Source organism: Platalea leucorodia (genome assembly GCF_965183815.1).
Source record: "Platalea leucorodia genome assembly, chromosome: 8".
Lineage (NCBI taxonomy): Eukaryota > Metazoa > Chordata > Aves > Pelecaniformes > Threskiornithidae > Platalea > Platalea leucorodia.
This window is the reverse complement of record NC_138830.1, coordinates 35,316,530-35,439,067: the sequence shown is the minus strand read 5'-3', so window position 1 is coordinate 35,439,067 and position 122,538 is coordinate 35,316,530. Positions and strand designations below refer to the sequence as shown.

General features: G+C 56.1%; 7 protein-coding genes and 1 long non-coding RNA gene across 18 annotated transcripts; 4 read left to right on the top strand and 4 right to left on the bottom strand.

The window, feature by feature from the left end:
- Window positions 1-1,715: 1,715 nt before the first annotated feature.
- Window positions 1,716-5,447, bottom strand: SETD6 (SET domain containing 6, protein lysine methyltransferase). Its single transcript, XM_082319957.1, has 7 exons — window positions 5,269-5,447; window positions 4,524-4,665; window positions 4,030-4,224; window positions 3,747-3,870; window positions 3,282-3,462; window positions 2,909-3,051; window positions 1,716-2,373 (listed from the first exon to the last, which is right to left on the bottom strand). Exons 1-7 carry the CDS (start codon window positions 5,372-5,374, stop codon window positions 2,062-2,064), a joined length of 1,203 nt encoding a protein of 400 aa, XP_082176083.1. The 5' UTR covers window positions 5,375-5,447; the 3' UTR covers window positions 1,716-2,061.
- Window positions 5,448-8,339: 2,892 nt separating this feature from the next.
- Window positions 8,340-13,558, bottom strand: LOC309594634 (SNF-related serine/threonine-protein kinase-like). Its single transcript, XM_082320836.1, has 6 exons — window positions 13,516-13,558; window positions 12,301-12,923; window positions 10,656-10,797; window positions 10,268-10,480; window positions 10,020-10,157; window positions 8,340-9,874 (listed from the first exon to the last, which is right to left on the bottom strand). The coding sequence occupies exons 2-6, from the start codon at window positions 12,887-12,889 to the stop codon at window positions 9,034-9,036; spliced, it is 1,923 nt and encodes a 640-aa protein (XP_082176962.1). The 5' UTR covers window positions 12,890-12,923; window positions 13,516-13,558; the 3' UTR covers window positions 8,340-9,033.
- Window positions 13,559-18,979: 5,421 nt separating this feature from the next.
- Window positions 18,980-20,350, top strand: AGRP (agouti related neuropeptide; the record flags this gene model as incomplete). Its single annotated transcript, XM_082320515.1, has 3 exons — window positions 18,980-19,154; window positions 19,429-19,523; window positions 20,159-20,350. 3 exons carry the CDS (start codon window positions 18,980-18,982, stop codon window positions 20,348-20,350), a joined length of 462 nt encoding a protein of 153 aa, XP_082176641.1.
- Window positions 20,351-21,250: 900 nt separating this feature from the next.
- Window positions 21,251-60,709, top strand: ATP6V0D1 (ATPase H+ transporting V0 subunit d1). 3 transcript variants are annotated; one of them, XM_082320544.1, is made up of 8 exons: window positions 21,251-21,422; window positions 31,925-32,096; window positions 46,742-46,920; window positions 50,017-50,096; window positions 53,963-54,040; window positions 54,671-54,847; window positions 55,772-55,849; window positions 60,635-60,709. In XM_082320544.1, the coding sequence occupies exons 1-8, from the start codon at window positions 21,293-21,295 to the stop codon at window positions 60,647-60,649; spliced, it is 909 nt and encodes a 302-aa protein (XP_082176670.1). In that variant the 5' UTR covers window positions 21,251-21,292; the 3' UTR covers window positions 60,650-60,709. The 3 variants fall into 3 exon arrangements, with proteins under 3 accessions (XP_082176670.1, XP_082176669.1, XP_082176671.1); XM_082320543.1 differs by lacking the exon at window positions 60,635-60,709 and adding an exon at window positions 56,707-58,158; XM_082320545.1 differs by lacking the exon at window positions 60,635-60,709 and adding an exon at window positions 56,669-56,695.
- LOC309594547 lies at window positions 26,387-28,567 on the top strand. The gene is made up of 3 exons (XR_014229077.1): window positions 26,387-26,407; window positions 28,111-28,168; window positions 28,544-28,567. It is a non-coding gene; the product is annotated as an uncharacterized lncRNA (long non-coding RNA).
- On the bottom strand, window positions 59,306-76,189 carry HSD11B2 (hydroxysteroid 11-beta dehydrogenase 2; the record flags this gene model as incomplete). The annotated part of the gene is made up of 5 exons (XM_082320542.1): window positions 59,306-59,739; window positions 60,226-60,363; window positions 60,629-60,814; window positions 61,081-61,293; window positions 75,919-76,189. The coding sequence occupies 5 exons, from the start codon at window positions 76,187-76,189 to the stop codon at window positions 59,378-59,380; spliced, it is 1,170 nt and encodes a 389-aa protein (XP_082176668.1). The 3' UTR covers window positions 59,306-59,377.
- Window positions 76,190-84,012: 7,823 nt separating this feature from the next.
- FHOD1 (formin homology 2 domain containing 1) lies at window positions 84,013-100,278 on the bottom strand. 6 transcript variants are annotated; one of them, XM_082319260.1, is made up of 22 exons: window positions 100,083-100,278; window positions 93,911-94,017; window positions 93,702-93,766; window positions 92,277-92,344; window positions 92,064-92,169; window positions 91,757-91,851; window positions 91,231-91,342; window positions 91,043-91,137; window positions 90,803-90,946; window positions 90,469-90,683; window positions 90,210-90,320; window positions 88,722-88,888; window positions 87,534-88,462; window positions 87,112-87,264; window positions 86,787-86,969; window positions 86,419-86,538; window positions 86,047-86,208; window positions 85,763-85,953; window positions 85,490-85,682; window positions 85,257-85,410; window positions 84,995-85,171; window positions 84,013-84,419 (listed from the first exon to the last, which is right to left on the bottom strand). In XM_082319260.1, exons 1-22 carry the CDS (start codon window positions 100,251-100,253, stop codon window positions 84,337-84,339), a joined length of 3,801 nt encoding a protein of 1,266 aa, XP_082175386.1. In that variant the 5' UTR covers window positions 100,254-100,278; the 3' UTR covers window positions 84,013-84,336. The 6 variants fall into 6 exon arrangements, with proteins under 6 accessions (XP_082175386.1, XP_082175387.1, XP_082175388.1 ...); XM_082319261.1 differs by having other exon boundaries at window positions 87,112-87,261; XM_082319262.1 differs by having other exon boundaries at window positions 93,911-93,996.
- On the top strand, window positions 100,151-117,677 carry SLC9A5 (solute carrier family 9 member A5). 4 transcript variants are annotated; one of them, XM_082319269.1, is made up of 16 exons: window positions 100,151-100,217; window positions 109,037-109,339; window positions 109,989-110,152; window positions 110,443-110,521; window positions 110,796-110,973; window positions 111,106-111,326; window positions 111,502-111,704; window positions 112,291-112,380; window positions 112,511-112,581; window positions 113,308-113,437; window positions 113,617-113,705; window positions 113,858-113,984; window positions 114,114-114,284; window positions 114,879-114,948; window positions 115,119-115,292; window positions 115,585-117,677. In XM_082319269.1, exons 2-16 carry the CDS (start codon window positions 109,165-109,167, stop codon window positions 116,049-116,051), a joined length of 2,409 nt encoding a protein of 802 aa, XP_082175395.1. In that variant the 5' UTR covers window positions 100,151-100,217; window positions 109,037-109,164; the 3' UTR covers window positions 116,052-117,677. The 4 variants fall into 4 exon arrangements, 3 of the variants coding, with proteins under 3 accessions (XP_082175395.1, XP_082175394.1, XP_082175393.1); XR_014228944.1 differs by lacking the exon at window positions 100,151-100,217 and adding an exon at window positions 102,853-103,019 and having other exon boundaries at window positions 115,106-115,292; window positions 115,585-115,722; XM_082319268.1 differs by lacking the exon at window positions 100,151-100,217 and adding an exon at window positions 102,853-103,019 and having other exon boundaries at window positions 115,161-115,292.
- The last annotated feature ends 4,861 nt before the right edge of the window (window positions 117,678-122,538 follow it).

The following is a 122,538-nucleotide window of genomic DNA, read 5'->3' as shown; positions in this document are numbered from 1 at the left end:
GTTGGCTGCAGCTCAAGGGGAAATATCTGTGACCTGCTTCTAGGCAGTGTTTTTTCCAGTTACCTGTGTGTAAAGGAGTAGTTTCTTGCCAGATCCTACAATTCCCTGGCATTTGTTTCGCAGGTTAGCAGTTGTGCTGAAATTGATCCTTTAGAAGTTGGAATTTTTTTTGGTTCTGGTGTTGCAACTCCAGTTTACTCTTCCTCCTGTATTGGGTTAGGATATGGAGAATTACCAGCAACCAGTTTTTCTTCATCTACTCCAGATGCCATGGGTTTTTTCTGCCTTTTAACTCTAGCAAACCATATGCAGAGCTTATTGATTCATCCTAATGACTGAAAGCTCAAAGGTCTCTCTGGTTCTGTACTAATGCTGCTGTACATGGCTGGTTCCCTTTAGGCTTTTAAGAACTGTTAGGCTGGTATAAAGGGGCGGGGGGAGGTGGACAGGACTGAGCCAAGATCCCAGTAACACAAGCTGGGCTGGTAGGATGGAGGCCACTGCACTTCATATCCTCTCTTTGCAGGCAAGGAACCTGCAGCTGGTACTGTCAAAGTAAATAGTGCTGGTGTCAGCTCCCCAAGGATTACCAGTGTCCTTGCCAGCAGAGGGCCTGGGTAGAATCATAGAATTGTTAAGGTTGGAAAAGACCCTTAAGATCATAAAGTCCAACCGTTAACCTAACACTGCCAAGTCCACCACTAAACCATGGTCCCTAAGCACCACGTCTACCCGTCTTCTAAATACCTCCAGGGATGGGGACTCAACCACTTCCCTTGGCAGCCTGTTCCAATGCTTGACAACCCTTTCGGTGAAGAAGTTTTTCCTAATATCCAACCTAAATCTGCCCTGGTGCAACTTGAGGCTGTTTCCCCTTGTCCTGTCACTTGTTACCTGGGAGAAGAGACCAACCCCTGCCTCACTACAACCTCCTTCATTTAAGAAATGAAGACTAACCTTTCGATCCAGTGTGTCCCTAGTTTGAAATCTAGTCTGCTGCAGGAAGAGAAGAGCCAAGATGGCAGATTGGACTCTATTATGGCATTACACTGGTGTGAAAGGGGAGAAAAGTATCCTAGATAATGTTAAACCACTCTAGCCCCCAGCAGTGCAGCTAGGGCTGTAGCTGACCTTTATCTACATGAGTACGTGGGGTTTGCTTGTTTGCAAGACTTCTAACTGCAGCAGCAGCAAAGATCCCCCCCTTTTAGATGGGGCTTTGCACCCTGTTGAAGTAGACAGCAGTGGCTGGATAAGAAGTGTCATCTTTATTAAATATAGCTTGGCCTGCAAACCTCCAGTGTTTTGTCATGCAAAAACTGCTGAGGGAAAATATTAATATAGCTAAACGTGATGCAGAGCAATGCCTGAGTTCAGGGAAGAAGTGTATCAACTGGAGGGTGTATACCAAATGCTTAGCCTACAGCAGCTGCAGAACTGTGACAGTGCTCTTTTATAGAGTAGTCTCAAGCCCATACAGAAATGCCTTTTATAGAGGTAAAAGGAAATATCTTGCTATACTGAGCCAACATGAAAAACAGACAGATGGGCTTGTACTCTTTAAAATGCTCAATATTAATAAAATGTAGGTGAAGAGTTTAGTTCATCAGCATCTCCACCTGCCAGATATTTACTCTGAACCTCTGTAAGGTAAGAGCTACCAGCTGGATTTTGGCCCTCTTCATCTGGAGAAGGAGCAGTTCTTGCCTTAAATTTCTGATGGTAAATGAGGGAACCCCCTTGTTATTCTGACAGAGTATGTCTGTTTTCCTAAAGCAGCCATTAGGAGATCTGGGTGTTCTTAAGTCCTCTAGAAGGAGGTGGTAGCTGTGCTTCCAGAGCTCTCGTAAGATAAGGCTACCCAAAACCACTTCTGTGCTGTGGAAGATTTTTTTTTGTTTATGTAGAGGTAGCTAAAAAGCCACATGCCACTTGAGGGACTAGTGGACCCATATTTAATCTTGCCATCTGTTCTTGCTGCTGTAGAAGAGACGGCCAAAGGCTGACCTTCCCTTCCTGAGCACAGTTCCAGGCAGGTCATTTCCAGAGGCAGTGAGGTTTCTAGCGTACAAGCTCTAGCAGCTGATGCAAGATCCTTTTCTGTCCATAGCGCACATGCAAAGCTTGCTGCTCCCTTCGACTCAGTTTCTCATAAGCCTCTTTGTTATTTAGCAGGTCCTGCTCTGCTTTCAAGTCTGACCCATAGGACTCCAGGGTCAGCAGCACACTGTCATAAAGGAGCTGCTTGCATGGGGTTTTAAGTCTGGAGAGAGCCTCGTTAGAAAGGGTAGAGTTTTCCTCTTCCTCACTGTCGTCTTCCCAGCCATCTTGTTCTTTATACTCCTTGAATTCTTCTTCTGACATGCACAGCACCTATAATGACCCAGGCAAAGAGACAAGTCACTGGCAATGTGAGTACATCAGGCTTTCTTCTCTACAGAAGTGTGGTCTTAAAGCCACATGGAGCAGGTGAATTATTCCTCAGCTGCACAAAAGGTGAGAGAGTAAAACTGGCTTAGATACCTAATCACAAGTAAATCGTGGGTTAGAAGAACATTCAAACAGCAAACCTGGGTGCTGGGAACAGTCTTAAAAGACATCCCGGCTGCTACCTACAAAGGTGCAAAGCTCTCTGGAGCAGCAGTAGCCCAGACCTGTTCAAGACCAGTTCCTAAGTACACATGGGTGGTTAATTCAGGAGAGGAAGAAGACAGTAACAGTACCTGAAGCCTGGGGAAATGGGGAACTACATCCCCTACCACTTCTCACATGGGAGTGTTAGTACCAAAATGCCTTTACAAGCTTGCCCCGCTTCAGTGAACCATTTTGCATGCTGGTTTGCACAGCTGCAGTATGCTTAGTCTGTGCTCTTCCTCGTGTAGCTCTTCTACCACTCGGCAGTGCTTACCTTCAGGGTTGTGGACAGCTCTTCCTCTGTCAGCACCTCATCCCAGCCGAGCACAAAGGCACCTTCCTCCCCCACCATCTCCAGCTGGCACAAGAAGTCCCACTGCTCTGAGACCAGCTGCTGCTGTGCTTCGCTTTTGGCACCTGTTTTGAAGACAGCAAGAGCTGCAAACCCAACTTGGGTTGCAGTGGAGGGGGTGGTGGTGAACAGAGAAGGGGAAACAGGAGGCAGAAAACCAAGGTGTAGCCCCAGCACCTGAAATGCTGTGAAACAGGCTTATTTTTCACATCACCCTTGATCCCTGTTTCATTACATCACCATTTAAGAGATCCCTGCCCCATCCTTTCCCAAAGTGGCTATGGGTGCCACTCACGTTGCAGTGCTGCCTTGCGTACTGTCACCATCTGGATGTCAGCTGTGTCGTTTGTGTTGCCAGGGTACGGCTCTGCGAAGCCATACATGTGTAGGAGCTGCCAGTTGGCCATCTGCCCATACGTGTTGAAGATCTCTTGTCCTTTGCTGATAGGCTGTGTTGTAACCATTCGTAAACATTGCTGCAAGCAGGGAGAGAAGAGGCTCTTAGAGCTGTGGTGATCCTGCTGCTCAGAAACAAGGTGTTTTGGAGAGGCTCAGATGATACTAAGCTCTTCCTAGCTAAAGCCAGGCATGCAGCAGGAGAGTATGTTGAGCAAAACAGCTTCATATTAATGAGATCCAGGCCAGACTTGCTTGCTGCCCTGGGTTCAGAGAGCCAGCCTTGCTGTGCAGCCAGCCCCAAAGGCCTTGCAGTAATAAGGAACCAGACTGATGATGCCTGGCAGAGCGGCTTTGCACTCACAGGAGAGTATTCCAGGTTGGCATTGTGGTTGGCCACGTGATTCAAAATATCTGCTACAGGCACCATCATCGGAGGATTGGGCCCCTTCTCATCTTCATCTTCCTCCTCCAAAGGCTCCTGAAAGCTAAGACAAGGGAGATGACAAGCCAGGTTTACACCTTGCTTCATCTTATACTTACATTCTTGTGCAACTGCAACCTTTTAAGTAACACAGCCTATAATCTCTCCTGTGATCCTATTCTTTGCCCTTGCTCCTTGTCGGAGCAAAGCTCTCACTTCTCACCTATAAGCCATGACAAACGCCACCAGCTGCTTGTACAGCTCCAGTGTGTGCAGCTTGGGGTCAAAGATGTTGGGGTGGGACTCCATGAAAGGCAGGACGATGGAGCTGTACTCCAGGTGGATGTTAGCCAGGTCCTTTTCCACTGCGTCTGGAATGCCTGTGCCCTGCAGGAGCCTTGTTCGCTCTTCTTCAGGCCTGTTGCAAGATAAACAGCAGGTTTATCTCCATCTTCCCCAGGGAGAAGGGTCTGTAAACTCCTTTCTCCTTCAAAATCTCAGCTTCCTGGTGCTCTCCAGATTCCTCTTTTCTCGTTATGCCTGTCACTAGCTCCAGCCCCAGGTAGGGGGGTCTGTCAGGCTATGGCCATTGAGAGCACAGGGCTAGAACAGAGGGATGAAGTCATGCAGTAGGACCACATCCAACCCCAATAGGCCTGGTCAGCAGTTGCTGCATCCAGCCATCAACTAGGGCTGCCCCACTTGGTTTCACCTTACCAGAACATGGGGTGATCGAGGCTCTTGAAGTCCTGCCAGAGGGAGAAATAAGGCTTCCAGTGGGAATTGCTCGCTGTGTATTCGTGTAGCAGGGCCAGCAGGAGAGGCACCCAGCCAGACTGGCTCTGCAGGGACTCCTGGGCTAAGGACCCAGAGACGATAGAGAAAATATAAGTTGATTTGAGGTTTTGGCCCTTTCCTCTGAGAACAAGTCTTCCAAGAAACAAAGCTTTATCCTAATAAGCCTCCTCGCCTGTCTTCAGCCTGGGGTGGGGCTTACTCTGTAAGATCTCTCCAGGCTTGGGTTTCTCCTGAGCTGAAGCAGAACCAGAAGCTGCTGCTCTGGATGAGCCAGAACCCCCCACACCGCTTCGCTATCCTCACCCTGAGGCTCTGGGTGCCTTCAGCAAGAAAGGAACCCTTCTTTTTCTTAGCAGCGTCTGGCCTGGGCCTCAAGGAAAGCACCATCATATGGGTGGTTGCCACTTAAAGATCAGAGATTGTGCCATAATAGGCTTTTCTCAGTGCCAGGCAATGCCGGCTCCCTTAGGAAGGCGATGGGTTTCCTACCGGATGGCTAACAGTCCTACAGCCCCCTGCTCTGGCATCCTGCGTGAAGCAGGAATGCTCCCTAGGCTTTATCCCTGACCCTTTTTTAAAAGGAAAAGGGGGAAAAGCCAGGTGCAGGCCCGGCAGCCCTCCCGCCTGACCCGAGGAGGACGAAGCAGCCTCTCCTCGCGCTCACCTTCCTGCAAGAGGGCCTGGATGGAGCTGGTGTGCTGGGACAGCAGCGCCCTGCGAGGGACGGTGACCAGGACCTCTCCCGCCTCCAGCTCCTGGGCCGCCAGCATCCCGTACCCCGCCACCGCCCCCGCCCTGCTCAGCCGGACCTTGGGCGAGAGGGGCAAGGGACCGGTCAGGGGAGCGCGGGGTAGCCACGGGGAGGCCCGGCCCGGCCCGCGCCGCCTCACCTTGGGGCTGAGCTCCACCCCGGCCCGCCCGCACCAGGCCAGGAAGCCGGGGAGGGGATCGGCGCTGCCGGCGGCCGCCTGCGGATGAAAACACGGGGAGGGGAGCGGAGGCGGGGGGGAGCCGTGGGGCCTCTCCCGGAGCCCCCCGAGCGGCGGGGAGCCCCCGGGGCCGGCCCGTGTCCTCTCCCCGCCCCCGGTACCTTCGGCCTCTTGGGCGCCGACGCCATGGCGCTGCGAACGCGTGGTCCCCGGGCCTACGGCGGCCGCGGAGGGCCAGAAAGGGCGGGGGGGAGGGGGGAGCGGCGGCGGAAACGCGCCGGGCGGCCCCGCCCTGCAGCCGCCTCTCTGAGGGGACCGGGGGTCTCTGAGGGGGCTGCGGGACTCGGGGCCTTCTCTGAGGGGACTGGCGGTCTCACAGGGCCTTTCTGAGGGATTGGGGGGCCTGCGGGACCCGTAGGGCCCCTCTGAGGGAACAGGGAGCACCTCAGGGATCTCCAGTGCTGCCACGGGGCCGTGTCTCAGTGCTGTGCTCCATGAGCGGGCACCAGCGGGCTCATGCCACCGGATGTGGGCTAAAAGCAGCGGGCTCTAATTAATCAGGGTAATTAGGCTCATGGACTTATTCAATCAACACCCCCCAGCCATAGGTGCCAAGCTCTGAGCTCCCTGCTAAGGCTTTCCCGAGGTGCACAGTTGCTCCTCCGTTCCCCTGGATAATTAATCCTGTCCCCAGTCCCATCAGAAGGGAGGGCAGATGCCCTCACTGGTTGCTCTTAATGAAGCTAATTAGTGCACACGAAGTGTTTGAAGAGGCCCCACGAGGCTCTCTGTGGGACCAGGCTCTCCCCCAACTCCATGAGTGTTTGGGGTTGGCTTTAATCTTCTGCAGCCCCATCTGAGCCGGGCTGGGCTGGGCTGGCAGGGTGGGTTCCCTGCGGAGCAGAACCAGGAGGAAGGGCAGGAGCAAAGGAAGGGCAGCCTTTGGGAGCCCCTCAGAGCTTGTGGCCCCCTCCTTGGGCACAGCGTCTCTGCAAACCAACCTCCTTGCAGCCGCCTCCCTCGCATCTGCAGCCCGGCCTTCCCAAGCACCAGGCTGTTGGCAAAACTATTGCTGTGACTCGGATTCGAACCGAGGTTGCTGCGGCCACAACGCAGAGTACTGACCACTATACGATCACAGCCGTCGAGCAGGGGGCCCCACGCTGCCGCTCCTCTCCTCCGGCTGGATCCCCCCTGCCTCCCTCGGGGAGCGGTGCGGGGGCAGCGGGGGTTTTACAGCCGCCCCTACGGCACCCTGCTCGCCCTCCCGCGGGCGCATCCCTACGGCACTGGCACTTTCCCAGGGCACATCCCTGTGTCAGGATCAGTCCCCCCGTGGGATGCCGGTCCAGCCCATGCCCAGAAGCTGGGTGCAGAGCCCAGTGTGTGCAGGCAGCATGGCTGAGTGGGCTGAGGAGCTGGTGCTGGGCGCTGGTCTCTGGAAAAGCAAGTTCAAAGCCCGCTGCTGCTGGGTTATTATTTTCCCAGGCTGCTGGGATTGTCACCCACAGCCCTGGCCGGGCTCTCCTTCTCCTCTGCCTCCACTCTGGCTTTTGCCTGCCCCGAGAGGATAAACCTGATGTTTATGCCTGCCAGGGCAGGGCAGAGGTCCTGGTGGTGCTCTTCCTCACGGGAGGACGCCCTCCACTGTGGTGGCCTTGTTGGGGCACTACGGGGCTGGAAGAGGTCAAAGCAAGTCCCCATGTTGTCCCTTCAGTGATGCAGTGAAGTGGGGTCCTCACTGCCTGTCTTGAACATCCCCCAAAACCCCAAATATGAGCCTGGATAGCTCAGTTGGGAGAGCATCAGACTTTTAATCTGAGGGTCCAGGGTTCAAGCCCCTGTTCAGGCGAAGGCTTTATCCTTTAGGAGCCCATGGGCAGCGGCAGTAGCAGCAGCACTTGTTCCTGCTGCCAGGGCCTGCAGGCTCCTGAGAGCCCTTTCAGCTTCTTTTCCTGCCATCGCCTCCCCAAGGATCTTTCCAGGGCCAGCTCCATCCCATCTGACACCCGCATGGCACCACTTGCTTTTTCCAGCCACCCAGTACCCCAGAGAGAAGGATCCCATGTTGGACAACAGGGAGAGGTAAGGGTGTTATCTGAGGGGGTATGCATGCAGGGAGATATGGAAGGAGGGAGAAATAGGATGGAGGGAAGAGGGAGAGACACAGCAGAGCTGGAGGGAAGGAAGCCAGGCCTAGAGACAAAAACTGGGTGGGAACTTGGGGCACCTTGCCAGAGGCATGCGGTACCATCCGCCTGCCCTTTGGCATGCCTCAGGCTCTCCTTGCACCTTTGGGCGTTCCCCATCCCTGTCCTTATTCCTGTCTGCGCCCCCTTTCAGGCCCCATCCAGGCACAGGCTGAAGCCCTACTTTGCCTTGAGGGCCAGCTGCAGACACACCACACTCCCCCAAACCTTGCTCCCCCAGAAGGGGCTGCGGCGGTGGCTGCTTCCCTCCCTCTGTGGGGACCGGGACGCGGTGGTGGCTGGGCATGCCAGCTAGGCAGTGCCAAAACAGCGCTGGGCAGGGAAAGCCAGCACCCACTGCACCCATTGCGCAGCCCCCAAACCAGCCCACCTTGGCACAGAGGGACCCAGCTGGGTCAGACGCTCCTGAGCAGCCATCCCTGGTGCCCCAGCCTTTGCAGGGCTGGAGGACAGCGGGTTTTGTTGTTTTTTTTTTTTTTTTTGCAACAAGACATGGCAACTGCATTGACCCAGGAGCTTATTTTATTGGCCCGATCAACTTTGCTTCCCAGCGGCTCCGATCCCTTCTGCGTGCATGCTGCACAGCTCGGGGCACAGCTCAGGCTGAGCTCCGGCCCACGCCTCAGTCATCATTCATTTCTTGCCAGCAAGAAAACAAAGAGATAATAAATAGGAAGCTTATTTGCGGGGGGAGGCCCAGGGGAGGGCCTTGGGTCACGCGCAGCTGCGGGCAGGGCTGCGCCTGGCCCTGGCCAGGGGGGATGGATGCCGGGGGGGCTGCAGGCAGAGAAGCGATTGCCCCACGGCCACCGTGGGCAGGACAGCCTGACGCACACTGCGGGCCTGGGGGCGAGCTGCCGTCCCGGGGGGGGTTGGAGGGGATATAGCAATCTCTATTTAATTACATTAAAATAGACTATTTAAAAAAATTATTTCTAGTAGTTAAAAAAAATGTGTCATGGTCCGTCCAACCCCAGCGGGGCCATGGAGCTGCCCCAGCAGCCCCAGGGGCTTGGGGACACGCCAGTCCGTCCGGGGACAGACCCCAGCCCGCCTCACCCCCCTGGTCAGTCCCATCCTGGGGGTCTGTCCCAGCCCAGCCCCCAGGTACCGCAGCAGGTGCCTGGGGTGGGTGCTAGCAGGGTGGCCACCACGGGTGACCAAAGCAGGGGCACCATGGCCCCTGCCAGCCCCACTGCCACTGCTCCGTGGGGCACAGGGGGGACCAAGGGCAGGGGAACCGGCACCCTCCCAGACCCCGTGGAGGGGCCGGACCCTCACCCCGGGGGCTTAAATGACATGGCAGCAGTTAAACTGCCCCAGCGAGAGGAGGCTCTCCTTGGAGCCTGGCCGGATTTTGAAGGCCAGGGCTTTCTCGCAGAGCGGGAACTGCAGGAGCCTGTCCCGCAGGCTGCCCCTCTTGCTCTTGCCTGGGTCCAGCTTGATCACGCTCTCCGCGCCCCCCTCGGTGCCCCCTGGGGCCGGGCTGGCAGGTGACCGGGGCCCTGGGGACTTGTCCATGGGGCCCAGGAGGGTAGTGGGGGCCATCCCTGCCCCCAGCACCTGGGGGACCCCAGCAGAGCTGCTCTGGGGTGATGGGGTGGCTCCCCTTTCCCCAGGGGGCTTTTCCAAGGAGGCCCCGAGCTCCACGTCCTCCTCCCTCCTGGGGGACTCAGCTCTGTCCCCCTGCATTGCCAGGGGACCCCTGCCCTCGCTCACTCCCTTCCCAGCCCAGGCTGCCCCTGGGCGCCCTCCCCGGCCCCCCAGCTCGGCCCCCAGCCCCCACACTTCTCCACGGCCGGGCGGGCGGCGGGTGCGCAGGAAGGCTCGCATCTGCTCCTGGTTCAGTGAGCTGCTCTTCCTCTCCATGGCACTGGGCCTCCCCTCCTCTTCCTCCTCCTCCTCCTCTTCCTCCTCACAGATCTGTTGCAGGGCTGGGGTGCTCTTAGTGATGGTGGTGTCAACGGCGGGGACCTTCAGCAGAGTCCCGGGAGGCTGCCGGCCACCGATGTCCCCTCCAGTGGTCAGGGGGGGCAGCCGGGAGCCCACAGTGAGGCCGCCTGGCACCTCTGTGAAGGGCAAGAGGCCACTGGGGCTGCCCACAGGACCGAATGTGTCTGATAAGTTGGTCCTGACAAAGGGGAGAGATGGAGGTGTCAGTACCCAGCTGGGCATCGCAAGAGCTGTGGCGAAGAAGGGGATGGGGTGCCAGCCAGGAACCTGTGCTGGGGACCCGGGGTGGCATGGGGGGGACATGGGACAGCAGAGGGGCTCACCTGCTCTGCACCTCCTTGGCCAGGTTGTAGACGAGGCTGAGGCGATGGCCCTGCTTCTCCTGCTTCTCCCGCAGCATCCTCTCCGCCAGCAGGAAATACGTGGCCGTGATGTGGTTGTAGCGGTCGGCCTCCAGCGCCCTGTGCGGGACCAAGGGACCCACGTCAGCGTGCGAGGGATGCGCTCGGAGGGACCCTCCCCAGAGCCCTTCGCAGGGGCTCCCACCTCGGCATCCCGCCCCGTCACTCACTCCTGGATGGTGTCCCGATCGGCGATGTTCCCACACGTCATGGCCTGGAGGATGATTTCGTGCTCCTCCTCGGACACGCGCTTGTGGGAGGTGAGGGGCAGCAGGCAGCGGCTGGCGGGGGATGGGTCCACCCCCTGCAGCCACGCGTGGCCCTCGATCTGCTCCAGGGAGGCGCGCTGCTTTGGGTCCCGCTGCAGCATCCTGGAGATGAGACTGTGGGGGCATGGGGTGATGCTGCAATCCCACAGCAGCATGCAAGCCCCAGACATGGCAGCTTTCCCCCTGCTTTCCCACCCCCGTTCCCAGGCATCCCCCAGGGACAGGGCACCCACCCCCACAGGCAGCAGGTTGGGGTCCAGGGGGATCTGGGTCGGGGAGAGGTGCTTACTCAGCGCACTGTGCTGAGACATGCGGGGGGACGGTGTAGCGGCAGTCCATGATCATGGTGAGAGTCTCGCTGTCGTTGGCCTCCTGGAAGGGGGGGTGGCCGCACACCAGCATGTAGAGGATGACCCCCAGGCTCCAGATATCTGCAAGAAGCAGCAGCAGTTCAGGTTGCACCCACCATGGCCCAGGAGAGCATCCAGACCCGAAGGACCCCAGGGGGCACCACCCCGCCAGCCCCCAGTGCTGATCCAGCAGAGAACAGTGCTCACTGGGATGCTCCTTGGGGGTAATGGCTCCCAGGTCCTGCCCCACGGACAGGGGGACCACAGTCCCACCAACACAGGGAAGGACCTTCCCCATCCCCACATCCAAGCAGGTCTCAAGGGGCTTCACCAAAGCAGTTGAAGTCTTATCCCCTTTCCCAGGTGGGGACAGGGAAGCCAGCCCTGTGCTCTGTCCCTGCCGGTCACACACCCGCAGCACCACTTCATGTCATTACTCAGTTTCCCAGTTCCCAAACAGACCCCACCACGACCATCCTGGCACTGGGCTGTGCCAGAGGGGACACCACGGTGATGGGACAGGGATACAGCACCCATCAGGGCTCTCCAGCTGCCTCCAGCCACGTGGGCACCACCTGGAGCGGGATCGCTGCCCTGCCCTGGGGACAGGGACGGAGCCAGCGGCATCTTCACCTGCTCCTCCTGATGAGTACGTAAACTCTCCAAAAAAGTGCTTTTTTAGGATGCTGAGCATGCCCCAGGGCTCTCCATTAACACCTTCGGCTTTTTAAGTCAAGTGCCTGCATTTGAAAATTTGTCATCCTTGCCACTTTTCTCCCTTCAGTTCCCTTTGCAGAGCCACCGGCTTATTTTTCTCCCATCTCCACAAGCCATCCCTGTTTTCAACTCCAGAGTCGCCTTTTCCCCGAGCCGACGCTGGGCTTTTTCCTTTAAGGGCTCTTGTTTTGTTTTGCTAAATCTTCCTGCCCCAAATTCCAGTGGAGCTGGCTCAGGTCCCACTTCCCTCCCACATCCCCTCTGCCCCAGCAGAGCCTCTCAGTGCCCCCAGCCCGGCTCCCTGCACCCCGGGACGGTCTCCCCGGCCGCCCTGCACCCTGGCCAGGGGAGGAAGGGTGCTGGCAGCCATGGAGAGGAAGCGGTTTTCAGGGTGGGGATGGAGCAAAGGAAACTTTCAGAGCTCCTCCACCCAAACACCAGCATCCCAAGCAGGTTTCCTTCCAGCATCATCCCCCCCCAAGTAACCACTAGTGCCGGCTTGCCGGCGGCTGCACCCTCACACTGCTCCTCCTGAGCCCCGGCAGATGCCACGCCAGGCTCGCAGCGTGCTTGGGCTTTTTCCCCTCCCTGGCACGAACTGTCACTCTGCAGGATCTCAGCGAGTGTGGGGATGGTCTCCGCGGGGAAGACCGCCCTGTGCCGCAGCAGGGCTGAGCAGCCAAGCACCCAAGGGACGGGATTGCTGCCTGCAGGGACGGCAGTGCCACCGGGGCACGGGTGCTCCCAGCGTAAGGGGCCAAAAGCAAGGTGGTACCCAGCCGGCAGGACCACGCTCCGGGCAAGGGACAGGCGGGAGGCACGTCCCCAGGGCGAGCGCCAGCCACGGCTGCGCCCCACCGCCCTTACCGACAGCCGGGGCATCGTACTCATCCCCGAGCAGGATCTCGGGTGCCGAGTAGGCCAGCGAGCCGCAGCTGGTGGTGAGCATCTTGCCGGGTTGGAAGCGGTTGCTGAAGCCAAAGTCAGTGAGCTTGACCACCCCCTGCTCCTGGAAGAAGACCACGTTCTCGGGCTTGAGGTCGCGGTGCACCACGTGCAGCTTGTGGCAGTAGGAGATGGCATGGACGATCTGGGCAAAGTAGTGCTTGGCCCGCGCCTCAGTCAGCCCGCCCTCGTGCCGCATGATGTGGTCGAACATGTCCCCGCCGTCACCCAGCTCCAGGATGAGGTAGAGCTTGGCGTGGGTGTCGATGACCTCGTAGAGGCGCACCACGTTGGGGTGCTGGACCAGCTTCATGCAGCGCACCTCTTGCAGGAGCTGCCCCGCCGCCTCCCCCGCCAGCTTGCTCTTGTCGATCACCTTGACGGCCACCCGCTGCCCGGTGAAGACGTGCCGCGCCAGTTTCACCACTGCAAAGTGGCCCTTGCCCAGCGTGCGCTCCAGGTCGTACAGCCCCGCGATCTTCCCCTCGCCGCAGCCCTGCGCCCCGGCCATGGTGGTGGCGTCAGGCGCAGACGGGCATCGGGCACTGTTGGAGGGGGAGCTGCTGAGCAATGGGGGACAGGGCACCCCCAAATACCAGGGCCCCCAGCACCCTGGGCACCAGGATCCCCAGGACATCAGAGTCCCCAGCACCCTGGGCACCCCCAACACCCCACCTCCAGGTCCCCAGCACCCTGAGAACCCCAATACTCTCACCTTCAGTCCCCAGCACCCTGGACACCCCATACCTCCACTCCCCAGCATCCCAAGGCATCCTGATACCCCTACCTCCAAGTGTCCAGCACCACAGCACCCTGGGCACCCCAGTACCCCTACCTCCAGGTCTCCAGCACCCTGGGTACCCCAATACCCTCACCTCCACTCCCCAGCATCTTGGGCACCCCAATACCCCACCTCCAGGTCCCCAGCACCTTGCGCACCTCAATACCCCACCTCCAACCCCCATCACGCTGGGCTCCCCCATACCCCACCTCCAGATCCCCATGACCCCAGCACCCTGGTCACCCCCATATTGCCAACCTCCACTCCCCAGCATCCTGGGCACCCCAATACCCACCCCCAGACACCCCTCCCCGGGACACCCCAGGCCCCGGGACACCCCCGGCCCCCTCACTCACCGGGCGGCGGAGCTGGGGCCGCCGGGGCTGCGGCTGCCCGGGAGCGCCCGCCCCGCTGACGTCAGGGCGGCTCCCGGGCTCGCGCCTTAAAGGGCCCCGTCTGCCACCCGCCGGGGCTGAGGCCGGGGCGATGCTCATCGCACCTCCCCAAGCAGAGGCCCAGGACAGCACTGCCCCTGGCTGACGGCAGCCCCCGAGCGGGGCTCTCAGCCCGGCTCATTAGTGCCCGTTTGGGGCGGTGGGGACTGGGTTGGCATTAGTGGTAAACGAGGGCCGGTAACGAGCTAAATGAGCCACCCACCAGGCCGCTTCCAGGAAGACAGGAAGAGCCCTCAGCCCGGGCTTGTCTCCCGAGGGTCCCGCTGTGGGGTGGGCTGCCCTCCTGCCCGGGCACCCGCTCACGCACATCGCTGCTGTGCTGCCGACTCGCTCCATCGTCCGCTCCCACCCTCGCTCAGGGCCAGGAGCACCAAGCCAGGCGTGGAGGCACAGCCCCGGCTCCCCGTTCCCTCCTGCCATCAGCCCTCTTTTCCTGGAAGCGACCCGGCGAGCGGCCGGCTGCCTCATTTAGCTCGTTACTGGCCGTGGGGACATACACAAAGCAGATGTTGCTCCTGCAGATTAAAAAGCTCTCAGCGCGGCTGCCCTCGTTACCGCTAATGCCTTCCCAGAAGTCCTCCGCCTGCGGCTTCGCAGGCTGCAAACAGGACCTAATGAGCTGGGCTGAGGGCCCTGCTCGGGGGCTGCCGTCAGCCGGGGGCCGGGGGCAGCGCAGATTGGGGTCCCAATCCTCCTGGGGATGGGGCTGGGGATGGAGGACCCAGGAGGACCAAGCTGCCCAGCAGCTCCTGCCACAGGAATGGGGCTGGATGGGGCACTCGGCACCCGACCAGGCTTTGGGAATGGGAATGGGACTGGAATGGGAAGAAGCTGCCTCTAACCCAGGATGAGCCTTCATCCACGCATGCGGGGTGCAGGAGGCAGCTGGGTGCTGTGCAGGGGGGTCCTGGCTGGGTGCTGTGCACTGGGGGACCCAGCCAGGTGCTGAGTGTTTCCAGCAGCCGCCTGCAGCTGGAAACTGAACCCTTCTCACGTCGTATCCCCCCATTTCCTTGCTTCAGGCAGCCACCCAAGGACACGGGTGTTTCCAAAAGGAGCCTGGCCGAGGCGCTACCCTGGGAGCGGGCAGTCTGGAGGGTGGTGGTGGGTGATCCTGGCGGGGAAGCAGAGGAGGTGGCAGGCCCTGGGACGCTGGGAGCCTGGGCAATGAGCCACCCTGTGTGTGCATCTGAGGATTTGAATGGAAAGGTGATTCCTTTCTGGCTTCTGGCACTGGGGTTTCTAGCAAACAGCTCTTAGATCTGCTGCTGTCAGTACAGGAGGGGACTGTGGAGGGTCTGTGAGCAGCATCTCCCACCACCTCTTTTGGCTGACCCTCCGTCCCTGGTTCCTCTCCACTAGTGAAAGGCCTGTGCGTGTCGGGGTTGGGTCCTTCTCCTGATGGGGTGCCGGGCGCTGCGCCCGAGCTGCAGGTCCGTATCCTTTTGCACAATTGCCTGTTGTACACCACGCCAATGCTGCTTTGAAGCCCTCAGTTGAAAAAAGCAAGAACAAGCATGTGGTGCACTGGGATGCTGAATCCATAACGCACGTCCCCTGCAGCCCTGGCCGGCGAGAGGCTGCAGAGATGCCACCTCTGTCGGGATCTGGCCTCGTGACTGAGGCTGCATCAGGCTGGCTGCAGCTCCCTTTGGGTTTTGGAGCGGCCCTCGAAGGTCTCTGCACTGAGAAGCTCAAGGAGCCATGTATGATGGCTGTGAAAGGCAGCATCGGGGCCGGGGGGAACCGAGCAGCCAGTTCCCTCCTTCCCATGGTGGAGTCAAGCCCAGGATGTGCAAGGGAGCTCCTTTGAGAGTGCCTGGCTCTGGGGAGCTGCGGGTTTTCCAAAGGATGTGTGAACGAGAGATGAAGTTAGCACAGCCGGGAGCCTGAAGAATCTGCACATGGGAAGTGGTCAGGAGCTGGAGGACTTTTGGAGGCTCTGGACTATGGCTGAGTGCCTGCCAGCAGCTATGGGTGGGCAATATTCCTTTTGCAAACCGGTAGAGAGCATGGAGTGTCTTTGGCGAGGAGCCTGTAGCCCTGGTATGAGGAACCTGTAGCCCTGGTATTTTTCTAGCCGGGAACTAGGAATGCCCTCAGGCTGCAGCCTCGGCGCTGCTCAGGCACGGCTGGAAAGGGAAGCGGCCTGGAAGGGCAGTGGGGATCACTCCCATGAAACTTGGGACTTTGGGGCCAGTGGGGATCTGTTCCTCCCCGCAGCTGTGCGGGGCGCAAAGAAGGAGTCCTCCATCCCACGCATTGCCCTGCCGGCTGCCTCTCCGTCCAGACAAAGCCCAGTTTCCAGAGAAGCCCACCTACCTGGTAGTTAGCAGAGTCATGTGGCTGCAGCACTTAATTAATAAAAAGCCAATATAAATTCCAGTAAGCATGTGGGGACGAGGACATCAAGGCAGAGAGCGGTAGCGGCGCTCCCAGCGAGCTCGGTGGAGCAGCGAGTGGCAAGCCCCCTCTCCGCTCAGGAGGTCAGTGCTTACAACGGGAAGGGTCTGGGGGCATGTGGGGCACGATACCCACGGGCATGGGCTCCCCACGGCATGGAGGGGTCTCTCCCGGCAAAGAGCTGTGCGGTTTTGCGGGGATGGGGAGGTGAGGAGCGGCCAGCGCAGCTCTGGGCTGCACAGAAGCTGTGCAGCCGTGTCAGCAGGTTTTTCAGGTAACTGGGTGGCACGGAGGGGCTGGAGCCCCCTGCGAGGGTCTTGGCCGCGACATCCAGCCCATCGCTGCAGTCCTTAAGCAAAACCGCATCCGTGCCTGCTCTCTCTGCCAGCCTCCACATTACGTTGTATCTTCTCAAAGCCCCGCGTTTGTTTATTATGCCCGAACTGTGTGGTTCGGTTGCAAAAAGGAGCAGTAGCAAAGCAGTTTGTCGTTTCCCAGGGACTTTTGGGGAAGATTTCTGTTGCAGCTGCTCCAGCTGCAATGTGCAGGAGATCTCTCGTGTTTCAACCACGCAATGTGGCTCCTGCCCGTTCCCTGGGCTCCTGCCTGCTGCGTTGCAAACCTGCCCATAAGGCTGGATGCGGAAACATGGCTCAAGGGCTGGCGGCTGGAGAGCGGGGGGAAAAAGTGGGACTGGGAGAGGGAGGCGTTAGAGAGGAGCTGGGCAAGAAGCGGGGAGGTGCTGGGCCCCGAGTCCACACTGCCGTGGAAAAGGGCACAAGATGGAGCTGCTGGTGGGTGCATGGCTGCCTCCGTGGTGGTGCTTGGGGACCTCGTGAGATCCCAGTGCTGGCTGTTGTCTGCAAGGTCCTGGCCGCACGCCCAAGCCCCGATGCAGACCAGGCTGTAAATATTAGCTTCTGGTCTTTAAAACTAGAGGCATTTCCACACTCTGTGAGCGCAAGTGCCTGGCAGGAGCGGTGTCGGATGTTTCGGCCACATCCCGTTGTGGTGATACATTCCCCCTCCTCCTCTGGACCGCTTTACGATCACGGCGTCTCCTGTCAAGGCTTGGCCTTTGAGCAATGAGTCCAGCGGCCGAGCGCCCCTTGACTGCAGCAGGCACTCTTGCGTGGCCGAGGTGGGGAACAAGGGTGCCTTGACTGCACCTGGCGTCATCAGTCACCCCCTGACAGCCTGGAACACATCATTGTGGATCGTAACTCGGGCGGATCGGTACAGAAGGGTCGTGCCCGTCTGGCTGGAATTTATGAGCACTCCAGCAATCGCTGACCTGAATTGTGGCCAGAATGGAAATTCACTGATGCCTAAAGTCAATCACCTCACAACCCTATAAACAGCGGTACCAAGGGAGACCCTCCGAGCTTTCCTGGACTGCGGCGGGCAGCGCCGTTGCCTCCCTCCGAGCGGGACGCCTCTCAGAGCTGCAAACTCTTAAGTTTGCACACAGAGGCCTGGCGACGGGACCCGGGCTGATCTCCGGCGCCTTTCACTCCGTCAGCTCGACCTTCGCCCGTTGAGACGCTCATCTGAAGTGAGTATTTCACTGAACTCGAGGGGAATCGTTACCAGGTACCTTTATATATGCATATTGTGTGTATTCCACTGAACTCGAGGGGAATCTTCACTAGGCGTATTGTGTGTGTGTGTGTGTGTGAATCGATTCAAATATTGTATTAAACCCTATTTAATCAATTTGTAAATGCTAAATTAACCAATGATTAAATTAAATTCCGGTGATTCTCTCTTAACTGTGAACAAACCCTAAACTGCTGTGAGACAGATGTAATCCTTAGACATAAACCGTTGACCAAGTCTGAGACGAGGGCTGGATCCAGCTGCACCTAGGCTCCTCTCCGAGGAGTCCCGGACGCAAGGGGGTCCTTTCTGAACCTCGTGACTCAACGGGAGGGCCCCCTCTTCCCCCTTGTATTTTCTTCTACCTCAATTTTCTCTCTCTTTATGTGTATATTCCATTCATTTTATAAGTAATAGAGTGAACCTTGCCATCGAACTTCGTTAAATCACACTTTCATAAATTTCTGTTAAAATCACTTTTGCAAATGTCTTTGATGGTGATTCTTTAAGTGACCTAACCACTCATTAACGACAAATTGGCGTAGTCGGCAGGATGGCAAGTAGTATCACTGATTACTTACAAAAAAATGGAATAAGTCCACTTCCCAAATTCTCGGACGAATGGGCTCGTGGTAACTGGCATGACTGGGAGGCTGTGGAAAAACAATGACAGGTGGCCAGGGCTCATGTAAAAGAGGGTAAAGGAAAAGGAATTATTTGCAAAATGCAAATACCTGCTTAGAAGCTACCTGTCAGGATAGGAAAAAATTTTATAAAGAGAAACACGATCTGAGAGAAGAAGTAGAAGGCAGAAAGAAAGCTGAGTTATTACCATCCCTGCAAATTGAACAGCTATGAAAACAGGTACAGCAAAGGGAAGAAAAGCAAAGGATGGCACAGGGTTGAAATGATGCTAATGCGGGCTCCTGTCATGGGAGTGATTGGCTCCCATCATGGGAGTGAGTGCACGGCACCGCGGTGGTCTGGCGGCTGCTGAAGGCCGCGCGTGGGGCAGGGAGACGCCGAACCGCTGCAAAAAAGATCAAGTCTCAGTCCATCCTCTGCTGCTCCCCCCTCTCCGCGGTGAGATCATGAACGTGCCCGTGTGTGGGGTGCCCCACGGCACCATGGCACGTGCATTAGCCTGGAGGGTCCACATGAAGCTCCCAGGCGTGTGGTGGCCCAAGAAAGGCTCTCAAGTCCAAGAGAGCAAACAGCCCGGTGCGGTGGCTGTGCTGGCAGAGGCTGCCCCTCGCCGATGCGGTGCTGCGCGGGGGGTGATGGCGGTGGGGGCCAGGCCAGGCTGCCAGCGGGTGGGCTGACGCTGGCCGGGACCCCTCTGCGCAGGTTGTCCCCCAGGACCATGCTGAACGTGGTGCTGCTGTGCTGTGGGCTGCTGCAGGGGATCCAGGCCGTCCTCGCTGCCGACCTCAGCCATGGCCACCTGCAGAAGGTGAGTGGCGGGCTGGAGGGGGCGGACAGAGACCACTACTCCGGCCTGCTGCAGAAAGTCAAGGAGGTGTCTGCGGAGCCAGCGGGTGAGTCCTCCCACTGTCCCCCACCAGGCACACGCTGGCATGCCCGGGGCCCCCAAAATAGAAGTGGGGACCCCATGCCCAGGGTCAGATGCAGGGGATCCCCTTAAAGCAGCGCAGCTTCTCCTGTCGCTGTGAGAGCAGCCTCCTCCCTCCTGCTCCCTTGGCGGCCCCCGGGGACTGGGGGGGCTTTTTTGGGGGCGGCACACAACCACAGGGAGCAGAATCAGAGCAGACCCCCAGCAGCCTCCTTGTCCAGCCTCTCTGTATCTCGCAGGAGCTCTCCCCAGGCTGGGGTCTGAGCACACGACCCTGGGGGTCCAAGAAGCTGATGGCGACCTCGTGCAGAGAGGCAGCATGCTGGAACCGCAGGTAACGCTCCCTGAGCTTTCTCACAGAAGCCTCAAAGAGTGGGGCAGCCTTGGGCCACACCAGCCTTCTCTGTGCCCCTGGGGCCAGGGGTGGTTTGGAACCCAACACAGTGCTGCAAGGGAAGGGAGTATTTGTTTGCCGCCTGCTGGGGAGCAGCCAGGGCTGGGACGAGCTGAGGCTGCCCAGAGCTGCAAGAGGCTCCAGCACTCGAAGGAGGGTGGTCCAAGCCTGCACTCCTGCAATCCATTTAATTAAGCTCAAGCACAGCCCAGGAAGCCTCTGCAGAATGGGAGCTCACTGGGCAGTGCTGTGTCGTGCCGGGTTCAGACCCTGGTGCCTCTGTTCGGGCAGAAGGCATGGCGCCCTTCACTAAAGTCAAGGCTGCACTTCAAAATAAATGTGTCCATAAAGGCCTTGAGACATGGTGGACGAGGCAGTGATGCCTGCAGGGAGCCCATGAGGCTCAGCAGTGATTTCCAACAGCCTGAGCCCAGGGTTGAGCGTGACAGAGCTCTGCTGGTGGCAGAGGCAGGTTTCAACAGCCACTCTTGGCTCTCTCCCACGCAGTTCTTTATTGCTGGAACAGTGGTTCAGCACCAACTCTTTCCCTCCTCTTCCTCCTCTCTCTCCGGCAGGCATCATCCACAGAACTGCAAGCTGCGGACCGAGAAGAACGCTCCCCCCGCCGCTGCGTCCGCCTCCTGGAGTCCTGCCTTGGGCATCAGATCCCCTGCTGTGACCCCTGTGCCACCTGCTACTGCCGCTTCTTCAACGCTGTTTGCTACTGCAGGAAAATCAGCAGCAGTTCCCCCTGCGGCAAGAACTAGTGCCCGTGCTGCGGGGCTTACTGCTCCTTGCCCACGCGTGCCACCTCCTCCGCTGCAGCTCTAATAAACCAGCCGTTAGCAAAAGCCATTGCTGAGTGGGAATGGTTCAATGCGTCTGTTTGTGATCTCAGGGGAGAGGGGTAGCAGCAAGGTGCTGGTACCTGCACCCAGCTGGGCATCGTGTCCACACAGCCAAGAGTCGAGGGCACCTCCATGTAAAACAAATGAGATTTTTTGTTCCAGAACAGCTCCTGCAGGGCCCTTCCTGGTTAGATGAGTGGTCTCTCAGCAGGAGGCGCCTCCCAGGAGGTGACATTTTGGCTGCGCTGGGAGCTTTACTTGTGTTCTTCTCCTGCCAGTATCGCTCATAGCAGCCCAGGGTGCTTTACACCCAGGGACCCTGCAAGCTGTCAGCCCCAAGGAATCACTGACCTGCAGTACAGACACAGCCAGCACAGAGCATCACCTCCTCCACCACTAACCCATAAGCCGCAAGGCACACTCAAGGGGTAAAAAGCATCCGTGGAGGCAGTGCAAAGCCCTAAAAACCCACGGCCGGGCTTTCAGGGCTGCCGGAGGTGAACCTAGCACCGAGTTGAGGGAGGTTTCAACCTGTTCCCTGCGGATGGAGGAGGCCTCACGGGGGACGGCGGCGCTGGGAGGGACGGCAGCCGCGGGGACGGCGGTCCCGGGGCCACGCAGGGGGAGTAGCGGCCGCGATCGCGGCCGCTACTCCCCCTGCGTGGCCCCGGGACCGCCGTCCCCGCGAATGCTGAGCCGCCGCCACCCCGCTCCCAACCGCCATCCCCTCAGGCGCTTCCCGCCCTCGCACTGCCCGCCGGGAAAAAGGCGGGGGCAGGCGCGCGCGCAGCCGCGTCACGTGAGCGCCGGGCGGGTCACGTGAGGCGCCGGGAGAGTTCAGCCGTCTTGTCGTTCGCCGCCATGTCGTGTTTTCCCGAGCTGTATTTTAACGTGGACAACGGTTATCTGGAAGGGTTGGTACGCGGTTTTAAGGCGGGGGTGCTCCGGCAAGGTGACTACGTGAACCTGGTGCAGTGTGAGAGCCTGGAGGGTGAGTGGCGGCGGGGCTCCGAGGCGGGCGGGGATCCCCCCCCTCTCGCCACACAGACACATACTGAGGGGAGAGGCCCGGCCGGCGGGCTGAGAGGGAAGCTCGGTTAGTGTGAGGGTGGGGAGTCGGTGGGGAGGCGAGGGGCTGCGTGGCAGTGGGGAAAAGAGCCGTCAGCGGCGCTTTTGAGGCGCTGTCCTCTCTTCACACCCCTTGGCTGAGCAGGCGCTTGGTCCTCCCCGCCCCCGGCTGCTCTCTCCGAGCTCAGATGACTCAGTTTCCCGGTCAGCCCGGCCGTGTGATTGCAACAGCTGATACGGCGGTTTAGGGAAGCGTATGAGCTCCCAATGCTTTCTTGAGGTGGCCGTATAACTGTGGTGCGTGTCCTGTGGTTGTTGGGAGCCTGGCAGGTTTGTCAGGCTTTGCTGATGAGCCTTGCTTTCTGCTTTCGCTTCCTAAATGGCAGGTAGCGCAGGAAACCTTTTTAAGGCCAGAGGTAAGATTATTGGGGTAATTTAACTTAATCCCTGATACCCATGATCAGTTTTTGAGGAGATGGGGTTGTCTAGGAAAGTACCTGCTGTTATTGAAGGATTGCTAGTGGAAAAAATCCAGTGCAGATCTTAGTAAATTCACCGGTGAATTACCCTTCGTCTATAATCTTGAGTCCTCTTCCGAGGCTAATTCCAATTTCTAGCCATTGTCTCTTTTCTAGATCAGTGTGTACAAACCTGGAGAGCTGTGAAGGTTTTGCTCCATGATACGCATTACCCGTGGTCAGCTCATCATCTTATATTAGTCAGTACTAAACTGTTCCTGTGTATCAGTGACCTGCTTAACAGTTTTCACTCATTGGTGTCCAGAACCTGGATCGCAAATCACGAAGATCAAAACCAGATCTCTATTGAAATAGGCTAAAAACATACATATCCAGAGATGTTGCTTGTTTTGGTCAATGGGACTATAATTATCAAATTGCTCTTTCTTCTAAAAATACTAGTTAAGCATCAGCTTTATCTTGATGATCATTACTGAGTGATTGAAATTAATATTGACTATCTAGAGGGATCCTTGGCCAGCTGAACTCTGGATGCAGGTTACCTGGAGTTGCTCAGGCAAACATTAAACAACAGAATGGGAACAGAGTGCTGTGATGTGCCTCAGTCTCTACCTTAAAAATACCCAGGATATTTTTACTTAGGATGGAAGCCTCTTTTCAGCCAGACTTTTTTGCAGCTCTTTGCTTGCAGCAGTCTCTATTGTTCTTGCTGTGGAGCCCAGGGCCTGAAAGAGGGTGGTGGCAAGTATTCCTGCTCTTGCTCATCAGAAGTCTCAGCATGCCCTAAACTGTCACTTTATGACCTTCCCTGCAGATAACTTCCTCTTTGGAATCTTTCTGTTTTTATAGCTTCTCTTTTTTTCTCCCCTCCTTGCCTTCTGAACCAAGTTGCATAAACTTCGCTCTCCCTTTGAGCAGTGTTTTCTGCATTTGGAATGAGTCAGTCTGGAGTTCCCGTATGTTTGTCTTGGTATTGTCCCTGTCCCGTTCCTGACAGCTCTCTGGTGGCGGCTGCTGCTGCTGCTGTGCTCCTTGGCAAGCTTCATTCAGAGCTTGAAGGCTGTTCCAAGTTCACTGCCAGTCTCATTCCTTCTCCACTTGGCTTTCTGTGCCCCTGTCTAGTGTCCTCTTGTAGGAGGATTTTCCTTCAAAGGAACGTTGCTCTTGGTCACTTATATAGGTTTGTGGTCAGACAGTTTCTTTCCTCTGTCCCTTTAGTTCTGATTTTCCTATTTGAATACCTGTTTTCTGTGTTCCACAGACTTTTATCGTGTTCTTTCTCTCTCAGGTGCTTGTCTGCACTAAATTCAGGCAGTGGCTGGCTTATTAGCAGCCAAAGTTAAGTACTTACGCATAAAATAATCATACATTCTTCTCTACCGTTCCTGTTTTGTCTTCACTGTTGCCACTTGCGTGTGAGTCTGGCTTTGCAGTTAGTCCTAGTCCTGGAGCAAATGATCACCTTGGCCGTGGAGAAATCCTGAAGGATCAAGGCTGTTCTGGGGCTGGCCCTGGGAATTGGGTATCTGGCTGGTCACTGGTATTGACATTGCTTGGAGGATGTTGTGCTTCCATGTCTGAAATGCTGCTCCCTCCTGTGTGCTTGGATCAGTCTGGAAGCACAAAGGAATTGAATTCTCTGCTTCAGGACTTGAGCTGACAGCTTAGTGCTGCCAGAAGGAGGAGATCATGCTGTTCTGTGTGATCCTCTGTCGTCTCTGCTTGTCTGATCACAAAGTAAGCCAGTTTGAGCTCTTGCTTCTTGATGAGTCAGAAATAGAGAGCCAAATAGGCTCTCTGTGATCAAGCAGTCTCCTGAGCTGGCTTTAAGAAGGGGCAGGAAAACATAACCAGGATTGAGGGGTGGGCATGAGAGCTGTCTTGGCTTAGGCTTTCTCTTGAAACCCTCGGCAATAATATGTTTAATCCCTTCTTTCAGCTCCAAAAGTCCTGGTGCTTTAGTTGTTTCTCAGCCAGAGGTCCTTGTGTGCTGTTCACCTGTGCTGGATATCGCTTGGAACCTCTCTGTTGTAGCCAATTCCTGCTTCTGACACAAGGTGTCAGTGAAGGACTTGGAGCTGCTTTCTTCTGCTTTGGTGGTGTGAGCATGGATCTGTTCTTGAGTGGAATCTGTCTTGGAGAACCAAACTTATGAGTCACCCAGATTTCTACTGTCAAAAGGATGGTGAGCCATCTCCAGTTCCTAAAAGCCGTGGTAGCCTGTTGGAGGTCTGGTATCAGCTCTGGAGAATAAAAAGCTGTTGATGCAGTTGGACAGCAGTGCTGCTTTTAAGAAGCAGTGTTCAGTCTGGGACTGGAATGTAGGTTATCGGCTGGCTTTATTGTTGGTCTGCAATACTCCGTACTGCAAAAAGTATGTGGAGCCTGGGAAGTGTACAAAAGCATCTTCTTTAGAAACAGGAGTTTCTTTACCTTCAAGTCAGTGTTCACGAGCCTCCTACTGCTAATATTCCTCTTGCTTCCACAGGAATAGTGAAGGAAACCGATTTCTTTCTCACCTGCCAATGTGATAAAGGTGATTGGTAGGGTGAAATCCTGCAGCAGGGCATGTCGCCTTCTAGCTGGGTAATGAGGCTGTGAAATAGCCAGCTGAGAAGCAGCAGGTAGTTGGCTCAAGCTTGTTAACCTGGGCCTCTGTTGGGGGAGGCTTTGCAGAGGCTGTGTGCCACCTCTCTATGGGTGCTAGTGCTTCTGTCTGTGCAATCAGCTCAGCTGGGGACTTGCACGCCTTATGGAAACAGTGGTGTGCACGTGGAGGGATGAGATCTGTCCTGTCTTCGGCTTAAGCTGTGTGTGGAACTAGTCTCATGCCCCCGCAGCGGTCTGTCATGTTTTATTTGTGCATCTCAACCTGCACTTTTCAGCCCGCTATGGACTTTTCCCATGAAAACTCTTGGTTTTTCAGTCCTCGTAACCCCAAGGTTGGTGGTGTTGTGTCACATCAGCTTGGGGAAGAGCAGAGTAGCCATCTGAGCCCCAACGATGTATTTGGGAGGTGAAGGATGGCTAGGAGAAGCAAGTACCTGTGATTCTTTTAGAAAGAAAGGATTTCCAAGACTGTGGTTCTCTCTCTTCTCAGTTTGATCCACAGGCCTCCATTTCTAGGATGCATGCGAATCAACAGTGAAATCAGAGAGCTTGAAGCAAGTAGGTCACACTTGTGCTAGACTCTGGCTCTGCGCCAGCTGGAGGGCACAGTAGTCTGCCTGAATGGTACCCTCACACATGCCAGAGCCTTGTTTTCTGTGAAATTAATCTGTAGCAATACATAGTGAGCACTAAAGTCTTGATACAGGGCTGGATGGTGTCCAACAACTGGACAGGTTGGTTGGTTGTTCTTGAGTCTTGAAGAGTATTCCCAGGGTTGCTCTGTGTAGCCCTTGCTGTCCAGAAGGCCAGTGCTGCTTTCGGTCAGCTCAGGAGTGGATTGCTAAAGCCTTGCTATCCTAAATGCCTCTTCAGTGTAAAGACATCCACTTATCTCCCGCTCTTTCCTCTTCCCTCTTTCTCCATGCAGAGGAGAGATGATAAAATACTGAAGTGCACTGAGCACGCAGTTGAGCCACTGTGGGGTGAAGTATGTCTGCCTTCCCGTTGCGTAACGGGACGTTGTGTGCAGGATGGCTAAACGCACTGAAGCAAAGGCCTCCCTGAGCAGAGCGTGGGCTCTTGCCTCCAACAAATGGATGTTGGGGAACGTGTCCTCTGTGCACCAGGCTTGTGCCAAGTGCAGTGTGTGCTTTTGTTTTCATAGTCTCAAGGATCTTTTTTTTTATTTCCCCCCGCCCGGAGGCTGCCTTTGCTTTATGGTGTTACATGCTGAGTGTTTGCCATATCTCCTTTTGCTGAGGGAAGAGCAGGAGAGGTGTGCTACCCTTCTCCCTTCCACTTTATCACTGTGGTCCTGGAATTTGAGCCCCAAAAGGCTGGAGCTGGGCTTCTCTTTCAGCTTAACCACGTGGGCAGCGTGTCCTTTCTTGCATAGAGAAGTTGCATTGCTACCGGAGCTGCAGACTACCTTCAAGAGTGCTTTTGGCACCTCAGTCCGTGGTGGAGCTTATGGTGTTCTCCTGGGTGTGGGGGGAATGGGGTAGATCATTTCATATGCAGCTCCTTTGCTGTACAACCAAGCAAGGAGAGGCCACTTGATGGTCCTGAAGTGTGGCTGTGCTTAGATCCATCTTGAACTCTGAGAGTGGCTCAGTCCGAACCCCAAACCTGGTGGGTGTAAAAGCCAAGCCATAATGTGGTAGGGACCTTTTGAAAGCATGGTGACGATGCTCTCTGTCTCCTGACATCTAGGAGCCCTTTGTGAAAAGCTGACCCTTGCTTGCTGGGACTGTGCAGGAGGACCGGCCCTGTCCCCAAGAGCTTTCATCTGCCAGATGAGGTAGAGCATATGGCAACGGTGAGACCTGAGTATAGACTGTTCCTGTCCTGTGAATGCTGGCTGCTCAAGAGCAGTAGCCAAAAGGCTGTCCTGCTAATCTCAGTGCTTTGTCCTGCATCCTCCAGTGTAACCACTCACTGTGGCTGGTTAATCAGCTGTTCTGTTAAAATAAGCTCAAGGAAAACATTTATTGGAAGAAAGATGGCACTTCCATGGCCTGCTAAATCATGGTGGCAAACAAACACTGTGGTCTCTGGCTTCCTGCAGGGTTCAGCAGAGGCTCTTTGCTGTTTGTTCTGGCCTCCTTTACTGGGCAGAGACCTGCTTCACAGCTTCTCCTAGCTAAACTTCAAGCAGCAGCTGAGGTCAGCTTCTCAGCACTGGTGTAGCTTCAGCCCTTGTTTGGTCCTGCCCCTCATTAGAAGATGATGGTGTCTGGGTTTCCTGGCAAGTATTACCACTCGGCAGCCTGTTGGTGCTTTTGTCTTGTTGTTTTTCCTCTGCTGTTGGCTCCTGCAGTGTGAGACTTTCTGCCCTCTTTCTCTTAGCTTCTGAATGATGCCAGGCTGATGCCCTGTTAGTGTACTGGACCTTCGAGGTTACAGCCACGTCTGCTTTTAGAGAGGGGGGGAAAAAAGGGTACGTAGGGGTGAAGCTTACTGGGGATGCAGGCAGATTGGGAGGTGTTACCTCGCCTTTTGGAAGGATGAGGAGAGGGCTACCTGGTTGAGGGGCTCCCAAGGAAACAAGACCTGGCCATGCTGGGTTTGAAGCTCTGAGGGGGGTGAGTTCAACCCCAGGAAGAGCTGGGTCAGAAACACAGGCTGCTGTTTGGTGCTGAGGACATCTCAGACAGAGAAGTGAAGAGCTACAACTGAGACACTGATGAGGAAAAGGGCCAAAGAAGACACTTCTCTGTGTCCAGCTGTGGCCCAGAGGAATTTGCTGCCTGACAGCAGAGGAGAGGTGGCATGTCACTGCTGGTGGTGTGCAACCACAGAAAAGGTCTTAAATTTTGTGGAGAATGAAGGGTCTCTGGGTGCTTCTCAGGTGAGATTTCAGAGAAGCAGCTTCAGGAGTGTCTGAGGCAGCCATAAATAGACCAAAAGGACAGCAACAAGCCAAATGGTAATGACTGGAGTCTTCTGATGCGAGTTGTGGGTGATGTAGCTGATCTGCAGACTGCTGTGTAATCCCTCAGCTACTTCACTGCCTCAGGCCTGGGAGATGCCAAATGATATTTTAATTTTTATATATGCAGTGATGTCCCCGGGTCCTTTGGAGTGAGATGTCGGGGTTACAGTAGATAATTGTGTGAAAACATCAGTTCAGCTCGGAAGTTGCAAAAGCTAATTCCATGCCTGTGCGTGAGAAGATAAATCAGCCCTTGCCTGGAAGTGCTTGAGCCCTTAACTTGATTCAGAGCTCTGCAATGCAGTTATGGGGGAATGCTGAAGAAGGAAGGGGGGGAAGTATGAGCTGGTGGGGCCGTGGGTCACTCTGTCTGAGTAGGGCTTACAGGACAGGCTTTGATGACTGACAGATGTCTGAAAGACTGAGTAGTGGCTTGATTCCTTGTTATTGCAAAGCAAACTTGCAGGAGAGGATGGTAGTATTACTGTGGATCTGAAGTCTCTCAAGAAAATGTCATCTGAAATGTCGAGGCGAGGTGTTGGCACAGCAGTGTGTTGAATTAAGCTTCAGTTGTGTTTATGCCTCAGGTACAGCCAGCTGCATCGAAACCAGAGGGCCTGATCTGAGAGCTGAAAGGAGGTTGCTGTAAGTACATGTCATGGTAATCTTGAGCACTACCCTACTTGAATACTCAGCAGAAAAAGGCTGTCATTCTGACAAGCTGTTGTGTTCTTGCACGAGGCAGCTTTCTGGGAACTGTGACCTGGCCATAATTTACCAGCTTTTGCGGGGGAGGAGAGAGAACAAAAGCATTGTGGTAATTCAAGCACTCCCTTGCCAAATGCTGGCTCAGTCTGTTTCTTAAAGTGCGTGAACCGCTTGGAAAAATGCCGAAACAGGCAAACGTACCTCTCAAAAGCAATGGCTGGGTTGAGGCCGTGTGCTGCTGTTAGTCAGCATCTGGAGGAGCTCAGCAGGAGCAGCTGGGCTCTAGGTGCAGGTCTCTCTCCCTTTCGGCAGGCAGCTGGGGAAGAGGCACGGCGGAAGACTTGCAGCCGACGTCTCGTCGACATGCAGCGTGTGGGATCTCTGGCAGCCGCCCCTGCCGAGGTGCTGCAGTTGCTGCCAGAGACCGACTCCAACTCGGTTTGAACTTGTGTTAGGAAATAGGCGCTTGAACTTTTGGGGAGTGTGGGGCTTGCTCAGCGGTGGGTCCACTTATTACTCACCATGCTATGGGGACAGCTCTTCTGGCAGGGGATTTGTGAAACCACAGGATTAGTTCATTCTTAACTGAGAAGCCTGACGTGTGAATAGTCTTATTAAAAACTCTCAGCCCCCCCAGGCTGAGGCTCGGTGACCAGCCCAGTGGCTGGAGGAGGACAGGCTCGTGTAAGGCGCTAGTACGCCATGGGACACATTGAGTCAGGGTTTATAAATCCAGTCCAATTTTTGGAAAATATGTTCTGTTCTGTCTGCTTGGATGCTAAGAGATTCAGAAGAGTTTAGTTCCTGCAGTTTGTGGCTGGCCTTCCCTGTAAAAATTAATTCCAAGTGTTATATAAACATGGCCCTTATTCCAGTTGCAACATAATGTTGTGCTGGCTCTTGTGCTGTGGAGTTGGGGGGGGCAACCCCCTCGTTGAGCAGGACAAAATGCTCAGGCCAAGCGGCTCATGGGAGCTTCCTCAGAGCTGTTGAGGGAGAGGCTGCAAGGCACAGCATGCAGCTTGTGTGGCTCTGGTCTAAATGTGATGCAGCTCCGACCTCCTGGAAGTGGATGGTACAGCAGACTCTACTTTTTGTGTCACTGGGTCTCTAGCATCAAAAGACTTAATAGGAAGGTGGCTTCTTGCAGCCTCAAAAGTAAGAGCAGAATTGCAGGTCATGGTGATACCAAAAGAAACCGATGGTTTTGCTGTGGCAGAGTTGGAGTTGAGGAAACAAGCTGAAAGCTTTGGAAGCTTCCCTACTGAAGTAAGATATGGTAGGATATGCAATAGCTGCTTCCTCTCCAAGGTCCTGTATAGCTGCAATACAACATCACATGCCTTTTTGGGCAGGCTTAGTTTTCATTAGAGCTCTGCACAATTACAGAGAACTGAAAGTAGGAGGTACATGAATGTAGCTACCGCAGTCCCCTCTGCCTTCCCTTGCAGTCTGATTTTTATGGGTGCAATACTCTTACCAGGACCCTTTCTCTGATATTCTTCAAGCAACTGCTGAATTTTGCTCCATGCTTTCTCCAGCCTCCGCTAAAAGCAAACTAGTAAAGACCTGATCTGACAGTGGTACTTAATTTTCACTTGGATTCCAAAGCTCATCATCCAAGAGCTTTCAGAAGAGGGACTGAAACTCATTAAGATGTAATTCTGGTAGATTTCCCCTCTGTAACTATATCTTAGCTTTTAAAAATCAAGCAATTGTGAAACGGATGGATGAGAATTCTTTGCATGCAGGGTGCTGCCTGTGAGCTGGGCTTTTTGCAGGGTTTAGGAAGTGATTATCATCAATAACAATCCTATGCAGGCTGCGTGGAGGCGAGGGGCGTTCTGAGTTTTGGCATGATCCGATGTTTGACTTTGACAAGGGTCATGTTGAAACTCAAGACAGTGGAGTTTATCTGGACTGTGTTTTCCCACCTCAAAAGTGTGAGCGTAAGTTAATGTTTTGTTAGAATAAAACACAGCTGTTTAGCTGCAGCATAGTCTGAGGAGCAGAGATCTACATTAAGTTTCTGCTTTGCGTCAGCCATGATGTATGTTGTTGGGCAAGTAGCTCTCTTTGCTGCATCCAGGACTCCTTACTAAAAGTAAGAGTACCACCAAATTCTTGTGTAAACTGCTGAGGAACTTGACAGCAGCTGAGTGCTATTTAAGTCTCTAGCCTTTTTTTTCCTCCCTCTATAATCACCATCTGTTTCCTGTGAGACTTAGTAGTGGTAATGTCTAAGAAGTGCTGGGTGAAAAACATCTTTGCTAGACCCCCTTGGAAATACCCGGAAGAGTTAAAGTCAGCTTGAAAGCCGTTTGACCCTTCCACCCCTCGGGCTGAGGACAGTATCGCACTGTACAGTACAAGCGTAGTCTGGAGCCCAGTGTGGAGGATGCTCTCCAGCTCATGCCTGGAGCTGGGTGTAATGTCAAAAGATCAAACTCCTCAAGCTAGGCTGAGTCCTTGCTCTGACCTCGGTGCTGTGGGTGCTCGTGCCATAATGCTGAGGACTCGTATGGTTCAGTGGAAGGGAAAGGCAGCCTCAGTGCTCCTGCTTCAAAGAATCCAGGGAGAAATGTCTGTCTTTTTTTTTGTTGTTTTCTCTGGATGGTGTGTTCACATCTGTTTTGACTACACTCTTCCAGCTACTTTCCTTTCCCCATAAAGGTCTTGAATCCCTAGGAGGGTGCTTGCCTAACTGGCCCTCTGAGGTGAAGCTGAAGGGAGATGAACATTATGTACTAGTGCAACTAGTAGAGCTTTGAGGACTAGAATTATATGACGTTCCTCAGTTCTGGATTCAGTTTTTCCATAGAGACACTTAAATGCTTTTGGCTCAAATAGGGCTTTTATCTTGACAGAGCTCAGCATGTTGTGGTTGCTTCTTGGCCAGGACCGCAGCTTGGTTGGGCACCTGACCTGCAGCGAGGGTAAGAGAGGAAACAAAGGTTTCCTCTACTTGAAACTGGAGGAGGGGAAGGCTTCTGAGCATGTTCCTCCATCCTGGGCAGGGGTTGCCTACCATACGAGATGGATTTAAATGGCCTTCCTCTTCACCAGCCCTTCTCTACCTCTTAATGCCTGACTTTTCTTTACCAGTGCACTTAGTTCAACTGACTTGATGATGTAATACCTAGCTGCTTTATAATTTCAAGGTTGCTGTTTGTGTCTTTTCGGCTTTGAAAGCTTTTCAGATGCTTCCACATCACTAGTATCTGAGGAGGCTTGCTTGTGGGTGCAGTAGGTTCTTGGTCATGATTGCTTCAGAGAAGCCTGCAACCAGAGCCCTTTAGGCTAGAGAAAGTGCTTAAGTTGTTTCTTTTTTTTATTTTTCTAGATTTCTAGCAAATACTTCCTAGAAAATCAGTAGCCTTCCACCTTGATCAAGCACAGTGGACAGCTGGAACAGGTGTGCGCTCAGTTACGCAGATAGTGTCACAGTTTCCTCTTTAAGATGGGGCAAGGCTGGTATGGTGAAACACTGATCTTTTCCTGCATTTGGGTTGTCCATAATAAAACTGAGCACAAATATAAGTGTATGACTTAACACATGGGTTTTGTCTAAGTGGTCTTTCTGGGAAGAGAATGCCTAGAGAAGTGCTGAGCAACAGCTGTCTTAGGTATGCTCAAAAAAACCCCCAAACCCAACACAAACCCTGTAGAGTGGAATTATTCTTTCTTTTTCAGACTTGAAACTGCACCTCCAGAGCACAGACTATGGGAACTTCCTGGCCAACGAAGCCTCCCCGCTCACCGTCTCCGTCATAGACGACAAGCTGAAGGAAAAGATGGTGATGGAGTTTCGTCACATGAGGAACCATGCATATGAGCCCCTAGCGAGTTTTCTGGACTTCATCACGTGAGTACCAGCTGTTCATGAACAGCATTTGAAATGTTGGTGGTGTTCTTGAGGGCTTTCAGACCAGCTTTGCACACTCAGCCCTCCCTGCAGCTGCTGTGTCTTCTGCAGCTTCTTGAATGAAACTGATTTGGTTGTATCTGGAGGTCTCAAACCAGCAGCATGGTATCACTATGTTGTTAAGGGGTTCTGCTCCCAGGGTGCGTGTGCTTCATTGGCACAGCTCCTTAGCTGCCTTCCGTTGCAGAACTGGTTCAGTCTCTATTAGAGCTGCTATTTACCCTTGTGTTAAATGTTCCTGGGATTTTTAAAATGTGATCCTGCTGCAAAACATATGCATGCCATGCATGTGCATGACAGCAATTGCTTGCTAGTTCTGACCCACCAAGGTCGATCAGCCTTTGTCAGGGCTGCTGTGATCCTGCCATCCCACCCCAGGGGCCGTAGGCCTTCCTCTGACCCTGTCACACACTGGTTCAGGGAGTTGAGCTGGCCAAAAATCGAACAACTTTTCCTTTTTGGGGTTAATCTTTGACTGATCTGTTTTTCTCAGCCAGCTCAGTGGGATCCAGCAAACGGCAGCACTAGGGGAAGGGAGGGCGTAGAATAGGCAGCAGGGAAAGATGGAGCTGCAGCAGCCTCATTATGTCTCTGTCAGTGCATGAAAAGACATGGGGCATGTGCACTTCCACAGCAGGTTCAGCTGATGTGAAAAGCTTGAAATAGCACAGCGTTCATGCAAGTGTCTTTTCCTAGCGGTTTTGCACACTGCTGTGCTTCCCTGCATGCTGCTCTTGTTTTAATCGGTAATAAAGTGAAATTGCTAGCCTTGGTGAGATACCAGTTGTGCTAGTTTGCATCTGAAACACAGAAGTAAAGTTGCCTTTTTTCCTTTCATTAGTCTATGTTCCTGTAAGCTCTAGTTTGACTTGAAAACTGCATAGCCAGTGGATTTCTTTAACCAGTAAGGAGATACGTCATGGACAAAAGTGAATTTCTGGTTCAGGAGAACATGACTTTAACTTGCATCTCTGAGAAGAAGATTGTACTCTGTTCTCAAGTGAGATAGCTGATACATCAGCATTCATTTATTTAATAATGAGCTTTGGGCTCCTCACAGGCACTCTGGCAATTGGTGTTTAATCTTGCATTTTTGGCAGTTGTGTGTGCGTTATCTTGCTTGTCACCTAGAGGTTTTTGAATGGTGCAGGCTGATGTGGAAAGGCCTTTGTGGTCTATTGAAAGATTTTAAATTTTGGCCTGTCTGTGGCATCTCCTGCATGTGCAAATATTGATTAAAGACCTGTCTCTCTGCTGTATTTCTTCCTGTTCTGTCCTTTCTATATCTGGACAGTAACACTATCTCATTTTTCTAACCCAGTGGTTAATTTCTGTTATTTTCTGGGTCACTGTGCTAAAGCTGCCTGTCTTTTAAGCCTTTCCTGTTTTCTAAGAAATAGCTTTTTCTTATATGCCTGTCACTAAAAATCATTGAGTTTGGTATCTCGCTACAGATGTGGAGCAAGACATCAGCAGGACATTACCAAGCCCTCGTTTTGCAGCAGTGTTTGCAATGGATGAAGCGGTTTCTAGTTCATTGTCTTAGTTGTATGGAACAATCTCTTCTATTCTCTCAAACTTAAAATAATTAAGTTAACTTTCAAAATACCTTTTTTCCCCATCTATAATTTGCTGTAAAGACATCGGTACTGTTTGAGCCTGACAATATTAGGTAGTTTGTCCTCCACTGATGCTTTCCCTTTGCTTCCCTACAGGTTTATGGAAATGTCTAGTCCCTATGGATAGTAATCACTAATGGTCTCTTCTTTTAGCTTCTGTCATTTTTTTTTAAAGGCAATAGTCTGGGCAGGACACACGAGTATCTTGCAGACTTTAAAACTTTGCTGTTCCCTAACAGTCTCACTTTGAAATCCGGTGTGTGGAAAAGATGAACTAAAAGGTCTCAGACCATGCCTGCCTTGATTACACACTGCATGACTTGGTAGGAAGGCCGTGAATGGCTGTGGAAATACGGTTTCCTGTTACACCAGTCCTGCTGACCTTTATCCAGTGTCTACATCCAGCTCAAGTTGTGCGGGAGACCTTAAACATCTCATGTAATCTGATAAGCCGGTTCTCACAGCTGTTTGAATGACTTAACTTTAAAACTGGTGTTTTGCCCTCAACTGGATTTAACTTTGATCTTGTTCTGCTTCTGTCTCTCTGATTTTGATGAGTTCTCTATAACAAAACACAGTTCTGTGCAGATATCTGTATCTCTCGTCTACTGTGTAATCTCTTCTTGAATGTATTGGTCTCATTCCGCACAGGATGTTTTTCCCCTGAGTTGTCTTCACTCTCATCTCTTCTTTTCCTTTTTACCCACAAGATTTGCTTTAATGCCACTGTCTGCAGTGCTGCCTAGAGGGAGGAAGGCAAAAGGTGAAGCAGGAGAAAAGCTGGTTTTGTACATGAAGTTTCTCCGCTCTCTTGCAGAGCCTTTTCCGCAAGGAGTCTAAGTGTTCAGTTGTGTTTTAGCGTGGTCCTGCTGCACCACTGATGGAGGGGTCTCCTCTGGGTCTGCACTTATCACACCAATGGAGTATTGATGAAAGAGAGAAGGTGTCATCAGCTTCAACTGGTCCAAGGTGGTAGTCAGTATTAGTGTATTAGAAGCTCTAATAACTTCTAATGACACTACAGACAAGTTAAAACAGAAGAATGAGGACAGTGAAACACAAGGAGTTTGGAGAGGGTGCTGTTTTTGCCCGGTAGGTCTTAATATCTTCTGTTGATAATCCTAATATGTTTAGTGACAGGGCTAGTAGAAAAGAGGGTAGACTAGATATGACTTCTCAGGCTGCCTTTTAGGCTGTGTTTTGTTCCCTGAAACTGTCCCGTGGATTGTAGTTGGTCTTGGTTTGGGGCAGGGGGCAAAAGTTTCAGGGATTATTGTCCTGCTGACAGTGTGAAGTTTCCCATGAACGTCCCAAATAGCTGGAGTGGAGAACAGCTCTGTTTGGAGGCTGGCAGCGTGTACTTGTGCCAGTAGCCTTCATCTAACCCAGGCTTGTGTGTGGGCAGCGTCACAGAGATGTTTGGCCAAGGGATGTGGGCAGTGCTGGGGACGTTGTGCCTGTGCAAGCGGCAGAGGTACTGTGTCATCCCGCCTTCCCTGGGTGACACTGGGACAAGCCGGTGCCACTTGATCTTCCACTCTGGCTGGGCACACAGATAGGTGTGATGGGGTGATTTGTCTTTGCCTTTTAAACATGACTATTTCCCACTCCTTTCTTTTAGGGTAGTTAATGAAACTTGAGCAGGAAACAGTAAAGACTGCTCCTGGTAGACAGCTCAGGGCCAGCGAGGCACCAGGTGGTCAGAAGAAGAAATTGTACTCAACTGAATGTGTCCATGTGCTAAAACTGTACAGGCTGCATTGAAATAGAAAATGGTAGAAAGATATGGAAAGTTTTGAGCAGGGCTGGCTTCTGCAGGAGGAAAACTTGAGTTCACTCAGACTCTCTTGAGAGAGAGGCATTGGGTTGTAAACAGAGACTTTGAAAACAGAGTGGGATTGTAGGAGGTGTGTCTGGCTTAAAATGGAAGGAAATGTTTTGTAGCATGTCCAGTTCAGCTCTGAAACTCACTGCTGCTGGATGCCTTTATATGTACTTACATTTTTTGCCTTCTTAGAGATGTTGGATAACCTCGCACAAGACAGGCCCGTCGAGGCCTGTTAAACACTTGGGTACCATCTCGCTGAGAGTGGCCAGGGTGTAGATGGCTGGTGCCAGGAGGTGGATCAAGCATTTAAAAAACAGTCCAGCTTTCTCCTTCATGAATGTCCTGCTGGACCTCTGGGGTGGTTTTGAGTTGATCAACAGGTGACTGTTGTGCTTGTTTTTTTTATAAAGTGCTCAGATCTTGACCCAGGGCACATTGCTGAGAAGATCTGGCGAGCTGTCTGACCGTAGGAGCAACTGTAGTCCTTGTCCCCTCCAATTGCTCCAGAGCCGACCTGCCAAAAGCCACGTTGTTCATCCCTGCATGGGATTATGCCATGTCATTTCTCTTGCCTCTTCTGGTCCATGAACTAGGTGAGGACATGAGAAGGAGAAGCAGCAAGAGGGATGGCGTGGGGGCTCTGGAGCAGCAGGAGGCTGCGTGCTCCTGGTGTGCTCGCCTTGCCCAGCTCCAAGGAGATGAGGCGGCGCTGCCTGCTGCTTGCCGGAAGGTGGCACTCCAGCCCCACGGCTGCCTGTCCCCAGGTGCGCGCCCTGCCGTAGGTAACGATGGGCACCTACGGAGGCGGGCAGGAGCTAACTTGTCTCCTGAGCTTAGGGGTAAGGACTGTGTTTAAAAGCACAGGAACAAAACTGACCCAAGAACTCAGTGAGGCGGCAACGCAAACCAAGGTCTTCATTCCCCAAGTGAATTTCTGCCACTGATTTTTGTCCTGTTGTGCTCCTCTCCTGGAACCATACTGACTCTTTCCTGGCTCCGATCCTCTCCAGGAACTCTTCTGTGGCAAGTGTTGCGTTGTTAGTACCAAAATATTGAGGAAGTTGGCTGGTTTCCCTTTTGTTTTTTCAAGTGGTGGCTGTAGCTGGCCTCCTCTGCCACTGCATATCATGGCAAGGGAAAGCTCAACTTGTTGAGCCTGCCATGGTCTCTATAAAACACCTGCTAGCTCTGCGTCTTGCCATGCAGCTCCTCGCTGGAAGACTGCTGATGCTTCCCTGTGTTTTTTCAGTAGGTTCTGACTGATAGGCACAAGTTGGCTGTTAACATCTCTGCTCCAACACAAACAATTGACTGTTTGGCTGTGGGAATGCAGTGATGTTCTGTAGGGCAGCAGCAAACAGGTATTAAGTGTACTTGAAACAGCAAAACCCACTTCCTGAATTCGACAAGCACATATTGACTTGTGGGATGGAAGTGGGTTTTAGGTTCTTCTTGGTGTTGTGCTGCCCTGCCTTTCTGTAAAGTCTTTGTTCTTTGTGTTAGCCTGACACGGTGCCATGTCCTGTCTCTCCTTCCTTCCAGTGTTCCTCTATACGGTTTAGATAGAATTCTTTATCTGTGGTTCACGGTGTCACTCCTGACTCTAGCCTGCTGTAGCCTGATTGGATTGTCAGCTTTAGTATTTTTCCAAGGGGGGAAAAAAGGAGGGGGTGTTTTTGCCCTTCCTTCAGCACAGTCTCTTCCCTGCTCTGGAAAGTCTGGTTTCACAGCAGCCTGATGTGAGGGCTCTGGCAGCCATTGGGCCCCTTGAGCCCTTGCAGCAAGCTGATGGGCAGAGAAGGGTTCGATCGCGTGTTCAGGTTGGGGAGCTGCTGGTAACTGCGGAAACTGAGTCCGCTGTAGGAGTGAGGTCTGGGGAGGGAGCTGGGTCTAAACACATTTTCCAAATCCGTGATCGAGCCTGTTGTCAGAGGACAAACTAGGTCATCTTTTGTCTTTACCTTACCAGTCTGCTAGCGCTGGGAACCGGGTTCTTTGTTGCCCTGAGGATGCAGCTGGGAACTTGGCTTTCAGTATGTTTTTGTGGTCACAAGACGTGTTTTTGATGAGGCTGCATGTACCTTTTCCCCTTGCGCATGCCTTTTCTTAGCTGACACTTCCCTCTATTACCTTCTCCCTGACCCAGTCCTGCTCTGCCTCTCCCCTGCACTGGAAAGATCTAGTTTCTGCTGCATGACTTTGAGTTCAAACTTAATCTTGCAGCAGTGGTTTTTCTGGAGCCAAATTGTTTCAATTGCTACTTGAGCTGAAAAGCAATAATCCTCTTCTCTGGAGTAGGAAGTTGCCTGTCTCTATTCTAAATATACTGGAGTGTGCATCCTGGCATAACTGTGGAGGTTACAAAATATGACTACATGATTTTGAAGTCTTTTCTTGCAGAAGAAAAAAACTTCAAATGCTTTATGTTACAGATGTTTGCAGTTTATTTAGGCAAATGCAACACTCTGAAGGATCTTTCCTAATGCTGCCGTGGTTAAAACTGCACTATACTATTTTCAATTAGTTGTTGACTCCTTGGTGGCAGTGGGATCGGGAAGCAAAAATTACCATAGTGGCTGGGGATCCTGCAATAAAAGGTTTATGAGCCTTTTTTGGCAGAGAAGCACAGGTTTCTGACAAACAGCTTCCCTGTTTGCAGGGAGTGCAAAGTTGAACTGATAAGCCAAGTTCTTGGAGGGATTATGCAATATTCAAAATAAGAGGGCATGTAACTAATGGTCTGGAAATGATCACAGACTTGGCATCCTCTGGATGGTAGCATCGGAACCGCATCTGTTCTCCTGCACACCCAAAGGATACAGATGTCGTACCAGTTTCCCAGAACCAATGTCTGAAAATGAACTGGGTTGCATGGCTGAGTGGTGGCTGTGGAAGTAATCTTTCAAAATGGCGTGACTGTGGATGTCCTCATTGGAAAAGAACTCTTTGAAAGGTGGATTTCACTGTGTACTATGTTGAGGGGATGATTTTTTTCCCCAAACCTCTAGTGCCTGGAGAACACTTCATTTGGGAAGTGGGTTTGAACTGGAACAGCATGACCCTCCTCCTACTGACCAGTGCTGTTCTTTGCTTGGAAGGTGTTAGCATGGTGCCTAGCAAACATGGTGAGCCATAGTAACGATTGGAAGAGCTAGCAAAATGTTATCGGTGGCAGTAAAGATACAGCAAAATGCTACTGATGAGCTCCAGATGTAGGCCTGTGTTTCACTAAGAGAAATCTTTAATGAAACTCTGCAGCCCTGAGGAGGGGCTCTAACATGCAAGCTGTGGGTGATTAGGTGAGAACACATCATCCCTGAATAACATCCCCGTCCAAGCTGATGCTATTTCATCCAGAGGCAGTGTGTGGGCTTAACTATCTTCTTGGGCTTTGTTTAAAGCTGAATCCCTCTGGTGATTTTGCAGCTCGCAGGAACAGTCCTTCCATTTCCCTCGTGTTCCTTCATGCAATCTTTCACTCTACAGGCTGAACAGCATGTCTGTTAGTCATAAAACAGGGAGGGAGGGAGGGAGCATGTTAGGAGGTTATCAATGCTTCTCTGATCAGTTTATGTGTGGTTGCAACTTTTCCAGAGGACAACCTGCGTACAGTGCCTTCAGTTGGATGAATGTTCGCTGAGCGTTTCTGTCCCCAGGTAACTTGCTTGACTCCTTGATTGAAACTGTTCTCAAGGTCTTTTGGTGCTGGACCTTAGCAGCCTTCATTTTCCTTTTACCTTTCCATCGATTCGCCTCGCCCGGTGCTCTAGGCTGGCAAGTTCAGCCCAGAGAAGGCCTGGAGGCCAAGGGCACTGCTTCTGAAGACTTCTTGAGGGCATCTTGGGTCCTAGTCCACTTTTCCAGATTCATTCTGTATGCTAGTTCGAAGTCTAGCAAATACTTCCATAGAGCTTTATGTAAATACTGCAAAGTACTGCAATATTTAGAGGCCGGGCAAAATCTTATGTCTACCACACATGGTTTACTGCATGTCAAGTGGGATGATGATTTTTCTTGTCTTCTGCTGGCAGCAGGTCTGTATGCACAGTAACGTTCTGCATGTTATCTAAGCCCAGACCACACATTCACTGAGAATTGGGTGAGGGTGTTTAGGCCATTAAGCTCACTCAGCTTTCTTAGCTACTTCAGGCAGTTTTGAGGGCAATGTGAGTTTGCACAGTGCAGCCTTTAATCTTCTTTTATATCCTCGGAATGTTTGGTTTTTTGGGGTTTTTTTGTTTGTTTGTTTGTTCTGGTTTTTTAGTGCTTTACATGGAAGGAAGGTAAGAAAACAGTATATGTAAGTTTTGGTCTATGTGAAACCAGCATGATTAGATGTTTCTGGTCAATATTTAAAATGTAATTAGTGCTGAAGTCTGTTCAGCATAGCGCAGAGTGCCAGAACTCAACCTTGCATACCAGCCTAGTGTTTCTCACGTTCTGAGGTCAATCTTTGAGGCATCAGGTTTAAGCAACCAGAGACTCTTGCACGAGCCTGCAAGGTGTTCAAAACGTTCCCTGGTGTTTCAAGGGGTTTGTATGCATCTAGAACACAACACCATATTCATAAAGCCTCAAAATTAAAAGTACTTCATCTAGCTTTTTTTTCTCGTTAGCCTTTAACACAGCTGACACTGTATGACTGCTTATAAGTTACCAGATGATACCACTGGAAAACTGAGGTCAGTATCCCAAGAGACCTAGACTCACTAGAAGATGGTAAAAATCATGTGGAGATGCAGCTAAATATAGATTAATGCTGAGAACATTCCTGGATACTTGGATTTGAAAGGCTGCCACAGCCTCTGTAGTACTGTGAAGTTATAACTCTTTGCTGTGAAATGGTCTCGTTGATCTAAGTTTAGCAGGGCACCCGCTTATTGGCTGAGTGCCCTTGGTTTGTGGTGGCAACCATGAAATTCTCAGCTTTCTCTTTGGCAGGTTCATGAACCTACCACTTAGGTGTGGTTTTTATTGGTGTGACTTTAGGAAAGACAGTGTGCGAAGACAGGAAGAGATCGTCTCACTTTGAGGGGAGACCATCACGTGCTGCCATCTACCCTTGCTGTTCCCTGGACTGCCTGAGCTTTGGCTGCAGATGAGGGGTAAAACTGCTCCTGGCCAGAAGCTGCTGGTGTGACTTGTTCTAGTCTGAGCTGAAAAACTGATTTAAGGATTTGACTCGGTTCATCTACTGTCTGTTACTCAAATAAGCCTCAGTGGGGCACTGAGGTCTTCCTGATGTGCAACATCCCTCTCCGTTCCAGTTCAGGACAGCTGTACAGTTATCTACTAATGATCTTAAAACGACACTCCAGATACAAGCATCTCAGCTGCTGGCACTATTCTTAGTGTCAGCTACTGTTCTTCTGTGCTTTGAAGTCTGTGCATTACTTTCCCCCATGACTGCTTACATTTGGAGCCTGAGAGAGGTGTGACGCGTGGCTCTGCATACCAGCACCTTTGCTCAGGTCTCGAACCCAGTGGGTCTGAATGCTTGTGCGCAAACCCAAGGAAGCAGTGGTACAACCAACCTGAAACTTTTTCATTAGGTTACTTCCCCCCCCAGCCCCTGAGTACATGAACTGGATGAGCTGCAAGAAGGATGCTAGAGTGACTATAGTCAAAACAACTTCATCATCATTTAAAGCTGTCTCTAGAATTCATGCTGAGTTCAGAGCACTGCTCTGATCCCACTGGAGATTTCCCTTTTTCATCCCAAAATAAACACATGCTTCTACAGTAATCTGAGTAACTGCCCAACACAATCCCATAGTGACTTTTGCCTTGCTAGCACTAGTCTGCATTAAAGTCTAACGCTGGTTTTGGAAAGCATTAAAGTTGCCTGAGCAATGCAATACCTTAACCCATCCTGGCAAAACCTCCGAGCCGCAGCCCGGTTCTTCTGTGCTATGCACTTCTGCATCAGCCCGCTGCTCTCTGCATTTGCTGTTGACACTGAGGGCTGTCCTCATGACCCCTTGCAGAGCAGCTGTTAAGCTACAGTTTGGCAAGGCTTTCAGAGGATCCCTGAGAAACGCAGGTCATGCAATGTTCCGTCATTAGTCATGCTTTGTGACCACTTGCAGTATTGTTTATGGTTTCTTTAGTATCCTGGAGCAGAAAGCAATAAAAAACCAACCTATCTGCTGTAGGACAATGACTCTTTATGATTAGATTAGATTAGTAAGTGGGGGAGGGAGAAGCCCTAACTGTCTTGGGGTCACTGCCTTGCAGGGCTATGCCTGAGTGCCTTCAGGCCAAGTTGTAAATGCCCCATGTGATGAGCTTTCATGAATTTTATGTGGTCTCCTGCTAAAAAGCCTTTCCCAATATTCAGCAGGCCATTGCAACCTTTCTTGCATGTCTCGTTTATCTGTGGCTGTACTTACGTAACTCCAAAATGAAGAAGACATACATTGTCAAAGTGCCTGTACATGGCTTTTGCATGTGTGCTGTCCTCCCTGATTCTGCTTGATAGCTATCCATGGATGACTCTCCCAGAAATTAGCTTCTGGGGCCTGGCTCTCCCCTGTTTCCTCAGAGGGGTTTCTACTGTGCCTGTCTGAGACCATGCCTCCCAAAACCAGCAGTGAGAATGATCTTTCTGACCTGGTGCTGCTGGAAGGAACATTTCCCGCCCCCCTTTTGGCTTTTTTAGGCTTATCCTAATAGCCTGGCTTTGTTCTCTTTATGTGAGTGTTGCCCAGCGCATATTGTGCTGAACTGGGTGTTGCTGGAGGAGCAAAGATACTGGTCCTGGTTGTCTAGGACTTCAGAAAGCCGTAAGCCAACATCTCTCTCCTGCTGTGGATGATATTTCTATGCTTGCTGACACCTTCCTGTCCTTTAATAAGAAATTCTGCTCTTCTGTGAGACATTACTGATGCTTCTCAGTATCAACTAAAATTGTATTTCTGTGAATGTGAATTTCTGGAATATACCACACCTCAATTCAATGGGTGACAGGAAGAGCGAGGCAGGGCGTAACTGTGCATGTGAGACTCTGACTGAACATCCACTCTTCTTGTGTCCATCTCCCTGTGTGGGCAGATAGCAGCTCAAAGCAGGAGCGTAAAACGCGTTCTTGCCCAAGAGCGTTTTGCTACGGTCTTTGTGGAGGCAAGGTTGGGGGCTTGAGGTAAGGTGCCATTTTACCACTTAATTAAAGCCCTGCCACCCTGTGACACTGGCTGTAGCTTATGTAGAGCCCCCATGTAGTGCTTTTTCCTCTGAACTCCTACTGAGTGCTCCCAGTGAGCCAGTGCAGAGGCTTATTCTCACCAAGGAGCTTGTCGGTCCTTGTACCTGTCTTCAGTCTCCCACCAGGCTATGTCCTAATCTCTTTTCCATGCCAAGCAGGCTGTGGTAAGACTTCATGGTGTTGCAAGGGACCGACTACTCCTGTTTTCCGATGTGTCCCATAGTCTGGTCCTCTTATTAGCTGCACTGAGGGCTAGTGAAGGTTAAAATGCTCTCGGAGGGGTCTGAGCATGCATTAACCATGAAAGCTGAAACATTTGAAGCTGGTCAGAACCTAATAGGAGACAGGGAGGATGATGACAAAAGCCACTGTATTAAACAAGTAGTTGGAGGTTCCTAGGAAAACTGCTGCCACCGTAATAAATCTAATCCTTTGGGGCTGGGAGGAAATGCCAGTGTAGCCAGGACCTCTGCTATGGTCTTAGTACAGCTGTGCTAATGGAGGCAGATGCGTTCTTGTTGGGACCTGGCACAGGAAAGCAAGCATTGCCCCTTCCACAGATGAGAAGGGGCTTTTCCAGCTGCCCTGGCACTAGACGGCTTGCCTTGTTGTCATGATTGACTGAGCCGTGTCTGTTTTTACTGGAGTGAAGCAGGGACTGAATGTCAATAAGCGCGGTCTGGGCTTGCTTGAAGGAAATGGGAACTATCAGGAAGGATTATGTAGCGGTGCTGGTGTCTGCCTGGCCTCGGCAGGCATGAGAAGACCTTTGTCCTGCTGCAGCTCTCTGTTATTGTAAAGGTTTGAAATGCTGTCACTGGAAATTTGAATGAGAAATGTCCCCTCTATCTTGCGCACAGTAACACCTTTTCCTGCAAGGATAAATCGTTCTTTGACAGCAAGATTTAAGTAGTATCGATAAGTAAAGTACTCTTTCACAAAGTTGCTGGGCCTCCTTAGAGGCCTTGGTATTTGGTCTATAGACTCTTCATTTCCCCAGACTTCCCCAAAGGATGAGGAAACAAGCGAGTTAAGAGGTATAAATGAAATGGGGAGAGCCACGCTTTGCACTCTGGCAGTGGAAGCCAGCTGGCTTGTCTTTCCTGGGACCATCGGTCTGAAAGCAGGAGCTTCTCATGTTGAAGAGGGTCAGACTTGGGCTGCTCTCCCCAAACCTGGCTGTGGCTTTCATGCTGAGCTGGACTGGGAGGGCATGGATGAGCTTGAGGTGACTCCAGTAAGCCAGGAGCTAAGCTGCTCCAAAGACCTGCGAACAAATAGGGCTCCAGGCACCTCCCCTCAGTTTCTTGTGTATGGTTGACTTTTGGCCAGGCTCCTTGCAAGCTGCAAATATCTTTCAGAGAGCAAGATCCGTGGTGAGCTGGGAATAGGAAAGAGGTGTGCTAGCATACTGTGCAATGACCATATATCCTGGCCTGTTCTTTCATTGCAGGCTCAGTTGAAGAAGTGAATTTGGTTTGGTCCTACGTTGTTGTCTTGCTTTGGTGAGAGTAATCCTATGTACGGTCTTTCCTGAAAGCCACTGTGCTGCACTAAGCAAACTTGTATGTGTCTGAGGGCAGATGGTGGAGCTGGGAAATGATCTGCTGTATCCTTGGTCTTGCATACCTCATGGAGATGCATCTGTGTGAGGATGCAGATGCTTGTATTTACCAGGAACCAGCTGCTTATTGCAAGGGACTTACCCTCAGTTCTCATAAACAGGCCCTTCTTGCTGTCCTGGAGATTGCAGTCATCTCCATGGTGAAAGGTGCACAAACAGAAGGGAGGATAATGACCCTGCAGATTAAAGGGCAAAAGGAGGTTTCCTAGTACATGAAGCTTGTGCTGATTGTCCTGGTTCTAGATTCAATGTCCCTGGAAAGGCAGGCTGCAAACACAGAAAGGCACTCTCCAAAAATGGTGGGGCCAGGAGCTGCATTACCCAGCCCCGCAGTGTGGAGAAGAAAGCAGCACCTGTTTGAGGAGCTAAGGTGTGGATTTGTTCATGGATGTGCCCTTTGAGTATATTTGAGAGGCAGTAAGCCCATCTAATAAAAAACTACCGAAATCTGCCTTTAACTGGCTCTGCTTACCTGCCTTTGATGTGGTTCAAAGGGAAACAGGGCTGCACTATGTCCTCCTTGTTAGCTTGGAAAGATAAAGACCAGCAGCATCCTAACAAACGTGTGCACAGCCTTGCTGTCTCTGCCCTTGCCCCAGTCCTGGTGTGCTGTCCTTAAGCTCCCTTTCTTCAGTACCTAAGTACACGTGGGAAGCCTGAACCTTAACAGAGCTCCAAATCCAGATGTGCACAACTCCTGCTGTTCTAGTTCAGGCATGATCCCGTTTGTTTTGGAGTAGCTCCTGCCAAGGAGCTTCTTCAGGTCTTTTCCATAATCTAATTTTTTAGAGTTAGAGCTCTAGCAGTAAGAGCAAGGGAGTGTACAATCCCAAATATCCTGCTCTTCCAGCGTCTGTGCCCCTTCCCTGTGCTGTTGAGGGACATTTGCAAAGGCATCTTCCTGTGACTGAAAAAAAAAGACCACAACCAAACCTCATCTTGCTTGATGTTTTTCAGGTTCTCAGCTTGGTTGGCTTATGGCTCAGCTGGTGGTGAAGGTGCCTAGAGCACCACTCCTGTTCTTGCTGGGGACACGTTTCCTCTGAGCTCCTTGTATTTACATGATACCTTGATCCCTTACTTGGACCTTCTACTTGGAGAAGGCCACCAGCCTTTCTTGTGTTCCCAGTCTTCAGGCTAGCTGTGTCTCCCTTCTCTGGCTGGACGGGGAGAACTGGGAGGTGATCTTTCCCCTCTACTTAGCACTGGCGGAGGCATCACCTGGAGTGCTGTGCCCAGTTCTCGGCTCCTCAGTGCAAGAGAAACATGGACATCCTGGAGAGAAGGGCCACAAAGGGCTTGTGTTGGTGGAACTTGTGCTGAGTGCCATGGTTCCAGACTGACTGTCCCATTACTGCAGTGCCAAAGACTGAATCTGCTAATCCTGTGTAACGTAAGCAGAGAACTTGGTTAGGGTTGTCATAGTATGTGCTAATGCAAAAGAGCGTGTAGCTTTTGATGGCAGAAGTGTGAAAAAGCTTGTGTGTAGCTTTGTGAGGGTGTGAATGAAGGCCGTGCCAAAGCTGCCAGCCCTGTTGTTTTTGGAAGGGGGCGGGGCTGCAGAAACGTGACCCTTTCTCCATAGTCTTGGCAAGATGGAGCATTGCTGCTGGCAATGAAGCTGAGCTCGAGTCAGGCTATCTGCAGATTCCCCTTTGCTGGTGTCCTACCATGCATGCTTCTGCATGTGCTCTCTACAGAGCATGGCAATGCGAGGAAAGCAATGGGAATGCTGGAAAGACAACTGTTTCCAGCTACCTTGTGGGAGGGTGTGGGGAAGCTGGAGCCAGGCTCCTCTTGGAGATATGTGGGGTTAGGATGAGAGAAAGTAGGCGAATGGCCATGAGGGAAATTCTGAAGAGCTGTTGGGAAAAGGCTTTGTTGTGAATGTGGTCAGACACTGGAGCAGAGCCCCAGGGAGGTTGAGAGATATACATTCTTGCAAATAATTCAAAGTTCAGCTGGACAAAGCCCTGAGCAGCTGGAGCTGGCCATGCTTGGAGCAGGACATTGGGCCAGAGACCTCCAGAAGTCCCTTCCAACCTAATACTCTTCAATGGTAGGTAGGAGATGCCCAGATAGTGTGGTTCACCTGTAGCATAAATCCCAGCCTGGGACTATGCTTGACTCCCTTTTCCTAGGCTGGCATGATAAGGATACATTAACGAGGCGCCTTACTAGTTCTTCATGGGAAGGATGCATCTTTCTGGAGACGTTTTCACAGGGACTGAAGATGTGTGCCTGTCTGATGCCAGGTGCTGTTTTTTGTAGTGTTTGTATTGTGACAGGCTTCCTCTTGCATTCCTCCAGGTACAGCTACATGATTGACAATGTCATTCTGCTGATCACTGGGACCCTGCACCAGCGTTCAATCTCTGAACTGGTGCCCAAGTGCCATCCTCTGGGAAGTTTCGAGCAGATGGAAGCTGTGAACATTGCTCAGACGCCTGCGGAACTCTACAATGCAATCCTGGTGGACACTCCCCTGGGTGAGCGGAGCCTTTCAAAATACCTCTCAGCTGTGTGTGAAGCAGATGTCCCTTTCTCCCCCAATCTAACTAGGTCCAACTAAGTCCAAGTTGTGCTCCAGGAAGACAAAGCGGTGGGTAATGCACAGATGTGGCTGTACTCCCTGTGGTGACTGGGCTTGAGTTCCCTGTGGTGGCTGGGCTTGAGTTCAGGTTTATGCATGTCCTATGCCAGTTTTTCCTATGGAGGCCCTCTGTATGCTTCAACAAATGTCCAAACCAGCACACTGGTAGTGCAGATTGCTGGGGAATTTGGTTTGTGTGAGTCAGGCCTTGAGCTGTCATGGCAGTGCAGGTGTAGCTGGATCTGATCTGCTACATATGTCCATTTACCAGCTGTTCTGGGAACCATCACTTGAAATTAGGGAGGACGGAAGAAGTTTGAGAGGTCTTAGACAATGTGATCTTTTTAATAATTGTGATGGGACACGTGGTACGCGTGCTTCCTTAGTGAAGGGCTGTCGGGTCCTCTGCTGGAATGAGTCACTTAATTTCCAGCACTTTTAGTTGGACCATTGGGCAATTTCTTGTAGGCAATTTTTTTAGATAATTATAGAGATCTGCACATGCCCAGTCTTGTTCTGAGACTGATAAAATTAGCTCTAGATCAAGGAAGGCTCTTTACATACCAGAAAACCCCAACGAACAACAGCAAAAAAAAAAAAATCTCCAAAAGCCTTTTTAAGCTCATTGTGTAGCAGGATAGCAGGATCCTGCACTAAGGTATACTCTCTCAGGGCTGCAAGCCTTGACCAGGAAGTGCATGATACTAAAACCAAGTGCGTTATGAACAGTCAAACAAATATGTTCTTTAAAGATAAAAAATGTAGGAAGTGGTTCTGGAGAAAATACGGAAGTCTTTTTGCAGTAGTAGGAGAGGTAGTCACAGGAGACTTTCTAGGTTAGCATCTGTGGGCGAAAAAGTAATGAGGTACGCCTGAGTCAGTGATTAATAGAAAGAACAAAACACTTTAAATCATCATATTGTCTTTGATAGAAATAGTTGTTTTTGGAACTGAAAGTGCTTTTGCAAATGCTCTGTGTAATAATGAGGCAAATGAAGTAGTTGTCATGGAAAAATGATTTGCCAGATAGAGCCTAGCAAAGGAGGGAAAACATGTCTCAAGAGATCTGGGTTGCAAGGTAGGGTGACAATGCAGCAGGAGAACTGAGGCTCTGCATACAGCTGAGTTCAGCCCGCTGTAGGGATGATGTGTGGGAAGAAAATCCTCACGAGTAAGCAGGAACCTTCCCATTTTGGCAATAAGATGGAACCAAGTATTTCAGAGGTATTAGTTCTTAGAGACCTTAAAACTTCTAGCTGTGTACAGAGTGAAAATGCCCCGTTACACTGGCGAAGCGGTTCTGGAGAATGCGGCTGGCAGTTGAGGGTCTTTGCCTCTTGCATTCGTGCCCTTGTGCGTGCGTGAGCTTTGCCTGCTTCTGCCCTCGCAAGGCTGAGATCTTCAGACCTTTGCCCTGGCCATGCCCTTGGGGCTGTGTACCATGTAGTGTGGCATTTCTTCAGCAGGAGAACGTGGGGAGTAGCTGTGTTGCCTAAACAAGCAAGCATGCAGGCTCCAGTTGTTTAACTTGCACTCTTTCCAGTGACCACATGCAAAGAAACAGCAGCTCTATCTCCTAAAAGTACTTGAGTAGCTACGTGGCTTGGTAGGAATGCCTAACCCCAAATGGCTCTCATAGGTTAGCAGGGCAAAATAAAACTTGCTGTTAGCCTAATTTGGGATATTGTAGGGCCAAGAACTGAAATAGCTGTGTTCTCATTCCTCTGCTACTCTGAAGTAGCCACTGCTTAGCTATCTAGGCTAGCCAGCAAGTCCTGCAGTGAAAACCAGTCCTGGCATACTCTGTTTTCATTTTTGCCAGCCTTAGGGAGCAGTCTTCCTCCAGCTACGTGGCATTGGTCTCTGATCCTGTTGCAAAGAAACCTCTGGAGGGGTTAACCCCTGTTCAGGACTCTCTAGACCCACGGTGCGGCTGCTGTCCCTGCCTGGGAGCTCGTGCTATAAAAGTAGTGCACGCTGGAGGTGTGAGCCTGCGTTGTACCTGGTTTGTTGCGCAAAGTAGAGCACCAGTCAGTTCTCAGCGTGAGTGCAGTGTCCTTTACCCACAGCTGGACTGCGTAAGCTGAGAAAGATCATATTTCTCTCTGTAGCAAATTCAGCAAAATTGGTTGCTGAGTGAGAGTTGAAGAAGTCGTAAAAGTCCTGTCAATGGGTTTTATTGTGCTCTTGCTAACAAGTGAGTGGTACAACAGCCTTACGTTATGCTAGCTGTAAAAGACTCATCTTTATCTACAGCTTGCAGTACCCTGTGTTAGGTCTGAAGTCTGTGTTCTTTTGGTGGCAACAACTTCTCAAACTCCCTCCCAGAGATAGTCTGGCAAAGTACCTAAGGCCAAGCTTCCTACCAAAATACACTATTTCATCCTGCCTCCTCTTGCTTACCTCCAGCTGGAGAAATAAAAGGCCTTGAAAGAAGTGGAAAACGGGACTGATAGACCCGACCAGGGGAAACAGCTCCTGACTCCAACCATGGAGTGTCATGGGCTGTAGGAGCTGTGGCATCCCCATGCCTCCTTAATCCAACTAAGATATTGGAGGATGAGGGAGAAGCACAGCGCCAGCTTCCTCAGGACTCACTAGCTGCTGTCTCGCAGATGCTTAAGTGCTGCTGCCATGCTGTAGCAGGCAATTCAAAAGCTATCTTGTCACCTCTGAGTGCCTGCATCTGGGAACAGTTTGGGTTTTGCTTATTTTTAAATACAGGGTGCTCTGGCACTGGTGCTGGGGGTTAGAGCTGAGAATTTCTGCTGAGAATAGGCTGGTGTGAGAGCCCCAAAAATGATTGTGGCCTGGGGAACCATGGTGGAGCCTGAGGTTTTGAGTCATGGCAATTTGGTGGCTGCTGAAGATAAGGGCCAGGCCTAGGAGGGACATAGGGTGTGCTTCTGCCTGGTATTGTTGAGGACTCTGGAAAGTGCTGGGCATGGGTCTGGTTAGGCTAATGCTAACTCTGTCTGTGGCTCTGTTTCAGCTGCTTTCTTCCAAGACTGCATATCTGAACAGGACCTGGATGAAATGAACATTGAAATCATTCGAAACACACTGTATAAGGTAAATGAGTCTCTGGGAAGGGAAAGAGATGTTAACTTCCCTATTTATTTCTAGCATGACTACAGCTCTGTCTTGGGTCAGGAGCTCCAACTTAGGCTGGCTTTCTTCAACCAAAGGGGAGAGGGTATTTTCCTCTTAGAACAGATTTTAAAATAAATTTGCTTTCTCTCTGTTTTCTTCCCTGGAGTGGTGATAGAGTGAACGTGGCCAAGAACTAGTTGCCTCTGCTGGAAAGTAAAGATAGTGCTCTTGGAGGGGCCTGACATCCAGTCACCCAGCTCTGCGGGGTCAGGGCACCAGAGCTAGGCAGAGTGACTTTTTTTTTTGAGCTGTCAGGCTGTCAAGAGTCTGTGCAAGAGATTTTTTTTTTTTTTTTGAGGTCCTGTGTTTGAATGAATTTCCTCAGGCCCCAGGCAGGCAGGAAAAGGCTGCTCCTTAACCACATGAGTTTAGATGTGTAGTTAACTGCTTTCAAATGGCTAAAGTGGCTTGATCTTAAACTTGGCTGAAGGACTTCCATGGGCTTGGCTCTCTGTCTTGAGCTCTTTCAGAAGAGCCTCCAACAGTCTGCTCAAGCTTTCAGTGGCTGTGGCTAGATGCTCTTGGTAGAGCAGCATAAAAGGTGCAGCTGGGATGGAGGAGTCCTGCAGGCTGGGGAAAGTATTGGCACAGGGATGTGGAGGGGCTAAGGATCTCCTTGTCCTGAGCCTGCATGGCGAACTGTCATCTCCTCTGCAGGCCCTATCTGGTTTTAGCTGGCGGTATCAAAGCCTGTGTTTATGTGCAGGCTGTGGCTATCGCTCCATCTCGACTCTCTGGATTAAGGGTGGGATGCAGATTGTATCTGCCAACCTTGTTTTGGCTGGTCACAGCCAGCCTGCAGTCAATGTGACCTCTGCTTCCCAAGGAAGCTGTGGCCTTTTTGGAGAGGCAGAGAACAGATCAGGCGTGAAGGGAAGAAGGCAAAGGGAGGGGAGAAGGAGCTGTGTGTCGGCAGTGGTGCAGAGCTGTGTGTGGCCCCTGGCACGTACTGGTCTTTCGCTGTAACAGGAGGAGGTATGCCTGTTTGCATAAATACCTGCACCCTGGCAGGGTGCAGACCTCTGTGTCGAGATGAGGCAGGTGGAGGAAGGCAGGGAGCAGAGTGAGCACAGGGCAAACGGGTTGGGGGGTGTATGTATGTCTCCTTGGGTCCCAGCTGCCACATCCTTTCCATCTCCTTTTTGAGGCCTGATACTTCTTTGCATTCTGCTCTTCCTGCCCCCAGATTGAAGCGTAGATACCTGGTATCCCTTGGCGTGTGCTGGGACTGGTTCTTGCTAAAGAGCAAGAACATAGGGGGAATATAGGTCCCCCGGGGAACATAGGGGCTCCGACACTAACAAATCATGGTGACGCAAGGGTGAAGGAGGTAACTGCTGCTTACAGACTCTCCCTTGAAGCCACCTCTCTCCCCAGGGACTGGAAAATGTATAATACAATGCAAATGGTCTTTATAGGCGAATGAGGGAAATAAAATCAGGTCTGAAATCTGCTCAGAGCTGCTCTGAGGAACAGAGCAGGCAGGTGCCTGGGATGGATGCCTGCATCTGGGAGGAGTTTGCATGGGAAGGGGAAGTGCTACCTCCCAGACCTACTGGAGGTTTTTTGAAGGAATCTGTGAGCATGTAGACAGAAGGTTTGAGCAGGATTCATAGGAGGAGAGCAATTACAAAGGTTTCTCGTTAGCAATCACAAGTGAGAAGGTTCTCGAATGGAAATATGGTTAAGATGGGGAGCAGAGGTTAAAAGTAAGCAGTCAGCTCTTAGTGTAGAGGGTGGTCAGCAGTGGAGTCCTGCAGCAGAGGCATGCCAGCATTGCTGTCTTCAGTGCTTACTCCCATTTTTCCACATCTTTAATGGATATGTTGAAGTGAAGCTGGCTGACTGTTGGCCTTTGCTGGTGACCGACCTTCTTGTAGGAACCAGCTGAAGGAGCTTTGTGACTGGACAATAAAACAAAGCAGGCAAATCAATGTAGATAAATGTGGAGTGATGTATGGGAGAGGCAAGGAGGTAATCCTAACTCTGCTTGTACAGTGAGGGTCTCCTTGTTCCTTTCTACTACTGAATGACATCTTGGGTTATGATTGACCTAAGCAAGTGTCTCTCTACAAGGCAATCTGTTCCTAACAGTAGAAGAGAACTGCACAAATATCACTGTGCTGCTGCATACATCTGTAGTGCATTTGTCCTGAACACTGTCTCGTTCCTCTCCTCTCTCATCTCCAAATATGAACAGCAGAATAGGAAAAGCTGCTAAGGAGGACACATTTAAAGGTTTGGGTACAATGACTTCTGTATGGGAAACTACAAAAAAATGTTTGGGATTCCTCAGCTGGAAGAGGAGCAAATCAGAGCTGTGGTGGTAATTGCAGATAGTGTTGTAAAAATCAACATGGATGGACAGGCCACAGATCTCCCTTCAGGCTGGAGGTGACAGACCAATGACGCTAGCAGGAGGCAGAGGGTAAATGAGTGGGTTCGTGGAAGTCAAAGTCCATTAAGGATTATTAAATGCAAAGAGACTACCATTTCTGGGGTAAGGGATTCAGGACACTGGAGAGTTTCTGTAAATTGCTGTTATCTGTGGAGGGGTCCACAGGGGAGCATACCCACTGTGGCTGTTTTACAGTCTGTGTTTCCATAGTGTCTGTGATACTGGATCCTCATTGAGTGCTGGATATTTGAGTTCACCTATTTTTGCTTCTAAAGCCTTAAGTTTGTGCGTGAACTCTGAGAAGGGCAGAGGTAGCGACTGAACCTCTTACCCAGGTTCCCTCTTCTGTCAGCTTCAAGCGAAGTCTGTTATCTGTGTTCTTGTTCCTGTGGTAGCTCTGCGGACTGATGCTCTGTGCTCTCTTGCACTTGAGCATCATGTTTCTTTGATGTGTGATGCTCACCCAGCAGTGTCCTCTCGCACTGTGTGGTAACAAATATTTACAGAACACAGTAATCCAGGTGCTTTCCTAGTGCAGAGGCTGAGGGCGTCCAACACGTGCATTCTTGGTCCATCTTCAATCCTGGAGTTGTTGTGACAAAGCAGAGATTTGTGATGTCTCAGCATCATTTTATTCCATCCCTTTTAAGTGATTCTGGTTGCAGCTCTCTGTCCAGAGAGGCATTTTATCACATGATGGCTTCTTCTGAGAAAGTTTTTGCTGAACAGCACTTTTAGGCATGCACTGCCTTCATGGGCTCCCCCTGGGAGATAGTCATCTTCCAGCTGGATTACGGTACATCTCCACAAAGGATTACGTTTCCTGGAGGCAGCATAGCTGTGCCTAGCCTTGTATGTTTTCTGCAGTGCTCCAGTTGGGATGGAGACCAAGCGGCTGCAGTGTGAAAAGAGAATTGCAGAGAATGGCTAGTTTCCTTCACAGATGTCCTGTCTCATCTCTTGACTCTGCTTACACAGCGGTACTTTCTGAGTGTAGGTCTTACCACTGTAGTTGTGTGGCTTGGCATGTTTGTGGAGGCCAAAACGGGGTCAGGAAACCACGTGAGACTTCAGTAAATGCTTTGGAGTTAGACAACTCAAAGGAGCAAAATAGGCTTTACCCTTGCTGTCTGGGGATCCGCCTGCAGTAAGCTCATGCAGTCACTTGAACAAACCCAACCACAACCCTTCATGTCTCCAGCTCCTGGGGGAAGCACTGACCCTTGTGTGGGCTTGGCATCCAAGTTCACATGGGATGACAGTGCCTGTGCTGTGTTATAAAGTGTCTGGGAACATCCCTGCTTGCTGTTTGTCCCCTACTGAATGGCCCTATGGGGCAGTAGATGAAGCTGTGTAGAAGAGTGCTCATCTGCCCTCTCTCTTCCAGGCTTACCTGGAGTCCTTCTACAAGTTCTGCAAGGTGCTAGGAGGTACCACAGCAGATGCCATGTGCCCGATCCTGGAGGTAGGTCTGGAAACCCTCATAGCTGGACGGTATTGCCATGATATTCATTGCTCTGTGCTCAGGTCCAGCTTACCTGCCAGCATTAAGGATGCTAAAGATATTCTTCAGCATCCCCATGCACACTCTGCCTGCTCACTGGGAGACCTAGGAAAAGACTGCCTGCATGTGACTTTGGACAGGTTCGGTTCCCCAGTCCTGATCTTGCTAGGTGCTGACACATCTGTTGCCTTCATGGCAACATCTTCGTCCTCACACATGGATAAGGAGCTGGAGAGTAACCAGAGCTGTTCAGTGTACGGCCTGTCTCCATGCTAAGGCTAGCTGTGGGATGTGCAGGGCTCTGGGGCAGTAGGTGAGAAAGACTCCTTGACCTGGGCAGGGTTCTGCTCAGTGATTTGGCTTGTGCCTGGGGTGGGAATTTCCTCACCTGACTGCTCCCCAGGCATAGGCTATTGGGCATACTGGGAGCCTGCACATGTAACCTGCCCTGGCTGAGCACCAGATAGCTGTGTGTGTCCCAGGCAGCTTGCTCATGCTGCCCTCTGATGTGGCTCTGTTCAGAGCAGTGCCGGTATCTGCTGGCCTCTGGCAAAGATGCTGCATCCCAAGGTGAACCACTTTTTCCCGCAGTTTGAAGCTGACCGGAGGGCCTTCATTATCACTATTAACTCATTTGGTACTGAGCTGTCCAAGGAGGACCGAGCAAAGCTGTTCCCACACTGTGGCAAGCTCTACCCTGAGGGCCTGGCTCAGCTGGCCAGAGCAGATGACTACGAACAAGTCAAAAATGTTGCTGACTACTACCCTGTGAGTGCTTTGGGGTGAGGGCCGTGGGGACTGGTGCAAGCACCTGCTCTGGATCAGAGCTTCTCGGGGATCTGGGGGAGTGTGGGGAGGGGAGTGCCTATCTTCTGCTGTTACTGTTGGTCCTGTGCTCTGCTTGGCCAAGATGGAGTTGGCTTGCCTGGGATGCCATTGGTTTGTTGGTTGTGGCTGCCGCAGCAGTGGGAGACTAGGTGTGCCCTACGAGCCCCGTCCCAGGGTGTGGGGACTGCCCTCACCACCAAACCCTTGAGGTATCGGTGTGGCAGCAATGACAGTCTCTCTTTGGCTGTTTGGGGGTGGAAACCTGTCTTTGGGTGGTGTGCCACATCTGCAGCCCTAGTGGGTTGCTCTGAGCTCTGGTTCAGTTGGAGGGGAGAGGCTGACCTGGGAGGACATGCTTGGATGTGTCTTGGTTCCTTAAGCTGCTCCTGTGCGTGGCTGGGGCCTGTTTGGAGTCAGAGAGCTCAGTGTCCCCTTGATTGAGGCAGCCAGGGCACGTACCAGTGTTTGTGGGCACAGGGGCCTGGCCCAAACACTCTGGTCTGTACATGGAGGGGTCTGTACCTGGTGCATCCTCCCTGCAGACTCAAAGTGATGATATGGCTTTCAGCACTGCACGTTTCAGAGAAGGGGCAGGATCTCTGGCTGGACAAGCTCACAGATTAAATAAAGGCTTTCTCTGCCTTACAAAGGGGATTGCCTTCAGCCAGTGTGTGTGCAGTGCAGCCTCGGCAGCATCCCCTTGCCAATGCTCATGTGTGCACAGGGCAGGCTCTTGGCTTCTGTGTCCTCTGCTGACCTGGTGTGGTGGCTGGGGCGCCTGTTTGATGTACAGGGCCCAGGAATGCTGCTGAGCTTGGAGGGCTTTGGGGTTTGGGTATATCATCTTGTAATGTCTTCCTGCAGGAGTACAAGCTGCTATTTGAAGGGGCTGGCAGCAACCCTGGAGACAAGACCCTTGAAGACAGGTTCTTTGAGCATGAGGTGAGTGAGCCCCAAGACACTTCTCAGCCTGCAGGTCCATAATCCAGTACCAGAGGGCTATTTCAGATCAGCTATTTGTCTTTTTAAAGCACAGCAGCTGAAGCGGCCTTCTCTAATAGGGAAATTGAGCATGATTGAGGTCCTAAAATATACAGTACAGAACACGGGGTGAAGAAGATGTATTTTTGAATGTTCTTAGTGACCACTCAGTGCTAAAATCCCTGCTTTTCTTTTCTTGAAGTCCCTAGGTGTGGTGTTATTAAAGTCCTTGTCACATATGGGTTATTAAATATGTTTATAGGGAAATGGTTTAGTGGTCGACTTGGCAGCGTTAGGTTTACAGTTGGACTCGACGATCTTAAAGGTCTTTTCCAACCTAAATGATTCTATGTGCCTATGGTGCAAAGCTCAGGGTAGCAGCAAGCTTGTCTGCTGCCCTGTCAGCAGTGCTGTGGCTGAACAGAGTTTTGGGGAAGGAAAAGGATGCTAGCCCTCTGCTCCAGCGAGGGAATGGGGGCCCAGCATGGTGCTCGGTCCATGTTCTCACCCAGACAGTTTAGAGCAGTGTGGGAGGCAAGTTTGGGGCTGCTGGTGGATATCTGGTCCATCAATAGCAAAACCAGTGTGTAATTATGTGGGAAAGAAGGATTTTCAAATATCAGAGCCTGTCCTGAGCCATGTGCTGTAGGTTAGAGCTGCCCTGAGGACCTAGAGAGGTGCAGAGCAGGATACCTGTGCTGAGCCCCCCAGCCTGCTGGGGAAGTCGTGGGACCTCCCGAGCTGCTCCACACTTGCCTTGACCAGCTCCTCCCATCTGAGGTGGACAAGTGACATGTCCTCCTCTGGGCTTTCCCCAGGTGAAGCTGAACAAGCTAGCCTTCCTCAACCAATTCCACTTTGGAGTCTTCTACGCCTTCGTGAAGCTGAAGGAGCAGGAGTGCCGCAACATTGTGTGGATCGCAGAGTGCATTGCCCAGCGGCACAGGACCAAGATCGACAACTACATTCCCATCTTCTAACCCTGCTCTGCTCCTGTCCAGCCCTCCTGCCCCTGGAGTCCAGAGGAACCCCTGTCTAACTCCCTGAGTTGTCCCTTGCCTAGACTCCAGGGATGTCCCATCTGTGGAACTGGCTCAGATGAGGAAACTGTACAATTGCTAGTTAAATTATTCACAAGCTGAAGTTTGAGTTGTATGTGCTGTGAGGGGTCCGGAGGGACCAGTGGCACAGGCTTGGCCCTGTGTAGCAGCAGGGGCACCTCCTGTTGTGTATCTAATAGTCTCTGTGTTACTGTACTAATCTGCTGTATGCGCTTATGCTCATAGAGCAAGCACCAGCCAGGGGTTGCTGCCTCCAAGGGGTTCCCACCACCGCAGAGGAACGCATCAGGTCTGCCATGGCCAGGGGTCCTCTCTGTCAGTGCTCTGCACACCTCCTAGTCAGTGTTGTTCCTGTGAGATTTAGTTTGTGATTTGTAGCGTAGCCCATGCTGCTGTGCAATCCCTGCATCCCCCTGTAGCTAACCCTGACCTGGGAGAGACCGAGCAGCCCTGGCCAGGACTTGGACAGAGCCTGTGGGAACACGAGGGCAGAGCTAGAGCTCGTGGAGCACACTCGTCCCCACTCCAGCAGCATTTGCACTAGTGCAGCCTTGCTGTGTCCTCAGAAGCATCTCCCATCAGTCTCCCTCCTGCCCTGCAGCTTGAAAGGGCTCCATAAGCTGGCTGAGCTCCTTCCTCCCCTGAAGACCCACGGCTTGGAGTTTACTGTCGCAACCATGCAAGAGTCAGGGCTCCTTTTGGCTCTGTGGATAGTGCTGGACCCCTGCACCACCCCAGGGCAGACATTCAGGCTGGCACAGCCTTCTCCCCTCCGCAGGGCATCTGGGCTGGCACTGCCGTGGAGCTGTACAGGCACAGCTGGCCATTGGGCAGAGCAGCCCTGGGGTCTGGCTCCACTTGGTTGCTCTGATGAATGCAGAGGGCAGCTGTTGGCAGAGATGTCCCATGCCCTCTCCAGGCCCTGCCCATCTGTGGTTAAGGGGTGGGAGCCAAGCCATGGCATGGCAGCCCTGCTCCTTGCTGCTCTGTGTCCTGGCTTGCTCCCGTTTGCGCTCGAGGTCTGGGAGATGCCCCGTGGTGGTGTGGCAGCGGAGAAATCTCGCTGGTGGGAAACACGTGCTCGGTGCTGCTGCTGGGAGGGATCGATGGAGAGCGTCTCTGTCCCAGCTTCTGCTGTGGTCACCTCTGCAGTGTTTGTTATCGCGTTTTTCCCCTCCTCTCTACACCAATAAATGACTGCCTACTGCACTGTGCTCTCCCCACTTACTTGGGTGCCTGCTCCCACATCCCCAAGAGGAGCCTGTGTCAGCCACAGGGCATCTTACCCAGGGAATTTGGTATTTGTGGTAGTGGAGCCTGGTGTGGCTCCTGCATGACTTGGGGCACTTGCTTCTACCACAGGCAGGGGGGTTGTGCTACCTGCTGGGGCCCCGGCCCTTTGCACTCCAGCCCAAGCTGCGTGTGATGCCTGGTCTGCGGGTGCAGCTGGGTGCTGAGCTGGTGGGTGCCCAGGAGATGTAGCCCTCACTGCTCGTGCAGCCGTGTGAGCGCGCCATGCGGTTAGGGAGCTGTGTGGCACATCCCCTGGCTTTGCTAAGCTTGCCCCCTCGTGCCTGGGCTTCCTGCGTGGGGCACTGTCACCCCTTCCATCCTTGTCCCAGCCAGCCCACAGAGTTGGAGCAAAGCAAAAGGAAGCCTTGGGGTAGGGGTGGGGAGGAAGGGGGAGTGGGTGCAAGCTCTTCCTGGCAGGCTGAGCCTTTTTCTGGGGCTGCCTGTGGCACCTGCTGCCCCACGCAAGGCTCCCGCCACAGTGCTCGGTGCGGTGCCAGCTGTGACCCAGCTCAGCTCTGCCTGCAGGCAGGGCATCCCTGACCAGGCATCGCAGCGCTGCACCGTGGAAGGAGACTGCCAGAGCCCAGTGGCATATCAAGAACAGATTTATTTAAAAAGTGACAATCATGTAGTTCATCTCGTGAAGAGCTCTGCAGCCCAGCCTCAGCCCCTGTGCTCACCAGGAGCATGTGGAGTGTGTAACAAACGGCAGGGAGGCAGGGGCTGGCACGGCAGTGGCCAGAGGGTCCCAGGCCTGACCCAGCCCAGAGGTGACAGAGACAAGTGCTTGCAGCTCCGACAGCAGTGAGGAAGATGTCGGGTAGCTGAGAAACACCCGCGGTACATCCCAGCCTGTGGTGCAGAGCTGCAGAGACAGGCAGGGCTGGCCCCCTTGGAGGATGCACGGTTAGAAAAAATACAAAAACAAAGTCTCTAGAAAATGTTGATTCTCGCACAATAGAAAATAGATCTGCCTGATTTTGGAAAGCAATTTGGTTTTTAACGTCTAGTGCTGATTGTTCCCTTGCAGTGCAGGAGGGCGTTGCCAGCGGCTGTGCACATGCTTGGGGGCTGGTGTGCCTGGAAATCCCAGGAGAAGGCTTGCTCCTGCCCCACGACTGCCTGCAGGCTGAGGTCAGGCCTTCTTTGTGTCGTTGTGGTGTTCTCGCCGCAGCGCTCGGGGCAGCTTGGGGTTGATGAAGAATCCTTTCAAGAACAAGTCTCGGACGAAATAGGGCAGGTAGCGGTGTATGAAATACATGAGCCCAAGGCCCTGCCCTGGGTAGTAGCGCACGGCTGGGTTGGCAGCCAGGAGCCCGTCCGTGATGCTGTTTACCACCGCACTGAGGTCCTCCACAGCCACCTTCATGAACTGGATGAACTGGCGGTTGATCTCCTCCACGTAGTCCTCGCCGTAGGCCTGCAGCAGCTCCCGGGGCAGGCTGGCTACCAGCTGCTGCTTCTGCAGGTTCCAGAAGGCAGGGTCGCACGTCGTCCCTGCAAGGACGCGGCCCCCCTGTGAGCTCCGTGGCCCCCCTCCTCTAGCCACCCCGCCATGCGTGCCAGCAGCCCCCAGTCCCCTCCCAGCCTCCCAGGAAGGTCCTGTGGAAGCCCTGGCAATCTGCCACGGGGGAAGCGCAGTGAGGACCATGGTGGCTCTTCATAGCCTGGGACTGGACCAGGGGTCTCGGACCTGCCTGCAATGGGGACAATGCTACCATAAATGCGGCTGAGCTGGTTTGGCCAGCCCTGGTGGCAGAGGATCTGCCGGCAGGGCTTGATCCTGACCCTGCCTCTCACCAACCGGAGCCCAAAGGCCACAGGATGGCCACTATCCCCAGGGAGGTGGCCAGGGATGCTCAGAAGCTGCATCCTGACTGCCGGCTGCTCCTGCCATTGCTCCATCACTGTCTCTTCTGGTTCCCCAGGGTACCTGCCCTTTGCCTGCGGATGCAGGGAGCAAGAGGGTGCCGACGCTCTTACCTGTTTTGTAGTAGCCAGGCAGGACGAGGCTGACTTTGATGCCCCAGGGCTGGAGCTCGCTGCGGAAGGTGTCCATGAGCAGGCTGAGGGCTGCCTTTGAGGCCCCGTAGGCTGCCAGGCAGGGGAAGGGCAGGTCACCTTGCAGGAGAGAAAGGATGAGCGAGCGGGCTCTCAGGTAGCTGCCTGCGTAGCCAGGGGCAGGCAGGGACCGGGAGGGCTTGCACAGGGCTGCGCTCCCGGCCACTGCACAAGGGAAGGGCTTAGGGTGGCAGCCTGATGCGGCTGGCTGGGGAAGCGGAGGTGCCCGGCGAGGTGGGAGCCACGCCACATGGGGTTGCTCGACCCACACCCAAGCTTGGTGTGCCAGGGGTCTGGCGGGCCATGTTGAAGGCAGGCTGCTCACCCGCAGGGCTGCTCACGGTGACGATGCGGCCGCCGGCAGAGCGGAGCAGGGGCAGCAGCCCCTTGGTGAGCTCCAGCGAACCGAAGAAGTTCACCTCCATGCAGGTGCGAAACTTGCCCAGTGGCGACAGCTCGGCATCGGCGATGGTGTCGTTGAAGCCGGCATTGTTCACCAGGCCCCAGAGTCCTGTGGGGATGGGATGCTTGAAGAGGTGACCCGAATGCGGAACCCCCACCCTGGTGATCCCAGCTGCTCCCTAGCTCATGGGGGTCCTGCAGGGGAATTGTGGGGTGCCCTGGGACAAGCCCTGTTAGCAGAGGCTGTCAGCACAGGTGCCCACAGGGATACAGCTCACAGTGGGGGGCACATGGAGGCTTGGCACTGCCACGCTGGCTGCAGGCTGAGGTCCCAGGGAGCTGCGTGGGGACCCAGGGGGTGCCAAGGGCTCCTACCTGTGCTGTTGGTGTGGGCCTGGATGTGCTGCAGGACGCGCTGGATGTCCTCAGGCTTGGTCAGGTCCATCTGCAGCAGTGTCAGCCTCGGTGAGCAGCTCCTGCGCAGCTCCTGGGCACCGGGACCCTGCGGGTCCAGCACGCTGGCAAACACCCGAAAGCCCATGGCATCCAAGTGCCGTGCTGTCGCCTGCCCAAAGCCTGAGTCGCAGCCTGCAAGAGCCGAGAGAAGCCCTGCAGTGGCCAGCGACAGCCGCAGGCCAGCTGTCCCCAGCCCCCAGGGACCCCCCAGCTCTGCCTCTCCATCCCCAGGGACAAAACCCCCCAGCACCAGTCCTCTGCTCGGGGCTTGCTGCCCTACTCCGGCTCCGGAACCACCGGGGATGTGACCTTGCCCTGGGGCATTCACAGGTCAAGGAGCTGCTGTTTTCTCTTGTATCGCACAGGGGAGGAAGAAAACATTCCCTTATCTGCAACCTCATCGCCCCAAGTGTCTCTCTGATGCAAGGTGCAGGTAAAAGCGTGGGTATGGCACGGTGAGGCACCGGAATGGCCCAGAGCCCAGCAGTGATGCGGGGTGGGAGCCGTCACCCCCTGAAATGTCCTCCAAAAGCTCCATCGGGCACCCCTGGGAGCTGGCACAAGGCTCCATGAGAGATGCTGCCTTTCCCTGAATTCTTTTCGCCTCCCAAAAATGGTGGCCAAGAGGCACAGCACTCCCTCACCTGGCTGGGGTGCCGAGAGGATTAAAAAGGGGAGAAAAAGAGGGATCCTGGTCTGCTCCTGCCACCCCACATCCTTCAAGGGCGCATCCGATGGGGATGTCCCACACGGGGCAGCACTGGGTGCTGCCATGCCCAGTCCCAGCCTCATCTCTATTTCAGCTCGAGCAGGGGCACTGCAGGTGACACTGTCACCCACAAAGCCACCGTCGGGGTGGCTGGGGGACAGCCTGGGCGGGAGCTGGGTGTTGCGGGGCAGCGGCAGGCCTGCTGGGCCGGTGGCCTGGGCAAAGTGGCTGGGATGCAAACAAACAGCGGCAGCAAGGTACATCGGCCCCTGTTCCCGGGGCCGATGGCAGCGCTGATAGCTTGGGGGGAGCCCATGCCGCTGCTGCTGCCCAGCCACATTAACCATTAACAAGGCAGCACTGCAAGGGCAGCCCCATGGCCCCTGCACCCCCTGCCTGGCACCCTTGGGTGCTCCTTAGGACATCCCTGAGAAAGGGCCCTATCCGGTGCCTGGAGCCACCCCAGGATGGACGCAATGGTGGCCTCGGGCACTACCACTCGCTCCATGGACCCCCACAAGACCCCAGATCCCTCCCAGCACCCTTCCTGCCAGCCCTGGGTTGGGCATGGGGACCAGCTTCTCCCTCGGCTCCCTGCTCCCGCACCCCCAGGCTGGGATGGGGGCACTGCCGGCTCCAGTTCTTGGGGTGCCAGATAAGCTGTCCTTGCCTCAGCATCTGTGGGCCAGTCCCTAGCTCAGCTTTACTTTATTGCTGCATGAGAAACCTATAATAAAATCCCTGGCCAGAGGCCAGAGCGATAGCACACCCTGGAGGTGCTCAGCTGGCAAGAAGGGGTTGCAGGGACACCCCCTTTCCCAGCGGAGCCACCCAGCACCCACCATAGGTGTATGCCAGGCTGGCTCAGCATCACCCCCAGCATCGCCCCTGGTGCCATCCCCGGTGCTGCAGGGGATGCTGAAGGTGCCACGGGCTGCAGGCGTGGCACATCTGCCTCACCCCTCCCCGGGAACAGGCCGTGCTGCCAGCAGCTAGCCAGATAAGGTGCATTTCGCCTTTCCCAACAAGGCAGGAGAAAACTGCAATAAAGATAAGGTTTAAAAAATAAAAGTGCTCGTGGCTGCTGCCGGGACACAGTTACCTGAGCTGCTCCTGCCCCAGCCAGCAAGAAAAGCTTCCAGGCCAAACACGAAGCTCCCCATCACCTCCCGAGCCTCAAAACACCGGGAAACATCCCAAAAACCTGAGAGCGCCAGGCTTGACGGCTTGTTTCAGGCAAGCCTGGCAAGGAGGAAGCAAACACGGCCGCGTGCAGTCCAAGCCAGCTAGGGTTTGTTTTGCCTTAGAGGAGTGGGGCGGGCGGAGCGTTTCTTTCGGAAGTTTTAATTTATTCACACACAAAAAAAACCCAAAAAAACAAAAAAAACCAACCCAAAAAAAAAACCCTGCTGGGAGGCTGGCGGGAGGCCCAGGGCCAGAAGGGTGAGGATGCTCTGGTGTTATTTAAGGTCTCTGGAGCTGCTTGGCTTCCCAGCCACCATGCTCAGGCATGGCCAAGAGCACAGGGAGGGAGAATTAAATCCCTTGGGACCATAACATGCTGCCCCAAAGCATGGCAGCTCGCCCAGGGCCATGCTTGCTCCCCGTGGCTACCGGCGCACGAGCCACCGGCCACACTGGGGCTGGTGCAGGAGCTGCCGCCACTGGCTCAGCCCCGCTGGGAGTGCCGGAGCCGGCCAGTCTGCGCAGCCCCGGCGAGGCTGGCGCTGGGCACGCCGCCCTCCAAGGATGCTGCATCACGAGGAGATGCTGGCGCCAGCTCCCCCCGCCCCAGCTCCCAGATTGCTAACCAGTTTTGCATCCGTGCCGGTGGGAGGGACCGTGGTTGGACTGAGCACATGAGAAGCACGGCATAGGGAGTGCAGCGGAGGAGGGCAGGCGGCTCAAAGCCCCCATCATAACACCCCACGGGCCCCGAGCCAGGAGCCAGACAGAGGCTTTTGCTGCAGCGGAAGCAGAGCCTGAGCCCAGGTTGCAAAATCCGGCAGAGCTCCGCAGGCTCAGCAAGCGGGGGCAAATGCCTGCCCCAGGGGCCAGCTGGCTGCCTGCTGGAGCAGCAGGTCGGCAGCAGTTACCTGGGGACTTTGCAGATGCTCCAGCCACTGCAGCAGCTTGCCCAGGAGTAGGCCATGCCGGCCTCCGCTGTTGGGATTTTGGCATGAGGAGTCCTGGCTGTACCTGTCTCGACCAAGCAAAAAAGGCTTGGCCTCCGGCATCACTGTTGGTTTGCCCTCCTGCTTGCTTGGGGAAGGTGAAGAGGACCAACCACGTGGCATGGCGTGCCCACTGCCCAGAGAGAACCCTCACCAGCGAAACCAGAGACACCAGAGGGGCTGAGCTGTGCTGGCGTAAGATGAAGCAACCTGGCAGCTCCCGGCCAGCCTGCCCACAGCCTCTGCTGCCCGGCTGTGGCAGGGAGTGGACACCACTCATGCTTCTTCATTGCCAGGCCAGGCTGCGGCACAGGCTCATGTGCCGCCAGCTGAAGCCGCAGTCCCAGTTTGGTACGGGCATATTTCTTCCAGGTGAGTCAGGCGCAGCACGGTGCTGGCTTTTTGCCGTCTCAGGTACTTGCGCTGCTCCTGCAGCCAGCAACAAAGCTGCCACGCATGGACACGTGCTCAAAATCAATGCTGCAGTTTGCTGAGTGGAGCTGAGACGGGCAATAACATGGCTACCACATGGCAGCTGCCAAACCACAACTGCCTCCCTCCGCCCCTGTGCCCACCGCCAGCACAATACGTGATGGAGGGCTGGTGGCATGGGCCTGCAGTGCTCACCCCGATGCAACGCAGGAGTGGCTTCACCACCTGAGCCACAAGTTGTGCATCCTCATCCCTGAGCTGCAAGCCATGCATCCTGATCCCTGAGCCACACATGATGGGAGAGGACCAGCACGGACCTGCAAAACCTCAGTGGTCAGAAGTGCAGCTTGGCTGAAGAAGCCCCATGTGGCTGCCAAGCTGCCCAGAGCCCAGTGGGTGCCTGGGCACAGCGGCAGCTCCCCAGGAGCTGCTCCCTCCACAGCCAACCCAGCCTGGGATCCCAGGTGCGGAAGCTGGAGAGGGGTTGCCCCAGGACTGAGCACCCCTCCGATGGACCAGCTCCCCCAGGGTTGGCCCTGGCAGCCCCAGGGGCACCCGGGTACCTGGTGAGGATGGGCTGTGGGGCATCCTTTGGGGACAATCCATCTCTCACCAAGCCTGGAGGCAGATGGGTGCCTGTCAACTGGGTCAGACACCCGGAGCAGCACTGTCCCCTTCCCAGCTCTGCAGGCCATTGCCTGGGTGCCCCGTGTGCAGCCCTGTCACCACTCCCCAAATCCCAGGATATCAATCCCACCTCCTGCACAGAGCTTTTGGGCTGTATGTCCCACCATGCTGCCTGAGACGCCTCACCAAGAAGGTGCTGTCACCACTGTCACCAGCTTCCCAGCCCTGGGACAGCACTGGGCTCAAGGACACTGCCAGCTGGAGGGGAGCTGGGGCACCAAGGCCGAGCGGATTAACACGCTGAGCTGCTTGTTTCCATAGGCTCAAGCTCAAATCCTGCCTGGGATGCCAAGCTAAACACGGCTGACATTTTGCTTGGAGGTGTTGCCTTCTGGCCCCGGCAGGATTCACTGCCACTGCCTCGGATCCAGCTCTTCCAGGCACAGGACAGGGTTGAGCCTGGCCGCACCACGAGGAGGCTCAGCTGGGCGCCCGAGTGGACGCAGCAGAGACTGATCCTGGCTCGGCTGCTTGGGGCGGTCATCCTGGCTCCATCATGGGAGCACCATGGGGACCCTGTGGGTGAGGAAGCCCAGGGTGAGGTGGCACTGAGCGGGGTGGCCGGAGCAGGATGCAGTGGGGACAATGCCACCGGAGGGGATGGGACACCCCAAAAGAAGTTTGGGGAGGAGGGGTCGCTGCATGTGCAGGACGAATTGCCCAGCAAAAGCCCTCGTGAGCAGGGCAGGGCCCTGCGGCCAACACCTCCCGGATGCCACGCACTTTTGGAGTGAGGAGCAATAAAGGGGTGATGTCAGCCCCAGGCGAGAGAGAACAAATTCTTGGCAGGGTGCTGGGGAGGGAGGGGACAGCAGGAGCACCTGTGCCTGTGGCAGCTGAGCCACCCTGGCTGCCTGCCAGCTCCTTCCTCCCCGGCCAGCCATCGCCCATCGCCTGCCTGCACCCGAGGTCCTGCCGGGGGAGCAGGGCCAGGCAGGGGCACCGGCAGCCCCCACCCCACCCCACTACAGCCAGTGGCATCACTGTCAACAGGAAACCGCACCCCAGCCGGCAGCTTGCGCGGCAGCGTGCTGTGCCGGCAGCGGGGTGTCCCCGCTCCCCACGGAGCCCCCCCAGGAGCAGCCCCCGTGTCCGGGTGCTGGTGGATGGGGCCAGGGTCGCAAAAGGTGGCAGCATCCCCGGTGATGCTGCTGCTGGTCCTCAGCACCCGGTGGCGGGAAGCCATGAGCCTAATGAAATTAAATTAAACCCAGGAACATGCCTTCAGGGATGACCCAAATCCCATCCCCAAATCGCCAGCAATAGGACAACACACGAGCCCCCCAAGCAGCCTGGGTGGGCGTCCCTGCAAAGCCTCAGCCTCCTTTGCCAGGCAGGACCTCAGCCAAGGGGGACACACGTTGCTCCTCCGGGGACCCCCCATGCAGCACAGCCGGCACAGGCAGCCGCAGGGAGATTACCAGCCAGGGTGCTGACAGCTCCTGCAGCCCAGGGTGAAGTGCCTCATCCACATCCCTCCAGCGGGTCCTATGGAGTGGGGCGGGGGCCAGGCAGACCCCCAGTCCCCCAGGGAGGCCTGTGGACCACGGCAGAAGGCAGAGCCGGGGATGCCTGTCACTGCAGGGGGTACATGGGTGACCCGACCCCCTCCCCATGCCGGGGACAATGGCCAGATGGTATGAATTACAAAGGATTAGCCAAGTGTTTCTGAAGCCTCACATGCCGTCACCTCCACCCGGAAAGACATGTTTCTCTTAACAAACCAAAGAGAAGGGGGAAAATCTGATTTTCTACCTAGACAACTCGAAGCAGCTGGGCAGAGGTGATGAGGAGCCTTCAGGCTGGCACAGATAGACCCACAGCTCCTGCATTAAAGTCCATTTCTCAGGAGCAGGCACCAGCTCCGGTGCATCAGTACTGGGGACCCAATGGCACAAGAACAGCCGCGAGATAAATCAGCGTGCGGAGTGGCAGCCCTCCCCGTTACTGTCACTAAAAGTGAGGCACCAGATGCCTCATCCCCCCTGCCAAAGCTGGGCAGCAGATGCTGCTTACAACCGGTGGAGCTAACAAAGCCAGGAGCTCATTACATTGCACATGGCCCTGGTGCAGCTGGGACAGAAATGAGCCCAGCCACCTTCCCCTGCACAAGACCAGTGCCTGGTGAGATGCTCGAGGAGGCCAGGATCTGCCCACAAGCTTGCAGCCAGCCTCGGCGCAGGCTTTAAGCTCTTGGGAGGGCGGCTTGGCACCCAGATCTGCTAAGCTCAGCCTAACAGCTTGCACCAGCAGCGTCAGCAGATGCAAAAGCACCAGAGTCTTCCTCAGATACAGGAGGAACGGGCACAGGACAGCTTGGGAGATAGCCCAGCCTTGGCACTGCAGTGATGCTGCTGCTGACGAGGACCAGCCCAGGGCTCGCAAACAGGCGGGGCGGAGGAAGTGCCTCTCCTCCCAGCAACACCGTGACGCTTCGGGGTTTCGCAGAAAAAAGGGCACAGGGAATTTCCTAGAAGCAGCCACTCGCCACATGTCAGGGTTGGACGGGATGTTCCAGAAGATGCTGTCTCCACTGAGGGGAAATCGACTCCCTGAAAGGAGCAGCCAGACTCTCGCGGTCAAGGATTTGAGCTTCTCATGGGCAGGGATAAGTGGGAGAAGATGGCAGCACAGATGTTGCCGGGGAAAGGGCACAGCCCATACATCAGAGCTAATCTGGGATGGATGGATGGATGTCTCCTGGAGAAGAGGAAGTTGTGAAGAGCTGCAGTGATAACGGGGTTAATAATCACCTTCAGAGGGAACACGGTGAACTGGGAACACGGCGCCGGCGAGCCGCGAAAGCCATCCATCAGCAAGAGCTGTCGCTAGGAAGGACACCCATGGCCCAGGGACGGCTCGACTGGTAACATGTCCGCCTGGGCTCTTGGAGAGGGAGAGGCTGGGTGGGAGCCAGGCTGGGAAGCTGGGAAGCTCCATCAGCCACGGCCAGGACGCGACACTGAAGATGCTCCCAGGGAACAAGAAGGTGGTGGCAAAGCCATGGCTGAGGCACCTGCTGGGGACCATCCCTGGGCTGCGGAAGGCCTCCCCAGGGACTCCCAGCAGGCTGGAGAAACACCAACCAAGCCCCATATCCCTCTCTCACATGTGATAGCACATCAGGCCCCAGGAGCCAGGAAGGAGAGGCAGAAGGTTATGCCTAAGGTCTGCTACGGGCAGGGCTAAGCCATCCACAAGCAGCAGAAGGGAAGACCAGCTCTTCTACATGGACCACCATGAGCCATCACCACCCTAAGACATCTCAGGGAAGGTACTTCTAGCCAGGACAGCAAAGCACCACAGCCACTGCAGGACCAGGAGAACCTCTGGCCACTTGGTGGGTCAGGTCAGCCGTGGAAGAGCCCTGAACTGCCACGCAGGACAGCGTGCCACTCCACCCACTGCACTGTGGAGGTGGACAAGTCACAGGGGGCTGGAGGACACAGTGCCAGAAGGGAGGAAGCCAGGCTAGGGCAGTGCCGACCAAAGCAGTTGCTCCAGAGCAAGCCCAGGGGATCATCATGTTAAGCAGCTCAGAGTTTGTAGCACCAGAATAAAGCTACAGCAGTTTCAATGGAATTGTAGCAGCTGAGGGGTATTTTGGTGATGAAATTCTGCTTTGCTCATAAGGTGCCATCTCATCACTCCCCTTGTCACAAGAATAAACTCCCACTACATGTCACAAGCCCAGGCAAGCAGAAAAATAGGTGCAAGCCCTGCCCATTCCCACATCACAATGGGCACCACAGTTGCACCAACTGTACTTTTCTCTTGCAGATCCCTGTGGGGCTCAGTTTTTTTGGTAGTGGGTTTTTGTTGGGGTTTTTTGGGTGGGTTTTTTTGTTTGTTTTTAAGAAACCGAGCAAAACACTTGAGTGAGCACCAGCTGAGCTTCAGCCAAGACAGCTTTTGCAATACATGGAGCTGTTTAGACCTTCGGGCTAAGAGCTGTACCCCTATGGCCACCTTAAGCCACACCAGCCCTTTCTGTACCTGATTTAAGTTGTCCCCTCCTCACTCTCCACCTGCAGCTCCCACCAGCTCTTCAGAGTCAGAGTTTGAGTATCACAAGACTATTTTGGTGCATTTTCCTAAAACACATGAAGGTGGCCCTCCAGGCTGATGTGCTTGGACATAGTCATGCTGAACCAGGCTGAAGGACGATGCACAGGGCAGCACCCACATGTGCCCTTCAGCCTGGGACAGTGCAGGCAGAGCCCAGCACACCAGCTGAAGGGGGGGAAAGAGGTCACCACAGGATGGCTGCACAGCCCAGATTATAGAGCTTGTCCCCACCTGGTAACTGGGACCCTGGAGAGGAGCAAGCATTGGTCATGGTGTCTTTGGACAGAGTCATGAGAAGCAGATGTGCATGGTATGATGTTTATGCCAAACTGGAGTATGACCATCAGAGTGGAGAAACAGGGTAGGGAGGGATCACAAATCTGCTCAAGGGTATGTCTGAGACCTGGCACAAGAAGATCACCACCACCAGAAGAAACAGAGAAAGGCTTAGGAGAGGCCAGACATTCAAAGCCTCTGCAGAAGACATGAGGGCAGGTACTTCCTCCAGGACCTCAGCTCACCAGCCCATCCCTCCTCTTCATCCCCAGCCTGCCTGGGGAGCACCCACCATCTGGCTCCCCAGGGTCAGCTGCCCAGCAAGAGGCTGCGCCACTGCAAAGCCTGTAAAGCTGAGAACTGCTTTTCAAGATTACAGCCTTAAGAGCCAGCAAATCCCAGGACAGCACCATGTGCAACAGGGAAGCCAGCTCCCAACAGGAAAGTTGATAAAGCTCAGGGGCTGGCAGCTCTCCCAGGGAGAGGGAAGCAGAAGTGATATGTTGCACGTGGAAGCACACACAGGCTGGGACAGAAGAACGGGGATTGGGGATGGTGGATATACCCTAGCAGCCAGGGGGAACTGGAGAAGGAGGTAATGCACATATGCCGGGCAAGGTTAAAAAAAAAAAGTCCCAAATATACCTATAGCAACACACTGACAGCATGACAGCAATGGTCTTGGGCATTTTCCACCTTGAGGGCTCCACAGGAGTATCTCAGATCTGAGATTGCAGCGGGGACATCAGGAGGTGAAGAGGTATGAACGCCCTGCAGCCTTTCCTCCTGCCCAGGTCAGCTGGGCAAGCAGAGGTCCCCCAGCTGGGGTTTTGGACCAGCACTGAAAGATGACTATGGGGTGAAGATAAATGCTTGCCCAGGCTTGGTGGAGGCACCTTGAAGACCTCCCCACCCCATCCCTGCTCAAGCCAAACCCTGGCTGGCCAAGTCCACCACCCCTCTGCTACCAGTAGTAAAGCAGCACGGCTCTTCTGTAAGCAGATCCTGGCTTGAGGGGAGCTAGCCTCAACAGTGGGTAACACAATCCCAGACCTCATTAAAGATATGCTGCTCATTGGACTAGAGGGCAGCAACTGCCTACACTTCTCCTTCCGAAGCATCCGTTCCCATCTGACAATCTCATTTCTGCAGGGAAGTCTCTGCTTTGTTGCTCTCATGTCCCTGTGTAACCCCGAGCACGAATCAAGCCAGCTTGGGTTTCTCTACCAACTCTATTCTCCCACAGTGTGCAACTTCTATGCACTTTTCCTCCTAATCAGCTGTGCTCATCATTTTTGGTTAACAGTGCTAAAAAAACCACCCCAACAGGTCTGTGTCATTAGCGGGCTTTGAAAGTGCTTATTTAATAGATAAGTGAGAAAAAGCTGAGTGTATATATCTAAACATCTACAGTGAGCAGGGGTAGGTATCTATTTCTGAAGAAGCCTAGTGAGGGGAAGAACCCCCCTAAAACTGTGGAGGGCTGCTGACAAAGTGGGGGGAGAGCTTCAGCCCTGCAAAGGGAGGCAGAGAAAGCAGGTTTTCTGCTCTGCTCCCAGAAACCAGCAGCAAAACCCATAACTAGAGAGTTAAATGTTGCATTTATTTTTTTTTTCTTTAAATATGCAAGGGATTGCTTGTATACCAGGGCTGAAGTTTGGGTGTTTGGTTTTGGTCCTGTCCCCGCCTCAGCTTGGAGGAGGGGTTGTCTCCGCTGTTAATTTTTAATAGATCCTGGAAAACCAGAGCAGTTCCAGGGAACGAGCCGATTTTCAGCCTGCACTTAGCCTGGGCAAGACCTCAGGTATCTCTGAGCTGTCTCCAGAAGCAGAGCAGATGTTGCCTATGGAGAGCTATAGTGTCATTGCATGAAGCTTTACTCATCGTGAGGCTGTTGACAGGCTCAGCACCAAATACAGGCTGCGAGCGTGTCATGCCGGTGCTCCGGCCATGCCCTGGAGCAGAGGTGCCCATCTCCGAGCCAGCATGCATTACTCAATAGCCCCAAAGCCTGGACCCCTGACATCTCCCAGTCACCCAGTTTATCTAGAAAATGAGTCTAAAATACAGCATCAAAGTCCAGACAGGAGTGATGCTGCTCTCTTACCAAGGAAAGTGATTTACCTTCGCGGCAGAACAGCGAGAATCCCAACATCTGGATTGAATCACTCCGTCCTGCCGCAGTCACCAGATGCTTCAACATCTGTTGAGTCCATGGGAAACGTTGAAGCTCCGCTTGACTACAATAAAGTTGCAAAACCTCTGTTAACCTTGAGCACGATCTGAAGCTCTGACCCATTTCAGATTGTTAATGGGGCATGCGATTGTAACAAGAGAGCCTCACCAGGAAAACCGAGTTTCCCTTGCAGCGAGGAAGGAGGCAAAGAGGAGATCACGGCAGGTTTGGGTCTGGAGCAGCCTGACCTGCCAACTGGTTTTGTTCACAAAGATGATTTGTTGGGGGACAGACCGGTCTGCTGCTGCCTCCTGCCTTTGTAGGCTGCACCGAGGAGGAGCAAGGATGCAAGGGACCCAAGTCACCTCCCCCAGGCAGCAGTCCTATGGCTTTGGGTTATTTCAGAGCTGTGTAATTCAGGTGCAACCTTTACAGAGAGCAATGATTCACTGTTTTCAACTTATCATCCAAGCTGAAGTGCAAGAATCAATACCTTGCTACACAACTCATGTCTTCCCTCTGTTCTGACAAAACCCTGCAGGCAGGCAGGGTCTACGAGGTGGTTTGCATTCGGTCCTTTTCAAGGATCTGCAGTAAATTGGGCAATTGTCTACTGTCTGAAAAACCACCCCAAGCAGTTGCACACAGCAGAGCTACACAACAGCAAGGGGCTTGCAACTGGCTCCAGCTGCACAGCAGAGCCCCGGGATGCTCACAGCCATCCCGCCACCACCTCCAAACCCTAAACCCAGTTGTGTTGGGTGGCTTTCATGGAATCACCAAATCTCACGGGCATCCACTAAGAACAGAGGGACGAAAGGATGATCTAGGCTCAAGTCTAAACTGACCCAGGTCAAAACCAAACCTTGTATGAAGTGCTGTCAACCTGGATCTGGAGAAGCCAAGCAATGGAAGCTCATCACCTCCCTCCATGGCTGCTCTTGCAGACCATCACCCTTGCACAGGCGACAGAGGCTGGAGCACTTATTATATTTTTGTTTATACTTTTATTATATTTATTCCCGATAAGGAGATAGGGGATACAAGCAACACCCCTCCTCTTCCCTCACACAGCTCAGAGGACTCCAGCACACCCAAGGACACCCAATAGTGGCATTTTCAGATTCGGGAAGGGGCATGCAGACACAGAAACAAGCCCTTTCATGCTGGGAGCAAGGCTGCTCCCAGCAAACTGCGGGCACACGCCTGCACTGCTGGCCCGTGCATCAGTGCCCCGGAGTGCCCTGACCACACACCGGCAGTGAGGGATGCCAGGTATTGGCTACCCCACAGCTTGCTGGTGCCGGATCAGCCTCAAGCCAGGCAGCTGCCTGTATCCAGCCTGCCCACACTACAGGTGTGCTGGGGTCCCTGCAGCTTCCCATGCTTGGCCAAAGCCTGTGCCAGACCATGGGCTCATCTTCGAGGCAGGTTTGGACTCATGGGCAGGCTCAGGACAACATGCCAAGGGCAGCACAGAGATGGCTGCTGTCTCCCTCCCAGCCCTGGGCCAGCGCAGCTGATCCCTACTCCCCTCCTCATCCTGCCTGTCCTCCCAGGGCTGACCTCTCCCAGCCCAGGCTGCACAGGAGGGCATTCTCCTCCTCACTGCAAACAGCTGTGACCTCCCCTAGGAAGGCAGGATTAACACTTTCCTCACCCCCTGCCCCCAGCCAGGCTGCATACACCAGAGCCGCACTACTGGAGAAGCCAGACCATCGGGATGCAGAGCAAGAGCCCCAAGGTCACAGCCAGATAAACACAGCACTGCAGGGACTAGTGGCCACCTACTTTGCTAGTCCAGGGGATGCACCCTGGGAGACGGCAGCATTCCTTGCTCCCCTCTGGCAGCTGCCCATCCCTGCTCCAGCCAAACCCCAGCCCCATGTGCAACACCAGAAACGCAAACCTGCAAGAGATGGGAAACACCACAACTTTCTAGTCACCGCTGCTACCGCAGGGTCAGCAGCTTTGCTCTGCAGCAGCTCCACATCTGCTCGGCTACTTTCCCACTGAACTGCACAGTTAGTTTTCCTTCAACCCCTTTCATAAACTAAGTTTTGATTAGCCAACAATGTCCAGACTAGCACATTGGGCTGGAGCATCACATGCAGAGCTCAGCTTGGGGTTGCTCCCAGGGGATCTGGGAGAGTAGGCAGCTGGAAGAGCTGGGACACCTTGACCAGGAGATACAACAGCACCGCAGCCACATTCCCTTGCTCCAGGTAAGCATCACTGAACCTATGCAACTCCCTGTTGCAGGACTAAGCCAGCAGCCAAGAAGTATATAAAAGAGAAAACGATGCCCAAAGTTTTTTGGGCTGGGACCTGCGCTGCTCCATGGCAGGCATAAGGAGAGGACTTTGTTGCATTTCTCAATTGACCTGCAGGGTCCAGCACGACATCCAGCGTGGCTGAAGCCCTGTCCCTGATCTCACCCACCTTCACTGATGCCCAGCATCCCCAGGCACCTAAATCCACACTTCTCCCTCTGCCATGTTTTGCTTCCCACAGGCAAGAGAAAGAAGGCCAGGCTGCCTTTCTCCAAGAGAAGGTTGCTCCTGCACTGATCCTCCCTGGCTGCTCCCACAGGAGACACTGGAGACACTCAATATCCAGTTGCCAGGAGGTATCCAGAATTAATCTGTAAAAGAATCAGGCTAATTACTCTGCAAATACTCAAGCAAGGGATGCCATCCCAGGCAGAGCAGCCCTCGCATCTACCTCTTGGCAGGCACCTGCTGGAACAGCAGTAAGGAAACACCAATCCCGCACCGCAGGCAATGCTTCGAACCTGTAAAACCACAAAGTATTTACAGCCAAGAGCAAACACACCAGAGCTGCAGAGGTGTCACCTCAATGCACCAGGGCAAGAACACCTTGTTCCAGCCACTGACTGACTAATTATACAGGCAATGCCACAGAGCCAGGGCTGGCTCGACCTGGCATGCCACAAGGCACCTGCAAGCATGTGGCTGTCAAACATGTCCTCCCCAGGCAGCCCTGCCCCACCACGGCTTTGACCTTCACTCGGTTGAATCATTCATTCATCTGCTGCCTTGCTCCTCCGAGCTTCCTCCTTCGGAGAGGCTTCCCACCGGTGCTGTGGAGCCCTTTGAGCTGGACAGGGGACCCAGCTCTCACCTCTCCTTCTCAAAGCAACTCTCCATCGCAAGACCCAATTTTCTAGGAAACACACAAACCCCCTTTGCCAACCTGGCAGGGGTCTCCAAGCCCAGCCCAGACATTCCCACCAGGATGCAGGTTCCCATCCTCCCATCCCTGTTATGCCCACAGGTTTCCCTTCCCTCTGCATCCACGCAGAGCCAGCAGCACCCTCCCGGCACACCTGCAGTAACAGCCACCCTGGCTCCAGCACTTCCTCCTCACCCTGAGTCTGCCACCATCATCTCACAGCAAAGCACCTGCTGACCCCCAACTACCTTCATCATCCTCCAGTCCCACTGCCAGGAGGAAGGAGAAAGGAAAGCACTTGTATACCAAGATATCCTAAAGAGATTCAGCCACCAAGCCAGGGCAGGGAGCACAGCACATCCCCTGCAGAGCCACCTTCCCCACTGAGGAGCTCTATGCCAGGCAGCTCAAAGAGGAGCTGGGCAGCAGCTGAGCAGCACTTCCCAAGGATGCCCCTGCAAAGAGGGGGAACAGCCTCATTTGCCCCCAGCAGCTCCCAGGACAGAGCTCTGGATGAAGCAGTGGTGCTCAGCCCCAGGTAGGCAGGTCTGTTGTAGCCTCTAGAGATGCCACAAGAAGCTTTCTAAGAACAAGCATGGCTCCAGAGGGGTGGAGAGGACAGCCCTCAGGCCAGCCGAGGTGCTCCCAAACCAGTGACCCAGCTCTGCACCAGCCACACCACATGTCCCATCCAATCTCCCAGCTTTCAGGAGAAGCAGCTCCCAGCATGAGACCGCAACTGGTGGTCAATGCTCAAGTCAAGGAGCCACTTGCAGGGGCCAACACAACTCCCTAAAGACTCCTCACTTCGGGGCAAGGGCAACAGCAGGTACAGCCCAGCCATTTCTGCTTGGATGTGGAGGAGGGGTGAGCAGGTAAGACGGTGGCCGTGCCGCTGCGCTGCCCCGGGCACGGGCTGGCAGCCGGGCAGGACCCCGCTTGCAGCACCAGACCGGCAGCCGTGGGACACCCCACTCACCCACCGCCCCCGACCCCACGCCGGGGCCGTCGGGGCGTCGAGGCGTTGTCCCCTCACTCACCTGTGACGAGGACGGCTCTGCCCGCCACCGGCAGCAGCCTGCGGGGCGACGCCCGCCACAGCAGCAGGCAGGCGGCGGCGGCGGCCAGGGCGAGCCCCAGGGGCAGCGGCAGGCAGGCTCGGCACAGGCTCTGCAGCCCGGCCAGCAGCGCCAGGGGCAGCACCAGCCCCCGGCCCGGCCCCAGGGCCCGCCGGGCCGCCCGCAGCGCCAGGCTGCCGGCCAGCGCCGCCCACAGCGCGCCGTACGCCCAGCGCTCCAACCCCGGCTCCATCCCGGGCCCCGGCCCCGCCGCTGCCGCCGCGCCCGGGCCCCGCCGCGCCCGTTTATAACCGCCCAGGCGGTGGGAAAGGGGCGGGGCCTCTCCCCGCCCCGCCAATGGGAGACGATCGGGACCGCGCCGGGGCACCGGGCACCGCCGGGATCGGCCCGGCACCCGCCGGCACCCGCCGGCACCGAGCCCGGCGGGACACCGCGACGCCTACGGCTCGGCTCGGCGCGGCTCGGGACGTTGTGCCGCCTAGGTAGGCACGGCTCAGCTCAGCGCGGTTCGGCACGGCTCGGGACATCACGCCAGCTACAGCACGGCTCAGCTCGGTTCAGGATGGCTCAGGACATGATGCCACCTAGGTAGGCACAGTTCAGCTTGGCATCAGCTCAGGACATCATGCTGCCTAGGTAGGCACGGCTCAGCTCGGCTCGGCACAGTTCAGCTCAGCAGGGCTCGGCATGGCTCAGCTCAACCCAGTTCAGCATGGCTCAGAACATCATGCCACCTGCAGCCTGGCTCAGCTCAGCACAGCTCGGGACATCATGCCACCTAGGCAGGCACAGCTTAGCTTGGCTCGGTTCAGCACAGCTTGGGGCATCATGCTGCCTAGGTAGTCACAGCTCAGCTCAGCTCAGCTCAGTTCAAGTCAGCTCAGCTCAGTTTAGCACAGCTCGACATGGCACAGCTCAGCTCGGTTTGTTTCAGCCCGGCACAGCTTGGCTCGGTGCCTGTGCCGGGCAGAGCTTCCCCGCAGGAAGCAGCAGTGCATTCAGCCCCGCTCGGACGGAGGGCAGGTCCCCTGCCCACTGCCAGAGCCAGAGCCAGTGCCACCAGCACCCACGTCCAGCTGCGAGAGGGGGAGCACAGGGCACAGCCTCCCCCCAGGGCTACCCTTCCATCGGCATCTCCCCTCGCAGGGTGGTGCCCCCAAGACCTGCTCATCTGCTGGGGGAGTACCATATGGGCGCTGGGCTGTGTGCCACCCGGGTCCCGGTGCCTTGGCCAGCCATGCTCGGGTTTCTCCTGGTGCCCGGAGCAGGCAGGTAAGGTGTGAATCCCTTCCCAGCTGCTCCCTACGACGTGGGGCTAATGACCCCGGGGTGATCCCAAACCATTTCTCAGCACCCTGCTGTTTGTTCGCCACCCGGAGCAGGCAGCACCCTGCCACCCGGCTACCCAGCGTTATTCTGGGGCTGTGGCATGGTAAGCCATGCTGGAAGGTCAGCTCCTGGCTTGCCCGGCTGGTGCTGTGAGGCTCGAGGGAAGCCCTGCCGTGCAGTGCCGGGAGCCAGGTCTGTGCCACCTCTGGCGAGCGCTGGCAGGAGCTCCCTGCACCGCCCCAGCCGGGGGGACAAAGTCCTCTCTTTCCAGGTTTATTACACAGGGTAATTGCTGCCGCTGGGCTCGCTTTATTAAGCACCTGCTTTAATATTTCACCAAGTCTCCGTACTTGGTGATCCTTCGTGCGTCCCTGCCGTGGGCCTGACCCCCAGTGCCCTCTACATGGAGGGTGAGAGGCTTTCACGTGCCAGCATCAACACTGGTCTCTGATCCCGGAGGAGCTGGGCTCTGCCAGCTGGGCTGCTGTCGGTGCAGCCCGCGAGCCCTGGCATGGTGGTGGCAATGGCAGCGGATGCTTCTGCCATCCTTCTTGGAAACAACCTTCCTGGTACCAGCGGAAAAACACATTTCATCAGTGGTGATGGCGGCAGCAGCACTGCAGAAGTGCAGTGTCAAACAGGCTGGGGTGGTTTTGCTGGGGTGTGGTGGTGGGACCCAACTGGGTTCGCAGCCCTGCTCTTCCAGGCAGGGGAATGCCGGGAATGCTGACGAGGTAGAGGAGCAGGAGGGACGTTCTCAACAGCATGGCCATGGGCTCTCCTGCAGGAATCTGCTTACTTGCGGCACTGGGTTACTGAACTTGGTGAAAACTATAGAGGTGGCCACAAGGCAGAGCCTCAAGGAACTTGGGCTCTGAAGAGGACCCTCTTAAACATCCCCACCCATCACTTCACCAGGGCTTGAAAAATCCTGTTGGAGAAAGGTTATTTTCCAAAGACACGGTCTCCAGAGAGAGCATCCCTCACCACACCAGCTGAGCCAGAGCTGCTGGGGCATGCAAGGGAGCGGAGTTAGGGATACGGTGCTTTACAGAGACAGCCAGAACGTTGAGTCCGTGCTGATGACAGTGTTTCAGCAAGGGCAGATGTGGCCGTTCCCAAATTGCAACATGAATTCACACATCTCCTTCAGAACTGGCTTGGGTGTCCATTCATCCTTCCCTTCCAGAGCTCCTCATGCATGGTCTCGGGATGCCCTTGTTGTGGGACACCTCAAGATGGGTTGTAGATAGCCATGGTGTGCTTTGTTGGCCACAGTCAGGGCTTTCCGTGGATGGTCTTACCAAGAGGTTTGGTGGGGCTGGACCACTAGCACTCTTTGCCGGCCTTGGCCATTCCCCAGCTCACCCCAAAAAGGCCGGTGTGTGGTTAGGGTGACCTTGGTGGCTATTCCCTTGAAGACAGTGCCTGGCCTTGTTCATCTTCCCATTGCTCAACACCGGAGGGTGCCTCCCAGCTGCACTGTGCTGTTAGGAAATGCTGGAGATAGCCCCATTACCTTTTGACCTACTTGAGCTCTTTTGTACCTGTTCTGCTAATTACAGCTCACCTTTTTCAGGGGAAGCAGGGCTCGTTGGACAACAGCCACCTCCCACACCCTTCCTGGGGCTGCCCACGCAGGTCCCGGGGGAGGGGGGGGGGGGGGGGGGGAGAGCGGGGGCACACACACACACTCACTGCCCCCACATCTTCCTAGTGTTCCCCTTGCCCTAGGCTGTTCTTCCAGCTTGGTGGAGCCTCCCATGACTAACAGGTTTTGAGATAATTGTTCCACTCCCTAATCTCATCTGCAGAAGATTCATGACATTGTTTTCAAAGTGCCATGAGCCTTTTCCAGGGGCTCTAAGCCTGTGAGGGATGTGATTCATCCATGCTGCTCCCACAGGTACTTAATCTCCAAAACAGCAAGTCCTTCTTCCATGGCTATTATCTCCTTAGGAAATACCACCCAGTCAAGCGCCTAACAGGGCACTTTTGTCTGTTCAGCACTGATGGAGACTTGTGCTGGTCCATGCTTCCTTGCACAGGCCATGGGGTATAGTCCTTCCCTGGGAGCAGATGTCTCAGGAGAGGGGACCATGGGGCTGGGACCCCCTTGGATGTCACTTGTGGGCTGGCTACCTACCATGGACCATCAAGCCCACCAGAGAGGGGATGCTGGAAATGTCCCTCGCTAACTAAAGCACATGGGGCTCCTTCTCTCCCACACCATGTCCTCAAAGAGCCCTTGGGATGGATGTGGGTCTATCCTTCATTATGGTGAAGATGTGGGACACTGGAGCCCATTGGCATCTGGGGCTGGAGACAGTTCAGGGGTGACAAAGGCCATTGCACTGTCTGGAATTAACTCTCATTTTGGCCCAAAGCATCTTGCAGAGGACAGTGATTAATTACTCCCAGCATCAAATATTTGTGTCCTACCACTGAACTTGTGCTGTTCAACTGGTTCTGGTTGGACTTTGCGGCCAGAGTGGGAGATCTCTGTTATTGTGGCTTTCTTCTCCAGGGAGGGCAGATCCTCGGGTAACTGTGATTCAGCTAAGCCTTGCTCAGCTCCAGGAAACCTTTCCTGCACCCAACACTTTAGTGTCCCCGTGATCCTTCCCCAAGCCCAGGACATGAAAAACTGGGTCTACCAAAGTCCAGCCTGGAGGCACTTCCCATGGCATGGCCAACCTGAGCCACAGCCGCCCAAGGAGCCATTTTAACTCCTTGTGCTGGGATCTTCTCCCTCTTCTCCCCTCAGGACTTTCCATCTATTGCTTCCAACTTACTTCGGGCCATGATCGAGGACTTTTTTTTGGGTTTTCCTTATGTGTTGCTGCTGTAAAACACAGGCAACCATTTGTGCCCATCATCCCGTGCATCTGATGCCATGTTGGTGGGATCAGCCTGAGTCCCAGGCTTTGATCCTCCATTTGCGGGGGGTTTCCACACACCTTGGCTGGATTGTGGGCACAGCCCAAACCTTTCCCCAGTTCCTGGCAGGACCTGTCTGCTCTCAGGGTGCTGTGGCTGGAGCAGCGTTCAGGGATTACCAGGGCTGCTCCCCAGGACAGTGTTGCTGGCAGCAAGGAGCATCCAGCCGAGCACTGACCCCGGATCTGGCTCTTTGAAAATCCCTTCGTCTTCAGCAAATTCCTGCCTCCAACTTGTTTTTTTCAGGTTGCACAGGATCCCCAGGTATTTACAAAACACGGCTCTGCTTCCAGCCGCATTCATGGCTTCGGGAGAGGTTTCACCTTCTGGGAAGCCGCTCCCCAGCCTGACCTCAAGCTTTTCTGCCCCGGTAAGGACCCCATGTTGCTGTGCCCGCTTGCCCACGCAGCTTTGCAGCCCCTTTTCCAGCTGGGCTTTCGGCACCACAGTTCTCCAAACAAGAGCTGCTTTTGGACTGCAGGGACCTTACTCCTTCAGTGTGGCTGGGGAGCGTTGGTGACACTCCTAAGTGCTCCCAGATCCACTAATGCCTGGTACTCTGCATCCCCCATCTCCTTGGGCATGCGTGGTACACGTGCCAGGCTTGCTTTGCCAGCCTAGCATCACCCTCCCATCTCCCGTCTCTCCCAATGCACATCACAGGGCATCTACCTTGATATTAGGGTGACAGGGACAGAGCACATGTGGCTCCCCCTTGGCCACAAGACAGTTCCCAGGGGAATCTGGCTGGGCCACACTCCAGGTGCCATCCTGCTGCCTCTGCCCCCAGGGAGAGGGCAGTAAGTCACGGCGCCCGTGACCTTGTTCCTGTCCCACACCTCCGTCCTGGTGGGGAAGGTGGTTGCAGAATGGAGCGTGTTGCCAGCCTGGGGTTGCTTAAGAGGGTTGGGGCCAGGAGGTAGAGGAGGAGTCCTCCAGCTGAGAGAGTAGGAGGAATCTGGGGGGGGGGTGGTGGTGGCAGATGATACTGATGCTCCTGGAAGGTGGCCCGGGTGCACTGGCGCTTGCAAGCAGCACTCTGGATGGCTCCAACCCATGAACAAAGGTGAGGTTGTGCTGCTCCTGATAGGAATGGTGCTTCTTGTGCGAGGTGGTGGGGCTTTGTGGCAGCCATGAGCCCAGGACTGCAGGTGGTGTGTCCCCCACCAAGCTTGAGGAAGGCAGCAGGGATGTGCTCGTGTGGCACAAGGCTGGAACCGACCTCAGAGTTTGGCAGCAGAGGACCCCGCGCTTGGACAGTCCTGTGGAAAGGGCTGGCAGGGTGTGATGGAGGAAGCAGGGGACATCTTCCAGCACAGGTTCTGTAAGGGGTGGGAGTGGGTCTCTGCCGACAAACTGCTACCAAAGAGGCTAAATGTGACAGCAAGTGCAGCCAGGCTTGTCCCCGCTGTCCCCTGCTCCTCCCCACTGCCTGGAAGGGGGCCAGGGTGAGATGGGGCCAGGGACAAGCTGGAGAGATGGCTGAGCACAGGGGGACAGGAGCCTGGCCCCGCCAGCCAGACAAATGGCTGGGACCAAGGACATGGCTGTCATTCCACCAGGGACACAGAAGCGGCAGGATGCCTCACCGGGGGTGGGGAGCAGGGTGCAGCCCCCCTGGGTGCCAGGGAGGGGAGAACAGAAAACTGAAGGCTGGCGGGCAAGCACCCCAAAGAGTGGTGGGACACGAAGCGAAGCATCATTTCGGGTGGCCTTGCCGTGTGCGTAGCCGCCGTGCCCCCTCGTGGCAGTAGGACACAGCTGGTGGCCCTGGGTTGGCAGGGAAGGAGCCACGCAGGGGCTGAGCCAGGGTGCAGGCAGGGATGGAGGCAGGGATGGAAGCAGGGATGGAGGTGCCAGGTGCCACGAGGTGCCCCAGCAAGGTCACCTCAACCCACCTGGATCATCCTTCTGGGGGTGCAGCACCCTAACCCCAGCTGATGCTGCTCGAGGCCACATGTGCCCCGGGTCCCCACCAAACCTCATACAGCAGCCTATGAACCTGCCTCCACTCGCAAAGGAGTCTCTGGCATCCTGCCACCCCCTCTCCTTCCCGGGGGGCCGCATCTGCCTGATGTTCTTTTGGCATAAGCTGCTTGCACGACGGCCAAGCCAAGCACTTCAGGCGCCGCTCAAGGGCAGCGTGTGCCCAGGGCCGGACCGGGCATCCTGGAAATATCACCAAGGCTGCAAAAAAACCCAACTAGGAAAAAAACCAGATTGGTGGAAGCCTTAGCTGAGGACACAGCTGCCCTGAGTGCCACCAAACCACTCAGGGCGGGGGGGCATTCACCAGCACCCTGCCTCAGTTTCCCCCAGTGAACCCTTGGGAGTGACAGTCCTGGGGTTGTCACGTGTATAATGTCACTTTGAGTACCTGGGGCAGGTGCAGGGGATCAAGCAAATGCTTTTCTACCCCTTTCTCCTTCCTGCTGTGCATCTGAGCAGCTCAATGTTGCCTTTTTTGACCTCTTCATCCTCTCTCTGGGGACCCAAGCCAAGCACCCGGAGGGGAGGAGAGCCAGACCACATCTTGGGGCACCTTTGGGACACCTGCAGCTCTTGGCATGGCATCCCACTGTCCCCAAAGCCACCTGAGACCATTGCAGGCACCTTGCAAGCTGGGATGGGCTGGCACTGCCTGGCTCCTCCGAGATCAGCGGTGCGTCCAGCCTTGTGGGAGAGGGACAACCCTGGGCAGAGGTTAGCTGGGAGGAAGAAGCTGCCCTGCCCGGTGGAGTTTTTCTTCATTCCTTGACAGCTGCAGAGACCTGCTGCACGGGATTCAGCTGGAGGCAGCACTGGGGCAGCGCCGAGGTGGAGCTGCCGTGATGGATGACGTGACCGTTCCCAAATGCCTCTGCCATGGGCGACAGTGCCAAAAGCACTGCAGCTGGCAGAGGGCGATGCTCAGTGGTACCCACCCACCATCTAGCACCTGCGGGGAGCATCTCAGCCAGCATCCAGCCTGGGTTTTAATCCATGCCCAGAATGGCATGAGCCATTGGGGACAGGCACATACTGCCCTGGCTGCAGTTACATCATGATGCAGCCCATCTCTGCCAAGCACAGGGAGATGTTTCCGAGGCTTGCAGCTTTGGCAGGGCCAGGCTTGCAGGGGGCAACGTGGCTGCTGTGCCCTGGACCCACTCTGTGAGGGGAACAACTGTACCTTGGACCCAGGTCCTGGTCTGGCTAAAATGCCCCAGGAGAGGCTTGTAAGGGAGAGGTGAGGTTTGAGACGGGGCATATACTCTGGATTTTACTGTGCTGTGGCCTTGCGCTTGAGCCACCGCTCCTGCCCTTGAGTATGCAGCCTTGAGCCTGGCAGCAGTCCTCAGTCCTTCTGGCGGGGTCCTCCCGGGTGTCCCAGTACAGAGGGGATCGCACTGTCCCTGGGAGGGATAATGGTGCTTGCAAGCCCCAGGGCTGGCTGCTGCAGGCCGAGTGCTTGCCCAGGACAGCAGGGCTGGGCATGCAGCAGGAGGGACGCTGGCTTGGCCCAGGGGGAGTAACACATCACCCTGGCCTCTCGGGGCTCTGCAGGGGATGGGGACACCAAGTTCCCCAGACAGGGCCAACCCTGCGACATCACCGGCAGCACCCAGGTCCCGTTTAGGACCATGGCAATGGCTTCCCCAGGGGTGGTAGAGGGAGCATCACCCCTTCCCTCCTGCCACTGCCCTCAGTACTGCCTGCTTCAGCCCACGGCATCAAGAGCCTCCAGCATCCCAGCCCAGCAGCGGGGGGACCGAGGTGCAGGGACAAGTGACGCCAGCAGCATGTCAGACCACTTTATTGCCACAGGGGCCATGGGCCAGACCCAGTTCCCAGAGAGGGTCTAGGTCCAGCCCCTTGACCCCTCTGTTGAGAAGATGAACCCCGAGCCTCCACACCCATGCATGGGTGCTGAGCATCCTCCATCCCGGCCGCCATGGAGCAGCTCTGGGGCATCAATGCCTGCACCTCTGGGAGCTGGAAGCCAGCAGGGAAAAGAGAGGCAAGACCAAGGGTGCAGAGTGTGCCAGTCCTGGAGCAGCAGGGGCTGCCACGACGTCCTGCCCTGGGCGCTGCTGGTGGTGGAGAGCAGCACGAGCCCCCTCGGCCCCCTCAAACCTCCATACCAGGCGCCCGCCCCAGGCCCAGCGCCTGCACCAGGTCATCGCTGAGCCCGCTCTTCAGCGTCCGTCTCACTGCAGGAAGAGGAGAATGTGGCAGGGTCCCCACACACTGGGTGCCTGCCCGGACATGGTGGCCCTGGCATGCTGGGGATGGGAGGGGAGGGAGTACAGTGGCATGGTCTGGTCTCAGGGTACCTCCTGCTGTGGCCTGGTAGGCTCAACATGGGAGGTCAGGGGTGGCCAGGGGGAAGGAGCCAGGCAGGGCATGGAGACAAGGACACAGATGGGACAAAGCATGGGAACAGAGTGCAGGAACGGAGACAGAGATGGGACAGGACGTGGGGACAGGGACACAAAGATAGGAAAGAACATCTGGGCAGGGACACGGGACAGAGTACAGAGATAGGACCACAGAGATGGGACAGAGTTCGGGGACTGGGCAGAGCATGGGAAGAGAGACACAGAGATGGGACAGGGCACAGGGACACAGGGGTGGGACAGGCACACAGAGATGGGATAGGGCAAGTGGACAGGGACACAAAGATAGCAAAAAGCATCTGGACACAGAGATGGGACAGAGTACAGGGACAGGGGCAGAGCATGGGGACAGAGATGGGACAGGGCACAGGGACAGGGATGGGACTTACAGGACTTCCTATTGCCGCGGGACCTCCTGCGCTCCTTGTTGGTGCAAGGCCGGGGGTTGGCGTTGTGAGTCACCGATTTCACCAGCCGATCCATGATTTCATCTGAAGCATCGTCTGGGGAGCTGGGAACGTCCTCCTGGGCTGGAGAGCCCTGGGCTGGGGTGGCGTGCCCTGTCCCTGCACAGGGACAATGGGGATGCTGGCATCAGCCGTGCCTAGTCACCCAGGCGTGCCTTGAGTGCCTCTGCCACCCCGCTCCTACCCCGGCTGGCCCGGCTGCGGCGGGCAGGGGCGTCTGTGGGGGAGGTCAGCACGTTCTTCATGCTCTCGTGACCTGCTTCCATCTGCTCCTCAGGGCCACTGGACACCACAGCTGGAGGCGAAGTGGCCTCGGCGATGCCAGAGAACTTCTCAGTCTGCAGCGGGAGGAGATGTGGGTGTTGGGGATCTGGGGGGCACCACCTCGTGGTGGCGGCCGGCCAAGCGTCCCTGTACCTCAGTGATGAGTCGTCCCCGGGTCTTGTTGCGCTCGCGGTGGGCAGCCCGCTTCTTCTGCTGCTGCAGGACACGCTCCCGGCAGGTGCGGTACTCTAGAGCGAACTCCCGCAGCAGCTTGCAGATGGGCGTCACCTTCACATCCCGTGCTGCACTCACCGGGTACCCCAGGTACAGCAGGAAGGAGTGAAACCTGTGGGGACATCAGTCACAGCGGGCCACCAATGGGACTGTAGGGTTTCCACCGCATCCCCAGGACCTCGAGCCACTGACCTGTTGAGGACACGCCTGTGCACCACCTTCAAGACGACAATCCGCTGGGTGCTGTCCTTGAGGAAGTCCGTCAGCTTGCTCTTCAGCACTGGCTTGGTCTCATGCTTGGCAATCACCTTCAAGTTGTCCCAGGAGGCCCTGCACCTCCGCTCCAGCTGCACCAGGCTGTTGGCCAGCTCATCAAAGTCAACCTGGAAGAGCAAGATGTCGGCCATGCTGGTGGAGCTGGGCTGCCATGGGACCCACATCCTTGCCTTGCCCGGGTGTCATCTGCTTTGCCTCACCTTGGCGGAGCGGGTGATGGAGGCAATCTCCGAGTAGAGGTCAGTGGTTTCTGGGAACTTCTCTACCACCATCTGGCAGAGATGGTGGAGCAGGGACTGCCGGTGCACTGTGTCCTTCACTTCTGAGACCTTCTCCAGGTAGCCCAGCTCAAAGCCTCTGCTCTGAAACCCCAATGGACTTAGAAGGGCCCCTCCATCCCTCCTCCAGCAGACTCTCCAGTTTGCAGACCCACTGGGCCCCCACCAGCACCACGCAGCCTCAGGTGCTGTCCCAGGCTTCCCATCGTCCCTCTTGGGTACCCATGCACCATGGCTGGTCCTGTCCTTGCAGCACTCAAGACAGGCCGCATCCCTCTGCACCCTGCTCCTCACCTGGGAGCCGTTCAAGAAGTTGCCCATGGCCAGCAGTGTGGCCAGGATGCACTTGAAGGTGTGATTTCTGGCCAGCTGCTCCATGCCCACCTTCAGATCAAAGAGTGGCTCTGCAATCTCCTGGATGAGGAGAGAGGCAGGTGAGACCCCTTGGCCACCCTCTCCCTTGGGAGCTTCAGTATTTGCACTTGCCCATGAGGACAACCACCTCACGGTCAACCCAAGCCCATGTTTGCCTTGGGGACCTGTCCCCAGCCAGGACGGCACCTCCTGTGCTTGGGCATGGCTGATCCCCACCAGGAACACTCTTGGCTCAGTGCTCAGCACTGCTGGGGGGTGGAGGGCAAATGGGGTACATGGCTCTGTACCTGCTCCAGGCTCTCGTAGTCCAGCTTGAAGGCCCAGAGCTGGAGCCTCGCTGTGAGGTCACTGATGGAAGACAGGGCGAGCAGGAACTGCTCCGCAGAGCCCAAGGGCACATCAGGGCTGGCCAACTGGGCCTCCTGGATCTTCTGCTTCTCCTCGTCGGTTGGGACCATGGTCAGGATTTTCTAGAGCAGGCAAAGAGGGATGTGTCAGACTCCAGACATGTCACCATGGGATGTGTCACCCCAGGGCTGGCAGCATAGGCATGGAGGCCTCCTGGCCAGGGGAAACAACCCACATGAGGGGCCAAGCTTCTCTCGTGCTCACCTCAATCCCTTCCTTATTGACCGCAAACTCATCAAAGTTGAGCACGGCCGTCTTGATGATGTGCACGGGTGGCAGCACTGTGAGGCCAATGTTGATGGCATTGCTCCTCTTCGGGTCCAGCACCACCACGACCTTCTTCCCATCGATGGCCTTCTGCAAAGAGAACAGGATGGATGGAGACAGCCAGGCAAAGGGCTCACCTTCATGAAAACACCATGGACACAGGGAGCCAATCAGGGACCTGGTGGTGAGCCAAACCTGCACACTGCCCATCACCGTCCCCACCGAGCCTCCGGGCTGTGGATACCTACCCTCAGCATAGGGTAGGGGTGACAGTGCATGCCTAGGGTCCCCACAGGAACTAACAGCCTTCCTCCCACCCCACGAGTCCCCTTGGCTAATAGGTGCCAGCCCGCTGGTACCTTTGAAGTTGGCACTTCCTTTGACCGCGACTCAAAGAGATGCTCCAGTTTGGCAGCATTGACCTCGACGTTCTGTAGGGATGCCCACAGTGTTGCCTGGCCAAACCTGCCCAGCCCCACAGTGCCATCCAGCTGCTTCAGCTCCTTCCAGAAGAGCTTCACTGTCCTCTTCTTCTTGGCCTGGGAGGGGCCATCCATTGCTGAGGGGCCTGGCAGCCCTGGGGGGGGCGGGCAGCTGGGGACCGCAGGAGGTGGAGGTGGTGGGCAGCCAGGGATGGCAGGAGGTGGAGGGGGAGGTGGTGGGCAGCCAGGGACGGCAGGAGGTGGAGGGGGAGGTGGTGGGCAGCCAGGGACGGCAGGAGGTGGAGGGGGAGGTGGTGGGCAGCCAGGGACGGCAGGAGGTGGAGGGGGAACCGTGAGAGTTCCAGCGCTCGTTGCTTCGATGCCAGGAGGGCGGAAGGAGTCATTGGCCATGTGGCCTGTGTCCAGGATGTCAAAGTCATCTTCTTCTCCCAAATCAGTGAAGTCCAAGTCCTTGATCTTCAGCTGCACAGGGCTGGCCTCCAGGCGCTCCCATGTCAGCTCCACGTCCTTCTTGATGGGCATCATCCCGGTGTTCTCCAGCTTCTGCGTATGGGTCTCGGCATCTACGCTGGACATGGCACGCGCCAGCTTGGTGTGGGCACTGGCCACTGGCCCATCTGGAGCCCTGCCACGGAGCCAGGTGCCCTCCTGCTCCCGGCTACCACCTCCCATGGCGTCCATCTCCACCTCACCCTGGACCAGGGGGCACGATGGGACCTCAGGGAAGACCTTCTCCCTCCCCAGCTCAGAGGAGCCCTTGGCGTAGAGCATGTCCAGCATAAACTTGGTGTCAGAGGAGATGGTGCTGCAGGAGTCAGTGGTGTCCGGCTGAGCCAGGCGAGACCCTGCAGGGAGAGGGGGAGAGGCTGGGACAGCCTGCTTGGTGTGAGCAGGTGGTGCTGGGCTGCACATAGAGTTGGGCTCCTGCTCCCCGGTGGGGTGTGCTCGGATGCTGGCGTTCAGAGTGGGATGGGGAGGCACCACCCAGGTCCTCCATGTCTCTGGGTATCACAGGCATGGGCTGGGGGCAGAGGGGCCACTAATGCCCACCCCAGGGACCCCGATGAGCCCAGAGGTGGGAACACACACCCCGGCAGCACCTACTTATGCTGGGTGGCTCCATCCCATGCTCAGGGGTGCTGCTGTCCCTGTCCCAAGAGAGAGCGGTGGGATGCTCCAATGCAGCATTGCCGAGGACATCAAGCCATCCCTTGGCCATGGAAGAGATCTTCTCCTTCTGGGCGGCAGCCAGGTTCTCCAAGAAGCGAGCTCTGTGAGACAGGGGTGGATGTTGGCCGGGAGCAAGGCAGGGATGGGGACGATGGAGATGACAGGCAAACCACGCCATGCCACACTGCACAGCCAGCCCCACAGCACAGAAACCCCCTGCACTGGCCACACTGCATCAGGGACCCAGAGGATTCAACCTCCTCTGAGCCCTGCAGAGTGACAGGTGATGCCACCACGGCTTGGGGACAGGGATGCCGCAGCCCCATGAGAGCCGAAGGCTCGCACTGTCAGGGTGCCACTGTCACCCGTTGGTCCCAATGGACCTAGTGCTCACTGCGACCCTCATCCAAAAGCTGCAAAACCCAGGAGGGCACCTGGGCAGAGACTCGTGGGGACCCTCCTGCTCCTCATGCCCTGCATGGCCAGAGCCTGGATACCTCCAGTTGCGTGCTGGCCTGAGGAAGCGCATGCCTGGAGACACACGCATGCCTCTACTTACTCAAACTTCCTCAAAATAGGCTTGTCCCCATGCAAGGAGGGGGCATCCTCCCGCCTGAGGGAAAACAGGGGTTAGTCCCCACTGCCAGCAGCTCCCCAGGGCTCATGCCTCCTGCACGCACCCGCCTGGCAACCCTCCAGCATGGGACCTTTGCTCTGCCGTCACCCCATGGCCCTGGGGTTCACAGGGAGCTGGGAGAGCCCTAGTGAGTCCCCTCCTGCCTGGGCACTGCATGGCATTGGGTGCTGGTGAGATGGGGCACCATGCCCCCCACCAGAGCTACCCAGTTTGCCACCAGGATGGCGATGCCAGCCCCCTGCCAGCCCCAGGGTGGGCTGTGCCACCCCCAGGAGGGACACCTCACCCGAGAAGGGGGGGGATCAGAGGGTGTCGTCACCCTGTTGGGGATGCTGGCGATAGGGGGAGCGGGCTGGGGTCCCGCAGGCAAGGCTCAGAGGGGAGAGGTAAGGGATGGGGGCAGCAAGGTGGATGTGAGGGGCAGCAAGTGGGGCAGGGCAGTGCCCGCTCCTGCCAGAGCATCACGCCGGGAGGGAGCACACGCTTGCAGAGCCCGGGCACTTACCAGACAGGGGCAGTTTGGTGCAGCCTGCAAAAGGAAAGATAGAAAGAGTAGGCAGAGGAGAGGACAAGCGTGGGCAGAGAGGAGCAGCAAGGAGGAGCTGGAGCAGAGCTGTGCACGCTTGAAGGACACCCTGGAGCCCCTGGCCGGACCCTCTCAGATGCCCACTCCCCTGTCACGGTTCTCTCCAGCCCCAGTGCCTGCCCAGACCCTGTTTCTCCCTGGGAGCTCCCTCACAGCCCCAGGGGGACCCCTGTGCACCCAGACCCTCCCAGCTGCTTACTTGTAGACGCTGCGCTCGCCCGGGCCCAGGGGCTGCTCCTTCTCGGCTGAGGGGGAGGCCAGGGCCAGCCGCACGCTGGACGCATTCTTGTAGATGCTGCTGGGACAGGGTCTGGAAGAAGAGGTGACAGGGACTGAGAGCAGGTCCTGCAGGGCTGCCCTCCACCCTGGCAGCAGGAATGGACCCAAGTGCTGCTCATGCCGCATCCCAGCATCTTCGCCATCCCGGGAGCATCCTTGCCACAGTGAGCTGTACTTACTCTGCTGGGCTGCTCGGCGTGGAAACAGACGGGGTGTCCTTGGTGGGGGGCTCCTTTGGGGTGCCAGGGGACCCCAGGAGCGGCTGGGCATCGGGGCCAGGCTCCAGGCAGCTGCCTTGGGATCGCCACCCACGCCGGCCTTCCTCTGTCCTCCTCCGCTCCTTGCGTCCCCCTGAGGGCGGCTCTTCCACACCATCCTCCAGCTTGAGAGCACTCTGCAGAGGGGCCGGGGGGGCATGGCACCGGGCACAGCACCCCTGCCACCCCACACACCCGCCCTCCCCACTGCCACGGGACATGGCACATGGCTAGGTCCCACGGGAGCCCCACTCACTTCATAGAGCGTGAACTGCTGCTTCAAGTCGAGGTCGGTGCCCTTGCTGCCCAGGTACTGCTGCACCACCCGCTCCATGCCCTGCTGCTCGAGACAGTCCGTCACGTCGTAGAAGGTGTCCTGGTCTGGGAGGGCTGCCAGTGTCTGAGCAGGACAAGAAGGATGCTGCTGGGACTGGTGTGATCCATGCCGAGCCCCACCAGCTTGGTGTCGCAGGGATGCCCTGCCACCCCCCTGGACCTTGTTGATCAGTGTCATGGTGAACACAAGCAGCTCCGTGTCAGCCCCGTTGCGTTGCTCCAGGATAGCCATCAGGTTGGACCATGGGCATGTGCCTGAGAAAAGCAACACGCGAAGGTGACAAGCGAGCCGTGGGGGGGACACCGTCCCCCAGCAGGGACCTCGCGGGCAGCTGGGTCTGCACCCACCTCTCGCCTGGTCAATGGTGTTGACGGCGCGGATGAGGAGCAGGGCATTGGGCTCTGTGTACTCCACGAACACCAGCAGCAGCTTCAGTGCCATCTTCACCACCAGGCGAAACTGGGATAAGGGAGAGTGGATGGGACGGTGACATGGGGCTGCCAGTGCAATGCCAGGGTACTGCGGGGTGGCTGTGCCCATGCCCCAGGGCTGGGGGCTTTGCCGTGGGGCCAGGGACCAGCCTGTGATGCTAATGGCCAAGGGGCACCGGGAAGGGACACAGAGTGGGACCCTCTCTTACTCAAGCTCTGTGTCCAGGAGCACGGTCACATCAGGATGGGGAGCTCTGGGGACCCTGGGTGACTTTCAGATGGGTGGGAGCAGGACCCAACATACTCAAGGGTACCAGGGCACTGAGCCCAAAGGCAGCGTGGGGTAAATCCCCTGAGGAACAGTGCAAGGGGACAGTCATAGGCGGGGAAGTGGGGTGCAGCAGGGGGCACAGGCAGCCCCCCAAGGGCAGCAGGGGCTTACCGGGCTTCCCGACAGCGTGTACAGCCACTGGACGGTTTCGTTGTGGTTGATGACACCCTGCATCCCGTCCACGAAGAGCATGATCTGGCTCAAGGCTGCAAGGCAGAGAGCAGGCAGGGTCACAGCACGGTGGGCAGGGCTGCAGCAGGCAGGGGTAGGGCTTTCGCAGCCCCATGCAGCATCACTTAGACATGGGCAAGGTCTGGCAGCTGCTTGCAAGGTAGCCCAGGCAAACTTGCTTGCTCGCCCCTCTGAGTGCCAGCCTTCCTCCCAGGGGATCAGAGGTGCCCTGTACCCCGATACCAACCCCGGAGGATGTAATTCTGGTAGTTCTGGTCGGCCTCTGCCCCCACTTTGATCAGGCACGTCAACCCATCCAGGTTCACAAACTCCGGCACCAGGTCCTTGTCCTCCTGCAGCACGAAGGCCAGGGGTTACCACAGCATGGGGAGGCAGAGGCCGGCAGCCAGCCCTGGGGGAGCCCCCCCCCGAACCCCCCACCACGCCGGCATCACTGTACCTGAAAGAGTTGCTTGAGGGAGAAGAGGGATCGCCGCAGCTCAGGCCCGTGCGAATTGTACAGCTTCTCTGGAAGGAAAGGAAAGACATGGTGTGACGTCCTGACCCGCAGTGGCTTGCTGCTGAACCGGGGCTCCAAAATGCTGCCAGCTGCCTGGGAAAGCCCTGCATCCCGGCTCAACCCCTGTGCTGTCACTCTAGGATGCCGGCACTGCCTGGCTGCTGGACACGCAGGGTGGAAGCAGCTGCAGCTCCACAAGTACTTATTTCGACCCTGCCACCTCCCCGTTTCCTTTTTCTTTCTTTTTTTCTGCCCAGCAATGACATAAATATCCCCTCTGGTTTCCTGTGCAGAACCGAAACAGGAACACAGGCAGGAGGCAGAGCTACTTTTAGCTGTCCCACCCTGGACACAGCCCTGGCATGGTCCCGGAGCCCCCAGCAGCCCCACGGCTTGGGAAGAGCTGCAGGATGGGGACAGGAAAGACGGTCACCAGGCTGGAGGCTGCATGGAGACTACGTGCTCATGGTGATGGTGCCTGTGGGCAGGAGCCAGCATGGAGCAGCCAGGACAATGGGAAACCAGAAAGCCCCGCTTAAACTAATGGAGACCAAAGGCATTGGGAGCCAGTGCTTCTCGCATCCAAAAACTGAGTTATCCAAGCATCTTGAATTATTTGGGTCAGCTTTAGAATTGTAACAAGCCAAAACCAAGCTGTCCAAGGAGCCCTCCAGACATGCTGATGAGGGCTCTGTAAAACACAAGGTCCCAGCAGCCTCTTCCACTCACTTATCAGCTTGTCAGAGCAGCGGAGAGGGAAAGCAGAGCAGTCCGGGGCTCAGCCAGAGCCTGGGAACCGCCAGCAAAGAGCACGACCCCGACCCCGGCCTTCCTGCAGGGAGAGGGCTCCATGCTGTGCCCCTTCCCGCGCCGCTCAGGAAGCTGATGCCCGACCAGCATTGCTCTGGTTCAGCGCTTGTTTTCCCCCCCTGCTAAGGAGAAAAAAGGCTTGAGACTCCCGAATATTTTGCAGGACCTCTGAGTGGGCTGCTGAAAGCCATGGCTGTGCTTTCTGCTGCGCTCAAGCTATTTGTTTGTATCCTGCAAAGCTATATTTAGAGCTCGCCTGAATGACCCAGAATATCTGCAGCGGGCAATGGGCTCCCAGCCGAAGAGGCAAAAGTCCCAATTTCTGAGGATGAAGGGGATTAACCCAGTGGGTCCCCATGAGCCTCATGGGGATCATGTGCCCTGCACCTTTTGCGGGGGGGTTATGGGGCAGGAGCAGCCCTGGGCTGTATCACTTCCTCTCTCCATCACAAAAATCCCAGCCAAAACTCACTGTGGATACAAAACCCTCACTGTCCGGAGGGGCCGAGCTGCCAGAACCATGCCAGCCCAGAGGAGGGAGCATCCCCAACTCACCGATGATGGCATGGACTCGGACGGAGAGCTGTGTGCGCAGGATCAGGGTTGGCCGTCTCCCCTTCCTAGGGTGGGGGGAAACACTGTGTGAGCACCTGCAGCAGGACCACTGTGGACCCCAGCTCCCTGCCCGCAGCCCCCAGCACTCACACACACATGGGGTCCCCACGTCCCATCCCTGGAGGGCTCAGGCACCCCGCATGCCTCACCTGACCTCCTCATAGAAACCCTCCAGATCATCCTTCTGCTCCAGCAGGGACAAGTCGAGGTCCAGGTAGTGTCCGGAGGGAGAGACCTGCAGCGTGCAGTCCTCCAGCTGGGGATGCAGACAGCCCAGCTGAGCCCCTGTGCCCACCACAGCCCTCCCGGCCCCTGGAGGTTGCAGCATCCTCATGTCACCCTCCTGCCTGCACCAAATCCACCAGGCAGCTGCACCCCAGAGTGGGGTGGCAGGTCCCACCCTGTCCCCAAGCACTGGCCCTGCGCACCCTCCGCCCCAGCCTGGTGGCAGACTGGGGAGAAACATGGAGCCCCAGGCTAGGAAAAGGCAGAGTGAGGGTGGCCCCACCGCCGCTGGGCTCCTTGGCAATCCCTTGGGCGGGAGCCATGGCAAGAGGCTGATCCATTCCCTGGGGCGGCTCCCTTAGTCAGCCAGAGTGTGACTGGGGCAGGATCAGTCTCCTCCCTGGGCTGGTGCCTTCGCCTGGGCTGATGAATTGCCTCCACCTGCAGGGACTGGCTCTGCGGGAACTGCCAAGGCACCTGGCCTGGCCAGGGACACCCCAAAATGGGGCAAATCCCACAGGCATGTCCCCCGGCTGACGCAGCCTCTGGCTCAGACCATGGCTGCATGGCATCTTCCAGTGGGACAGAGAAAAGCAGAGCCCGAGGCAAGGCAGGGGCAAGGGCATCTCCCCCAAAAGACTGTGCACAGCACCCACAGCACCCAGATGTGCTCCAGGCATGCACCCACAAAGCCCCTGAGCCACCTGGGACCCAGCAGCACCCAGGCAGGGCTCCTGGGTGAGCTCCCCATGGGCCAGGGCAGTTTGCCCTCCAGGCGTGAGCAAAGGCAGAGGGAGGGCAGTGCCCACCTGGCCTTGCCAGCACCCCTGCCACCCCTGCGCATCTGGTCCTGTTTTTGCAGCCCCCCCTCTCCTAGCTTACCCCACCTCCAAGGAACTGATGCTCCTTGCCAAATCTGCACAGCAGTGCTGTGTAACCACCTGGGGAGCTGAGGACCGGGGATAAAAACCTTATTATTGCTGCCCTGGCCACCCTCAGGCAGACTGGTGACCCACAGCAATGCTGGGTATGGCTCCTGCATCTCACTGGGGTTGCTTTCCATGAAAGTACCATCTCCTCAAGTCACAAAATTGTGCAAGAGCTCACATGTATGACTTCACTGTGAGTGTGATGTTAAAACCAGAGGGCAAAGAAAAAAATGTCACAGGCATTAAAATAATTAATGACCCAGACTAAGCCTCAGGATAACAGGCAATTTGGCAGGGCGCTGCCATTAGGTTGGCCGCAGTTGTTATGTTGTTAGTGTCCCACTCCGCCTCCCGTGGTTGCTGGCCATGCCAGCCAGCCATGGCAACATGCACCAAACACAGGCTGCCGGCACCGGGCAAGCGCTCCTGGCTGCTGGCTCTGTGGCAGGTATTGCTAACGCTGACCCCACGCAGGGTTTGCTTGCTGGAGAAAGCTTCAATTCCTGCATGGGGAAAGGGCTCTCCTGGGAATCCCTGCATCCTCCTGGGCACGGGAGACCCCTCCTGCATCCCCTCAGGCACCCCTGCATCCTCCCGGGCATCCCCGCATCCTCCCATGGGCATGGGAGACCCCTCCTGCATCCTCTCGGGCATCCCTGCATCCTCCTGGGCACTTAAACACAGTGAAGAGCAACTCATAGCTCCAGCACAAAAGCTTTGCCTTCTCTGGGCTGCCAGAGCCCCGGCGAGCCGGAGTTAACATCCCCAGCTCCTACCAGGGGGCCAGTGACATGTCCCAGCTGGCGGGAGAGGCCAAGCCCCTGGGACAAGGCCCTGCATGTTTCCCATGTGAGCTTGGCAGCGCTCCCCACAAGGGATGCTCTGAGCGCTGGGCCTGGGTTTGGCTGTGACCCCCCTGGCGAGCGCCAGCCCCTGGGGATAGAGCTGGGCTGTCCCAGGCTCATGCTACCCTGCCAAAAATCCTGGGGCAGCACTTCCGCGCCAAGGAGCACCGACTGCCCCAGGGCCAGGGTTACTCCTGCGCCCTCAGATGAGGTTTTGAACCATGCAGGATCTGAGCCAGGACCTCAGAGCCACGCTGCTGGGGACGGCACGTTGGGGCCATGGGTTACTGACAGCTCCCGGCGCATGGCAGCTGTGATCCATCCATCTCCTGCCTGTAAAACCATTTTATAATGAGCTGGGCTTTGAGGGTCATGGGGAATTGCAGGCAAAGCAGAACTGGGAGAAGAGGAGAGCATCCCACGCTCACACCTCCAGCCCATGGCTCCTGGGAGCCCCAACCACCCCGCAACAGCACTGATGTCCTCCATCCACCCTGTTGCCTCAAATCTGAGACATGGGAAAGGTGGAAACACATGGATGTCCCTGATCCTACCAACACCCAGCAGCTGTGGCCAGCTTTGAAGCTCAGCAAGGACACACGTGCCAGGCAAGGAAGTCCCCTGGGAAAACCGGCTCCCCCCAGAGTGGGACTGCCCCCGTGAACCACGGGGATGTGACAGAGACATCTCCACCTCCGAGATGGAGACATCCTCCACCCACAGCTGCACTCACGCCACCCACCACGGCATCACATCTTCCTGCTCACCCCTATCACGGCATCCCCAGGCAGGAAGATGCTCCAAGGCCAGGCAGTGAATATCCTCTTTATCTGCCAGCAGAGGAAACACTTTTTTCCCCTCCTCTAACACTTTCTTTTTGCAGTAACCACAATTTCCCAACATCGCTGTGGCTCTTCTAAGAAGGCTTTGGGGGAAATTACAGAAATATGCATTATTTGCTCCAGCTGAGGCAGCACTCAAGCTCAAGGCAGCAGTTAAACACAAAGCACTGGCGGGTCAGAAACGCCTGGCATCACAAGCCTCTGCCCACCCTCCCAAAATACATGGGGATTGATGGTTTATAGAGCTACGCTGCAGGAGCAACCCCAGCTGGCAACCAAAGGCAGTCACCGCAATTCAGTTTCAGGGCTAAAAGGCGTGTTTATTGCCAGGGTACTCAGTTGCTGCCTCCTGCCTGATGGATGGCAGCAAGTGGATGGGAGCACTGCTGTTGCCTTATCACAGGGAGGAAAAAAAAAATACTCAGGCCAGGAGGGATCTCTGGAGGTCACGCAGAGTTGGCCCAGAACTGCACACTCGCTCGTGCGTGTCCCTCTCAAAGCTCCTCCAGCCAGGATTCCTCATTTCTCATCAACAGTGGGAGGACCCCAGTACTGGCAAGCAGCTGATGTCCCAGTAAAGCTATGGCACAAATGCCTGGCCGCATCTCCTGTCCCAGGATTCAGGCGAGGACCATGCTGGGAGCCAGGGAGTGCTGGAGGCTGCTGAGCACCAGAAAGAAGCAGATGGCACAGTTTCAAAGCCTGCTGACGACCCCGTCTCACCGCTTTTGTGCCTGCCAGAGGTTAAGAGGGGCAAAAACCCTCAGTGAAGCCCCCCTTGAGCTGGTTAGGAAACAGAGGACAAGCAGAGCTGGTGGGATGGGGCTTGCATGCTGCATGCATCAAGGTCGCCCCAGCAGCTCTCCTCTGTCAAGCCCGAGAGCTCGCAGCGAGTGGAAGGGCGAGCTTATGGCACCGAGGCTGGCAAGCTGTTTGCTCTTCCCCAGGTTTCCAGGGGAGGAAGGGTAAAGCAAAGCTCCAGCCCATTGGGTTTTGCAATTGTTTGGAAAAATCCCTAGATTCAGAGGTGATATAGTGCCGGGGGCAAGGGAGCGCAGTAGCCTTTAGGGACCAAAGGGACAGCCAAAAAAATCTGCCCTGCCAAAACCTGCCTGCAGAGGTTCAGAAAACCCCCACACCCAGCACAAGCATCACCCGAGAGTACTAGAAAAATGCTGGAAAGCAGGAGAAGATAGTATCGGCCTGGAGCAGAACAATACAGAGGCGCAAACAAAGCTGGAAGGTATTTTCAAACACAAACACACTTTCCGGAGAGCATGAAAAAGTCATCAGCGGCGGGTTGCGCTTGGGGAGAGGAAGCACCAAGGGTGTCACAGGGCAGGACAGGCTGTTCAAAGCAGCAATGTCAGCACGAGAAACCACCTGCTCATCATTTCTAGGCTGTTCCTAGCTCAGGGAGCAGCTCTTCTGTGCCCAGGGAGGCAGGACCTTGCTGGTCCCCCATGGCAGCTCATCCCCTGGGTGCCTGTGGTTCAGTCCTCCTCTGACAATGCGGGGACACCCAGCCCAGCTCCCTCTCAGCCATTGCATCCTCCTCCCGGTGCTTTGCAGCTCCGGGCATGCTGCCCAGCAGGACAAGCCTGGCACTGGGCACCTCCAGCTGAATTTTTTTACAGCCAGTTCCTTGGGAAAAATCCGACTGTTCATTTACTAATTTTAGGGCAGCGAGTAATGGAGCCAAGCACTACCTGGCACAAAGGGCACCAAGGGAGGTTTCAGCTGGTCATGCCAGGGTACCAACGTCTGCATGGCTCCGGGGTGCCAGCTCCAAATTTGGACTTGAAGCGGGTGGTTTGGGAGACCGACCTCGCTCCACAGGGTGTAAATCCTGCTGCAGGAGGCTCCTGATGAAGACATCAGCTCACGCAAAACCCAGCCAGCATCCTAGCTTGTCAGGCTGGGATGTAGCACAGCCCTTGCTGGCTCAGAAAGCTCCGTGTAATAAAGGCAGCATGGTTTATAACCTATATAAACTATATAAACCAGGAATCTGGATTATAAGCCCAGAGCAGGGTCCTAGCTGCTCACCTGCAATTTTGCCAAGTGTCATGGGGTGATGCAGGGAAACTACAGAAAAAAACGTCCAGAGCTTGGCTTAGGCAGAGAACAGAGCCTGAAATCCCAGGATCAACATGCCTCTGCTGGGCACAGGACCTCCTTGCAACACTCCTGCCCTTGGGAACATGGCGTCCAGCCCTGCCATGCCACCTCGGCAGCACCCCGGGCTGGCGATCCTGTTACAGCCAGCTCCTGCCCGGGGAGGAGAGCACATGCCTGAAATTTGAGTTTGCTCCATTCGTCATGTCTTGGGGCTGTTTGTTCCCAAACAAACTCCGTTTAGTCACCGCCTAAAAATCCCATGACGGCGACGACATGAGATGCTGCTGCTTTGCTCCAAGAAAAATGAAAAGGGGGATAAAAGGGAGTTTTTTTGGTGCAGGCAGAGGTCTCACAGTGATCCCCTCTCCCCCAGCAGGCCAGCAAGCTTGGTGCCAGGCACACTGAGCCCATTTCCCCCTCCTGCCACCCTTGGCTCTCTCATCTGGCTCCAGGCAGGGTATGCTTCCCCTACCTGCCTGGGTCCCTGCCTCCCTTGCCTGCACTCCTGCAAGACAGAGATGCTCAGCCATCGTCAAAGCGCTTCTGGGTCCTGTATTCGTAAAGAGGAAAACAAGCCTGTCCCCCATCCTGTAAAGGATGCTCTGAAAGCATCACGCCAACAGAAGATACCCAGGAGGGAGGGTTCCCTGTCTCCTCCGCTCCCCAGCCCCTCTTTCCCAGCCTGGATCAGGCCTGATGGCACACAAGCAAGACATGACACCTTGCTTCAGCCTCTTGCCTTCCTCCCGGCCAGCCCCTGCTCCTCCCTGCAGCACAGCGAGGGGTGCATGCGGGGCGCAGGCACTCCACTCGCCCACCCTGGCCAGAGGAAATCGCTCAGCATGAATTTCTGCGCCGCTCTTTGGTGGCAATGCTGCCGCCGAACCGGAGGGGCGAGGGGCTGGTGGCTCTCCGGCTCCACCGTCACCTCCCCAAGGTCCATGTGCTGCAGCGAGTGGGGACGCCGGCCGGGTCCCCGGTGTTAGGGAGCTGGTGTGCACCCGTCGAGGCTCAGCGCCGCTCCCGGAAGGGGGATGCTGGGGTAGGAGCACGCTGCCTGGCTCAGCCCCGACGCCACGGGGATGGACGCCTGCCCTCATCCTGCTTCCCCCTGCCCGGGTTCCTGCCCGCTCTGAGCAAGCACATCCTCTTCCTCCCCGCCGACTCATCCGGGGCCGGCCGAGAACTGACATCTCCCGCAGGGGCTCACGGATTCCGCCGTGAGTCACACCGGGAGCGCTGCCCGGGCTCCGGCGGCGGGACACCCCCCATCCCTCGCCTCCGCGCTCCTTCCAGCCGACAGTCCCCAACCCGCCCCTGCCTGGTGCCGGCCCGGTGCCTTCCCCCGCTCCCCCTTACCGGCAGCGGGGCCGCGAGCAGGCGGTGCAGGGCGGGCAGCTGCGCTCCCAGGGCCAGCGCCTCCGCCACGGCGTAAACCGGAGCCCGCCGCGGCTCCGGGAAGCTGCCGCAGCCGAAGGGATCCGCGTCCTCCAGGTACTGCACCCGGCACGGCACCGCCGCCTCCGCCATGGCAGCGCCGCCGCCGCCGCCCCGCTCGCCGCCGCTGACGGTGCCTGGTGAGGCCCCGCCCCAGGCCCCGCCCCCCCGGCCCCGCCCCGTCCCGGTGGCGGCCGGTCACAGCTCGGCGTGCCCTCCCACGGGCGTCCCGGCGGCAAAGCGGGGGCTGCCCGCCCGCAGCTGCATCCCGCCCCGCAGGGATGCTCCGGCCTCAGGGATGCTCCGGGCCGCGGGGGTGCCCCGGGCTGCCCCGGGATGCCGGGGGGTAGGATGGGGCCGCTGGCCCCGGGTGAACTGGAGCACGGGTGGGCAGCTGGGCTGAACCTCCCGATTCTGGGGTAGGGGGGAAAGCAGCGGAGGGATGAACCGCCCTGACCCCGGAGCCAGGGGTGCAGCGGTACCACCCCGGTACCGGTGTTGATGCTTACGAGGGCGTTCCTCATCCAAGGTGTTGATGTTAACAAGGGTGTCCAAGATGGATCATGTAGTGTGCATCACTGCGGCTAAGGTGGGCTTGGAAAGGAGTATGCAAAGGAGAGCCAGGACCCCCAGGAGGACCCAGGGGGGAGCGCGGCTGCACAGGGGATGGGACCGGGGACACGGAAGGTCTCATTGCTCTTGAACACAAAGCGTTGCTGGGCGTGCTGAGCACAACCCAGCAAGGCAAAGGCAATTTTACTTTCTTTTTGAGTGATTACCCAGGCTGTGACGATGGCCCGACACGATGGAGCAGTGGGCAGGGAGCCTTCCCTTCGCTCTTGGCTCCAGCCCGGGCTCCCAGTTGGAGAGAAGTGTGAGCAGACTGGGAGGACCTCAGCAGAGACACCAAAGCAGCGGCACAGGCCGGGTCCACCAGGCTGGGGCGACAGGCCATGACCAGCCTGGGGGAGGCAAAGCAAAGGGAGGATTTTAATTACACCTTTGACAACTTAAAAGGGGAGTGGGAGGCAGCCTCTTCTCAGCGGCAGCCCTTTGCGAAGCCATTCCTGCACTGCCTTTCCTGGCAGGAGCTGGCTGGCAGGGGGTGGCAGCAGCAGGCTGCTTTCCCCAGCCATTATCTTCCGCTGCCAAACGTTTGCAGCACATTTGTGCCAGGTAAGAGAGAGACGGGAAGAGGCGACACTGCCGAGGCTGCTGGGGAGGTATCCCGCAGCCCATTCCGCTCCAGCTCTGCCTGGTGCTCGGCCTGGTGCTCGGCATCTGAGGGTGCCCATGCCATAAGCAGTTCCAGCCAGATGGCTCAGCCTGGCCAAGGTGTCCTGTCCTGGCTTTGGGGACACATGGACACAGCTCAGAGCTGGCTCTCCATGAAGCACTCTGCCAGTGTCCCTTCTTGCCCCCTGCCAGGTGGCATCCGTGCTCCCTGGGCTGCTTGGGCATCCCTTGCTGCCCACCCAGGACATGGGGCCCTGGATCTGGGAGCCACAGGGATGCGATGTGAGAGACAGGGCACCTCCTGGGGCAGGGGGGATGGCCCAGGGTCGGTGGGCAAGTGGGAGCTTTTAGGGGTGTCTGAGAGGGGCTGGGGAGGTGAGGGGGACCCAGGGACCACAGGGTCCTCCCTGGGGTGCTCCCAGGCTGGTGCTCAGGCAGCAGCTGAGGCAGGGATGGGTGCTCTCAGCTGGCAGCAGAAGGGGCTGGGCTGGGAGGGGGACTGGGTGGGGTGGGGAGACTGGGAATCTGATGGGTGCAGGAGGACTACGCCAGGGTGAGGGGACTCAGGCAGAGCAGGGGGCACCAGGGGAGGGCACGGGGGACCAGGGTGGTGCAGGGGGCACCGGGCAGGAGCCAGGGGATTGGCATGGGGCAGGGGGCACCAGGGTAAAGGCAGGGGTGCTGCTGTGGGGCAGGGGGCACCGTCACAGATGCAGGGAGGACCATGGCAAGTGCAGGGGTCTGGCATGGGGCAGGGCACACCGGGGCAGGTGCAGGGGCACAGGGAGATGCAGGAGTCCAGGGTGAGTGCAGGGGGACTGGCATGGGGCAGGGGGCACCAGGGTAGAGGCAGGGGGGCTGTTGTGGGTCAGGGGGAACTGGAGCAGGTGCAGAGGGCACCAGGGGAGGGGCAGGGGGGTTGCATGGGGCACCGAGGCAGGTGCAGGGGCACAGGGTGATGCGGGGGCCTGGGGCAAGTGCAGGGGGGCACCGGGGCAGGTGCAGGGGCACAGGGTGATGCAGGGGCCTGGGGCAAGTGCAGGGGGACTGACGTGAGGCAGGGGGCACCGGGGCAGGTGCAGGTGCGCTGGAGTGAAGGGGGATGCAGTGGGAGCAGGGCGGTGCCGGACCCTGGGGCAGTACCGGGGGGGCGGGGGCAGTACCGGGGGGCCGGGGCAGTACCGGGGGGGCCGGGGGCAGTACCGGGGGGGCGGGGGCAGTACCGGGGGGCCGGGGGCAGTACCGGGGGGCCGGGGCAGTACCGGGGGGGCCGGGGGCAGTACCGGGGGGGCCGGGGCAGTACCGGGGGGCCGGGGCAGTACCGGGGGGACCGGGGCGGGCCCGCCCCGGGCGGGGCGAGGAGCGGCGGGCGGAGCCGGTGGCGCGGGGCGTGGGGGGGGCGGCCCGGTGCGGCCCCACGTGCGCGTGACGCGGGCGGGGGCCGGGATCGCGGCGGAGCGGCGGGGAGCGGCGGGGAGAGGCGAGGGGCCATGCAGCCCCCGGCGGCCTCCCCCGGCCCCGCCGCCCCGGAGGGCGCCGAGCTGCTGCGGTGGCAGTGGCGGGAGGTGCAGGCGCCCTGCCTGGTGGCCGCCTGGATCCTGGTGGCCAGCCTGGCCAAGATCGGTGAGTGTCCCCCCGACCCTCCACCCACCCTTCCGCGGTCCTCCGGGGCTCCGGGAGCAGCTGTGGCCACCCCCGGGGCGGGCAGGGTGGGATGCGGCATCCCCGGGAGGCACGGGGGTATTCGGGGCAAGGGGTGCCACCGCACAGCAGGACACAGGGCATAGGGACAAATGGCCAGAGCTTGGCTGGTTGCCGTCCTCATCTGGGCTGTGGTGGCCTGGCACAACCCCGCGCCCTGTCCTCCATCCCCTTCCCTGGGATGGCAAGTGGTGACGAGGTGAAGGTACAGCCCAAGGGACAACACGGGGGCCTCGTCCCCTTTTTTCCATCAGGGACGGATGGGTGGGCACAGAGGAGGAGAGGAGCTGAGCAGAGATGTCCAGCAAGGATGTCCCATGCCCCAGAGGCTGGCACAGCACGTGCCGCTGGCAGGGTTGGAAGCTGTTTGATCCCCCCAGCCCTGGGAAGGGCTCGGTGGTGCCAGTGTTGGGCAAGATGTGTCCCCGGCAGCCTGGGGCCAGGTCTGTGTCTGTGGTCCCCTCCAGTGGGTCACTCCAGATCTGCATCGCCTCGGGCTCTCCTGTTCCCCAGCAGAGGACCAGGCAGCCGGCGGGGGGAGGCTCTGCCACAAGAGGCTGCGTGGGAAGGTGCAAGGAGGATGTGTGTGAGCTGCTGCAGGGCTGTGCCCCGCGGAGCACCCTGGGTGCTGGGGAGGGGACGCCCGTGTGTGGGTGCCAAGCAGGTTCCCCAGCGGCTGGTCCCCCATGGTGCCCTTGCCTGCTGTGCTGGGCCCAGGGGACAAGACCGTGACCTTGAGGCAGGTTTCCTTCTCTGGGGCCCCACTGTGGGCACAGCCCCCGGGGCGGGGGCGCGGGCACCCTCTTAGTTAGGAGCTGGCTCAAGAAGTGCGTGTTTGGAGTTAAGGCAGGGGAGTCTCCGAGCAGCTGGGGCCCAGCAGCTGCTCCAAGTACCCAGGGGACAGCTACAGCTGTGACCACAGCTGGCCTCTGCTGGTCCCAAGCATCATCAAAACTGCTGCTGTGGACCTCGCACTCCTTCCTTGGCCTTCTCGCAAGGGAGACCTAAAGCATCACGAGGAACGAATTAAAGGGCGTCGTGAGCTTAAAAATACAACCCTCTGTCTGCAGCTGTGCCACCTCCAGCTGCCAAGTGTGTCCCTCCTACCTGCAGAAGATCAGAGAGACTATCCTTTTCCCTGGCTCTTATTTTCTTCTCTTAAACATCTCTCCGGAGCTGCTCCCTGTGCAGGTTTACCTTGATGCACTCCCCTTTGCCCGGCAGTACCAGTGGGGGTGGGGGGGGCCTGAGCCAGGGTCATTCCCAATCCCCCAGCCCCATCATGCTCTTCCAGGCCTGAGGTGAGCTGATGGCCACTCTCCCTCTCCATCTGGGAGACACAACCCTGATGGTGGGTAGCTCTGGGCTGACTGGCTCAGCACATCTGATGGGTCCGATGGATACTCACAGCCCGGAGCAAGAAGTGACACCCCGGAGGTGGCACACAACCCCACACACGCACAGTCCCCAGGGCTCATGGGGGCCCACAGAGGAGATGGAGCTGGGGGTGGAGGATGTCGGGGAGCAGAGGGGGCAGCACCGGCTGCAGCGGCCGTGGACACCGGGCGTAGGCTGGCGCAGAGGAGCCATTGCGGTTGTGGCGCTGGGCTGCCAGCTCACAGCCCTGTGACTGCAAGGAAGGAAGTGGCCTCGCTCCTGGGTGATGGTGAAATGACACTGCGGGCTCTGTTCTCAGAGGCAGTCACGATGCCGGGGTACCCTGAGCCAGCAAGCACCCGGGGCGGGGAGAAACTGGCTTGGGTGTTGCCTTCCTGCACAGCGAGGCATAATCCAGGCTTTGCTGCCTTTTCTGTACTTTGTCAGAGCACAGATCTTCCTGAACGGGGTGAGGGGAAGAGGGAAATTAAGGACCAGTAAGGAGCATTGCCCCAAACCTGCTCCTCACCCACAGCTGCCCTATGGGCAGGGGTTTGCCACCAGATGGATCTTTTCCTACCCAGCAGCATTCCCATGGGTTGCAACCCTCTCTCCTTGCACCATCACCTCTGTCCCTGGCTGCTTGTGTCTTGGTTCACGTGTTTTGCCATTTCCCAAGCACCGGAGGAGCGGAGCAGGTTTTGGCCCCGAGCCCTCCCAATGGTAAATCCTGTATTATGGATGTCTGAGCGTGGATTATGGCTCTGAAGTTAATTCACATGTGGCTAAGTTACCGTTGCTGTGGGAACCTTTAATGCTGAAATTCTTGACTAGCGTGTGTAAAATTAGAGCTCTTTCCATTTGTCCCTGCTGGCTGTTCCCCATGGCGCAGAGGAGCTCGTGTGCTGCAATTTTCTTGGGAGGGTAGCAGCATCTCCCCTCAGCCAGGGGATTTTTGGAAAAGCAGGGTCTTTCCCATTGATGCTGCTTCCTTCTTTGCCCAAGTTTTTGGCTTGGGGAAAAAGAATGATGGATGACAGCCAGGAGCCATGTCCCCATGTCCCCACATCATCTCTGTGGGCTCTCCTGGGTCTCTCCAGCCAGCCAGGGCATATCTCCACAGCATGGGGAGTGCAGATGGGTTGCCGGAGCGGGGAGCAGGGATCTTGGCAATGCTCCTGAGTGTGCAGAAAGGGGCTGGACGCCTTGTTCCCTTCTTGAAAACTTGAGAGCTTTGTTCCCGTGGGTGGGAAGCGGTTTCGCAGCCTGCCGCAGGCGCTGAGCGAGCGCTGTTCGCCCACTGGCACTGCCTTCACCGGGCTCGTGTGGGGTGAACAGGGCTCTGCCGCAGCTTGTGTGGTCATTTAGCAGGAATTTGGCTGGGCTGGAGATCAGCCAGCCATTCTCCGGGCTGTGGGTTTGCTTGGAGCGCTGTAGTGTCCATATTGCCACTGCCTCCGTGGCTGAATCTCAGCCCCTGGCAGCGAGTGGAGGAGGCTGTGGGCAAGGGTGGATGCCCCAGGCTGGAGGTATGGCAGAGGCTTGGCCCCGTGTGCTCTGCAGCTCTTTCCCCTTCAGGTGGTTGCTGATGGAGCTGCAGATCATGCCACCCCGGTGCTCGCTGCTCTGCCCTTGCCGGCTGTGGCAGTGTTCCTGGGGTGTCATAGCAGGGCTCACCAGGACAGCACAGACAGGGCTTACCATGCCAAGGAGCAGTGCAGGTCGCTGTGAAGGTCTCAATGAGAGGAAGAGCGGCCCTTAGCCTGCATGTTTGGTGATGGGCTCACAGATCATAGAATCATAGAATGTCCTGAGTTGGAAGGAACCCACAAGGATCATTGAGTCCAACTCCTGTCCCTGCATAGGACAACGCCAAAATTCACACATGTCTGAGGGCATTGTCCAAATGCTTCTTGAATATTTTTAGGCTTGGCGCCGTGACTACTTCCTGGGAGAGCTTGTTCCAGTGCACCACCACCCTCTGGGTGAAGAGCCTTTTCCTAATGTCCAACCTAAACCTCCCCCGGCATATCTTCCTGCCGTTCCCTCGGGTTCTATTATTGGTTGTCAGGGAGAAGAGATCAGCACCTGCCCCTCCTCCTTCCCTTGTGAGGAAGCTGTAGACCATGATGAGGTCTCCCCCCAGTCTCCGCTTCTCCAGGCTGAACAGACCAAGTGACTTCAGCCGCTCCTCATACGGCTTCCCCTCTAAACCCTTCACCATCTTCGTGGCTCTCCTTTGGACACTCTCCAGTAGCTTTGTATCCTTTTTATACTGTGGCGCCCAAAACTGCACACAGTACTCAAGATGAGGCTGCACCAGTGCAGAGTAGAGCGGGACAACCATCTCCCTCGACCGGCTAGCAATACAGTGCTTAATGCACCCCAGGACACGGTTGGCCCTCCTGGCTGCCAGGGAACATTGTTGGCTCATGTTCAACTTGCCATTGACCAGAACCCCCAGATCCCGCTCCACGGGGCTGCTCTCCAGCCTCTCGTTCCCCAGTCTGTATGTACATCCAGGGTTGCCGTGTCCCAGGTGCAAAATCTGGCACTTGCCCTTGCTAAACTTCATATAGTTGGTGATTGTCCAGCTCTCTAATTTGTCCAGATCTCTCTGCAGGGCCTCTCTGCCCTCGAGAGTGTCAACAGCTCCTCCCAATTTTGTGTCATTGGCAAACTTAGATAGTAGTCCTTCAAGTCCTGCATCCAAGTCATTTATGAAGACATTAAAGAGCACTGGCCCTAAGATGGATCCCTGCGGAACCCCGCTAGTGAATGGTCGCCAGCCCGATGTAACCTCCTTTACTATAACCCTTTGAGCCTGACCCATCAGCCAGTTGCTCACCCATTGCATTATGTGTTTATCCAGCTGTATGCTGGACATTTTGTCCAGGAGGATACTGTGAGAGACTGTATCAAAAGCTTTACTGAAATCCAAAATGTTGGATGTTATCTCTGCTTAGGAACCAGATCTTTGACATTGAGTTATCTCCTCTAATTCAGTGCTCAGCTGCAGTGAAGGAAAGCAAATCGACTAAGAGGTATTAGGAAAGGAGAAAGAAAGAACATCAGGAGGCCGCAACCTCAGTGCCCAGGGTGTCTGCATCTCAGGGACACTGGGACCCGTCCCAGAAAGGATAGAGCAGGACTGGGACAGGTTCAGAGGAGAATGACAAGGGCGTAGAGACGTGGAAACCTGCCTGTTCCTGGGCTCTTCTCTAGGTCTATGCCACTGGAGATAGGACTCTGGGCTAGGCAGACATTATGGTCTGTCCATGGGGATTCCCAAGGAGGGAAGAAGCCTAGGGTCTGCATATGATCACAGCAGAGCTTTCCTTCTGGTGGGATGACTTGGCACAAGCAATGGGCACCTTTAATCCAGCTAAAGGGCTTCAGGGACTGGGTTTTGGGTTGGCAGCAGAGCTGGGCTTGCAGCTAAGTGACAGCTCAGAGGCTGCTCTGGTGTCCCTTGTACCTGAGGGTGCTCAAGGACAGAGGTGGCTCTGGAAGTGCCTGGAGGAACCTGCTCCCCAGGAGAAGGTTTCTTCATCTGATGGCCAAGTCATGCTACAGAGCTGGGCTGGATGTCACAAATGATGGCAGAATGATGAGGGGGCAAAACTGCTGTGACCCTTGACAGCCTTTCCCCAAGCACTGCCCTTTTGGGGGTAGCAAAAATACAGCATCCTGCACTAGGGAGGAGAAATCCTCAGGGATAGGGGGTTGCCCACCTGGAAACTGGAACAATTTGCGATTACACAGGATGCCCTGGCCTTGGGGACAAGGCTGCCTGGAGGAGCGAGTCCCCTGTGCTGGCTGGCATGACGTCCTGCTGGCTTGTGCCTGAGCTGCAGGCTCATTGCCACATTGCTGATGGATGAATACCAGGATGAATACTCTGCTTGCTTTAAAAAATATATCCTGTTCCACAGCAGTTTAAGATTTCCTCCAAACCTTGCATAGAATAAACTTATTATTCAAAGCATCTCTAAATCTGCAGCTCCTGTGCGCCTGTTTTTCGCATGCAGGTAGTTTAGCCGGTGCTGAGGAAGGCTGTGCTCTGGCACGGAGAGCGGCCGACTGGCTTGTGCTGCAGTGGTTTGCATGCTGCTCCGTCTGCTTGCTCAGACGACTGCAAACAAGGTCACCCCGTCACCAGGGCTGAGCATCCTTGTCTCTGAGTGGGGTAATGTGTCCCAATGAACCAGGATGCCTTTGCTCGAACAGCAGCCGGCATTGCTTGTGACACTGTGAACGTGGTCACTGCCTGCTTTTATCCTTTAAGTGCAGATACCAGAGGCCAAGAAAAGCAAAATGCCCAGCTGCTTGGCTTATTAGACAGTGCCTGAGGAGAAGAGGGAGATCTCAAAGGGTCAGGAACCTGAAATCCTGACTGGGAGCTAGCTGGAAGGTTTTCTGTGCATACAAGGCCATGAAGCAGCCTTAGGTGCCCCCTTGTCCTCCCCTCCACAGCCAACCATTTTGTGGAGCTTGTGGATCTGGGATGCTCTGTCCATGTGCCTGTTTGGCTGATGCTCTCATTCTTCCTTTCCTTCTAGTTTTCCACCTGTCAAGGAAGGTGACGTCCATCGTCCCGGAGAGCTGCCTCCTCATCCTGCTGGGGCTGGGCCTGGGGGGCATTGTGTTGGCCGTGGCGAAGAAAGCCGAGTACCAGCTGGAGCCCAACATGTTCTTCCTCTTCCTTCTGCCCCCCATTGTCCTAGACTCAGGCTACTTCATGCCCAGCCGGTTGTTCTTTGACAACATCGGCGCCATCCTCACCTACGCGGTGGTGGGCACGCTCTGGAACTCCTTCACCACCGGTGCTGCGCTCTGGGGGCTGCACCAGGCTGGACTCATGGGTGGGTGCACAGAGCTGCTCAGCTTGGACCACATCCCCAAAAGATGGGCTGGAGGGTGCAAAGCACCCCCAAGTTCAGAGCCCACTGCCCAGCCTGCTGTGGATGCCCAGGAAGTATTGCAGGAGCAGAGTCCTGGCATCCTGGGAATGGTGCTGGGGCAGAACTGTCAAACATGCAGGACAAACGAGCCCTCCTTGGCACTGAGCTGACTCATGTCTTTGCTATTTTTGTCGCCGACCTTGGCTAGCTTTGCTGGCTTGCTGCCGTGTTCCCTGTCCTTGGCTGTAGCCACTGGCCCTGGCTGGCCTGGGCTGTGTTTTTAGTCTCCTGAGCCCCAAGGAACTGCTTGATACCTGGACCTGAGGTGGGGCTGCTGAGCCTCCTTTGGTGCATATCTGCCGGACGGGCAGAGATGCACCTGGGTGCCAGGGGGGATGTCCAAGCCCTGTCCCTTCATGCTGCAGCAAGGATGTGCTGAACCCTGCTTCACCTGGGGGACCCTGGAGGTCTGGGAGCACTCCCTGGCTCAGCCTGCTACACTCCAAGTTGGGACGCGGCAGCCAAGTCACAGGGACAAGCTTGTTTTAGCCTGGTGAAAGGGGCTCTGGGGCAGATGGTCTGCCTGATCTTGGTCCTTCTGTCCTAGCAGATCCGGGCGTTGAAGCTGGGCTGATGGATTTCCTGCTCTTCGGCAGCCTGATCTCAGCTGTGGACCCTGTGGCAGTGCTGGCCGTCTTTGAAGAGGTCCATGTAAACGAGACCCTCTTCATCATCGTGTTCGGCGAGTCTCTCCTGAATGACGCTGTCACCGTGGTGAGTTGGAGCTTGGGGGACCCGAAAGTGGAGCCCAACATGGGCCAGGGCACTGGAGTCCCCCAGGATGGGCAGAGGATGCAGGTGACATCCCCAAGCCAGGGGCAGACCCATGCCATGCTCTCTGGGTCTCTCTTCTCTCCTGGCCCTGGGGAACTTTGCCTGCCGAGATGGGCTGTGTTGCCTGGCAGATTTGGGGCAGGCGATGCCTATTCCGCAGGGTCCATCCTGCCTGCAGGTGCTGCCCCTCTCAAGGCAGGGCAATACCAAGGGATTTGCCTTGCCTGCAGGTGCTGTACAAGGTCTTCAACTCTTTTGTGGAGCTGGGCCCAGCACACATCCATGCCACGGACTACGTGAAGGGGGTAGGTGAGTATGTGCCCTGCCAGCCCCTCTGACTCTTCCTCCGGGGTGGAAGTGGCGGGGGCAAGCACAGATGCTGTTGTACTGTGAGGTGGGCACTGAGCACCACAGCTCTGTCATCTCCATCCCAGTGGTCACACAGCAGCTGTCATCACAGGATGCTTTGGTGGGGAACCAGGTGGGAATGTGGGGCTTGGCCAGCCCAGCGTGGCATGGCCATGGGGCACAGGAGCTGGGCTCACTTGCTTATGGTGCAAATGAGTCTTCTTGCCCCCACCAGCCTCCTTCTTCCTGGTGAGCCTGGGGGGCACGGCTGTGGGGCTGCTCTTTGCCTTCCTCCTGGCCCTGATCACGCGGTTCACCAAACGCGTGCGCATCATCGAGCCGCTCTTCGTCTTCCTCCTGGCCTATGTTGCTTACCTTGCTGCTGAGATGGTCTCACTCTCCTCCATCCTGGCGTGAGTACCGGGGTGTCCCCTGGGGGGCGGTCCAGGAAATCAGGGGTGCAGTGCTAAGCAGCAAGAGGTGGCGAGCAGACCCATTCCTCATCCCACCATAGGGTCATTCTGGCTCCTTCTGTCCCTCTGCAGAGTCACCTTCTGTGGGATCTGCTGCAAGAAGTACGTGGAAGCCAACATCTCCCAGAAATCCCGCACCACAGTCAAGTACACCATGAAGACACTGGCCAGCAGCTCGGAGACCATCATCTTCATGTTTCTGGGCATCTCAGCTGTGGACACCTCCAAGTGGGCATGGGACACAGCGCTGGTGCTGGGCACCCTGTTCTTCATCCTGCTTTTCAGAGCTGTGGGTCAGTCTGCCCCACTGTGCTTCTGACACAGCCCTTTTCATGCCAAAAAGTGGTAGCCCCCAAGAAAGGCTGGGGCATGGGACCAGCCACAGCTCCTGGCCTGGGCTCTGTCCCATCTCCAGGAGCAGGCAAGGCTCTGCCAGCATCCCAGGCTCTCCTTCTCCTTCTTCCCTAGGCGTTGTCCTCCAGACCTGCGTGCTCAACCGCTTCCGTCTCATCCCCCTGGACAGGATCGACCAGGTGGTCATGTCATATGGTGGCCTCCGCGGAGCCGTGGCCTTCGCCCTAGTCATCCTGCTAGACAGGGCAAAGGTGAAAGCCAAGGACTACTTTGTGGCAACGACCATCGTGGTGGTGTTCTTCACTGTCATTGTGCAGGTGAGGATGGGCACCGTGCCCTCCTTCAGTGCTGCCCTCTTGCCCAGAGCTGTCCTGGGGGGTCAGGCGAGCACTTAGGGACATGTGCTTGGTGCAAGTACCTCTTTTCAAGTCACCTTTGGTCCTAGGTGCCTCCTGGCACCCCATCCATCACTAGGCTAGTGTGCAGGACCACCCTGGCAGCTGTTTCGATGGTGGGACCATGGCCCTCATTGTTTCCCCATTGGCCTCTTGTTCCGGGACTCACTCCAAGAGCAGCAACTGCGTATGCCTGGCCAGGCTGTTCTTTTACAAAGTTGCTGATGGCCCATGGCTCTGAGGTTCCTGCGCCCCAGGAAGGGGAGCCACACGGTGGATGGATGCGAGCCTAGGGGAAGGGGGACTGGGGGGGTACAACATGGTCGCTGCCTGCTGGGACACAGGACCATCGCCCAGGTCCCAGGCGCTGGGGGTCAGGTTGGTAGGGGCATGCACAGCTGGCACTGCTGCTGTCCCCGGTCACTTTGTGCTGCTTCTGCTCCCTGTGCCCCAGCCATGCACCTTCTCACCCTCCCAGTCTTTCCCTTGCCTTCTCCTGCCATTCCAGGGCCTCACCATCAAACCCCTGGTGACATGGCTGAAGGTGAAGCGCAGTGACCACCACAAGCCCACACTGAACGAGGAGCTGCATGAGCACGTAGGTGCTGGCACCAGAGGCTGCCCTGCTCCCCACACCGCAGGGGCTGGGCGAGGGTGATGCACAGCCTCGGCACTCCCGGGGCACCTGCAGCCTTGCCACCGCTCTCACCCTCTTCTCCTCGCTCAAGGCCTTTGACCACATCCTGGCAGCGGTGGAGGACATCGTGGGGCACCACGGCTACCATTACTGGCGGGACAAGTGAGTGTCTTAGCCAGGATCCTCCATCAGCCATCAAGTGGATGGTGGATGCATGCCAGCCATGGGGACATCACAGGGTCCCCTCTGCAGGACACCCCTGCTGTAGGCAGGGCAACAGGACCAGGAAGGCTGTATGTCTGTCCATCAGTCCATCTGGAAGGGGACTGTATGGCTGCTCTTGTGCAGCAGACCAAGCTCCCAAAAGCATCCTAGAGAGAGGTCGGGCAGGCGTGGCTGGGGATGCTGCGAGAGCTGGCATTGCTTGCCTGTGCTGGAGCTGCTGGGGGACCATGGGATATCCGTGATGATGATGATGGCCCTATGCCTCCCCATGGATGGAGCTGTGCTGGGCGCTGAGGAGGGAACAGCCCTGTTTGTTAAAGCCTAGGCAGTGTTTATCTGCAGCACAGTGACAGGAAAAGGATGCGAAAAGCCTGTTTCCTGGAGGGGAAGCGCTCCAGTGGGGCAGTCGCGCCGGCCCCAGTCCCATTCCCATTGCTTCCCGCAGACCCGCTGGTCTTCGTCTTCCCCTTGGGCAGGGACAAAGGCTCAGCGTGTCCCCTCCCCTTCTGCCCTCCCTGGCAGCGTGTCCCTGGGCACAGCCAGGTCCTGCGTGCCCAGCCTGCTTTCGCCATGCTTTGGACACTCTCAGCCTTGCGTGGGCAGGGGTCCATGGCTGTGGTACCCTGTGGGAGCTAAACCGCCCATGTCTTCATCTTGTGGCAGGTGGGAACAGTTTGACAAGAAGTACCTGAGCCAGCTCCTGATGCGGAAATCTGCCTACAGGCTGCGGGACGAGATCTGGGATGTTTACTACAAGCTGAACATCCGTGATGCTATCAGCTTCGTCGACCAGGTGGGTGCATGTAGTGGGGGCCTGGCGATGGGATGGCCCTGACAGGAGCTGGCTGGCCTGGGATGGTGGTCCACCCTGTGCATAGCCATGCATGTCCCCTCTGGCCAGGCAGTGGGGACTCCCCCAGCCTGGCTGGGTCCCCACTGCCCCGATGCCAGCCTTGCCCTCCCACCTCCCAGGGTGGCCACGTGCTCTCGGCCGCGAAACTGGCTCTGCCCTCCATGCCCAGCCGCACGTCCATGTCGGAGTCGTCAGTCACAAACCTCCTGTGAGTACAAGCATCCCTCCAAGTCCCTGGGCAGACCTCGCTGGACCCCTGCAGCCGCCCCCTTCCCCAGGGGTGGGTTGTGGCAGGGCTGGCAGGGGGCTGGCAGGATGCAGGTATGGAGCCTAGCATCTCCATCCCCATCTCCTCCCCAGGAGAGAGAGCGGGAGTGGCGCATGCCTGGACCTGCAGGTGATCGACACGGTGCGGAGCCGCCGGGACAAGGAGGATGCTGCCATGCACCATGTGCTGCGGGGGAGCCTCTACAAGCCCCGCCGGCGGGTGAGCGCTCCCTGGCCATGGCATGCGGCTCACCCTGAGGGTAGCTGCACCCGCAAGAGGAGCAGGGATGGAGGATGCTCCATGGGGCCAGCTGCTCACCCTGTGTCTCTTTGCCTCTTCCTTGGCCAGTACAAGGCCAGCTACAGCCGTCACTTCATCTCTCCAGATAAACAAGAGCGCCAAGATAAAGAAATCTTCCGGCAGAACATGAAGAGGCGCCTGGAGACCTTCAAGTCCACAAGGCACAACGTCTGCTCCTCCAAGAGCAAGGCCAGGCTGAAGGAAAAGGGCAGGAAAAAGGCAAGCGTTCCCCAACCTCCTGCTCCGTTACTAGCTCTGAGATTTGGCCTCCCCCAGGCTTCAGACAGTGAGGTCCTTTGGGGGTTAGTTGAGGTGCTGCAGGGCATTGGCAGCTCCACGGCCAGTGTGGAGAGTGGCTCACCTCATCTCAGTCCTGCATATGCTGTGTGTGAGCACATGGGTCTTGCATGTCCATGTGTCCCCACCATGTCAGCACTGCCACGGGGTGGCTCTTCCCTGGGCAAAGTGGTCCTGAGCCCTGGAGGAGCCCCACGTTTGTTTTCCAAGAGCGCTCAGCATAAAGTAGGCTGAACATCAGTGCAGATGCAGGCTTAGAAGTGTAGCACGGAGCCTTAAACTGGGCCTTAGGTGTCTTCTCTTGTTTGGAGGCTCTTGAAACCATTGCAGCTGAGCTGTTTGTTGTAGGGCCATAAAGATGCAACACCTAAGGACTAGGAACCACTGACTGCCAGCTGCCATCTAGCCAGGGTGGGAAACCTGTGTCCCTGGGGTTACCCTGGCTTTCAGGGCCGCCTGGATCAGGATTAGCGGTCTGCATAGGGCAGGTCCCAGCCGGTCCCTCTTCCTTTGCAGAAGAACATTTCTCTGACCAGCGACGCACCCAATGGGAAGACGCACAGAAATGTCCCCTGGCAGGAGGCAGGTAAGGCCGTTGGCAGGCAAGGTTTGCAGGTCCTGGCTGGCAAGGGGACCTGTTGGGGTGGGATGGGAGCAGCCCGCTGTGCCTGCCCACTGCCAGCTTGGTGGCACAACAGCACCTGGGGTTGTGCTAGCACCAAGTCCTTCTCCCATGGGTGCAGTCCTTCCTCACAGGGTGCCCCATCCTCCAAACCAACTCCCTCCATCTGGCTGCAGCTCCTGTCCTGGTGATGGTCAGCTCAGAGGAGGAGGAGAGCGATAGCTCGGAGACAGAGAGAGAGGACGATGAAGGCATTGTATTCATCGCTCGAGCCACTGATGAGGTCCTGCAGGGAAAGACAACTCCTGGTAGGCACCAATGCTCCCACGCGAGGGCAGCTGCCGTTGGGTAGCTTGTCCTTCCTCCACCTGAGGAGCAAAGTTGCCTTGGCCTGGGCAAAAGCAAGGTCAGCAGAGCATGAATGGGAGAATCACTCTTCTCTGTGGCTCTGGAGGCACGGCAGAGCCTCCCTAGTGGCTCCTGCATCCCTGGGCCAGCTGGTCATTTGGTAGTGGTTGGTTCTGCAATGTTTGCAGGGTACAGGGAGAGAACAAGAGCTGTACAAGATGCCTCTCACTGTCCTTCCTTCTGCATCCCCAGGCAGCCTGGATGTCTGCCCCAGCCCCTGCATCATCCCGCCATCGCCCACCTTGGCAGAGAAGGAGCTGCCGTGGAAAGGAGACCAGGCTGATCTGGCTGTTTATGTCTCCTCGGAGACCACCAAAATTGTGCCAGTGGATATGCAGAAGGCATGGAACCAAAGCATCTCCTCCCTGGAGAGCATCGCTTCCCCCCCAGGCATCGAGAGCGGACCTCAGCATAGGAGATTCGCCTGCCCTGTGCTGGAGGAGCAACCCCAGTCTGCGAGCCAGGTGATGCCGGAGCAGAGCTCCTGCTTCCAGTTCCCCAGCCACGTCTCTAAGAGCGGCCGGTCGCAGAGTGACAGCAGCCCGGATGGCACTGAGCAGCAGGAGCTGCAGCCTTTGATGGCCACGGAGGAGCAGGGCAGGATGCTGCCCGCCACGGAGCCCAGATGGCTGATGTTCAACAGAGCGAGCCACCTCTGAGGCAGACTGCAGATGGGGAAGGGGCTGGGAGCTGCAGATGGGCTGTGACCTGCTGACCGCTCTGCTGTCTTGCATTGTAAAGCTTCTGTGTGTCTCCATAAACTCCAGGAGTGGCAGGAGAGCCCAGTACTCCTCCTGGAGCTGAACTCCAAAGTGGGCTTTGCCCATGCACCTACTGATGCAAAACTGGTCAATAACTGGGCTTCATGCTGCAACAGCAGGTACCAGCCTCCAGCCAGCCAGGGAGGCACGGACCACAAACCTTTTCTTCCTCTCTGGTCCCTACACATCTTCGCAGCGCTGGGAGGCCAGAGAAGCTCCTCCCAGGGCTGGCATCCCAGCCGGACTCGATCCCGTCGTGGCTGTGCTGCCCTGAGGTGTAGGGGTGCTGGCTTATGGGCCATGGCTGCTCGTGGGTGTGGGAGCACGAGCTGACCTCCAGCCTGGCTGTGAGCAGGAGACCTCCACGGAGAGGGCTGGAAGTGGCGGCACAAGGGTCCATCCACACCCAGCGACTGAGCCATTGACTTCAAGGTGGCTGCAGTGCTGGTTCCTCACAGCATGCATGGAGCTCAGCCAGGAGGCCAGAGATGGGCTCCTTGCCACGGCACCTCTGCATTCCCCAGGTTATGGAGGTACTGCAGAGGCAAGGCCATGATCTTCTCAGGACTGGGAGCAGCGCTCCTGGGGTTTGACTCCACGAGGAGCCAGACCAGTGAACCTGTACGCGCAGGGACTCCTCCAGCACCCAACTTGCTGTGCCAGCCTTGTGCCTGTTGTCTGGATGTGTTCCCAATAGCTGCAGTGTTCAGCATTCTGGCTTTGCTAGGAGGCAGCTGCCCTGCACAGCATCCTGCCCACATCCCAGTCCCTCCAGTTGCCTGGGGCCCATCAGCTGGGAGGGCTGGTCATGGTGTGAGGAGTTGAGCAAGCAGCAGGTATGAATGTACATCAGGAACAGGGCTGATGGGCGAAAGCTGAGTGCATCTTCCGAGGTCTGTCCTCACCACCAGCCTCCCAGCCACCCCTGGTCCCTCCTGAGAGGGTGGTGGGACCCAGTGGCAATGGCCCACACAGTGAATTATTCCTGGTGTGACCCCAAGGGCCAAGAATTGCTCAGCATGCAAAAGCTCAGCATGGCAACTGGGCACCAGCAATGTGGGAGGGTTGGGGATGCTCCTCTTAGGGAAGAATGGGGACTTGGGCTCTTAATGCCCCAAAGCAGGTAAATAACTGCCTGTTCCAGCTACGCGGGCATGCTGAGACAGCAGGTGTCAAGGGGACATGTAAATGCACTGGGTGAGTGAGCCCAGCATGGGCCAAGCAAGCTGGTGGTACCCCCCGGTACTGTGAGCAAGGGTCAGCAAAGGCCATTCTGCTCTGTACCTGTCCCACCAGATCAGCATGAGGTTTTTAAAAGGTTTTTATATAGTTTTGCATTTCTGGTATGCCTTATTCTGGTTTTGATTTCTGATATTGGGCCATACTAAATCTCTAGCTGGGTCAGTGTTTTCTGTAGCCATGGGCACCACAAATGACTCAAGACTTAATATCTTATTTGCAAGAATATTGTTTTAATGTGAAAATATATGCAGAGTATTTTGTAATGTTCAATAAATTGGAGTTGGAGCAGGCGGCGTGGTCTGGTCTTTGCTGTCTGGGAACCTCTGCACATCCTGGTTCCTGCAGCCCCTGGTCGGTTCTCCCTTGCAGGCACCGCATCCCTGTGCCTCTCTGCTCTTCTCCACCCAAGGCCACAGCCCCCCTCTCAGACTCGATGTGCCTAATGGGATTTCCTAGTTTCGATAATGTTTGTGTAAAATGTGAAATTCTTTCCGAACAGAAGCTTGCCTGCAGCCGTCATTAGGCCATGCCGTGGGGAGCAGCCAGCGAGAGGCCAGCTGGGTCTGTTTCAGGGTGTTCTGGATCACAGGAACCTCCCTGCATTGGTGTGTGCCGGCTCTCCTCTTCCCTCAATCTGCTGGCTCCACCTCTAAAGGAGGGTAAATGTGGTTTACTTGATTCACAAGATCGATGTTTGGCTTGTATTCAACCTGGCATCTACCGTCACCCCCAGGTCCTTTTTGGCAGGGTCACTATACAGCTCCTAGCCCCAAGAGCTTTGTACTGGTCCCTCTGGAAGCTCTTGCTCCTCCTGACGTTTCCCATCCGCCTCACATCCTACCGACCAGAGGTGCTGGCTGAGCCGTGCTCTGCATTCTGGACCTCAGTGCCAGCGTTTCCTGCAGACATGGTTGCCTTGGCAGTGCACCAGGTTGTGCAGGCCAGGTCCTCTTCCTGGAAGCAGTGGGTCTGCAGCATTCAGGTCCTCAGAGGAGGAAAAGCAGACGTCTCGGCTTTGGGAAACAGTGGAGCTGGTTGCTGCTGTCTTGCACGGTTATCTGAGCCTAGCAGCTAATGTGTGTGCAGGCTCTCCATGACACCAGCCAGCAGCTGGTGAGCCTCCTCTTCCCACCCTTGACACCAGCCATGTTGTGACCAGGGATGGTGGCTCCTACTACACCCTTCCCCACAGGGTTTTATCAGTTTTTATTCTCATACTCCACTCTTTGTATTTCACTTTACAGGGAGAGATAGCAGGCAGTGTCCTTCCTGCACAGTACTGCTCCGATCCTTCCAGCACAGCACAGAGCTGTCTCTTCCAGCCTAAAAATACTAAAGTACTTCAGTGGAAAAACACAAGAACGAGGCCAAACCATGAACACATGTGCCCAAACCTCTGCTTCTCCAGGAGAGAGTAAGGCATAACCAAAGGAGCTGCTTGTCAGACTGTAACCCAGAACGTACAACCCTCTGACTGTTATTATAAGCAACCCCATCCCAGAGCTGCTTGAGTATTGCAGACCCGTCATTTTGCAGGCAGGCTTCTCCTTAGAGCCTGCTATTAGATCTGCACATTTTTTCCACAGTGATTTACTTTCTCCAATGCTCAGCTCCTCCAGTTTCTCCATGGTACCAGAACTTGTGAAGTCAGCAGGGGATGTAAGGCAGGTCTGGTAACAAGGGCATCAGCTGGATGGAAAAGCCAAGCTGTGGGCAATGGATTGGTGTTGGCCATCTCCCAAGTCAGTTAAGCAGCAGTGTTGTGCAGTCATCTTAAAATCACCACCTCGCCATTGCACAATGTGTGTTGGAGCGTCAGGTAAAGTTTAGGCTGGAAGGGGCTTGGGAGGTCTGTGGTCCAACCCTGGCTCCATGCAGGGCTGGTGGCAAAGCTACAGCAGGTAGCTCAGAGCCTTGTCTAGTTGGGCTTGGAAAGTCCCTGAGGGTGGAGCTGTCACCCTGTCCCTGAGCCACACCATGGCTGCACCACTCTTGCACAGAATGATTTTCTCCTTATGCCCAGCAAGAATTTCCCCTGGCACAGGTTGTCCCTGTTGCCTCTTGTCCTTCCAGGTGTGTCTCTGAGAAGAGTTGGGCTCTGGTTTCTCTGTGCCGCCCTGTAGGTTACTCCCCTCTTTGCCTTGTCTTCCTAAAGCTGGTTCTCTCTGCTCTCTCTCTCTCTGTGTGTGTCTTGTTCTGGGGAGCCCCAAATTGGAGCTAGTACCCAGTTGTCTCTCACAGGTACCAAGTTAAGAGGAATAATCATTTCCTTAAACCTGCCAGCTTCATGTTCTCCATTGCAGCAAGAGCACTGTTGACTCATGGGCAACCTTGCATGATTTTTCATTCTGCTCTATTTCTGGAGCACTTCTGACGCCCTCGTGTGATGTTTTCACGATGGCCTATATAGGCACAAGCAGTGGGAAGCTAGTGAATGGGAGCCCAGCTTCTCGCCTCCCACTCGGCCCCAGCAAGCACAAAGCGTGGCAGAGGCTTTGGCCATGCTCACGTTTTCACAGAGAACAGCGGGAAGGCAAATGCAGCAGAATTCAGGAGTTCAGTCTGATTGCATCTGGGTACACGCATTTTGGAGACACATCACTCCATTCTTTGCTCCTTCCTGCTCCTGTCCATCCGTCCAGGCATTCATCTCACCTGGATACGATCAGACTGAACACCTCTGCTGAATTCTCCTGTGTTTGCCTTCCTGTTCTTTGCATGTGAAGCAGCCATCCTTGCTCCCTGCTGTTGCTGGAAGCCTCCTCTGCCTGTTGATGGAGGGACCTCCAGAGGGGTGGATGCCAGCCCTGGTCCTGGTCTGCCCCGCTGTGCTGGCTGGTGAAGTCGTGCAGAAGTTGGTAGGCTGATGGGATGCAAGCTGGCCAGGGCCGTGCAGCGAGTGGCTGGTGACGGAGTCGGGATCAGTCGGCAGCCGGGGTGGATAATGAGGAACAGATTTGCGCTGGGCAGCGGTTCCCATGCTGCGTTCCAGGGCAAAGCGGCCAGGATGGGAGAGCCTTTGTGCTTCGTGCTGCACCTCTCTGCTGTGTCTCGAGCCAGCCCCTCGTCTCGCCCGTGTCTCCTTGCCGTCTGCAGGCAGTGAGCGTCCCCAGGCTCCCCACGGAGCTGGGGACCCTCTCCAGCAGCTGTGCCACCCACCAAGCTGCAGGGCTGGCCAGGAGGCTTTCCCCGCACCCCGGCTGTGCAGGGGGACGAGCTGCAGTGCGGACTGGCTGAGAACAGACAAGATCAGTGGGATCTTTAGATCAGCAGGAGCTGGGTGGGGTGATCCACACCCCACTTTGTGGTTCAGATTTCCCTGCTTTTGCCTGGAGGAGCAAACGTGGCTGTGGGACTCCCTGCCCTGGAGGACTGTGTGGCCAGGCTGCTGCTCCCGGCGACGCTTGCAGAACAGCCAGGATGGATGTTGACATGCTGGGGGCTTTGATTTTACAAGTACCCCAGATCCTAGAGTTGTGATCCTCCCCACAGCTGGACAGAGCTGTTCCGTGCGGCCGCAGGAAAGGCAAAGATCCCTGAAGAAACCACCTGGGCTCCTCTCACCTCACCTTCTCCTGGCAACCAGTGCCACGCAGCCAGACTGCCCTGAAGGTAAATGAAACCTGTGGTGGGTTAGTTGTAGAGGGAGGGTGCTGAGGACGCTCTGGGGAGGTGGCCACCAGCCCAGTTGGTCTGGTCTACATCAGACCACAGGTTGTCCTGAGCCTGTGGGCAGCCCATGAAGAAGGACTTGGAAAGGCCTTGGGATACTGGTAGAGACCAGACTCTGCAGAAGGTCTGCTGTATTTGTGCTTTCCTCTCTTGCAGTGATGTGGGGCAATCCCTGCACAAGCTTTGCCTGCTGGTAGCCCAGCTAAGCCCATGGTGTTAAAGTCAGAGAGCCAGTTAAATCTTTGCTTTGGCTCCTTGGCTGGCTGGGGGGAAGCTGGCTTCTGGGCTCTGCATGCACCTGGGGCCTCACCGTATGTGGGTCCCCGGCGGTTTTGGGGCTCTGAGGCTCTCACAGGCAGCCAGACAAAGTGTGGGCTCAGAGCTGCCCCGAGAACTCTCCTCTAGGCACAGCTGGTGCTGGGACCATGCGAGCATCACTCATGTAGGGGTCACCCCCTCCAGATTTGTCCTGGACACTTAGGGTCCTGCCTGCTTTCTCGGAAAGCCTCACCTCTGAGGGCCAGGATATTCTCTTATCTACCACCTACGTGCATGTAGATATGCGTATTTTCAGTAGACATCCCTGCCCTCTCCTATTTATAGACAAAGCTGGCAAAAGCTTTGCAAAGGTACCCTAGAAAGATGGAAAAAAAAAAAAGAAAACAACTATGAAGGCCCAGGACTATTATGTTTTCCCATGTCGTGGTGCGGGGCTGGCTGATGGGAGCTGGCCAGTGAAGGAGCACGGGCTTTTCTTTGCCGGGACTGCAGGGCTGTTGAGCGAGCAGGTTAGCCAGGCTGCTGCTGGATAGTTAACCCGTGACCCCTGCTAGGCTCGCTCCGATCTTTGTTTTCTCCTGCTAGGGAACAGACAGAATTGTTATAAATGTTTGATTTTTTTTTTCCCCTTAGCAAAAATAGCTTTTGAAGCAAACAGGAAATTACAGAGACTAAAGAGTGCAATAAAGTGAAGAAAGTCTAGCAGCTACCTCGCCGTGCTTGGATTTGTCTATAAATCCAGCTCCACGTGGGGTGTCGCTTGACCAAAGGCAACCAGACCGCCCTGAAACTGGTAGAAATGGGGGGACCCGCGCCCCTCTCGGCCCTGGGCAGCCAAAGCCCTGCTGCCTCGGAGGTGCGAGGGGAGCACCGCCCCGCGATGAGGCTGGCACACCGAGGGTTTACGAGGTGGAAGAGGGGCCCGGCGCTGGCTGTGCCCCTGCGGGGCCGGGGCCCGGCCGTGCTGGAGGAGCCCCCGCCGCAGGGAGCTCGCTACGGCCGCCCGGGGCGCCTGAGGGAGCGGGGAGGCCGCACCCGCCCTGCCCAGCGCGGCCGGCAGGTGTCGCCCCGCGCCGAGGCCTCGCCTGGCCCGGGCCTCGCCCCGCCCCGGCCCCGGCCCGCCCGCCGCCCGCCGGCGGCCGCGCTCCCCACACGGGCCTCCCGCGCCGCTCCGGGGGGGACTGGCGCGGCT

Excerpts from the sequence above, each read along its gene's own strand:
- LOC309594634 (XM_082320836.1), bottom strand. The coding sequence starts at position 12,889 with ATGGCCGGGGCGCAGGGCTGCGGCGAGGGGAAGATCGCGGGGCTGTAC. Across the intron at positions 10,481-10,655 it reads GTCTCAGCACAGTGCGCTGA|TCTCATCTCCAGGATGCTGC; the intron begins GTAAGCACCTCT and ends ATGCCCCCACAG. Across the intron at positions 10,158-10,267 it reads GATCGGGACACCATCCAGGA|GGCGCTGGAGGCCGACCGCT; the intron begins GTGAGTGACGGG and ends GGTCCCGCACAG.
- FHOD1 (XM_082319260.1), bottom strand. The coding sequence starts at position 100,253 with ATGGCGGAGGCGGCGGTGCCGTGCCGGGTGCAGTACCTGGAGGACGCG. Across the intron at positions 91,852-92,063 it reads CCAGAATTACATCCTCCGGG|CCTTGAGCCAGATCATGCTC; the intron begins GTTGGTATCGGG and ends TCTGCCTTGCAG. Across the intron at positions 87,265-87,533 it reads AGGAAGTGCCAACTTCAAAG|AAGGCCATCGATGGGAAGAA; the intron begins GTACCAGCGGGC and ends TTCTCTTTGCAG.
- SLC9A5 (XM_082319267.1), top strand. The coding sequence starts at position 102,887 with ATGCAGCCCCCGGCGGCCTCCCCCGGCCCCGCCGCCCCGGAGGGCGCC. Across the intron at positions 111,705-112,290 it reads TCTTCACTGTCATTGTGCAG|GGCCTCACCATCAAACCCCT; the intron begins GTGAGGATGGGC and ends CTGCCATTCCAG. Across the intron at positions 114,949-115,118 it reads TGTCCCCTGGCAGGAGGCAG|GGTGCCCCATCCTCCAAACC; the intron begins GTAAGGCCGTTG and ends CCTTCCTCACAG.
- SETD6 (XM_082319957.1), bottom strand. The coding sequence starts at position 5,374 with ATGCTGGCGGCCCAGGAGCTGGAGGCGGGAGAGGTCCTGGTCACCGTC. Across the intron at positions 4,666-5,268 it reads CCAGGCCCTCTTGCAGGAAG|CCCAGGAGTCCCTGCAGAGC; the intron begins GTGAGCGCGAGG and ends CTGGGTCCTTAG. Across the intron at positions 2,374-2,908 it reads AGCTGTCCACAACCCTGAAG|GTGCTGTGCATGTCAGAAGA; the intron begins GTAAGCACTGCC and ends GGGTCATTATAG.
- ATP6V0D1 (XM_082320543.1), top strand. The coding sequence starts at position 21,293 with ATGTCGTGTTTTCCCGAGCTGTATTTTAACGTGGACAACGGTTATCTG. Across the intron at positions 21,423-31,924 it reads GCAGTGTGAGAGCCTGGAGG|ACTTGAAACTGCACCTCCAG; the intron begins GTGAGTGGCGGC and ends TTTCTTTTTCAG. Across the intron at positions 54,848-55,771 it reads ATGTTGCTGACTACTACCCT|GAGTACAAGCTGCTATTTGA; the intron begins GTGAGTGCTTTG and ends GTCTTCCTGCAG.